This window comes from Gossypium hirsutum, chromosome D08 (genome assembly GCF_007990345.1).
Source record: "Gossypium hirsutum isolate 1008001.06 chromosome D08, Gossypium_hirsutum_v2.1, whole genome shotgun sequence".
Taxonomy (NCBI): domain Eukaryota; kingdom Viridiplantae; phylum Streptophyta; class Magnoliopsida; order Malvales; family Malvaceae; genus Gossypium; species Gossypium hirsutum.
In genome coordinates, this window is record NC_053444.1 from 10,557,715 (window position 1) to 10,701,893 (window position 144,179).

Sequence of the window (144,179 nt, forward strand, 5' to 3'; positions counted from 1 at the left end):
TTTTCTAAATTTTGCATTTCAATATGCAAGCCAAGAGAACATGATTCTTTGCCCATGTAAGAAGTGTGTCAACATAAACTAGCATTATCGTGAGGTTGTATATGAGCATCTAATTGTTGATGGGTTTGTTAAGGGTTATAAGCAATGGCTTTTTCATGGAGAATGCCCTAGAAGTACTTCCTCTTCAACGATGGATGTATCTTATCCTGGTACTACTTACCATCAGTCTAATAGAGGAGATGACATGGAAGGTATGTTGCGGGATGCATTTAATATGCACAATCATGGTGTGCAATCGTTCCCCAGGGGATTTTATGGCATCTGATGATTGTAATATTGGTGGCACTGCTTTTACCGAACCGGGAAGTAGTGTACCTCATGAAGAGCCAAATGGAGAAGCGGCGAAGTTCTACGCTCTACTTAATGACATGAACGAAGAACTGTATGAGGGATCAAAATTTTCAAAAATGGCCTTCTGTGTTCGTCTTTTTCAGTTCAAATGTTTGGGAGGGTGGACCGGAAACTCGTTCACAATGCTATTACAGTTTTTGAGAGAGATGTTTCCGTTTGCAAAAATCCCTCAGTCATGCAAGGATATGAAGAAAATGATAAAAGATTTAGGCCTTGGGTACAACAAAATCCATAGTTACCCAAATGACTGCATGTTGTATTGGGGCGATCGGAAAGACCAACAGTGCTGTCATGTATGCGGCCAATCCCGTTGGATAAATAGAAACAAAGAAGACGGGAACGACGATGAAAATGATGCACAGTCGAGGAAGAAGCCAGTTAAGATTTTACGGTATTTTCCGTTGATACCAAGGCTTCAAAGGCTTTTCATGTCGTTGAAGACAGCGGAGTCAATGAAATGGCACCATGATGGACGAACCGATGATGGCTTACTAAGGCATCCGGCAGATTCTTTAGCTTGGAAAGCATTTGACAATAAATTTCCAAGCTTTGCAAGCGATCCTAGGAGTGTGAGGCTTGGGCTAGCATCTGATGGATTTAATCCTTTCAAGATCATGAGCACTGCCTACAGTACTTGGCCAGTAGTGCTTGTTCCTTACAATCTGCCTCCGTGGATTTGCATGAAGCAATCTTCCCTTATCTTATCTATGATTATCCCTGGAGAGAAAAGGCCCGGGAATGATATCGACATTTATTTACAGCCACTTATTGAAGAGTTAAAACAATGATGGGCTGGAGTCGAGACATACGACGTGCTGAGAAAGGAGAATTTTAATTTACGTGCAGCTTTGATGTGGACCATTAATGACTTTCCCGCTTATGCCAATTTATCCGGTTGGAGTACTAAGGGTCGTTATGCGTGTCCTTGTTGTGCTGCACAAACATGCTCGCAATGGTTGTACAATGGGAAGAAGTTCTCTTACATGGGGCATCGTCGGTGGTTACCGAAAAATCATAGATTTAGATTTCAGAGTTCTGTATTTGACGGCAGTGAAGAGTTCAGAAAAGCTCCTTCCCAGACCAGTGGCTCTAAAATCGTGTTCATGTTGGAAGATATGAATTTCATTTATGGGAAGATGAACCAACCACCAAACACGCAGATCAGAAACAGAAGATCAAATGATGAAGCCGATGAAAGCTCCGACGAAGAGGACGATCCTAATGAGGTGGATTGTGGAAAAAAAGAAGTATTTTTTTTGAGTTGCCTTATTAAGAGCATCAGCTTTTACGACACAATCTTGATGTTATGCACATTGAGAAAAATGTCTGCGAGAACATTGTGGGTACAATTTTGAACGTCGACGGAAAATCAAAAGACAATCTTCAGAGTCGACTTGATTTAGTCCAAATGGGAATTCGGCCTGATCTACATCCCAATCCACTTCCGAATGGGAAATATCGGTTGCCGCCTTCTATTTTCTCAATGTCCAAGACGGAGAAAGAACTGTTTTGCATGGTGTTGAAGGATATAAAGGTTCCGGATGCGTATGCATCAAATATATCTCGATGTGTTAGTGTTAAAGATCGAAGATTATATTCGCTAAAATCACATGACTATCACATCTTGATGCAAGATTTAATGCCAGTTGCTCTACGATGTTGTATGTCCAAGAAGGTGACGTCTTGTATCATTGAACTATCCAACATAATGAAAGCCATTTGTGGCAAAGTTTTGGATGTTCAAGAACTTTAGAAGGTACAGGATCGAGCCGCTTTGACTTTATGCAACATGGAGAAAATCTTCCCACCTTCCTTCTTCACCATTATGGTTCACTTGATAATCCATCTCCCGTACGAAGCAATTCTTGGCGGACCCGTTTCCTATCGATGGATGTATCCCATAGAAAAGTCTTAAAGAATTATTTTTAAAATTTTCCTTCATTCACCTCTATGCCTTTAGTTACAACTTTGATAATATTGTATATTGTGTTTAGGTTCCTATCCAAATTAAAGTCTTACTGCAGCAACAAGCGATATCCAGAATGATCGATTGCTGAAGGCTACTTGGCAGAGGAATGTATGACCTTCTGCTCGAGATATTTGGAAGATGTCGAAACAAGGTTGAACAGACCAAATAGGAATGCTGAACTCACGGACTATGACTTAGCCGATACTTATTTGTTCCAAAGTTTTGGACAACCAATCGGCAAAGTTGAAATTGCGGAATTAGATAATTTATCGTGGGTACAAGCACATCGATATGTTCTGTTTCACCACGAATCATTGGAACCTTTACGGAAGTAAGTTCTACAAATTTCATAAATATTTATCAAACTAAAAATTGTTTATCTTCTAACAAAGATCACATTTTTTTTAACATAGTGAGTACAAACAAATATTGAGATCTCGTTTGCGCTCCCGAAGAACGCAACATCGAGATATCAATAAGTTGTTTACAAAATCTTTTTATGAATGGTTAAACCAAACGGTATGTGGTTGGAGCTTTTGCTTACAAATTATAATGCTTTCTCATAACATTTTTAATTACTTAGTTTACTTTCCATTCAATAGGTTTGGAATGGGAAGAGCGTAAACGACGAAGTTAGATGCCTCACCCAAGGTCCAAATCGAGTGGTTAAAAGATATAGTGCGTTCCTCATCAACGGATTCAGATTTCATACAAAATATCGCGAGAGGTTGAGGAGAACGCAAAATTGTGGAATAGTTGTTAATTCTGCAATTACAAGTTATGCTAGCGCTAGGGACAATAATCCTGTTGAGGGAAATGTGGAATATTTTGGACAGATTACTGACATAATTGAGTTGGATTACTACGGCAACTGGAAAGTTGTCTTATTTCGAGCTGATTTGGCCGATGTTAATACAGCTCGTGGAATCAAGCAATATCAATTTGGTTTTACAATGGTGAACTTTGACCGATTGATTCATACAGGACAACAACTGATAGATGAGCCGTATGTATTCTCAAGTCAAGTCAAACAAGTTTTTTACTCAAAAGATCCAACTGATGAGGGTTGGTACGTTGTACTCCGTAACATCCCTAGAGACCTGTTTGACATGGGCAGTGGAAGTAGAGATAACATCGACGACAGATCAGAAACTTTGCCATTTCCAGAACAAAACTTAAACGATAATATCCCTAGTACTAGTGCACAATTTCAATGGGTTCGTCAGGATACGGATGAAGATATTTACAAATAATGATGTAGTAAGATTTTACGATTGATTAATTATATGTAACTTAAATTAGTATTAAATCATGGTCTTATTATATAACTTAACTATATTATATGTGCTGTTATTGTTGTAATTAGTTATTAAGTTTAATTACATTTTATGTGTATTGCAGATAAAATGCCTAGAAGAAAAATTATAAGGGAAAGCATTGTTCAAAATCATCCAAACTCGACAGAAACAAATAGTACTGAACAACAGACAGTAATTGGATCTTCGAATGTTCCGATTACACACGAGGATCCTACGGAAGTTCAAAGTAACTTACATTAATTCCATGCGTGTTGACTTACAATTAATTTTTTTTTTCAAATTCTTATATTATAATATACCATTTGTAGCTGAAAATGGTGGGACGCGTAGAGGTCGAGGACGTACGATACTTAGAGAGTTATACGAGTTAGATCCAGTTGAGCGTGTCAAGGTATGCAGAAATAGTTTTGGTCAGCCTGTTGGATCAGAAGCTCGACTTTTAGCAAGATACATGGGCATTTTAGCACGAAATCCGAATATGTTGCCTATCAACTACGAGTTATGGCGTCAAATGCCCGATAGCAACAAAAACCAAGCCCTCGATAATATTAAGGTAACAAAATGTTAATGTCATCTGTAATGCTTGGGAAATAGTTTCATTTATATTTACTTTATTAAATTGTGTTTTTTGTAGGCGAGGTTTGCTTTAGAGGTCTCCGATGCTTATGTAAAGAAGGCATTGGGAAAAAGATGGAGAGACAATAAAAGTACTTTGAAGAAAAATTATTATAAGACAAAAACCACCCTCGATGAGAAATTGCAAAATGTCCCGCCGGGTATGTTGAGGTACCAATGGGAAGATGCGGTTAGATTTTGGCATTCTCAGAAAGGCGAGGTACGACGTACTTCCAAACTATTGTAATTATTTTGGTTTATAGTATTTACTATTTACGTACTAAAAATTTTATAACGTAGGATCGTGAACGAGTTGGAAAAAGCAGTCGGCAGCAACAAAAATTCACTCACACAGCCGGGCCGAGAAGTTTTGCATGTGTAGCTGAGGCGGAGGTATTTTTAATTTTTTAATATTCTCAAATATGTATAACTTTCTATTAAATAATATTTTTACTACTATATTGTAGGAACGGTCGTCCGGTCAAAAAGTTGGACGCCTACAACTTTTTGAAATTACACATAAGAAGAAAGATGGATCTGCTATGACTTCTGAAGCTGGTGAAATTATGGTACATTTACTTAATATGATTTCACTTGTTTTAGTTATTTATAGTGTTTATTTTCTAATGGTTTAATTCATTGCATGTAATGCGACTATTGTTATATTGCATTTGTTTTTTTACTATATATTGCGTTCCTAACTATGTGATTTATTTATTAGGAAAAACTAAAGGAAAAAAAGATGGAGTACGAAGCGATTGCTTCTAGTGATAGTTCAGTTCATCTTGAAGACATTGATAACCGGATTATTACTGAAGTTTTGGGTCCTGAAAAGTATGGTTGGGTTCGATTTCAAGGATCTTTTATCAGCCCAACCCAATATTTTGGATCCAGCTCGCACCAATACATGGCTTCAGGGAGTCAATCTCAAGCTGAAGTTCAGAGGTTACAAGACCAGATGGCTCAGATGCAAGCGACCACATTTGAGGTTCAAAAGAAATATGAAGAACTTCAACAGCAACTTAAAGCAGAGGCGGCAGCGAGGGAAGCAGCGGCTACAACGAGAGAAGCAGAGGCCGCAGCGAGAGAAGCAGAGGCCGCAGCGAGAGAAACAACGAGAGAAGCAACAATAGAAGCAGAGGTTCAAAAGAAATATGAAGAACTACAGCTACGACTTCAAAAAGATGCGGCATCGAGAGAAGCAGAGCAGAGCAAAAAGTACGACGAACTTCAAGAGCAGCTTCAGATTATGATGACGATGTTTAAGCAGTCGCAACTTCCGCCGTCATAGTGTATGTTGCATAAACACTTTTAACGCTTTTGTAAAGAAAAGTATGAATTCAATTTTATTTATCAATTAAAATTATTTTAGTCATTTAATTTGAAATATTATATAAATTTATTGTTTTTGGTTAGTTTAGATTTGGTTGCTTTTGATTTGCTGTTGCAGGAGGGCTGAAAAAAATAAAAAAATTTATTTTAAAAAAATCCCAAAATTAGTGGCGCTTTTTAAAAAAGCGCCGCTAAAAGTCATATCAAAACAGTGGCGTTTGTGAAATAAGCGCCGCTAAAGAACACTATTTTTAGCGGTGTTTTTTAATAAGCGCCACTATAGAACATTACTTTTAGAGGCGCTTTCTTCCATAGCGTCGCTAAAGAACATGATCTTTAGCGGCGTTTTTGTATGTAAGCGCCGCAAAAGTTAGTGACGTTGTCATTAGCGGCATTTTTTGTGGCGCTTCTATAAGCGCCGGAAATGGAGTTAGTGGCGTTAAAAAGCGCCGCTAAAGACCTAAAAAAACGTCGCTAAAAACCTGTTCTGCTGTAGTGTTTGTTGTTGCAGGAGGGCTGAAAAAAAACAGAAAATTTTATTTTAAAAAAATCCCAAAATTAGTGGCGTTTTTTAAAAAAGCGCCGCTAAAAGTCATATCATATAGTGGCGTTTGTGAAATAAGCGTCGCGAAAGAACACTACTTTTAGCGGCGTTTGTAGATGACGCACCGCTAAAGAACATTACTTTTAGCGGCGTTTTTCACCAAGCGCCACTATAGAACATTACTTTTAGCGGCATTTTTTCCTAAACGCCGCTAAAGATCATGTTCTTTAGCGGCGTTTTTTCCCAAGCGCCGCTAAAGAACATGATCATTAGCGGCGTTTTTTTTCTGTAAGCACCGCAAAAGTTAGCGACGTTATCCTTAGTGGCGTTTTTTGTGGCGCTTCCTCAAGCGCCGCAAATGCCTTTAGTGGCGTTAAAAAGCGCCGCTAAAGGCCTAAAAAACGCTGCTAAAAACCTGTTCTGGTGTAGTGTTATATCGTGTTGCACTTTCTTACATTAGATATTCTTTGAAGTTCAAGTAAGAATAAGAAAACTGTAACTTGTTTTGATTTCAGATTATGCTACCCTGACTTTATTCTATTAAATTATTGCATTTTGATATGTACTTCTTTAGCGAGAATATCTTTATTTTTATTAATTGTGTGATATTATGTAATAATTATTATATTCGTCTTCATTGTAACTAGTGCAAATTGGAAGAGGATTTGCCTTTCTTTTTCAAAGATGTGCATGATGGAGAAAGTGATGATAAAGATGATGATGATGAATCAAACAATTCAAATAGTTTGTGGCTTTGAAATGAAATTAATAAGAGATGTTATAGCTTTTAGTTTAATAAATTTACTTTAACTTGCAAATGCTAATGTAAATTTTTTTATATTTATATTTGGTATATAAATATTACCCTTTTTTGAAACTTTAATCCAAATATTACATTTTCTATGTTATGTTAATATCTATATTTAAATTACATTTTAAAATAAAATAATTTAAATGTGTTAATATCTACAAATATTTAATGGTTATATTTAAATATTTAAAAAATAGTTTATATATTCTAATTAAATTTTATAAATAATTAATATTAATTACTTAAAAATATTTAAAATTTATATTTCATATATTAAAATATTAACAACAAGTTATAATAAATTATTTTTTATATTTTTGCTAAAATATTATGATATTAACTAATTTGAACATTATCTAAATACATATTTGTTACTTTGTAATATATGTCTAAAATAAACATTTTATTTTTTAAAAAAACTTAAATATTAAACAAAACCTTTTACAAGTATTTTTGAAAAGCATTTTTCAATGTCACTTTTCAAAAATAATGGTTAACTAAGAATTATACTAATACCCAGGCAAGCGCAGCAGGGATGCTAATGATCCTGATCAAACAGACAAAAAAAAGAAAATCAAGAAATAAAAAGACTGCTAGTGTTATTGAGGAATAACGAAGATATCACCATCGGTAGTCGTTCTCTTAACATCAATAAGAGGAGCATCATTCAAGGCTTTCGATATAAGTGAAGCCTCAGCAGAATTGAAGTTGGTGACGGGAACAGTAGGAAAATTCAGTTCGATCAGAAAGCAGCCGTCCACTCCACCGTTCTGAATCTCGGAGACATTGGTTAGACTAATATCTGGTAATCTTTCAGCAGTTAGGATTGCAAATAGTGCATCAAATTCAATAATGTTTGAATTTACCAAAGCAGTTGTAAAGAGAGTATGAGCAGATGCTAAGGTTACATGACCACATAGCTTAACCTGCCAAAGAGGAAGACTATTAATATCCAAGTTCAATCTAGAATAATTGAGCTATTGACCCATGGCGTATAGCATATCAAACATTCAAACTATTAGTAAAGGGTGTTGGAAATAAAAGAAGTGACCTCAGTAACAGGGGTAAACCATCTAAGACAAAACTTGGGGTTTGGAGAGGTGAAGTTGGGGATCCGAGTCAAGTAACAAGTCTCGGAGAACTTAAACTCAGCAGCCGTGCTTGCAGCCATTTCTCATCTCTTTATTCCTCCAACAAACAAACCGCTGCTGGGTTTCCCTTGAAGGCTGAGTCGGTGAATGCGTCAACCTGTTCAAGAGTCAGACTTAACCCCACTCATTCTTTCGGGATAAGACTGAGTTGAGCAGTAGCACATAAATAAACAAGCTAAGATTACCACATAGTATTTGATGGGCGTTTTGGCCATGTTTAGACTAAGATTTGAGGTTGAGAAAACGAGAGTTTTTTCAACTTTGGAGTTGAATGCAGATAGAGATGGTACTGAAAAAGTAAAAACTCAAAACAAATGTCAATTTAAACAAGACCACCTCAATTTCATTTTTTAACCAATGTCCCCTTTCAATTTTTTAATCATTACGGTCCTATCCATGAAAAAATATACCACACCTGTTTTATAAGTAAAATCTGCTAGAGCTCCCAAGTGTTATTGGAGTGGGTTTTTAGAGAAAATGAAAACAGCGGCCTATTGTTAATTAAGACCTCGTTTAAACCAGCCCAAACAAAGACACCAAATTGCACAGGTAAGAAATTTAATAAAAAACAATGCCTTATAATTTTAATTTTAATTAAATTAAAAATTAGCTTAAATATAAATACTTGATTATTATTATGCTTATTGCTAAGGTATTATTCTGCTTCATGATTACTTATAAAGCATTGGGGCTTCACCAATTCATGAATTAAATAAGATTATCTCAACAACTTTCAAACTCAAACAATCTCTCATTAAACCAGAACTTCATAAGTCCATAATAATTAAAGTTGCAGGGAAATGTTGGAGGCAGTAACTATCATTAGAACTTGCAATCATCCAGGACCAGGGTAGGGAAATTGGAACTCCACATCTACACCAAAATAGACCCTTCCATCACCATAACAGCTTTTCCTCGCAGAAGCACTCTCTGGTTCTGCTCATCTAAATGGATCTTCACTATTCCTCCTCTAGGTGATGCCTGCGCAAAGCAACCAACACAATAAATGTCATAACAACAACGGTTTCGTTGGATGGTTCAAAGGAAAAGTAAGGGAAGAATACCGCATGCGCAACAAAATCTAACTTTCCCAGCTTTTGGCTCCAATAGGGTGCCAAGGCACAGTGTGCACTTCCGCAAACCGGATCCTGATAGACATGAGAAAGATAGATTAGCATGTCTGCATAACGATCCAGCAATGTCGAGCCAAAGAGAATCATGTTCCAGGCAAAGCTATACATGCATTGAGCACATATATGCATGTATCTCAGGGTTTACTTATTTTTGCAAGTAATCACCTTCACTACTTTTTCCAGCAGCAGACAAACTTGATAGTTAATGTCAAAATGTTCATTCCAGGGACATAAATACGATACATTTCATCCTCGAACAAAGGGCATGGAGCATAAGTTAAGCAAAAACTGTCTGCTTAGATGAAATAAGAAATGTTGGATACTATGGCTCACCTCTTTAATACCATACTTAGGACAGAAGAACCGACTAATAAAATCAAATTCAGAATCTGGAGGGGCAGCTCCTGAAACAATTAAGCCTCGTCCAGGACATTTCAGTATGTCGTCGAACCGTGGCTCCATTTCGGTAACAGATTTTCCAGATGGGAGCACAACCTGCAAGTATCAAAGTAAACAGAAAAAAGAAATCCCCTATCACTACACTATCATTAACAAACAGTTCCAAATGTGTCAACAAAAGCACAGTATCGCGTTTTCAGTCACTTGGAGAACCAGTAACACCATATATGCATATAGCTTGCTAATCATAATTGAAAGCAATAGGAGTACTCAGGCTTTACTTATGCAAATAAAATCCGCATTTTTAATCGTACTTCTATTTCAAAGGTAAGCTTAATCTCTCACAAAAAAGAATATCGATGTACTCAGAAGCACGTAGTGATTTTAACTAATAACCAGGCAAGGCTGATACTTTTACCAGAAATGTTAATGATCCTGATCAAGCATGCGAAAAGAGAAAATCAAGAAAGAAAATGATTACTAGCGTTATTGAGGAATTACAAAGATATCATCTGCGGGAGTCGTTCTCTTAACATCAATAAGTGGAGCATCGTTCAAGGCTTTCGATACAAGTGAAGCCTCAGCAGAATTGAAATCAATAGCTGGAACGGTAGGAAAATTCAATTCGATCAGAAAGCAGTCGGTCACTCCACCGTTCTGAACCTCGGAGACATTGGTTGGACTAACATCTGGAACCTTTGTAGCAGTTAGGATTCCAGATAATGTATCAAATTCGATAATGTTTGAATTTACCAAACCATTTGTAAAGAGAGTATGAGCAGATGCTAAGGTTGCATGACCACATAGCTTAACCTGCCAAAGGGGTAGACTATTAATATCGAGGTCGCAATTGCTATATTACCACTTCAGATTTGAGTCGAGTTTTAAGGTTCAATCAAGAATAATTGAGCATATCAAACATTCAATCTATTAGTGAAGGGTGTTGGAAATAAGAGAAGTGACCTCGGTAACAGGGGTAAACCATCTAAGACGAAACCTGGTGTTTGGAGAGGTGGAATTGGGGATCCGAGTCAAGTAACAAGTCTGGGAGATATTAAACTCAGCAGCCACTGCTTGCATCCATTTCTTATCTCTTTCTTCCTCCAACAAACAAACCGCTGCTGGGTTTCCCTTGAAGGCTGAGTCGGTGAATGCATCAACCTGTTCAAGAATCAAACATTCCAACCTGCTTATGACGTAACCCCACTCATTCTTTCGGGATAAGACTGTGAAAGAATTATATGAAAATAGAAACAGAAATGAACCTTAAACTGAGATTATTATTGCTTTTACTAGAATGAACACCAAGATGATGTATTTATACAACATATAGAACAACTAACTATGAAACTGATAATAGAAGTAGTTGTAACAGACTAACAGTTCACAACTTCTAACAGACTGAGTTGAGCAGTAGAACAGAGATAAACAAGCAAAGATAAGAGACAGAGATATTGCCAGATAGTATTTGATGGGTGTTTTGGCCATGTTGTTCAGACTAAGATTTGAGTTTGAGAAAGCACAGGTCTTTCAACTTTGGAGTTGAATGCAGATAGATGATGGTACTGCAGAAGTATAAAGTCAAAAGCCAAAGCCAATTTAAACAAGAACACCTCAATTCGCCTTTCATTTTTTAATCAATTTCCCCTTTAATTTTTTAATCATTATAGTAGACTTCAGGTCAACTTAAGCTATGTCCATAAAAAAGGTATATACCAAATTAAATATTCTATTCCTGTTTTATGAGTAAAATCTGCTAAAGCTCCCAAGTTCCATTGGAGAGGGTATTTGAAGCAAGGTTTTTAGAATTGAGAAAATGAAAATAGCTTATTGTAAATTAATTATATAAAAATTTCACATCTTTTTTCTTCTTAAATCAAGTTTAGTTTATACAACAAGTTCAACATGATTTTATAGACTTGAAGCAGTTGGATGTTGTAAATGACATGGCCACATGGGCCTGGAATAAACAATAAACATAGAAAAATAATTTTTGATCCATCATATCATACAACGGCTTGGAATCATGTTCTTTGACTGAACCATAAACCAGCAATCAACCTGTTCCGTTGACTGGGAAGAAACTATAAATTAAATCCAGGCGCCTTAGCTTCACAAAGCTACAATACAGATGACGACTAAACGCAAATAAACTACTCCATCGAGATGCATGAAGTTAGAAACGCAGCATTGTGCACAAACTTCTTTTATTTATGAACATGAATTGGAGAGTCGAGGTCATGACTAGCAAAAATCCGTCTCGTCTTGTTGCCATCCCTAGAACTATCGCACTTATTTACTTGTAAAGTTTGGTTAGTAATGTAAATTTATTTTAGCAATTACAAACCATTATTTCTAATAGTTACAAATCATTTTTTACATTTACAAAAATATTAAATATTCTTCTGACCATTACATGAAAATATTACCATTTTACCCTCGTTAAATTACGTTATAAATAGGAGGCATTTTTCCTTCATTTGATACACAATTGAAAAACAAATCTTCTTCTACTCTATCTTGACTCTCTCTCATTTTTTTTAAAACTTTAGAATTTTTCTTAAGTTGCATTAGAGGATACTCTGTCTAGAAGTCTGGGTTTTAAGTGGATGATCGCCTCTGGACGTACTAATGTCCAGAATGTGAATACACAATAAAATATAGAAAGGCAAGACGGTATCCGCAAGTATACGGGTTGAGTTGTAATATAGTTTTACAACAAAGTAGGTGAGTACTCTGAGGATCGTACCTAAGGGAAGCGAGTGCTAGATCAATTCTAAGCTAAATACTAAAAGATCTAATTAGTACTTTAAATAAATTATAGTACGAGAGCATAAAAGGAGTTTCTTAAGGTTTTAATAATAATAAAATAAAATAACATAAAAGAAATAAAATTTAGGAGATAGAAGAGTAGAACAAATCAAATCTCAATTATGCATGATTAGCTCGCTTTGGTAATCCCCATCAACTGTCATTTTGGGTTCCTCATTAATCAATTAGTCGCTACCTTAGAGGATTTTCCGATCTTTCACTAACATAACAAGTCAACAAGAACTACTTATCTTTCAACATCACAGTCCAGACTGGCTTGGGGTGAAGGTGTTCATGAATGGGCAATACCAATTTTGGGTTAATTCTCACATTGATGACTTCTTGGGATTCTCAGACCTAGGGATTGTTTTACGTTCTTTCTTTCCCAAATAGTTGATCCGCTAAGTAACATTATAAAATAGTTAATAGATCATACCTCCACTCACTAATCCCTCATGGAGGGATTAGTTCCTCATAACTTTCATAGACAATATGAAATTGATATAAAGAAAAAACATGCTAATTAAATCGAAAAAATAGATTCAAAATGTTTTCAACTAGGGTTTTCTGGACCATATCAATAAGCTAGACCCATACTTCGAGTTGTTTCATGCCATAAATAAACTCGAACGCTCAAGAAATCCGTTGGACAAGTGGATTCACATCTTTTACAACCAACACAATATTCTATTCTTGGAGTGGAAGCAATTTGCTTAACCTTACATCCATCCCAATGTATCATTTCTAACACAATGAAAGAGCCTGATTGTATTAAGATTAGTTGTGAATCCACAAAGTTTGAATGCTTCCACAATTCAGATCTCTTGAAATCAACAAGAACAACTAAAAAAATCTAAAACCTAAGAACGAAAGAAAACTAAACTAAATTTTACAAAGAGAATTTCGGCTAAAGGAATGGTGTCCACAACAAGTGAGAAATGAGCCTATTTATAGTCTTCAGGTAGTCGTCGTCCTTAACCCTAGGTTAACTTTTCGAGCTTTAAGTTTGATTGTGCAAACGAAAACACCCCTACTTCGTGTTTAATTTTTGTCACAGAGTTGATGTCACAACACACCAAGACTTGTGTCGCAACAAAGCATTCAATATACTCCTCTTGAGCAATCTTAAGGGGTATGTCGTGACACCCTCAGGCTGTGTCGCAACATTGAAGGTAGTCTTGAGGTTTCTCCATTCTGCTCTCTATGTTGTGACATTAGTCATCCCGTGTTGCGACGTAGCGACTAGTATTAGTTTAATATCCCTTCTAAAGGTCTCTTGCACACTCACAAAGTGCATTAGCTCACCCTTAGGCCTCATTCGGCCCTTAAGGTCAATAAAAGACTCAATTTGCACATTTTGTTGAATATAAATAAAACTAAGAAACCTTAACTAGAACATAACGAAAATGCTTATATTAAAGCTCTTTAAATGCGAAAACTAGTTTAATCTACTACACCGAATTACGATAGATCAAACTCCTCCACACTTAAGTCATTGTTTGTCCTCAAGCAACATAAACATAAACAAAAAATAAATACGACGACCCTTGAACAAATATCATACAAGTATTAATTTCGAAGCATATGATTTAGGCATTCCATGCTTACTAACAACCTTAACATGATGAGTAATTGACTTACCACTTTTGATCACAAACATCTAAATTCAGTATGTTATAAAATATACGAGTATTAAGGGTCACACTTGTAGGGATCCAACAATAAATTATATAATTACTTTAATTATCCGAGCAAAATACAAATAGTCATTTATGCGTATGTTTAGTATAATTTCCATTCATGTATAAGGATATTTAGGTCACATAGGACTTTTCGACTTGTAATGTTCTGAAGCTTAGGACAGGTATAAAATTCAAAGATAGTTAGCATGAAGAGGGTTACAAACACAAAAATAATTTGGCACGTCATATTGATCCCTATTCTTCCCCCCTTAGTGACCCTTACCCACTCACCGCCTTATTTCTCCTTCTCTCACCTTTATTGTCTCTCCAATATAGGAAGCCATAGCATGACATAGTAACTACGGCTAGCCTAACGAGTTTTTGTGCATTAATGAATGAGTTTTTCTTTCTTTTGTGACTTTGTCACTCTTCTCTTCTCCAATGCATCTCACTCATGAATGTTTTTTCACCAGTTTAATACTTTTTCTACTTGTACTAATTTTATTTTGGATTTTTCTTTTTGTTTTGCACATTAGGCTAACTTATAGTTCCTATTTCACACCAATCTTTCCTATTTCACTCTATTTTTACAAACTCTGAAGTGATGTATCTACTTAACCCTCAATATGTATGGCTAGATGTCTATAGTCATGCAGTTCAGGACTAAGGAAAAAGGGCAAATACAAATTAACATTTTCAGGCTCGAGGTTTGTAATAAGGTTCATCAAGAAGTGCCAACAGGCTCAAAAATTGATACTAAAAGTGAAATAAAAATAGATCAGCTTTGTGGCTCTGGATGTGTTTCAAACAATGCCTGAGGTCATCCATGAATGTCTCAATATGCACAAACTTAATCAACCAAACAAACTCAAATACAACCATTTATCATTCATACTAGTATGCTTGTTTCCTTGTATTTTCTATATCATTTGGTACAATTGATTGCTTAATACCTATTTACAGTGTAACATATAGAACTTAGTAGTCTAATAATCAAAAATTTAAAATCACCTACCATCATGCCAAATTTATTTGTAAACACAAGAAACCTATGTACATGCTCCTAACTAATCACTTGTATTTCTACAAGCTCAAGCACATAAAAGACGAGAAAAATCAAAGAAAAATGTAGAAACAAATAAACAAGTTTTCTATGTTACTCCCCACACTTTAGTTAACACATTGTTCTTAATGTGTAGCCCATAAATATAAGGAAAGAAGTTACTGAATTGATTGTGGTCGCTTCAACTACTAATGGTGTGTGCTTCCTCCTTTGATCATGTTAAGCTCAAATTGTTTGTGTCTCCTTCGTGTTTGGTTCCTACATAGAAAACCTAAACAAAACATAACTAAAAATCTACTATTAATCCTACTCCTACATTGTTTGAATCAAAATTATCCAAAAATTAATACAAGTCTTTTAAAAACAAAAACAAAAATGTTCAATCCTCCTCATCATCATCCCACTGTGGTGCCCACCTCATTTCTATTAGAGCTTTTCCCTTTCCTTTGCCATGTGTTTGGTAAGAGCTCCCACCTGTTGAAGGCGCATGGCGAGTTGGGATTCGTATGACAGGCCCTTTTGGTGTAGAAAATTACGACTGAAATGCCGCCTCATATTCATCCTCCATTCCAAGGTACTCCTAAGCAACACCTTCCTCCTTAAGATTAGCCCCCTCATCCTGATGAGTTAGTGTCGACCTAAACATGTTCGGGGGATAATTTGGAGTGCATAACCCATTCATTTTTATAAATTCTTAGAGTATCGAGCCTGTTTCCTACATCCATCTTATCATCCCGTCGAGTTTTGCTTCTATGTTTCTGTGGGCTCCCTTCCTATCCTTTGATTGATCTTTCTCTTTGAGCGATGCCGACACATCCATTTTCACTCATTGGCACTTCTAGTTAACGACATAGTGTTGTTACAAGATAGGGGAAGAATACTCTAGCTTTCTGGCTCTGTACACACTATTTCATTTCTCGAAAGATCTAACGCACTACATAGATCTATTTACTTTGCAGAATATTATATAACAAAATAGCTCGAAAGGCGTTAATGTTAGAAACATTCAACGCGGGTGCAATTCTAGTGCCAATGAATTGTATCCATATCTTAGCAACAACAAACATAATGGCCTGATTGAAATTCGTTGGAAGCTCTATGTCTAGCCTGTAGTTCCAACTACCCTTGCCATGTGTTAAATATTTTATAACATCTTCCATGTCAATATTTTAAAAATTTTCTAAATTAATACTATCAATAAAATCTTTTTCATAAAATAGGATGTTATAAAATTCACAAATATCATTAAGGGAGATTGGAACGTCTTCCCCTCTTACTTCAATATCACTTATCACTGCATTATAGCCTCGTTTAATCACTTTATCCTTAAGGGACACATAAAATTCTTGAACCACAGGTATGATTGCATTATTCATGGGAGTAATACAGAACTGCTCCCATTGATGGTAACGAACCAAAGTCTAAACTTCTTTACAATGGACCATGAAAGGTTTGAACCCTTGTTCCAGGATTAATGGTCTCCCTTGCGACTCAAGAAAATATTTTTCCATATGAAAATTATGAAATTGAGATGAGTCCAAAACATCGATGTTTCTTGAACCATAGTTCTCTTGTTCTTTCTAAGAGGTATTTTATAATCAAAATTTCTAACAAAATAGTGAATAATATAACATTAGTATGAAGAAAGGATTACTTAACCTCAACTTCTTGGCAAATACTTCCATTTCTCCTCTAAGGACTTGATGAAGAATCCAAATAAAGCTTTAAAGATTATAATGAAAGGTTGATGTGTTTTAAGGTTTAAGATGGAAAAGGGGTTTTGAGGTTTATAGAAGAAGTTAACGGTTTAAAAGGGTTTAGAGTATGCGATTGAAGTGTTTTTAGGTTTAAAACAAAGTTTTTAAGTGTTAAAAATCAGGTAAATGAAGGGTTAAAATAGTAGGTGCACAATTGGATCGAGTTGACCCAGCAGAAAATTGCAGCAATGTCGCGACATAACGGTTCTGTGTCGTGACATCCCTAGCATATTACTCATGTCGTGGCCACGGGTTGCTTGTTCTCGAATGAGCAATTTATCATAGTCATTTGTTAATAGTGATCATATTAATCATTAAGAAGACACAATGCTGACAGTGAGATAAAATAGGATTGTATTGAGTGAACAGATTTAACTTAAAGGAATCAAGGATATCATATGAGGGTAACACACACATGACGAGGTCATTGGACAAATCAGTTGAATGAATTGCTTTCGTAAAGAGTAAACAATAAGGAGTTTTCAATCATGGTACTTCTTGTGAACCGACTCCATGATTAAGTAATTATGAATTATCGGAACGATGCTTGTGGACATAATTGCAATCTCTAGAGCCTAATTGTATATGTCTGATTGGTCCCTCCGTTAGCTCAACAAAAGCTTGACCGGATTGCATTTGAATTAGAAGAAAATTCTACGACTTTGGGAATAATTTAATTGAGTCAGCTTATTCAATGTGCAATTAAATTAGGTGGTCGTAAGAATTGTTCAACAAAAAAATTTGATTAAAGAATTTTCTTGAAAAATTAATTTGGAAAATCTAAGTGATTTTTGGAAAAATTAATTTTGATCAAGTAAAATTAAATTAATCAAATTAATTAAAATTTATATAATATTTTTGGAAATTTCAAGTCAGACTATTGGCCCAATGAATAATTGAACTTGAAAATTGGACCTGAGATCGTAAATTGGACTTGGGAGCCTAAAACCAATACCAAGACCTAAAAACTAGTCGAACCGGGGTCGATTTGTGAAACCGGGCGGATGGTCCAATCGGTGGCTACACCAGACCGGTCGGGTCGTCATTGACTCAGACCAAACCGGCAACAGCTGAATCGGCTCGGGGTGTCGTAAGGGTATCGCACCTACATCACCAGACACAATGGTGTCAGTGGCTGGGATGGTAGCGTCCCGATGGCCGACGGTATTTGGTCATCGATGGTTGAGCATTGGAAGGTTTACACACCTATTGGGACTCTACTAGAGAATTTGATTCTGGATTAATTATTCTAAAAATAATATTATTTTAATAGCTTAATATTTAATTTAATTTAATATTTATCTTAATAGTATTTTATTAATTTAATATTTACCTTGTAGATAAACATTCTATTATTTTAATAAGATTTAATATTAAATTTAAGATAAATATTATATTAATTTAATATTAAAGTGTTTAAGTTCAATCATAGTTGAACTCTCTAAACTCTCCATATATAAAGAGAGTATTGGGTCATTATTTACACACACTTGAATTCAAGAGAAAGTTGTAGAGAGAAAATTTTCTGAAGAGATTATTCTAGAAATTTTTTTAGTGAAAATTACTCACTGGTAATTTTTGTGAATTTTTTATTCGAAGCGAGCCCACACTCGACAGACGTGAGCTTGAGGATAGCGTAAAAGACTACCCAATCGAAGCATTCATCCTAGACGAATCGAAAAGGTACAATTTTGATTAGGTGTTTATTACTTTAGATATCACAACCAAGATCTTGTTTTGGAAAAACATTTAAAACCCTGGTTTTTCTCTAAATTTATTTTTTGTTGCAGTTTTCAAACCAATTTTTCCAACAGAACCTAGGAGAAGTAAAAGACAAATAGCTTCCACTAGTTTCGAACCTAATTTCCTTACTTCCTTTGTAACTGAGATTAGTGATTTAGAGTTAATAAGTGATTCTATTGCTCATGCATTTTTTATAGATGAAGATCGAAAAACCTATGATGAAACCATAAAATCAATAGATGCGAGCTTTTGGAGAGATGTTATTAATAATGAGTTAAAGTCTATTATGCCTAATCATACTTGGGAACAAGTAGGCTTGCCTAAAGGTTTTAGACCTATTAGTAACAAATGGGTCTTTAGAAAGAAACTTAGATCAGATGAGTCAATTCAAAAGTATAAGGCAAGACTAGTTGTTAAAAGATTCACTCAAAAATTTGGAATAGATTGTTTTGATACATATTCTCCTATGACTAATATCTCAACTATTCGTGTTTTGTTTAACTTAGCTTTCATTCACAATTTTCTAGTACATCAGATGTATGTGAAGACAGCTTTCTTGAATTGGAATTTGGATAAGGAGACAACTTTCAGATGTATGTGAGCAACCTCCAGGGTTTACGGCACTAGTTTGGAAGATAAAATTTGTAGACTGAAAAAAATTTTATATAGTCTCAAACAAGCTCCAAAACAATGGTATGAGAAATTTCACAAGACTATTCTCAATTTTGATTTTATTGTTAATTGTGTAGATGCATCTATGTATTCTAAAATGTTTGGCTCTGATTGTGCCATCATAAATATGTATGTGGATGACATGTTAATTTTCAAATCCAATATAGAAGCCATTAATAAAATAAAAAATTTCTTATTTACCAAATTTGAAATGACTGATTTGGAAGAGGTGGATGTAATTTTAGATGTTAAGGTTACTAAATCATAAAAAGGATTTACTTTAAACCAATCTTATTATAAGAGAAAGTGATAAAAAAGTTCAATAGCTTTGATGTAATCCCTATGAGAACTCCTTATGATTCTAGCATACAACTGTTAAAAAATAAAGGAAATAGTGTTTCTCAATTAGAGTATGCTAAAATTATTGGAAGTTTTATGTTCTTAATTAACTACACCAAGCATGATATTGCTTATACAACCAATAAACTAAGTAGATATACTCATAATCCTAGCAATAAGCATTAGAATGTTCTAAAGCGATTGCTTAAGTACCTTAAAGGTATAATAACTTGGGATTTGGATTTTATTAGATACCCTGCAATCCTAAAGGCCTATTGTGATGCAAACTAGTTAACTGATAATGATGAAGTGAGTTCTACAAGTGGGTATGTTTTTACTTTAGGAGGAGCAGTTATTTCTTGGAAGCATGCTAAAAAAACTTGTATTGCTCGCTCCATGATGGAGTCAGAGTTTGTAGCCATTGACTTAGCTAGGCAAGAGGTAGAATGGCTTAGGAATCTAATTATAGATATTCTTTTATGGGAAAAATACACACCTCCCATATCTCTATCATGTGACTCACAAGCCGCAATTTGCGTTGCTAGAAGTCAAGCTTACAATGGTAAAAAGAGGCATATTCGTATAAGATATGAATCTATGAGACATTTAATAAAAAAATGTAATACTTTCTATGGAATACGTGAAGCTGAAAAGGAACCTAGCCGATCCACTAACCAAAACATTACGTAGGAAAATGATTCTTAATTCATCGAAGGGGATGGGTCTTAAGCCTAGTGGCTGAAGAATTCATGGTGGATACCCAACTTAGTTCTCTAAGTTCAATGATGTCAAACGAAACCATGGAAAGACTTATAATGTACATTTTATCTATCCCTAAGGCGAATGATGAACATGCATAAGATTGAGTTCTTACCCTTAATGAATTCATATCCCAAGTTTTAGATGGTCCTATTGAAATGAACTTGATGAATTTACCGACCTGTGAGGTTGAGTTTATTACTCTTAATGAGTTCATATCCCAAAGTTTGGGTGGTCCTAGTGAAATAGACTTGATGAATTCATCGATTTTAATTTTGAAGAATGAGCTTAATAAATGCTTTTAATGATTTCATAGTTTTGAGTCAGATGGTCTATATTGAGATAGACTTTTTGAAAGCACCTATGTAAGTGTGAAGAACTAGCCACCTTCTATGAAAGACATTGGGCAGACTTTTAAGAGCACTTATTAGCATCCCGAGGTGTATTGGCTAAAACTTGTTGATCTATCGTGAAACATCAATTGGATCTGAGATTAGTCGTATGTCTTGAGTTAACCCCTATCTTAACAAGTTCAAGATCCGTTCACTTGTTAAGAGAAGAACCACTCATTTCACTATGTACTGGTTCAAATCCACAAGATACTAGTGATTAAGCGGCTAATTTCACTGTTGCTCTTTTCATATCTTTTGTTGTATTTACAAAATTTTCAATTACTTTGCATTAGTGGGGGAATGTTAGTAATGCAATTTTATTTAAGCAATTACAAACCATTATTTCCAATAGTTACAAATCGTTTTTTACAGTTACAAAAATATTAAATATTTTTCTGGCTGTTACATGGAAATATTACCATTTTCCGCTACTAAATTACGTTTTTTACCCTTGTAAAATCCTATAAATAGGAGACATTTTTCCTTCATTTGATACACAACTGAAAAACAAATCTTCTTCTACTCTCTCTCAACTCTTTATCATTCTTTCTAAAACTTTAGAATTTTTTAAAATTGCATTAGCGGAAATTCTGTCAAGGAGTTTGGGTTTTGAGTGGGACCATGTATGTGTTGGATCGCCGGCACCCCTATGGTGCAACGAAAAAAAATAATATCTGGCGATCCTAACCAAGGATCCATGTGTGAGGAACGAATCAGGGTGATAAAGGTTAATAAATTACAGAATGTTTATTCTGAGTAGACAGCAACGTCTCAACAACGTGCAGTCAGATCTACAGTCGAACCAAGTCGCAATCTATCGAGATCCCGACCTCTACGTAATCCAACCAGTTGACTACGAACGGTAAACCATATATTTATTTGAATTCATATCCTAACCAAATTCATGTACTCATTATGCGTACAACAACCTTGTACATAATGTGTTGGAAATTTGATTACCGAATAATTAATTTAATTCAAGCGACCCCCAAAAACAATACCAACTATGGTTTATTACGTTCATTTCAACTATAGGGTGTGACCCTGTAGGTTCCTGTAATGTTAGCAGTAATACTAGAACGATTCCAATGTTACAAACAATGAGTGGCGTCTAGCAATGCATCATTGCTACCTAAGTCACAAGAGATCATGATTCGACATAACCTTTTTATGATTAACCTTTTATGCAATAATCCTTAAGTCCTTTATCTCTGAATTGGACACAAGTCATGGAATAGTCACACTTGCATAGTTCATTCAATGTTCCTTGATATCTTAAGCAGACTACGATATACAAATAAGTATGACATCTCATATCAACTTATTTGAGCATGGCCATGCATTTCTAGTCTCACTTAATCAAGTGGCCTAAGATATTACTCCCATTATGTAGGAGGGACTTATTCTATATCGACCAAGCATATCCCTTTACATCCATTGTGGTATATCCAGCATCAGCCTTTATAGAACAACCAGTTATGGTGTACGTTTGACTGTATCAAAATATACTACTCACGATGTTGGGATTATGATGATCTCAAGTCTGAGGATCATATACATATTAATCACTATGAGTAATGTCGTGACAATTACATAATAATCCAAGAAACATACTCATAATGGGTCAGTCCAATACGTTGTTCTCTAACACATATATTCATGCATCGATTCTGACATTTCATATCAATGACAACTCTTTATCATCAATCAACTACATTTTAGTCTTAATGCATTATCGTTGTCCTATCCAACAATAATACTTGACTAAGGATCTTTTAAGAATAATCATATTATTCTTAGGACATTATTATAAAACAGTTTATTTATACACATAGAAAAGAAACTGAAATAATAATGGTAACGCCTTATATTAATAAACATGATAAATCAAGTATGTTATTACAACCATCTCATGATTGATCTTTGGGCATACTCAACAGTATGACCTCTCCCAACTTTTTTAGGAACTGGTGTGTCGTTGAAAGCACCAAAAATAACCTAACCCTAAGAAATAATGAAAATAATAGTATAAAGGAAGTAGAGTCAAATCCTCAGGGATTGGATCGCTACAGCTTCTTGTTTTTCAAAATCTTGGACACAATCTTGTCTAAGAAAAACATTTGAACTAGAAAAAAAAAATAGAATTAGAAATATGGACGAGTTGAAATTAAATAAATGAAATTGCAATTGTAAAAAGAAATAGAGTTGAGGGAAGGGGTTTTTCGATTTGAGGGATTCCAACCTCTGGTTATCTCAATCCTAATTTGATTCAATCATAGGCTTTTAGGCGATCCTTCTCATGACTGAATAAGCCAGTTATAGTGGAAAGGGATGCCTACGACCACCAGCTTCACTTAGATTATAGCCTTATCTAGAGGACCCTGACTCTAGCCAACCGTCACTTTTGTGGGACCGTCTTACACTAGATCATCGTTTCTTAATGGCGAATGCCATTCCATTTTGTCTTTTGGGCTCGATAATCTTTGACACGGTAAGTTAGCGAACCGACTATGCAACTTTTCTAAAACATACAAAACGGTTGTCTTTTGCTCAAGTTGAAAAGATTACTTTTGGGAAGACATGGACGAAATTGTCAGTCTATAATGCGGAGAAATGATGAATACTCATTGAGAAGGGCTAAGTGCAGATTCTAAGACTCATGAACTCTTTTGGAGGAGTCTTGATAACCTTTGACTAGATGATTTTAATGACTCATGCTTTTCAAAGAAAAAAAAACACAAGTTTAATGGAATGAAATTTTATTGGAAAATAAAAGAAACAAAAGGCTAAGAGCCTTAAGGGGGAGGAGTTTTTTACAGAAGCGATGAGTGAATATTCATGCCACTCTATCCTCTATTTATAGTACGTAAAAACCTATTTTGTACCTATTTAAACTCTAGATGATAATGCTTAAAAGATATAATTTGAAATTAAATCTAAACAATATAATAATCCTAAAAATAATTCTAAAAAAAAATTCAAATTTAAACAAAGTTTTATGTTCAAAAATCTTTTTTTTGAAATTTTCCCCAAGTCTTCCACACTTTGTATTTTTGGCACCACTTATTCCGTATTTCGCATGTTGACCCATTTTGTCTTTAAATTCACGCTTTTTTCCCCTAATTTTTCTTTTTCCTTCAATTTAGTCCCTACAAGATAAAAAACCATAAATAGCCCAAATTAGTAGGATCGTACTCAAAATATATATGTGATTAACACATAAAAGTAAGTCATTTTAGAGTATTATTAGGAATTGATCCTAGTGAGATTTTTCTGATTAGTATTATTTTCAGATTATTTCAGAAGAGCAATACCAATTGAACTCTACTTTCCTTATTCGAGTGAACAAATATCGAAGAACTGTATTAACCTTGAGGGATGAAGTCCACTATACGATGACACCGATCAGGGTGAATTCGCTTTTAAGACAGTGGTTCTTTCATGACACAATAATACTTTATTCATTTAATCTTGGTTTATTTTACAGCTAGTACTAACGAATTTGTTTTGTAGTAGTATATTTTCCAACAAGTTTTTTCATATATGGAAGTTTCATTGACAAAGGAAAGCTTTCCTTTTTTTATTATAACTTTAACCATTGTTCCAAATAAATCACAAAAAAAATTCAAATTCAGTGAAAGGGAAAATCCAGAAATGAAGATGAAGAAGATTAGAGGAATCATTCAATTTATTAAGTTCTTTATGATTTTAATCATTTGACACGTTTTGCTATTAAAGAAATAAAGAAAAATTATTGAGAATGTGTTTGAAAATTTGTACCATAATTGAATATGACTATAATTATTTGTAATTATTCATATAATTACCTTAATTTTCACCATCCTTTAAGAATCCGAAACGGAAAGTGTAATTAAAGTGCTCCTATTGAGTGAAACCCAAACATTACATTAATTATCCAAACATGGCATATTGTTCTAATTACACTCAGAGTAGTGAAACTCACAAATTATAAGAGTTGACAGTATATGAAATTCCTGTAATTAAATTAATTATATCCAAATCTAATTACTATATGGTTTTTCAAATGTTGCACTATGGCTAGCAATACAACAACTGAAATTGCAGTGCATGCACATTCTGTCTAGTTTGCATGCTAGTCTTTTGTTTAGTTCTTTGTAGTTTCATTTAGTTAAGAATAAACTTAGTTTGTTTATGTTTTGATGTGGTTAGGTACTATTGACATGATCAACTTATGTGCAAGCAAATTTTTTCTAATTACAAGATAATTAGTGGGAATAGTTAAGGGTTTGATTGTATTTGGTAATACTATGACTTCATATAATGTATTTTCTTGCTGAAAAGAAGTGGAGATTAGTTTTCTTTTATTGCTGCACATTTTGCTTCATTTTCCTCTGTTTTCCTTTTTTCAAAACACCAAAAATTGGTATCTAGAGCCTATTATATTTGAGGGTCATTATTGCTTGATAGAATTTGATTTGTTTTCTTGTTGTTGTTTTCAATTATTTCTTCAGCAAGCTTCTCACACATCTACCTCTTGTCTTCATTGGAGAAAACTACCATATATAGGTAGTCAAGATGAAGACTTACCTTTAAGCTTTTGATTTGTGGGAAGTAATCGATGCTGACAAGGAGCCACCACCCATGAGAGCAAATCCAACCATTGCTCAGATAAGGGAACACAGTGATGAGTGTGCCAAGAGATATAAAGTAATGTCATGCTTGCAAAATGGTGTATCATATGTGATATTTACCAAAATCATGGCCTGTGAAACTCCCAAACAAGCTTTGGATAAGCTGAACAAGGAGTTCTAAGGCTTAGAAAAGATAAGGCAGCCAACAATCCCTCATCAATTTAAGGAGGGACTTTGGGAACTTGAAGATGAAGGATATTGAAATTTTCAAGTGGTATTCAGACAAAATTATGGCTACTGTAAACAACATTAAGCTGCTCGGAGACAAGTTCAATAATAGTTAGATTGTGGAGAAAGTCATCACCACTCTCTTTGAGGGATATGAGTGTAACAACCCAATTTTAGTGGTGTCAAAAACTGTGGTTTTGGGACCACAATTATGATGAGTGAGTAAATATTTTAACGTTTGTTTAATGTCTATAGGGTGAATTTAAGGTAGTATTAAATTTTCATTAAGAAATTTTAAAGTTTATATGGTTAATTATGTAAAAGGACTAAATTGAGAAACGGTGCAAAAGTGGAGTTCTATTAGTTAAGTGGATTAAATAGCTTTAACAAGATGAATCAGTGGATTGATATGGTAAATATACCACATTTAAAGTTAGTGGATGTTTATGGATAAGTTTTATGGTAGTTTAAATGATTTTTAAGGCCAAATTAGTAATTTTGTAAATAAAAGATAAAAATAAACTAAAACGAAGCATCATCTTCCTCTTTCTTTCATTTGGAACCAAAATCACTATTAGAAGGGGGCTTGGAGCATTCGGTTACACTTCTATCTTGTGATTGGTAGGTTTTCAGGTCTCATTTTAGTATTTTTTTATATTTTTGAACTCATTTTAGCTTAAACTACTTAGACCAGGGGTTAATTTGTAAATATGTTAAATATTGAGGAATATCCTATGAATGAAATTGATGAATTTGTGATGTACATTGATAGATTCTTAAACTTGGTTGTTAAATAAACTTGTTTTGTTAAGTGTTTTTTGGTGAATTTAGGGTTAAGGATTTATTTGCTAAAAGTGTAAAATTCTTTGAAATTTATGCTAAAATTTGGGTAAATTTGGGCTTATTAGGTCCCCTAGAAGAATCGGTTAGCACATGTTGTCTAAGAAAAATAATGAATTTGCAAGTTATGATTATAATGACTAAGTTGTGAAAAAGTTAAAATAGGATGGGTAATTTTGTATTTTCATGATTATATGAATTATAGATTGAATTGAATATTTGAGGTTATTTGAAGTACTTAATTGAATGAAAACATCTATTTAGATCAAGATAAACCACAACCAAACTTAAATCTAGGAAAGACAAAAGCTTTGGATTAGTCTCCAACTCTACTTTTGCGACTATAATTATCAAGGTAAGTTCGTATGAATTATAATCATATTAATGATAGTTTGGTTGATTAACTGTTATACTATGTTAGTTATAAATTGACTTGAAAATATATATATCGATGTTTTGAATAATTAACTGATAAATAATCCCATTTGAACCTTATGAATTCTTAGGATACGAATGACATGTCAATAGGGATTTCATGTTTCGGGTGTTGGTCTTGAATGTCCTATCGATGGCTGAGGTCCTGCATTTGTTGTGGATTCTCTATAGCTCGTGTGAACAGCATTGTGTAGCTAACATCCCAACCCACAAATCATGCGAGCACTATTCGAAAGGAAAAATTACAGTTATATGGAAAGACACACTATGTGTGAGCATTCCAGAGTATCCAACGTAATTCTAGATGGTTCAACGGTTAAGTAAAGATAAATGGAAAGGAATGTATTCAAATGGATAATTGTTCATAACCCTATGAAATATAAATTGGATTAATGCAAATGACTTGAAGGGAACTAAATGATTATGTGATGGATGATATGTACATAGGAATTTACCTGTGATATGGTTGAACTTATATGTATTATGTATGAACTTGCTAACTTGTGAGTTTGATGGTGTATATAGGAGTTTATTTAGCTTATGAGCATGGTAATGATGTTATTCATTTTAAATAAGTTAAGCTTAAGAAGGGTAAGTTATTTTTGAATTTATAGGAGCTTACTAAGTAGTAATTTCTTACGTAGTTTTTTTTCTTTGTTTCGTAAATTGTCGAAAGTTTGATCGGTTGGAAGCTTGTCGGAGTCTTCTATCCAACAATCACTTTGGTAGTTTTTGAGTTACTTTGGCCAATTTTATAAATGAAATGTATAGGACTATATATAATGGTAGTTTTGAATGTGTTAATGGTCAATTTGGTATGAATATGCCTTTGGAGTATATTTTGTTTGATGGACTTATAGTGCTTTGGCAAGTTTATGTCTTTTTATCACTTTTAAGTACTTTTTAATATAAGGTCCTTTAGGTATGTTTATTATGAAAAGTGAAAGGTTATAATTAATGTCATTAGGTAGTTAAATTAACTATGTTTTGTGCTTAAGATGTGACATTATAGCCTTGTTTTGATTGAAGTTTTTTTTGTATAAATGTGGTGCCTTTGAATGGCATATTGGTTAGGTGAAATAGGTTGATTGCATTGGTATGTTTATAAGTGTTAGGTCTTTTGAATGTATGCACAAATGGAATGATGATTGGGCAAGTTATGGTCTTAAAATGGCTTGTTTTTAGGGTCAAATTATGGAGCACATGGGCTATCACACGGCCGTGTGTGTAGCTACACGATTGTGTGTCACTTATTATTTCAGGTGTGGGTATCACACGGCCTGCGACATGGCCGTGTATGTCAAGTCAGTGAATTACATGGTCTAGTACACAACCTGCAAAACGGCTATGTGACCTAACTCAGTGAGTTACACGGTTTATGACATGGGCTGGGACACGGCTGTGTGTCCCATTGTTCGAATATCACACGATCTGGGCTAATATCACATGCCCGTGTAACCTTTGCTTTCAAATATTTTAACTTTTCCCAAATTTTCTGAATTGTTTTAAATTAGTCTTGCATTGATTCCGAAATGTTTGTAGGGCCTCCAAGGCTCAATTTAAGGCTCAAATGTATATGTTCACTAGGTTTGTAATGAGTTTTAGGTAATTATTATTAAATGAAATTATTGATCTATTTTGATGTAAATTATTTTGATTCGTATAGTAATGCTCTGTAACCCTAATCTGACAACGGAGACCGGTTAGGGGTGTTACAATGAGTCTAAAATATCCTCTTTGGAAGACTCAAGAGACCTATCAATGATCTCCTTGTCTGAGTTGATTAATGCTCTCTATGCTTAAGAGGAAAGAAGACCAAGCAAACAAGAAGGGTATTCTGAATTGGCATTCCAGGCCAGAAGCAAGGTAGGATCAAGCTTCTCAAGCTATAAGGAAAATAAGAGCTAGAATGAAAGAAAAGAAAAAAAAGAAGAGACAATGGAAAGAAGAAGCATCCACATTCTTCTCATTGCAAAAAGAACACTCACTTAGAGAAATATTGTTGGTTCAGGCTAAACATCCAATGTAAATCTTGCAAACAACATGGTCACATAGAGAGGGTGTGAAAAAACAAAAGGCAATAACAACAGCAGCAGAACAATGTCCAAGCTTAAGCTGCTGATGGAAGTGAAGCTCAGGAAGAGCATGTGTTTACTGCCTCTTGTTTTGCAACTAGCAGCAGAGTCAAGTAAGATTGGTTGATTAATTGCAGCTACAAAAACCATATGACCTTTGATGAATTTATTTTCAAAAAGATTGACATAAGCTTTGTCTCCAAAGTCAGAATTGGGAATGGAAAATTCATTAAAACCAAAGGAAAGGGAGAAGTTTAGATCAACACTCCCTCAGGTACAAAAACTATTTCAAATGTTCTTTTAGTACCTGAAATAGACCAAAACTTGCTTGGTGTTTTAGTGTTTGAAATAGACCAAAACTTTCTTAGTGTTGGCTAACTACTAGAGAAGAATTATTATCTTGTTTTCAAGAATAAAACAAACACAATCATAAACTCATTTGATCAGGTATTAGTGTCAATAGCCATGATTGATAGAAATTTTGTTTTGAATTTGATGAACTTGAATGCTTAAATTAGCTCTATAGATGAGTCATGTTTTTGGTACAAAAGATTGGGAAATGTCAACTATAGGTCCCTTAGTCAGTTGTGCAAATCTAATTTCATTGAAAATGTGTCCAAAGTTGAAAGCCAAAGTGCTAATTGTGAGGTGTGTCAACTTGGAAAGCAAGCTAGGCTTCCATTTCCAGCCAACAAAGCCTAGAGAGCCATTGACAAGCTACACTTGGTCCATACTAATGTATGTGGACCTATGAAGACTTCTTCAATAAGTGGAAGCAGGTACTTCATCATGTTTATTGATGGTTGCACAAGACATTGTTGGGTTTATTTCTTAAAGCTGAAGTCTGAAGTAGCATATGTGTTTTGGAAGTGCAAAGCAACTGTTGAAAATCAAGCTAGCTACAAATTGAAGATTCTTAGGTTAGATAATGGAACTAAGCATACATCAGAGAGGTTTAAAAGGTACTGTGAAGCAAAAGGTATTCATCATCAGCTTACAAACACTTACACTCTACAGCAGAACTGTATTTGTGAAAGGAAGATTAGGATAATGATGAACATGGCAAGGTGTTTACTGTTTGAAAGTAAGTTGTCAAACATTTTTTCGGTAAAGGCTGTAAATACCTCTGTATATTTACTAAAAAGACTACCAACCAAGGCTATAAAGGGAATGATTCCATTTGAAGCTTGGTTTGGATTCAAACCATCTGTCCAACACCTAAGATTATTTTGTTGCATCTGATATGGTCTCGTACCAGTTGTGAAAAGAAGTAAACTAGAAAAAAGGATCACTGGCTATAATAGCAACAAAAAGTGGTATAGGATCTTTAATCCTTTCACTAAGAAGGTCATTGTGAGCAAGGATGTAAAATTCAATGGAAAGAGTTGATGGAATTTGGATGCAACAGAAGTTGAATTACTTGAACAAGGTAAACTTGAATTAGACTTGCAACCTGTAGAAAATCAACCTGTAAAATGGGAGTACAAGACTAAGTTCAATGCAGATGGATCATTGAACAAGCTCAAAGCCAAGCTAGTTGTAAGGGGATTCAATCAACCTCTAAAACCTTTGCACCAGTGGAATGTTGGACACCATATGGCTGTTACTTGCCTTGGAAGCTTAAATTCAGTGGGTAATACAACAACTTGATGTAAAATATTCCTTCCTAAATGGATTTCTCAATGAAGAATTTTTTGTTGAACAACCAGAAGGTTTCAAAGCAGCTCGAGAGACAACCAAAGTGTACAATCTGAAGAAGGCCTTGTATGGCTTGAAACAGGCTCCAAGAGCCTAGTATGACAGGATTGGCACTTATTTGTCAAGTTTGGGATTTGAAAAAAACATTAGTGAGCCAAACTTGTGACTTTGAGAGGGTAAATGAAAAAGGCTATAGAAGCCTTGTTGGATGTTTGCCTCATTTGACAACATCAAAGCCTAACATTATGTTTTTTGTTAGTCTTTTATCCAATTTCATGCATTGCTACAATGTGATCCTTTTTAGGCAATAAAAAAGTCCTAAGATATGTCAAAGGAACTCTAAGCCATGGAGTTAAATTCGTGAAGATTGAAAACTTGAAGCTAGTTAGATACACAAATAATGATTAGGATAGATCAATAGATGACATGAAGAGCACATTTTGCTACTTCTTCACACTTGGTTCGATAGTGTTTTGTTTGAGTTCAAAGAAACAATATACAATAGCATAGTTAATAGTTGAAGCAAAGCATGTTGTACCTGCAATAGCTATGTAACACCCTATACCTAGCCTGGTCGCTAAGCCCAAATATCAGGATGTCACACCACCGTTTCATGTCATACATATAGTAAATTGTTACATTATTAAGAAATCATCCTCTTTATCAGTGATATTATAAATTTTTAGTCAAACATATATCAATCATCATTAGAACATGCCAAACATACTTTAAATAAACTTATAGTAATAATTGAATATGCATTAGGATCACTTAGCAAAATTTCCAAAACAATCACGTAGGTATTGATACTAAAACATGGGTATCGATATTTTTCTTACACGGTATCAATACTGTATGGAAAATCGGTACCAAATCAGCATTTTGTTTCTTGTCTAAAATCAAAACACAAGAAAATATTGGTACAATTGAAAAAAGTATCGATAAAATTACCTCGAGTATCAATAAACGTGATAGGGTATCGATACTAATTTACAATTCTGGCTTCCTGCACATTTCAAATTCACAGAGGTGTCGCTTTTACAACACGAATATTAATACCTCTACTTCAGACCAGAAAGATACAACAGTTTTAAGCATATAAGTCATTCCAACTTGTACCAATTCATTATGCTATCATATCATCATCAAATAAACATAAAAATGGCCGTAGTAATAGTCTCAAATGTCGAAAGTAAGTCCGAGCAATAATCAACGTAATACGAAATGAATCTCATAAACCTATAAACAAATAGTCTATGGAAGCATCCAAAACATCATGGAAAATGTCAGTAAAAGTCTACCAGGCCTTATTCCTAAAATGAAAACTGATAACAATAACACCTACGAAATAACAAAAAAGGACTTGCTTAGATCACCCCTTGGAACCACACCACTCATACCGACACTTAACTACTCTGCAAGGGTTTTAAGAAAAGAGCGGGTGAGCTTAACAAGCTTAGTGAATGCTCAGAATAACCACAATGTACACACAATATCAAAAGTTAAACGAGACCATACTACAACATGTTCACAACCATATTCTATCAAGTCAAAATATCATATTCACGTTTCATTGAATCATAAAACTAACATATACTCCTACATGCAATTACACTCAACTTGTTTATATATAATTCATTTAACAATACCTCATCAAGACTAAACAACGTATACATGCTTTAATAAGCCACAAGTCTAGATGATATATTCACATGCATTCACAAGTTAAATAAACGATCCAAACCACAATTACATACATAATTTACTATAAGAACATACTAACATTTTCATGAACTTAAATCGACCCATTTAGTATATTATTCGCATGTTTTGCATCATGTCACATCATATTATTACAACATATAAGATCACATTTTAAATGATAATTTGCATAGCAACCACATACTCATTTAGGCATACATCACATTACACATATATACATTTTAAGATAATTTGGCACTTAAGGCTATATAATATAAAAGTAGGCTCTATCACCACAAATCGGATACACGGATCTCTAACACACCAAATGACTCATAGATTCAAACATATCCCAAAACTGAAGTATAAAGCTAATACTCTCCAACACATCAAACATGTCCCGTTGAATGGAGCTTAGATCATATTCCCTTATCTCTCCAGCATGTCCCAGGGTCTCAATGCCCAAATCACGAAACACATATAGGTGAGTACTCACAATCTTATGGCATGCCAACTATATCGAACTGTCTCATAAGCTCACAGGGCCAAAATATCCACAATTACACAATTTTAATTATTGATTTAATACACACTATCTCTGTTCATATTCATCAATTCACATTACAAACTTGTACACAATGCTTGCTTATGAAATTCACATTTAATTGCACTTAAAGTGTCACAATAATGCTCATTGAGTCATAACGTATCGAACCACATATGAGTGCATTAAAATCATTTTATCACATACACAACTTGTTACATTAGCATTACATTCCATAATTCAACACATACGTATGATCGGTTGTTTAATGTCACATTAATAATGTGCAAGCGTACACTGCCAATGCAAGTATAGTAGACAGATATGAGTCTGTCAGATATCAATCCCACGAGGATGGCTATCTTTTGTCATCAATGTTAGTGCAATAAATAGATAGAAACGAGATAAATTGTGAGAGTAGTTGTTGAAGCAATAACTTGAAAACAATAAGATAAAATATGATAATGATAAATTGGGTTCCCTAATGTGAATATTCAACAGAATAATAAGTGTTCACAAGGTATAAAAGGATAGGTGATTGTTGATGCAATAATTTGCAATGAATATCTCACTAAGCTTAACTTCTATATTTAATCTAAGACTTAAACATGCACATTAATCACACCTTCCGATGATGGCAATGGAACACTATTAAGAACAAGTGGATTAAATTCCTCTAATCCTCAAGCAACTTCCATTGTCATGTTTGCTAGCTAGAACTGTCGCTGCACCTTCCGGTGTTAGTGGCTGCAATAACACTTTCATGCTAAAAACATTCAAACCCAAAGATTAAATAGTAAAAGCAAGATTCAATAAAATAACATTTAACCCATAAATCATGTGTACTTCCATACTAACATGAAATAGAAAGTAATCACCATCATTTAGAAAAGAAAACTAAAGGAAACAAGTGGAGAATACTATTCCTAGACAACTCGACTTGAATTTCTCTATTCCCTCTTGTGTCGCACTCAAGGCTCCTCGTCAAGATATAAGTTGCATCCCTTTCACGTCGGTTCACCCGTAAGAGGGTTAAGCCACCATAGCTGAAAAGCTTCAAAAGATAGGTTGAAGAAGATACTCTCCGAAAAAAGCTCCTTTTTTTGTTCACGTGAATATTTATATTTTTCCCAAATAGCCTAGGTGTCCTTTCATTAGAATCATGCTGCCTCTATACGTACAAGTTGGTCATACCAAACTGGACAACACACATTTGTGTTCTTATCTAGACAGCTGCCAGGTGCGGCGACAATTCTGGGCGCAATCTGAAAATTCTCATGCAATGTCACTGGTACCAAAACATGACAAAATTAAATATAAATAGACTAAGATCCACTGAGTTATAAAATGCAATTTACTGAATTGAAAATGCTAAAATATGTGTTAAAGATAACTAAATGGGGACAAATTAACTAATAAGTAAGGAGAAAATATATGTTCTTTCTAGTACTATCACACCCCCAAACTTGAATTTTTACTTGTCCTCAAGTAAAACAAAATTGGCAAGGCTACACAAGAGTTTACTAAGGCAAATAAACATTCTAGCAACTTGAATCACCTAAAATCCCAATGAATGGGTCACATTCAAATGACAGAATATTGCACCGACAATACATAAGCATGAATGAATAAGATTGCAACTTCATCAAAATCAGCATCATGCTTTAAATCCTAAATTCTATCTACCAATACAACATTGATTGTACAATATATGTCTTCTTCTTTTTTTGTGAGTAAGGGATATCATTGCATTACTGTACCCTTGTTCCTGAGAAGTAATGATGGAGTGCAACAAACCCCTAGGGAGTACGTAATTGCACCAACAAACACTCCTGTAGCGACAACTCTTGGCCAGATTCATTTTTCTAATGCTTGCATTAGAGTGTTCCCTCTTTAACAATGCACAATACACCCACTTTGGGGTGTCTCTTATTCATAACTATATATATAAGCAGCTGTAAAAGGTAGATTCATTCAAGATTCAAGGAGTGCTACTAGTCATTTATTAATAATACAACCGGATTCATTCATCAAAGAATTAAAGATACAACATTCAGTCAACTTTATCCAACTCATTCATCGATAATTCGCATGATTCAAGAATTAAGCATCGATTGTAACAAAAATTTTCAAACACAATTGCATTAACCATAAATAAGCCTTGCATAATTCGTTAAACTAACATTAAAATGCAATGAAAATAAAAAAAGCAACCACAATGTGCACTAACAAAATGAAAATTACAGCTCCAGGCAATGCATGAATACTATAGGTAAAACTTAAGATAAACTAACTCAGTTTTTCTCAGCCATCAATGTGATTGCACGATGTTTCTTCTTCCTCCTCTTTTTCTTCTCCTTGTGCATTTTGTCTTTGGAGCGCTTTCTCTTCTTTTCTTTGGGGGTTTGCACGGTCCTTGGATCACTTCTCAATTTTCAGCATTGCCCCAACATCAACGGTTGCTTCTTATGTAGGAAGGGTCACCTTGAGTGGTCTGGTATAGACCACTATCGCCAATGAGTTGTGGTGCTTCTCACTGGTTACCTCTGCAACTTCCGCCAGTTTAGCTTCATTTTGCTCCAGATTATCAATAGTTGCATCCACAAACTCGGATGCACTGGCAATGTTCTTAGTAGAACAATAGTACAAATTACGTTGACAAAAAAGCCCAAGTGCATCGACAATAGTACCTAATTATTCTGCAAAAATAAAATAAAAAATAAAATAAGCTTGAACAAAAAAATAGCATAACGATAAATTCAATAAAAATTAAAATTTTTCGACCAATTTAATGGTCTCTGCCTGCTTTTGATTAATACTCCCAAAATAGGGTTTTAACTACTATCCATTCATTTTGAACTAGTGTCCGTCATGTAAATCTCTAATTGTGACTACACCATAAGGAAATACTTCGACAACTTCGAAAGGTCCAGACTAACGAGAGCGCAATTTACCCGGGTGCAATTTCAGTCTAGAATTGAATAATAAAACTTGTTAACTCGTGATAAATTATCGCTTCAAAATAATTCTATCATGCCATCGTTTAGTCTTTTCCTTGTAAATTGTAGCGTTTTCATAGGCATTTCGCCTAATCTCCTCTAGTTCAGTGATATCCAACAACCTTTTCTTTCCAGCAGTTGGAAGACCAATCTTTCCTCGAAGGGTTCAAAACCTTCTCAAGAATGTTTTTAATTTGTCAATTCAATACTTCGACTTGTCCATTAGTTTACTAATGATGCATAGTAGCCATTCTATGATTAACTCCATATCTTTTCAGTGCAACTGCCACTTGGTTGCAATGAAACTGTGTACCCTGATCACTAATCAATGCCTTTGGTGTGCCAAAGCGGGTTAGTATATGCTTGTGAAAAAATTTAAGCACTGTCTTTGCATCATCCTTTGGGACTGCAACAGCTTCAACCCACTTCCAAACGTAGTCAACAACTACTAATATATAAAGATTTCTAAATGAATTTGAAAATGGTCCCATAAAATTCATACCCCAAACATCAAACAATTCAACCTCTATAATTGGCTGCTGCAACATTTCACTGTGTCGAGATATAGAACCAGTGCGCTGACACCTATCCCATTGACTCACAAAATTGTGGGCGCCTTTGAATAATAAAGGCCAGTAGAATCCTGATTGGAGAATCCTGATTGGAGAATCTTAGTAGCAGTTCGCATGCCACCAAAATGACCTCTATAAGGAGCATTATGATAGTGCTTTAGGATTGAAAGCATCTCTTCTTCCAGAACACAACGCCGAATAATGTTTTTATTGCATACCTTGAATAAATATGACTTGTTCCAATGATACTTCACTACTTCACGAAGAAATTTTTCTTTTTTATGGCCTATGACACTCAATAGGAGTTTTTCACACACTAAATAATTATCCAAATCCGCATACCAAGGGGTTGCATCTACAGCAAATAACTTCTCATCTGAGAATGCGTCGACAATTTGAAATATGTTTCCATCTTCACTATCAACTTCCAATCGAGAAAGATGGTCTGCAACTTGATTCTCTGAACCTTTGCAGTCTTTTACCTCGACGTCAAATTCTTGCAACAGTAAGATCTAGTGTATCAATCTTAGTTTTGCATCCTTCTTCGTAAAAATATATATCAACACCAAGTGATCAATAAATACGGTAACCTTTGCACCGACAAGGTAAGAACGAAACTTGTCGAAGGCAAAGACTACAGCCAACAATTCTTTCTTTGAGTGGTATAATTGATTTGAGCCTCTGTAAGAGTTTTGCTAGAATAATAACTGGCGTGAAATATTTTTTTCCTTGTGTTGTCCTAGAACAGCACCCACAGTAAAGTCGCTTGCATTGCACATAACTTCAAAAGGTTGAGACCAATCTAGTGCAACGATAATGGGTGCATTTACTAGTTGTATCTTTAATTGATTGAATGCCTCCAGACATACATCGTTAAAGAGGAATTTTTTATTTTGTTCTAGCAATGAGCATAAGGGCTTTACAATTTTTGAGAAATCTCTAATAAATCTTCGATAAAACCCTGCATGCCCAAGAAAACTACGAATACCTTTCACATCTGTCGATGGAGGTAATTTCTCAATAATTTCCACTTTAGCTTTGTCTACTTCAATGCCTTGACTAGGGATGTGATGGACCAAAAAAATGCCTTCAATTGCCATGAAATGGCATTTTTTCTAGTTTAAAACAAGATGTGTGTCTTCACATCGCTGCAATACTTTATCCAAATTGTCAGCGCAATGGTCAAAATCATTCCCATAGACTGAGAAATCATCCATAAAACCCTCTAAAGAATCTTCAATCATATCCGAGAATATTGCCATCATGCACCTTTGAAATATGGCTAGTGCATTGTAAAACTCGAAAGGCATACGGCGAAAAGCAAAAGTACCAAAGGGACAGGTGAAAACTATTTTCTCTTGATCCTCCGGTGCAATAGCAATTTGATTGTACCCAGAATAGTCGTCTAAGAAGTAGTAATAGGCTCTTCCAACAAGCCTGTCTAACATTTGGTTAATGAAAGGAAGTGTGAAGTGGTCATTCCTTATGGCAGCATTAAGTTTGTGATATTCCATACAGACTTAACATCCCGTAGGTATGCGTGTAGGAATTAATTCATCTTTGTCTTTGCTAACCACAGTGATGCCACTCTTTTTAGGAACGCATTGCAGTGGACTTACCCAATTGCTATCAAAAATAGGGTAAATAATTCCAGCATCAAGCCACTTTATAATTTCTTTATTAACAACTTCTTTCATCTTCTCGTTTAATCTTCTTTGTTTCTCAATCGATTGCTTGCCTTCATCTTGCAACTTGATCTTGTGCATGCAAAAAGATGGACTAACGCCTCGAATATCGGTAATACTCCAAGCAATAGCTCGTTTAAGTTGGTTAAAAATATGGACTAATTTCTCTTCTTGAGTTACATCCAGTATTGCGAAGACAATAACTGGGAGAGTATTGTTATCACCAAAAAAGATGTATTTAAGATAAGTAGGTAATGGTTTCAATTCCAGAATAGGAGCTTCATCGATAGATGGCTTGAAAATTGGATCTATTCTGTTGGCTAAGTCTAAGGATTTAATCTGTCATCCATGCCTGAGTTCAATATTATTAGCTTCAACCATGCTGTCATAATTATCTAAGAATTCATCATCAGATGTCACTACAAACTCCTCAGAAAGTATTATGCTTTGGTTATTGAATTCTTCCTTAATTAGATCATCTAGCACATTGGCAGTTTGGCATTCTTCTTTATCCTTGCATTGAATATATTTGAAAACACTGAAGGTGACGTGATCATCATTAAGCCGCATGGTCAGTTCACATTTGTAAACATCAATAAGAGTTCGTCTGGTGGCTAAAAATGGTCGTCCCAAGATTATGGGAATCTCCTTGTCTACCTCGCAATCAAGTATGATAAAATCAACCGAAAAAATGAATTTATCCACTCAAACTAAGATATCTTTAATTTGCCCTTCAGGTTGAGCCAAGGATCGATCAACTAGTTGTAATATCACTGTAGTAGGTTTCATGTGACCAATTCCCAACTTTCTGATAGTAGATAGTGGCATTAAGTTGATGCTAGCTCTCAAGTTGCATAAAGTCTTACCCAAATAATGATTTCCAATTGAACATGGAATAGTAAAGCTCCCAGAATCTTTCATTTTGGGGGCCAACTTATTTGTCAAAACAGCACTACAGCCTTCTATAAGTGTAATAGTTTCCATATCATTAAGCTTCTTCTTCTTGGACTTGAGCTCCTTCATAAATATCCCATAATTCAGAATTTTCACAAGAGCGTCTACTAAAAGAATATTGACCTGTAGTTGCTTTAATGTCTTCAAGAACTATTGGTACTACTTGTCCTGCTCATTCTTCCGGAATCTTTGTGAAAAAAGGTAAAGGTGGAGATACATCTGATTACGCTGAAACATTTGATTACGTTGACAGTTTCGAAGGTCGAACATTAAGCATATGAGTGACAATTTGTGGAACTTCTATGTTCAAATTCAACCTTCTCACCAAGGATCACTTCACCAGTATCTTAAGGTGTTACAGTAGAGTCTATAGTTAGCTCACCAGTTTGTTTACCACTCTTAAGCGTGATAGCTTTACAGTGTTCTTTCCCCCTCAGACTGGGATTTTCTGTGTCACTAGGTAGTGTGCCCGGTGGTCGAGTATTCAGATTCAAAGCAAGTTTCCATAATTGTGCCTCCAATGCCTGAATACAAGATGAATTCCCTTACACAATAGCTTCTGTGTGAGTCATATGCTCATGCATTAAAGCCTCAAAAGCTACTAATGGGTTAGAAGGAGAAGCATGTGTGTACTGTTGTCGTCGATGCTCTTGAACATGTTGATGTGGCAGTGAAGAGTGTTGTGGTTGCATCTGATTCTCGTGTGGCTTTGTTGTGGATGCATCTAAGTATGCTGATTGTAGTTCTATTGTTGTTGATTGTAATTCCCTTGTCTCGGGTTATAATTGCCTTAAGTAGATATATTCTCATATCGAAATGTCATAGCATTTTTTCCAGCATTCTAAGTTCCCTAAGACTGTTGATTGCGTGTAAAATTATTATAAGAGTTTTCATAAGAATTGCTGCGGATGTTACTGACATAAAAGGCATTCTCTGCATGTTGTGGACAATCTTCATAGCTCTGTTTGTCACTGCAAATCTCACAACAAAAGATAGGAACATCAACTTGTTGAGCAACTTGTATAGGTGCAACATCACTAGTCTCTTGCATATTTCACCATATTTGCAAAAAAAAAGAAACTTGAGCACTCAGTGCAGATATTGCGTCCAGTTCAATAACTCCCGGAGTAGCTTTTTGCTTATGCAGCTCTAAAGATAGGGTATTGATAATCATTTTGAGCAATTCTCTCAAGAATTCCAAAAGCATCATTATAAGCACAATCTAGCAAAGGACCTTTGGCTGATGTGTCAACAAGATTCCTTGTGTGTGAATTCAGCCCATTATAGAAAATTCCAATTTGTGTTTCCTGTTGAATGTTGTGCATGGGACAACATCGAAGCAAACATTTATAACGTTTCCATTTGGTGTGAAGATTCTCATCATCCAGCTAATGATAAGCTATAATATCATTTCAGAGACGAGCATTCATTGTCGGTAGGTTAAATTACAAAACAAACTGTGTTGCTAGTGTATTCCAAGAAGTAATTTATCCGGCAAGTAGCCCAAAAACCAAGTATGAGCTCTTCCCTGCAAGGAATAAGGAAATAATTGCATCTTCAAAGCGTCATCAGAAATGCCTTGTTAACTAAAGAAAGCAAAAATCAATAAAAAGGATTTAAGATGTTCTCGTGCGTCTTCATGAGGTAGTCCAGCATATTGCCCATTAGAATTCAGCATTTGAAAAATTATTGGCTTGAGTTTAAAATTTCCATCTTCGATTGCTAGCCTAACAACTCCCGGTTGTAAATCATCCAAGACAGGTACTACAAAATCTCATATAGGCTTGTTTTGTATTTGAACGTCTTGCGGCAACAGTGGGTCATTAGCATTTTGTTGCTGCACCAGGGGTATGACTTCATAGTTTCTTAGTAAAGCCATATTCCTTTGTTCTCAAAGTCTCCTCCGAACGGTTCTTTCAATTTTTGGACCAAAATCGGCAATAAACTCTGAATTGCTTCGAGTCATACAACACCTAAAATAAAATGTGAAAATAGCGACAAAAATAAAACAACTTAGTAAAAACTAAATATTATGAAATAAAAACAAGCAAAGATAAACATCAAATAAATGCCATCCCCGGCAACGGCTCCAAAACTTGATTGACTGTTTAATGTAACAGCAATAATGTGCAAGCGTACACTATCGATGCAAGTATAGTAGACAAATATGAGTCTGTCAGATATCGATCCCACGAGGATGGTTGTCTTTTGTCTATCAATGTCAGTGCAATAAATAGATACAAACGAGATAAATTGTGAGAGTAGTTGTCTAAGCAATAACTTGAAAACAATAAGATAAAATATGATAATGATAAACTGGGATCCCTAACGTTAATATTCACAGAATACTAAGTGCTCACAAGGTATAAAATGATAGGTGATTTTCAATGCAATAATTTGCAATGAATATCTTACCAAGCTTAACTTCTATATTTAATCTAAGACTTAAACATGCACATTAACCACACCTTCTGATGATGGCAATGGAACACTATTAAGAACAAATGGATTAAATTCCTCTAATCCACAAGCAACTTCCATTGTCATGCTTGTTAGCTAGAACTATCACTGCACTTTCCAGTGTCAGTGACTGCAATAACACTTCCATGCTAAAAACATTCAAACTCAAAGATTAAACAGTAGAAGCAAAATTGAATAAAATAATTTTTAACCCATAAATCACGTGTACTTCCATACTAACATGAAATAGAAAGTAATCACCAACATTTAGGAAAGAAAAATAAAAGAAACAATTGGAGAATACTATTCCTAGACAACTCGACTTGAATCTCTCTATTCCCTCTTGTGTTACAGTCAGAGCTCCTCGTCAAGAGCTAAGTTGCATTCCTTTCACGTGGGTTCACCCGTAAGAGGCTTAAGCCACCATAACCGAAAAGCTTCAAAAGATAGGTTGAAGAAGATACTCTCCCAAAAAAGCTCCCTTTTTTTTCTTTTAACATGAATATTTATATTTTTCTCAAATATCCTAGGTGTCCTTTCATCAGAATCATGCTGCCTCTGTACGTACAAGTTGGTTATACCAGACTGGACAGCGCACACATTTTTGTTCTTATCCGGATAGCTGTCAGGTGTGGTGACAATTCTGGGTGCAATCTGAAAATACTCATGTAGTAAAGATAAATAGGCTAAGATCTACTAAGTTATAAAATGCAATTTACTGAACTAAAAATGCTAAAATATGTGCTAAAGATAACTAAATGGGGACAAATTAACCAATAAGTAAGGAGAAAACATATGTTCTTTCTAGTACTATCAACGTAACTATCGATTTTTGCACACTTTCTCTGCACATTTATGTTGCTAACACAACATCATCACTATTGCTCAACATATTTAATATCTCCACAACACAATACAATTCACAATAGTCATCACACACGTCTCATATCACAATATCGCATCATAATAATCAATCCATAAATATTCTCATAATCACATAATTTCCCAAAAATAAAATAAGGGAAATAGCTTACACTCGGAACTTAGGATAGGGATTTAGGCTATTCCTAAGCTCCAAATTAACACTATGAATCGTGTCTACTTGCAGCGATTCCAAACACTCACCGATTACACTTTCACTAAAAAGGTGAAAGCTTAAACTAGCTTTTCCTTGCCTTTTCCCTTGCTCGAAGAAAGTTCCAACGGTTCCAATGCTTCACACATAATAACCATAAAATTTACACATTCAATATTCAGCCAAAGACTCATTTAAACCAACCAAAAACACAAGTCTAAGCTATATTCCTCACAAAACTGAAATTTCGACTAACAAACTTGAAACTCAAATATCTTCCTCTATACTTAGTTTTTTTTCTCCTAAAACTGATTCCGTTCATCTAATTATTCACCTACGACTAACTCTCAACCTTTAAAATACACAAAACTACTCAATTTATGGTATCGAAATTTTCAACATGTTTATGGTTATTTAACGAAAATTCATGAAATCCTTAACGAAAATTTAAAGTAAGTTTAGAAATCTTCTAATTATGTTAAAATAAGTTCAAATACATATTGAAACCACATTTTTACCCAAAATCTCAAAATATACTATTAATGACCTAATTTTCAACTTTTATTTAAAACACGCGATTTAATAGCTAAAAATTATGTTTAAAAGACCAGTTATCATCTCAAACTAATTAGGAATTGAATCGTTACCTTAGTTGACAAAAAATTGAGTGTTTGATTAAAAACTCGAAAAACCTACAAGCTTGACAATGGAGAAATCTATAGTGTTTTTGGGTATTTTTCTTGGATTTTATGAAGGTTTAATGATTTGGAAAGTGATAAGAATCAAATAAATAGAGTTTGGGAATCAAAACTTGAATGAGAAGAGCTTGGGAAAGCAATGGACGAAAACCATAAAGAATGGAAGAAATCTAACGTGGGTTTTATAAAGATGAAGGGGAAAATTAGGTTAATTTAAAATTTTGATAAAATGGCAACATAAATGCTCACAATTTTGTCTCTGTTACAAATCAGTCCTTTTTCTAAAATTAAAGGTTTCCAAAACACTTTTTCAAAATTGATTTGATTTTTCTAAAAACAATAATCAAAATATTACTGATATACCATGTCATAATATTTCGAACACTCTAAAGCTAAAGTTCCTAAAATACCCCTAAAACTCCTAGACCCTATTTTAGGGTGTTACAAGCTGTTAACCAAGACATTTGGATAAGGAAGCTATTGAATGATTTGAACCTAAACCAATGGGAAGCAACAGAGATTTATTGTGATAATCGATCTGTTGTAGCAATTGAAAAGAACATTGTCTTCCATGGCAAGAGAAAGCATTTCAAGATTAACTATCACATTGTGAAAGAAGTTGAACAATCAAATGAAGTGAAACTAATCCATTATAGACCAGCTTGAAGACATTTTAACAAAGCCCCTTAGAACTACCAGGTTCGATAGATTTAGAAACAATATTGGTGTCTAGTGCATAAAGGCCAAAGAGGAGTATTGCACTATAACCAGCAATGCAAATAGCTAAGATTGTAGTGCATGCACATTCTGTCGAGTTTGCATGCTAGTATTTTGTTTAGCTCTTTGTAATTTCATTTAATTAAAAATAAACTTACTTTGTTTATGTTTTGATGTGATTAGGTGTTGATTGACATGATCAGCTTGTATGCAAGCAAAGTTTTGAGTAGTTAAGGGTTTGGTTGTATTTGGTAATGCTATAACTTCAAATAATTTGTTTTTTCTTGCAGAAAAGATGTCACACCCCAAAATGGGGCTTAGAAATTTTAGGGGTATTTTAGAAATTTTGGCCTATATGAGCTCAAAATTTCGTAAAGTTGGTACTCGAAATGTTTTCGACAATGGTTTCCATAAAGTTAAGTTAATTTTTGGAAATGAGTTTTGAATGACATTAATTTTAGAAAATGGACTAATTTGCAAAATGGTCAAAGCTATGAGTCTTTATGAAGTAATTAAACCAATTTTTCAAAATCAACCTAATAAAGCCCGTTTTATTTCACAAAAACTTTTCTTCTCATTTGCTTATGTCGTTTCTTGCTCTCCCAAATCCCTCCCACCTGCTTTTGATCTTCAATTCCTAATTCTCTTTGAATTTTATCACCCTTGAGCCTTAAACCTCCATTATAACCAAGAAAATCACCAAGAATTTCACCATCTTCATCATCTTTTCCAAAATGTAAGTTTTTCTAGGTTTGAGTCAAAGCTCGATTTTCTTTCATTCAAGGTAACCAGTCGTTTTCTTATGATATTTAAACATTATTTAGTTCTTTAAACTGAATTTTTAGTCATTAAAATGCATGTTTTAAGTAAAAGTCAAAAATCGGGTCTTTAATGGTAAATTTTGATTTTATGGATAAAAACTTAGTTTTAAAGTTTTTTTTCAATTAGTTTTAATCTAATTAGAAGCTTTCTAAAGTAGCTTTGAAGTTTCATTAAGTATTTCTTGGATTTTAATGAATTTTCGTTGTAATTGCCAAAAACTTGTCGAAGAATTTCAATACTTTAAAACGTATAGTTTTATGTAGTTTAGAGGTTGGAAATTAATCGTAGATGAATATGTAGATGAATAGAATTTGTTTCGTGCAAAAAGATTAAGCATAGACTAAGTTATTCGAATTTTAAGTTTGTCGTGCTAAAAGTTTTGGTTAGAAAAGAGTGTAGCTTAGGCTTGTGTCTGTGGCTATTTGAGGTGATTTATTGACTGATTGTTGACTGAATATATGTGTGGTTTGTCTTGTTGATGTGTCGGAGTCCATATGACCTTCAATGAATAGAGATAAGACAAAGAGAAGCTTGTCTAAGCTTCCGATTTTTTTCGGTAAAAGTGAATATTTCAATTAGTATTTTAGAATCGCTGCTCTCAGATGATTCGTTGTGTATTTGGGGGTTTAGAGGTAACCTAAAACCCTATTCTAAATTTTGAGTATAAGTGTTCTCGCACTTATGATTAAATGTGAGATACATTTGTTTGTGAATTTGTGAAATTGTGAAATCATAAACATATGAGATGTTATGATTGTGCTATGAGTTTATGTTGACTGTTGTGGAAGTGAATATGAGAGTATATTATTCTTGTCATGTGACGGTAAATACGAGAGAATGTTCTCATGCCTTAGATAGAGATTGCATTGTGTTAATAATGTGAATAGGCAACAAATATGTGCGAAAAATCGGCAAGTAAATATATGATATTTATATGGATATTTTGGCCTTGTGACTTAATGAGACCTTTGGATATAATTGGCATGCCATAGAATTATGAGTACTCACCTATGTGTGTTGTGATATAAGGGGTGCTGAGGCCCAAGGATAGTGTTGGAGAGATAAGGGAATGTGAGCCGAGCTCCATTCATCGGGATATACATGTGTTATGTGTTGGAGAGCGTTAGCTATACACTTCGCTTACGAGATATAATTGACTTTACGAGTCTATGTGTGGCATGATTGAGATTCGTGTCTCCAATGAGTGGTGATAAAGTCCACTTTATGTTTCATAATCTCAAAAGCCAAATTATCATACACCGTGACTAAATGTGATTGTATGTGCTTATATGTGATTGATATATGTCGGAATATATAAATGCCTAAACATTCGTATAAATAATGTGTAAAAGAATGCATGGAAAATGACTAAATATGTGAGTTATAACACTTAGTTAATGATGTTTTAGGAATATGTTGTATGTTGTTTGGTTGATGCATGACAACTTGTTTGTGTAGTGGTTGTTCTAGGCATTCACTGAGCTTGTTAAGCTCACCCACTCCATTTTATCCTTTGCAGAGTAGTTGCGTTCCCGATGTGAGCGGTATGGTTGTCGAGGAATTGATCCAAGCCATTCATTATTCATTATATTAGATGTTTTGCTTGTTCTAGGGAATAAAAAGGCAATATGGTAGACATTTATATTGGATTGTTAAGACGTATTTGAGATTATTTGCATATTATGTATGTTTGGAAGCGTGTGGACTTGGATATGGTATTTGGACTATTGTTTTAGACATTTTGATGCTTATATGACTAAGTGAATGAAGTTTGATGTTTAGGAATTAAGTTTGAATGATTAAAATGCTCTTAAATGTTGAATTTTTGCAACTTGAAATAGAGGTATCAATATTAGGGCTTTTAAAACAATACCTCTGTATTTTTGAAAGCGCAGGGAGTCAAAATACCAATTTGGTATCAATACCTTAGCCCGAGTATTGATACTCAAGATGTAATTATCGATACCTTGCGAAAGGTAACAATATTTTCCGATGTTTTGAAATTTGTTGAGAAATAGAATGCTAGTTTGGTATTGATTTTCCAGGTGGTATCGATACCACTTAAAGAAAATATCAATACCATAGAGGTGGTATCGATACCTATGTAATATTTTTTGGAAAACTTGATAAGTGATCCTAATGCATGATTAATACCTATGTTATGCTATTTTATGAATTCTTGGTATGGTTTATCAACAAAAAGTGAATGTATGGTTTGTAATTCATGATAATGCTATGTTATTATTAATTGAAAAAAAGAAAGATGCATGAGAAATAACATGTTCTAGATGAACAACTAGTGAGACTGTGGTGTGACATCTTGATATTCGGCTTGACGTCTAGGCCGAGTATGGGATGTTACAAAAGAAGTTGAGATCAGTTTTTTGTTTCTTTTTTTTTTTTTTTTTGTATTGCTGCATGTTTTGCTTCAATGTCCTTTGCTTCCCTTTCTCAAAAACACCAACATCAAATCCACATAAATAGTACCTCATTAAACCAAAACCTCGTAAGTCCATAATAATTTAAGTTGCAGGGAAATGTTGGAGGCAGTAACTATCACTAGAACCTGCAATTCATCCAGGATCAGGGTAGGGAAATTGAACTCCAAATCTACACCAAAACAGAGCCTTCCATCACCATAACAGCTTTTCCTCGCAGAAGCACTCTGTGGTTCTGCTCATCTAAATGGATCTTCACAATTCCTCCTCTAGGTGATGCCTGTGCGAAGCAACCAACACAATCAATATCATAACAACAACAGTTTCGTTGGATGGTTCAAAGGAAAAGTAAGGGAAGAATACCGCATGCGCAACAAAATCTAACTTTCCCAGCTTTTGGCTCCAATAGGGTGCCAAGGCACAATGTGCACTTCCGCAAACTGGATCCTTATAGACATGAGAAAGAGAGATTAGCATGTCTACATAACGATCCAGCAATGTCGAGCCAAAGAGAATCATGTTGCAGGCAAAGCTATACATGCATTGAGCACATATATGTATGTATCTCAGTGTTTACTTATTTTTGCAAGTAATCATCTTCACTACTTTTTCCAGACAACAGACAAACTTGATAGTTAATGTCAAATGTTCATTCCAGGGACATAAATACGACACATTTCATCCTCAACAAAAGGCATGGAGCATAAGTTAAGCAAAAACTGTCTGCTTAGATGAAATAAGAAATGTTGGATACCATGGCTCACCTCATTAATACCATACTTAGGACAGAAGAACCGACTAATAAAATCAAATTCAGAATCTGGAGGGGCAGCCCCTGAAACAATTAAGCCTCGTCCAGGACATTTCAGTATGTCGTCAAACCGTGGCTCCATTTCGATAACAGATTTTCCAGATTGGAGCACAACCTAAGAGTATCCAAGTAAACAGAAAAAAGAAATCCCCTATCACTACACTATCATTAACAAACGTAAAAGTATCAAATGTGTCAACAAAAGCACATTATCCCTATTTCAGTCACTTGGAGAACCAGTAACACCATATATGCATATAGCTTGCTAATCAAAATTGAAAGCAATAGGAGAACTCAGGCTTTGCTTATGCAAATAAAATCCACATTTTTAATCGTACTTCTATTTTAAAAGTAACTTTAATCTCTCTCAAAAAAGAATATTGATGTACTCAGAAGCACGTAGTGATTTTAACTAATAACCAGGCAAGGCTGATACTTAAACCAGAAATGTTAATGATCCTGTTCAAGCATGAGAAAAGAGAAAATCAAGAAACAAAAAAAAAATTACTAGTGTTATTGAGGAATTACAAAGATATCATCTGCGGTAGTCGTTCTCTTAACATCAATAAGTGGAGCATCGTTCAAGGCTTTCGATATAAGTGAAGCCTCAGCAGAATTGAAGTCGGTGACTGGAACTGTAGGAAAATTCAGTTCGATCAGAAAGTGGTCGCTCACTCCGCCATTCTGAACCTCGGAGACATTGGTTGGACAAACATCTGGAACCTTTTTAGCAGTTAGGATTCCAGATAATGTATCAAATTCAATAATGTTTGAATTTACCAAACCAGTTGTAAAGAGAGTATGAGCAGATGCTAAGGTTGCATGACCACATAGATTTACCTGCCAAAGAGGTAAACAATTAATATCCAGGTCGCAATTGCTATATTACCACTTCACATTTGAGTCGAGCTTTAAGGTTTAATCAAGAATAATTGAGCATATCAAACATCCAATCTATTAGTGAAGGGTGTTGGAAATAAGAGAAGTGACCCCGGCAACAGGGGTAAACCATCTATGACGAAACCTGGTGTTTGGAGAGGTGGAATTGGTGATCCGAGTCAAGTAACAAGTCTCGGAGATATTAAACTCAGCAGCCACTGCTTGCATCCATTTCTCATCTCTTTCTTCCTCCAACAAACAAACCGCAGCTGGGTTCCCCTTGAAGGCGGAGTTGGTGAATGCGTCAACCTGTTCAAGAATCAAACATTCCAACCTGCTTATGACTTGACCCAACTCATTCTTTCGGGATAAGACTGAGTTGAGCAGTAGCACAGAAATAAACGAGCAAAGATAAGAGACAGAGATATTAACACATAGTATTTGATGGGTGTTTTGGCCATGTTGCTCAGACTAAGATTTGAGTTTGAGAGAACACAGTTTTCTCAACTTTGGAGTTGAACGGAGATAAATGATGGTGCTGAAGAAGTAAAAAGGTCAAAAGCCAAAGCCAATTTAAACAAGACCACCTCAAATTGCCATTCATTTTTTTAATCAATTTCCTCTTCAATTTTTTAATCTGTAAAGTAGACTTTAGGTCAAGTTAAGCTATGTCCATAAAAAAATACTTGTATCAAATTAAATATACCATTCTTGTTTTATAAATAAAATCTGCTAAAGCTCCCAAGTTCCATTGGAGAGGTTTTTAGAGTTGAGAAAATGAAAATACAGCCTTATTGTTAATTAATTATATAAAAATTTCATATATTTTTTCTTCTTAAATCAAGTTTAGTTTATAGAACGAGTTCAACATGATTTTATGGACTTTAAGAGTTGGATGTTATAATTGACATGGCCACATAGGCCTGGAATAAACAGTAAACATATAAATATAGTTTTTGATCCATCATATCATACAACAGCTTGGAATCATCATGTTCTTTAACTAAACCCTAAACCAGCAATCAACCTGTTCTGTTGACTGGGAAGAAATTATAAATTAAATCCAGGCACCTTAGCTTCACAAAGCTACAATACAGATGATGACTAAACGCAAATAAATTACTCCATCGAGCGCAGCATTGTGCACAAACTTATCTTATTTATGAACATGAATTGGGGGGGGGGGGCGAATTTCTGCCCCTAGAACTACCAAATGCCCTCCTTTGACATTTTCAGGAAATTGGACAAGGTGATATTAGGGAGCTCAACCACCCCTGTCTTCTTCTTCTTTATCCTCGTCACCTTTAGTGACTCCGCACCCTTTGACTGTGTAACTGTTACCGAGACCACGTTGTAGAACTGTTTAACGAATGTTAGGGAAGAAATTATTACACTTTCACCGTGTAAGATATTCATCAATATTCAATATTAAATCCAACACTGGTTGCAGCAAGAATCAGAGAGCTATTTTCTGAACAAAAATTTCCATCAGTAACCAACTCAGCATTGCATTTAACGAAGCAAGCATGTTCAGAAAAAGGGAAAAGATCGAGGGGTTACCTCACAGACACCATGCAGCAACAATCTATGGAAAGGATCTTGGACCTGTAAAGCAAGGACATCCCCATGTCCACGTTCCTGGATGAAGGTCCGTATGCAGTCCTGAAAAAAGAGAAAGGGTTTAGGTATTACCAAGTTGCCTAAGAGTAAGAATGGGAATATTTAACTTGAGTGGTCTTATGTTGAACCATATTTCACTCTCGTACATTACCTGTTTACTTATCTAAATAGTTAATGACATAAAATTTTCAACCAGAAATCTGCTCTCAAGCCTTTTGAGCATATGAATTCCATCTCTCATGGAATACATCTGGAGTCTGGTATGCTACTAAACACACTAATCGCATTAAGTCTATCTTAACCACTACTTATCCCTTCAATTATACTATTATAGCATAAATATTAAGCTGGGATCTATAGCATACTCATACCGACATTAACCCGGCATAGCCCTACCCTCCTTGCACTTGATTTTGAGAAAAGAAAACAACATAGTGAATAACTTGTAAACAAAATAGAAGAAAAAGCTCATGAGAAGAACCTATTAATAATAACCATTCTCAAAGAATCAAAAGCAAAATCATGTACCTCATAGCTCGCAATAAGATCTGAAAGAAAGCTACGGCGAAGTGCTTCTCTTGTTCGGCAATCAACTCTTCGCCATGCACTCAAGAAAGCTGCCTTATCAGCGTCAGCATGAAATTTCTTCTTCATAGATGAATTATTTAAGGCGCCAATAATATTAGCCTAACATAAAGGAATATACAATAATGTGAGCATGTATCCACAATAGTTTTCCTATTCTAGAATTTGCTTAAGGTTATCATCTTCAATTACAAAATCAGATATAATATCTTCCTCCTTATACACTTACCAATAGTTTTCCTATTCTGAATTTGCTTAAGGTTATCTTCTTCAATTACAAAATCTTTTTATAACATTGAAAAAGTTTTGACGAACAAGGGAAGTAAAATGACCTCTTTATCCATATCTATAGTCCTAAATTTGTCCCATTCTCCCACATTCGTCATGCAAAATGCTGATGGCGGCACATCATCACCTGTGAATGAATTTGCAAATAGGGGCTGATTATATTCCTTTGAAACAAATCATTCAAAAGTATAATGGGACACAAAGCGACCAAGACCACAAGTATGCCACACAACAACAATGTTCTCATCCCTTCCACTATTATCATGTTAAAGTTGCACACTCTTAATAGCTAAAGGCACGTATAGAGCATCAATTAATACACATTGCCCATGGCTGATGTTACACGGTTATTATACTCATGAATGCAGTTACTAAAAAGTGCATACGGTGAACTGAGGGATATCCAGCAGGACATGTCATTACCCCATGGTGGTGGAGCAAAAAGGCCTCTTACTTCTTCTGCATTCAAGCGAGGAACAAGTTCCATCAACAATCTATCATTTAACCATCTTCTAGAACGTCGGTTTGTAACCTGAGGCAAATAAGCAAGCATTTCAGGGAACGAACAGCTTATTCGAGAAATATCCCAAACAAATACAGCAATGAAACCATTAACTCAATAGAATTCATAAATGAACTAGTCCAAAAATAGTCTTAAAGAGTTAAAATTTCAAATACGCAAGAAATTTGCAAACAAAGAAAAAGTTAAATCAATACAACACCTATCATCACTAAAATGGATCCTATAATCAATAAGATCAGAGTGGAAATTGTTCTAAAAATGGACCCATTCGCAAGTGATAAAGAACGTTACTTTTCCAGTCAAGCTCTCGAGAAGCTCAATCTTCTTCTCAATCGAGAGCCCACGAGATTTTCCATTTTCTCCTGCCGAAAAAGTTAAAACAAACATCACTTAATTTTCCCAGAAGGGAAAGATTTGAATTTTTTTCACAGAAATGGCGTAGTTTTATCCACATAATAACACACAATAACTAACGCTAAAAAGGTTAAAATCGATCTGGGTTCATTCCATCAACAACACAAAAAAATGGAACAAAAAAAAGAACACACAAATATTTTTAAAAAATTACCTTTACGAAGCTCAATCAAGGGAGATGATAAGAGAAGGTCGGTTTCTCTTTGAAGAACCCCAGGAGTGGCCATGACTGTTGATAGTTTGATCGGGGATTGAATGGTTTTTGGAGATGACTAGATCTGTAATTGATGAGTGTTTCCGGGACGTTCTTTTTGGAAGGAATAAAAAAAATCGAATCCAAACGCAGCCTTATCCTTAAAAAGCCCTTTCAGACTACCTCCGAACACTGATCTAATGGAAACGTGAGGAAAGCTTGAATGTTAAAATCAGCTGCTTCGGCTATGCTTTGTGTACGAGATTTGCCCAATTCGGTGATGAAAAGCTTTGAAGGATGGGTTCAAAAACCGATGTAGAATTTGATGTAGCTGGGAAATTGATAGAATCCTGGGAAGACACGTATCAATTTAAGCAAATGGCACGTGTGAGAAGTGGAGGAAACCACCGAGGAAAAAAGAAGATATGATATGCCGTGTTTGATTCTCTTTGATTCTTCTTTCTATAATTATAATTTTCCCTTACCCTTAATTTCCTAATTTGTAGTTCTTTTTGGTTAATATATACACTTTTGACATTTTATTTAGAGAAATCCCAACATGTTTTCTTTTTATCTATTGATAATATGAAACACAATAGGCACTTAATTATGTCCCAATCTCAAACAAGTTTAATTTAAATAATATGAAACAAATTAGGCCCTAAATTATGTCCCAATCTTAAACAAGTTTAATTTAAATATTAAATTTAAATATTTAATTCAAACATTTTTTTATCTATTAATAATGACTTATTTCAATGATGAATATGGTACTTTATTTGAGATCATTTTTCAAATCTAGTGTAGGATGTTACAATTGGACCAAAAGTGTATAAGCTAGAGGAAAAATCTATAATCTCTAGTGTGTACCCGCCATATCAAAGATTGACAATGTAATTGCAGGAAGGATTGCACCAAGCTCAAAAAGTATGTAGCTTCTGGTTGTAGATGTGGCATCATTTGAAGAGTTAGGATACGTAATTAAAATGATTTTTTTTGTAAAATTAGAAGCCAAATAAATCATTATGTCAACTTTTAATTTGGATTTTTAAGTTTTCTTGAATTTTAGACTTTAATTATTTTGAGCAATTTTCTTTCAATTATTTGTTTGTTTGTTTTACAATGAGTAGCTAAATTTCAATTCTAGCTTAGTTTGGTGTTTGAATGGTGAGACTTTGAATTCATGCACTATTCTTTAATTTAGTATTCGTTAATTCTTCGGTTTAGGAGATAGACTCAGTCGTCTCACAATTTCATTTTAGCATCAAAATCGAGAAAGACCCTTTGATTTGGTGTTGGACAACATACATTTAGTATTCGTAATTGTAACAGCCCAAACCCGGCCTAGACAAACAACCGAATCTTGAGGAATTACATAAACTTGTTTTAAAGTTCCAAATTTTGAACTAGAAAAGTGTGTTTTCGAGAAATGTTAATTTTGATAAATCTCTTGCAATTTATCGAGAAAATATGCGTAGATCTTATTTACTTGATAGAAAACATTTAATTTGTTACTTAGTTTCACAGCGGAAGTTTCATAGTCATTCATTTGTAAAGCACAATTTCAAAATATGGAAATGAATCATTTTACAATTTAACAAAAACACAATCCGGTAGCAAGCCCATCAAAAGCTGAAAATAAAGTCCACAATACTTAAACAATCCAAAAAGTCCAGAGTTAAATTTAAAACAAAAATTGTTTCATTTTTTCAATTAGAAAACTTGAACGTTATAATATGTGTGTGATTTTTTCCAAAACGATAATACATTACTCAATTTATAAAAAAAAATGTCACACTAATGACTTTATTTTTTATTATTTTCGTAAAACTTATTTTCTTGGTTTAAATAATTTACAGCGGAAAAAAAATGTACAACTTGTTTAACTTTGAAAAATCAAACATCTAATATTAGAAATCATGCGGAATTTTCAATTAAAAATGACTAACTAAAGTCCAGCAAACTCAAAACCAAACTTAAAAGTTCGAAAATAAGTCTCAAAATCCAAAAGTCCAAAAAGGTTTAATTTAATGATTATTTAATATAATTTTACGCAAAAAAAAAACAATCAGAGCTCCCAAACGCGGGCAATTTTAAGTATGCAAGTTACTTGAGAATATGAGACAAAAGGGTGAGCTATGATGCTCAGTGTGTAACTCAACTTAAGCACAAGCGTAGATAATACAACAAACAGATAGGAATATTGTAGTGAATTTCATCAAATTCAAATTAGCAAATTGATCATGCATGGTTATGTCAATGCAGTATTTCCAGAAACCATAATGCAGTTTTTTTAGAATATTTCCAACCCAACTTTACTACACACTAATTAGAGTTCCGCAGAACTTGTCCATCCAAAACACACTAACAAATAATTATGGACAAAGCCACCAAAAGTAATGCAGATAAACTGCCAGAATAGATACATGTAGTCAAGCCACTATATTTACAGTCAAGTTGCTAGAACAGATATGTGGTTAAACCCCCAGATAGTGCAGATCATTAAACTGCCAGAACTTCCTCCTTTCCATATCATTCCAACCCCATGCAATGTGACATGACATGCAAATACATAGTCAAAATAGTAAGCATATTGAACATGCAATCATATATTTAACAGAAATCAGTAGGCATGGGATTTCATGCTTTGCACAACAGATATGTCAAATCTCGATGATAACAGGTCAATTTAGTCAGAATAGCCACAATGTCACATGTCATGAGAATCGGAACAAAACATAACTTATCACAAAAGATAAAGCACACACAACAGAAACATTAGATTTCATTTATCGGACAATTATACATATCATTCCTTGGAGTTTACAAAATCACTGACCTCAAATATGCAATCCAAAACTCAGCCCAAAATAAATTTACTCAAAATTGTTCCACATACCTGTGTGGCCCACACGGCCGCATGGCTCACATGGTCTGGCACATGGCTTGACACACAGCCGTGTGGTGTCGACTAGAAGATTCATTTTTCCATATTTTTATGAGTTTTTGAGTTTTAGTCACACACCTGGTTAATTCACGATGCCAACAGAAAAACAATGTTTTCAAAACCTAAAAACGACAACTAACTTAATGAATTAGCAAGAAAATACAAGAAATGACCCTTGCTTTCTAAAGCATTTTGCACAAAAACCATAGGACATTTGATCCTTGTAAATTGAATTATTGCAAACTAGCCCCTAATTGACATTGAATTACTTACCTTAACGAGAGAACAATTTCAAGAGCTCTCAATTCACCGGAAGAATATTTGTTATCGAAACTTCACCTATACCAATGATTTTAAATAATCAAAGTTGTGCCACATAAAATAGAAAATCATCACCTAAAAACGTGAAAAACTCATTTAACAAAATATGAATATTAAAATAAAATCCTTACCATCCACCGTCAAAACTGGTCAAAAATGAAATATGGCACTGATACATGCCAAGTTAGATTAGAAACAAAGAAGCATTAAAGTGATAGAAACGATGATAATTAACAAAAAGAGAATTGCACCAAAATCACTACAGTGGAGGAAGAAAATCTATAGGAATCAAGGAAAATTGGGAAAAAGAATCGACAAAGAAATTTCAACAACCAAAGAAAATTGACGTTAAATAAAGAAAGGAAAAAAAAGAAAAGAACATAATGGGGAAGCAATGGAGAAAGTGGGAGCGAAAAATAGAGAGGGATTTTTTTCTTAATTATATTTTTTAAATATAAAATAATAAAAATAAAAATAAATCTTAACCTATCAAATTATCTGATATCTAAATCTGGTGGTTTAGAATTTGATTTCAACCCAACTTCTAAGCACTTGGGTGACACAAGAAGTGACAAAAAAATAATTTCACTTTGCACTCACAAGATTGAAACATGAGACCTCTAGATAAACTGAAGCCTTGCCTTTGAACCAGCAAGCTCATTCTTGTAAAAAACTAACAAGAATAAAATATAACCTACATCTAACCAGTCAAGTGTAGGTAAACATATTCACTTTTAAGCATATATCCTATTACACATATAATCACCTAACATTCAAGCATATATCACAATATTCTAAACATCTTTATAGATAAATTACATAATGGTCACATATATCACATTACACATATATACATTTTAAGATAATTTAGCACTTGATATGAAACATAAAAGTGAGCTTTATCATCACTCATTGGATACATGGGTCTCCAACACACCAAACATAGACTCATAAAGTCAAACATGTCCCAAAAGTGAAGCATAAAGCTAACACTCTCCTTATTTCCCCTCACATGTCCCGTTGAATGAAGCTTAGCTCACATTCCCTTATCCCTCCAACATGTACCAGGGCCTCAACAACCAAAATCACTGTAAGTACTCATAATCCAATGGCATGTCAACTATATCTAACAGTTTCAAGATCACAATGCCAAAATATTTGAAATCAAACACATATCACTTACCGATTATCTGTGCACTATTACTGCATATCTTCATCTTTAGCAAAACACTGTCACTAACATTTAACATATACATATCATGTATAATGTAACACCCATAACTCGTATTAGTCACCAGAATAGGGTTTCAGAGTATTACCGAATAAACGTTACCTAAATTATTCATTTCAAAACATTTCAATAATCACAACAGAATCCATCATTAAGCATGCATATCATCCATTATTCAAGCACTCGAGGCCTTAGAATCACTTTAGAAACGATTCAGGACTAAATCAGGAACATTTGAAATTTTAGGAAAAAGTTAGAAAAATTTAACTACAGGGGTCACGGCCGTGTGGCCAGGCCAAGCCACACGCCCGTGTGCCAGGCCATGTAACTCTAAAAATGGCCTCACATGCCTGTGTGTCTAACCGTATGTCTCACACGGCCAAGTCACACACTCGTGTGTCTGGCCGTGAGAACCTAAAATGTACCTTAAACAACAAGTTTACCATTTCCTGCTTGCTTGGGCATTAAGAAACTCAAAAACCATTTGTTTAACCTATTCAAAACATGATCAAATATGCTCAAAACATGCCAAAACAATCATCCTAGGTGCCTAACCAATGTACCCTCATTGGTACCACAAGTTATATCATCAAAACCTATCAACAAAGCATCATTCAAATCAAAGTTTCAAACATACCAAAATCACTCAATTTAGCCTAGTGTATAACCACCTAAACATCAATAATAACTTCACATACACCTAACAAGCCTTAGTTCAAAACAACATGCCAAGTTATGGCTTCAAACACAAACATATGTTTATATATACCAAACCTACATTATACTTATAACTCTATTACAAACCATTCACAAAATAACTATCAATTTAAGACATCCTAGGTACATGCCATCACAAAAGGTAAACATCACCACATTTGAGATCGGGATTGTTGTTGGATGTTGAGTTGGCGATCAAAAGAGAAGTACCTAACCTGCGCACGGAAAACAAAACCATATGCTGAGTAAAATTCAGTAATATTTCTATAATTCAAGTATTTAATGACATAATGATACATAAATTCTTAAATTGAATTATACAATCACACTATTGTCTAAGCTTACAATTACAATACATCATCATTTCAAATTCATGCATATCATTACATCATTTTACACTATGTTGAAACTTCACATGTTTTCATACTTGATTGTTTATAACAAATATCTCAATTCACATCACTTGCTATATAAATAGCTTTTTACATATCATTCCATATTTTTTTATACAATGGCATTATCCATTCCACATTCCATTCATGAGTAAATAACTCATGTATTTCGTTTAATCACAACATATTTCATTTTTAATGTTTCAATTCACTATCTGATTTCCATTTCACATACCATGTCATTTCCATATCGATTATAGAGCTTTATTATTTAATTACCCCTATTAACACAACTCAAACTCAAACGGATACACGGATCCAACCAACACACTAGTTTGGCACCTAGTGCCTCATCGGATAAATTTGAAGTAATAACTGCGCCCAGCGCTATATAAATTGACACTTAGTGTCTCACCGGTTAAACCGAAGCAAATTGGAACCCAGTGCCTCATCGACTCCAAGTCGAAGAAATCCTTAAACTCTTCCTATCCTATGACATGCCATCTATATCTGACTCAGTCCGATACAGTTAATAGGGTTTCATTTCAGTTTTCAAATACAACCAATACCCAATTCTCATATTTGCACATTATCACATTTATACATATATTCATTTCAATTCAAATAATCAATGCATTCATAATGTATATACCAATACAATCCATTTCGATCAACTATAATTTCAATTCTTTATCAAAGTGCCAAAATACTCACCTCAACCACTTACCATATGCATTAAATCAGAATACAAGAATTAACAACTAGTTTCAGATTTATAGAAATACAAACCGTGGATTCTGAGCTATTCAACGTCGATTTTATCCTCCCCTTTTTAGTCGAGGATTCCGGTACAAGGTTAGCTACAAAATTAAAACAATTAAATTTCATATTTAATATTTCAATTTTTACTCAATATTTGCTTAAATTCTAATTTAGTCCTTAAATCGAGACTAATTTTTATTCTTCACATTTAATCCTATATTTTATACTAATTTCACTTTAAGCTAAATTTAGCTCCTTACTTTCAATTAACCCCCTAAATTTAGAATTTTTCACAATTTAGTCCCTAAACTGAAAATCAAGAATTAACTTCACTATTTAGTCCATTTTCACTTTATACATTGAAATCAATCAATTTAATCCCTTGCATTTGAAATATTCAACAATATTAACATCCAAAATTTTAAGCAATACTAAAAATTACAACACGGGTTGGCTAGCCCTAAGTACTAGGATTCTAAAAACATAAAAATTACAAGAAAATGGATTAAATCGACTAACCAGTTGAAGTTTGAACCTTAAGGTCCCTATAGTCGTGCGTTAACCCTTGTTCTTTTCTTTCTCTTTTCTAACTTTTGTTTTGCATGAATAGAAATAAAGAATGAATAAATTTTGTTTTGTTTTAATACATTAACTAATATATTTATTATATAACTTAAATATATATAATCATAAGTTAACATATAAATATATAATGTAACCCATCAATGCTGTCCGCTTAAAGAAACAAAGGTTTAATTGCTTATTTATTCCCTTTAATTATTTTAAAATCATAATTCAATTTCTACCCTATATGCGATTTAGTTCTTATAATTTAATAACTCTTAAATCATGCATATTCACTTAACTAAAATCTAATTATCTACACAACTAATTTCGTAAATATTTATAATAAATATTTACGAGTCGATTTACGCGAACGGAGCCCCGGGAATGCTTTTTCTAACACCCCTGACTGTAGGTTCGTTACATACACATTTGCTGTAACACCCCTAACCTGTCTCCGTCGCCTGTTAGGGTTATAGATTATTACCGTACAATCAAAAACATTTAAAATCATAACATTCATTATGTTAATTATATCATAAATCATTCATTCTCAAACATTTCGTCCCTAAATTGAGCCCTCAAGGTCTTAAAAATAGCTTGTAAGTAATTCGGGACTAAATTGAAACAAATTGGAAAGTTTAGGAAAAAGTAACAAAAATTGGAAACAGGGGTCACATGACCATGTGACATACCCCTAGGCCATGTAATTTTCGAACAAGGGACACACGATCGTGTCCCAGCCCATGTCCTCACTCATGTAACTCACTGAGTAAGGTCAAATGGCTGTGTCACACGCCCGTGTGCCAGGCCGTGTAACTCTCCGAGTTGCCCCACACACCCGTGTGCCAGGCCGTGTAATTCACTGACTTGGACCCTAAGAACTCCTCAGATGACACACAACCGTGTCGCCAGGCCGTGTGCCTCACACAGCTTTGTCCCACACCCGTGTCCCAAGCCGTGTGAACCCAAATTTTACCTAAATCAAGTCATTTCAAAACTATTTCATGCATGACTGTATAAAATATTTGTGCACACAATCAAGGGTTCAAACACCATTCAAACTTGCATAAACATACAATTACAAACATCCTAATTTACCTAACAAATATGCCATTCAAAGGCACCACAACCATACCAAAACATAACATGCTAACACAAGTCAACATTACCTTATTTCAAGAATCATAATCTAGTTCAATTACTTACCAAAACATACCTCAAATTGAACATTACCAAACCACTCCAAACATAACATAAGAACCTTATAAACATGCATAGAAAGATAACCAAAATGACACAATTTGACAAGGCATCAAATGATACCAAACCAATGTAACTTTCAAAACTTATACATGCCAAAATACCATTAACACATTCGTCAAAATACCATTGCAAAACACCCTATACATGCCATTATAAACCTTGGCCAAAATGCTCAAAATCTACTGAATTGACTGCTGGGTAGTGTTATAGGTCTTTGACGAGCTTCTAACCAAATCGAGCTTCCGATAATCTATAAAAAAATGAAAGGAAACTGCATAAGCAATGAATGCTTAGTAAGCTTGTATAAACTTAAAACGTAACTTACCACTTCTATAATACAATCCATAGAATAAGTACAAACCAATAAGCTTAGTGTAGCCTATGCAACATCACCAACTCATAAGTTAGTTTGTTCATCCATAACATAAATGAAATCATTCATAAGATATGTAATTTTCCATATGTATACAACATCATTTAGTTCATCAATCCTTTCATTAAATCATGATTCAATCCATTTGAATACTTACCATTACATTCCTTTTTTTTTCCCGTTGAACCATTTAGAATTAAATTGGATACTCGGGAAAGCTCACCCAAAGTGTGCCATTACATATAACTGTAACCTTTCCTTTACATCATTGCTTATGAGTTGTGAAATGGGCCTACTCACACGAGCTGTAGCTTGAAATGTAAGCTAGACGATGCTACTCACATGAACTGTGGAGAATTTACAATAAATGCAGGACCTCAGCCGTCGGTAGGACATTCAAGACTAGCACTCAAAACATGAAATCCCTAATGACATGTCATTTGTATCCTAAGAATTCCTAAGGTTCAACCGGGACTCAATATCCATCAATTCATTTTAGCATTGATACATGTGTATATTGATTCATTTACATCAAAGCAACATAATATCATTCAATTTAAACAACATTTAAAATGATTACGATTCATACGAACTTACCTCGACAATGAGGGCGTAGTAGTTAGATCGAACTAATCCAAAGCTTTTAAAACGTGGTTTATCTTGATCTAATCCGAATATGGTTTATCTTGATCTAAATAGATAATTTTAATCAATTAAGTACTTTTAGAACTCAATTTAATCCATAGTTCATATTTATGCAAAATTATCAATTTGCCCTAACATTTTAACTTTTCACAATTTAATCCTTAAGCTCATGACTTGAAATCTAATCATTTTAATCCCCCTTATATGCTAACTGAATTCTTTAGGGACTCATACCAACTCAATTAAACTATCAATTTATAAATTTAACATGAAATTTTACTATTTTCACAAACAAATCCCTAAATGCAATTTCATAAAAAATCAGTTAATAAAACTTGTTTATTTCTCAACAAAGATTCATAATCTATCAATTAATATAAAATATCATTCAAGAAAATTCATGGAATAACCCTAAACCTTTAACAATTTTACAAATTAACCCTCGGGCTAACTAGATTAAGCTAAAACAGACTCAAAAACATAAAAATCATTAAAAACGGGGTTGAAATCACATACCATGCAAGCAACAAGCTTAACCGAATTCTCTAAGCTTAATCGAATGATCTAAGCCTTTTTTAATGGTGTTTTAGGTTAGAAAAGATAAAAATGAGAAAGATGATAGTTTGTCATCTTTTAATTTCTTAAGATTTTCATTTAATTATCAAATTACTTAATTAACCTTTAAAAACTATCAAAATTTCATTAAAACCTATCCATGTGTATCCACTACTCATTAAATGCTTTATTTACCACTTAAGTCCCTTAGTTTAAGATTTCATAGCCATTTGACGCTTTTAACTAATAGAACTCATCTTTTATACTTTTTACGATTTAGTCCTTTAAAACTAATTAACCATTTTAACATCAAAATTTCTCAATCAAATTTTAATATGACCTTAATATAATTTTGTAAAAATTAAAATAATTTATTCGTCAAAATTGTGGTCTCAAAACCATTATTTTCGACACCTCTGAAAATGGGTTGTTACATTTGCACTTTCACAATGGTTAACATAACCACATATCACATGTTATAGCATCTCATTTCAATTCACATATTCACAAACACATAAGAACATTGTTCACAAGATAGAATAGGTATGAGAAAGCTTACACTTGAAATTTAGAGTAGGGGTTTAACGCATTGAATCATGTCCACAAGCAATTATTCAAAATACTCACCAATTACACTTTCGCCGAAAAGCCGAAAGCTCAAGCTAGCTTTTTGTTGCCTTTATCTCTACTCGTAGAAGGTCTTATTGAATCCTAAACTTCAACACAAAAATTCACACAACAATGCATTCACTAATTACCTAAGAACTCACCACAAGAAATAAAAAACATAAGCCTAAGCTATGTTCCCATGTAACCGAAACTTATAACATACAAAACTTTAAATTCGAATATCTCGATCTATATTTAATCGTTTCACCTAAAACCAATTCCGTTCATCTTGTAATTCTCCTATGACTAATTCTCAACCTTTAAACTGTAATAAAATACTCAATTTAGAGTATCGACTTTTTTGACATATTTTATGACTCTTTTCTGAAAATTCATTAAAACTCAAGAATTCTTTAACGAAACGTCAAAGTAGGTTTAGAAACCTTCTAATCATGTTAAAAAAAGTTGAAAAACACTTTGGAACCATAATTTTATGAAATATCCCAAAATCCACCATTAACGACCCAATTTTCGGCTTTTATTCAAAACATGTGATTTAATGGCTTAAAACTATATTTTAAAGACTAAATAACATTTAAAACTAACAGGAAGATAAATCGTTACCTTAGTTGATGAAAAATCGAGAGTTTGATTGAAAAATTGAAAAACCCACAAGCTTGACAATTGAGGAATCTATGGTGTTTTGGGGTATTTTTCTTGAAGAATTTTGGAGGTTTAATTTTGTAAGGATGATGGAAATCAAGAGACTAAAGTTTAGAATAAAAAATTGAATGGAGAGGGTGAGGGAAAACAAAGGGACGACATCAAGAATAGGAGGGGAATAAACTAATGCGAAATATATGTAGGTGAGGGAAGTATTAGGTTGAATTTGAAAATTTGGTTTAATTTCGTCATAAAGACTAAAACCTTAGACCTTTTTACAAATTAGTCCTTTTTCTAAAATAATAGGTTTCTAAAACTCTTTTTCAAAAATTGATTTAATTTTCTAAAAACCATAGTGAAAAAACATTACCAATAAATTATGTCACAAAATTTTGAACACTCTACGGCTAAATTTCCTAAAATACCCCTAAAACTCTTAGGCTCTATTTTGGGGTATTATAAATCTCCCCCTTTAAAAAGAATTTCGTTATTGAAATTCCCTACTAACACGTCACTTGCTTAATCACAAAATATGCTATTTCTACTTTTAAGCTAACTATCACACTTTCGTTGAGCACTTTGATTCTTATTCTTTCTAACTTTCTACTACTTTTCTTAATGATCCTATTTACTACCACGAACTTATTCTACAGTAACTTTGCTAATAGTTTCCTCTATTCACTATGAAAATCTCGTCTAAAGAACTCATAACCATTTTTCCTAATTCACTAGTCTCCATCGAGATCCTCAATTTATTAGCTAATTCACTTTAAATTTACGAAGGCATAGAACCTAAATCTATCAATGAGAATAAAACAAGTGATTACAAGGCATGAATACCCTCAATCTTGACGTTTGAATCTCGATCATGTGGTTCCCTAATAGCATAAACTCGAGCTGGACCTCCAGACTCAACCAGTGTAGCAACAGTTTAAGCAACAATCTATTGCCCAATCAGTTCCACATTACCTCTACCGTGACATGGTGTCAAACTCTAAGTCTGCGAAACTTCAACTCTATTTAGGCAATCCCTAAGAAAATTTTCCTTCGAACCACACTTAAAACATCCACCTGTCAACTTACGGCACTCACCAGAATGCCTATGCTCACAACGCACACAAAGCGGCCATCTAGAACCACCTGTCGAACAACTATTACTAACCATTACATTGCTTTGTTGTTTAGTCTCACTTGGTCGAAACTCATGTCTTGCACTCTCATCAAAACCCTGAATGTCACGCCTTTTCTTATATGGTCATCCAGATGTGCCATGAAAAGTCCTATTACCAGATTTAGTAACCAGAGAATGAGGTGGCTCAGCCAAAGTCTCCTAAACTATTTTGGCTTGCTCAACTAACTCATCAAACATCTCTATAGTTTATGCTACCAAATAAACTCAAATCTCACGAGTAGGCTCAAAACAAAACCTCTTACAATGGTTCTTTTCAGAAAGTATCATCTCAGGAGCATAATGACTAAGTCGCACAAGCTCAACCTAATAATTAGCCACAAACAAATCTCCATAAACCAAATCCAAAAATTCACGCTTACAAGCCTTCGTATACTGCTCACCTATAAACTTCCTCTTAAAAACCTCGAGAATATAATTCCAAGTCAATCTATCAGAAATAGTACCTCTCCTAACAATATTCCACCAATGATGTGCCTCACCGTCAAAGACACAGCACAACCTAACAATTCCTCGTCAAAACAGGACATCTGTTCGAGGATCATTTGAAATCCTTCCAACCAATACTCAGCTACGGTTGGATTCATACCTTTTACTCTAGAAAACTCTTTACCACCCAATGCTCGAAGACATTCAAGCGGTAACCCACAACTAATAGGTGCAAGAGTAAGATTAGCACTAGCAATCCATTGAAACGCTCCAATTATTGCTTTCATCAAAGGGCCTACACTCTCATCAGGAATATTTACTCTATGTGACAGCATAGGAGGTGTAAAGGATGTACTATCCTCCTGAACACTAGCTCTAACATTAACATGTCTAGGAGGCATATCTAATAATCTAGCATATAAACAAACAAGATAAATTGTGTGAGCGGTGAGAAGATGATCCAAGTCTAATTAAGCAAGCAAAATTTAGGATTAAGAAAATATGTTCTCTTTCCTGCCCCACACGCAGTTCAATCAAAAACATTTTAAACAATTCCATGCAACTCAAACAAACTATTTCAAGCAATTCAAACATCTAGAGAAAATTATGACATATGAGTTTTGAAACCTCAAATCACAATAATCACCTAGGTTTGAGAGTTATTAAACCTCGAGCTCTAATACCACCAAATGTAACACTCTATACTCGACTTTGTTGCCAAGCCTGAATATGGATGCCACACCATTGTCTCATGTCATTTACAATAAGTAAAATTTTATTTTAAATGAAACATATTCCATTTTAGTATTCGTATAGGTTTTAAGTCAATTATACTTGTTAGTCATCAATGTTACATGCTAACCATACATCAAATAGTCTTATAACAATAATTAAACATGCATAAGGTCCAGTTAACAAAATTTCCAAAACTTGTCCATAGGGTATCTATATTTTCTTTAAGTGGTATCAATACCACCTGGAAAAAGATACCAAACTTGCATTTTTGTTTCTCAATTAAAAGTCAAAGTCTTGAAAATTATCGGTACCTGAAACAAGATTTTTGTGCAAGTGTACACAATCGTTTAAGTAATAAGTAAGAAAAATGAGTTATCATCTCAGTAGGGACTATGTGTGTTAATCAATTATTTGTAAAATTATAAATTCACAATTTGGTAAAAAAACAAAATAATTTGAGTGATGAGATTTAACTAGATTAATTTAACTAGATGCAAAATTGATCCCTAATGCAATTTTAAACTAAGTATGCAAAATTATATAAATGTATGAATGAATTTTAGCAACAGAAACACAATTTCAACAATCAATAACATGTATAGGCTAGGATAATTACATTAATAAACTTAATTCATTTTTTTCATGCTTAACAGTGTTAGGAAAACATTCCATGGCAACTTGATCTTTTATGAGTTTAGGAACCAAATTAAGTCCTTTCTGATTTTTTACTTAGTGAAACATGTATTTTACTCATGATATTAAACTAAGGGTTTCTTTGTATTTATGCGAAGTAATAGGACAATTAAGTTTGAAACAGTTTAATCACATAAACCTAAAACTATGTAAGATAATAGAGCTAACTAAAGATATTATGAACCTCTAATTTAGTTGGGTTTAATGATCTAAATTGAGCATTGCACTTTTCAATTAAGTGTCTACTAGCCATCGTCTGGTTAGGATTGCTCAACTAAATAGAATTAAGCTATCATTGTTGATTGCAAGATCAATAAACACTTAGCAAACATTGTTAAATTAAACAACAAGGAGGAAAGAGTAAACACTTACCGTCCAAGTAAGGTGGATGTGTCCATGTCCTTGCATCCTTATGGTAATCTTATCTTCCATGGACCCACTGTATAATAAAAATCACATATTAATAATTAACATGAAAATAATATAATTTATGCACAAAAATATATAATAAAACATAATTTTGCATACTTCATAAATTCATGTCTCATATTAACATTTAAGCAAAAACAAAACAATTATTCAAGGTTAATATAATTATTAAGTCAAAAGGTGGTAAAAATATATAGAAAAATCTAATATAATTTCAAGTTTATAGTACCTGCCATGAAAAAAATTCCTCAAGCATCAATGAAACAACCATATAGCACAACCTCAACAGTTCCAACTCTAGTGTCATATTATTCTTACTCGTGCATTATTACTAGTTCTTGTACATGGTAAACATATTCACTTTTAAGCATATATCCTTTTACACATATAATCACCTAACATTCAAGCATATATCATAATATTCAAAATATATTTATAGATAAATTGCATAATGGTCACATACTCATTTAGGCATACATCACATTACACATATATACATTTTAAGATAATTTGGCACTTGCAATGAAATATAAAAGTGAGCTCTATCATCACTCATCGGATACACGGGTCTCCAACACCAAACATAGACTCATAGTGTTAAACATGTCCCAAAAGTGAAGCGTAAAGCTAACACTCTCCTTATTTCCCCTCACATGTCCCGTTGAATGGAGCTTAGCTCACATTCCCTTATCCCTCCAACATGTCCCAGGGCCTCAATGTCCAAAATCACTGTACATATAGGTGAGTACTCACAATCCTATGGCATGCCAACTATATCCAATGATTTCAAGATCATTAGGCCAAAATATCTTAAATCAAACATATATCACTTATCGATTATCCATGCACTATCACTGCATGTTTGCATCTTTAGCAAAACACTGTCACTAACATTTAACATATACGTATCACGTACACATTTGCACTTTCACAATGGTTAACATAACCACATATCACATGTTATAGCATCTCATCTTAATTCACATATTTAGAAACACATAAGCACATTGTTCACAAGATAGCATAGGTATGAGAATGCCTACACTCAAAATTTAGAGTAAGGGTTTATGCTACTACCAAATTTCCAAATATTGCATTGAATCATGTCCACAAGCAATTATTCCAAACACTCACCAATTATGCTTCTGCCGAAAAGCCAAAAGCTCAAGTTAGCTTTTCCTTGCGTTTATCTCTACTCGTAGAAGGTGCTATTGAATCTGGAACTTCAACATAACAATGCATTCAATAATTAGCAAAGAACTCACCAAAAGCAATAAAAAACATAAGCTTAAGCTATGTTCCCATGTAACTGAAACTTATAACATACCAAACTTTAAATTTGAATATCTCGATCTATACATAATCTTCTCACCTAAAACCAATTCCATTCATCTTATAATTTACCTATGACTAATTCCAACCTTTAAACTACAATAAAATACTCAATTCATAGTATCGACTTTTTCGGCATGTTTTATTACTATTTTTCGAAAATTCATTAAAACTCACGAATTCTTTAACAAAATGTCAATGTAAATTTAGAAACCTTCTAATCATGTTAAAACAAGTTGAAAAACACTTTGGAACAACATTTTTATGCAAAATCCCAAAATCCACCATTAACGACCCAATTTTCGGCTTTTATTTAAAACATGCGATTTAATGGCTAAAAACTTGGTTTTAAAGGCTAAATAACATTTAAAACTAATAGGAAGATGAATCGTTACCTTAGCTGACAAAAAACTGAGAGTTTGATCTAAAACCTAAAAAATCCAAAAGCTTGATAATGGAGGAATCTATGGTGTTTTTGAGTGTTTTTCTTAAAGAATTATGGAGGTTTATTGTTGTAAGGATGATGGAAATCAAGAGCCTTGAGTTTGGAATAAAAAAATTTAATGGAAAGGGTGAGAGAAAACAAAGGGATGTCAATAAGAATAGCAGGGGAAGAAACTAACGTGAAATATATGTAGTTGGGGGAAGTATTAGGTTGAATTTTAAATTTTTTTAATTGCTTCATAAAGACTCAAACCTTAGAAATTTTTACAAATTAGTCCTTTTTCTAAAATTATAGGTTTCTAAAACTCTTTTTCAAAAATTGATTTAATTTTCTAAAAGCCATAGTAAAAAAATATTAGCAATAAACCAAGTTGTAAAATTCCAAACACTATATGTCTAAAATTCCTAAAATATGCCTAAAACTCATAGTCTCTATTCTGGGGTGCTACACATTTTGCTTTTCTTAAAAAAATCTTAGCACACACTCCAGAACAGAAACCTGCACAAATAATCAATGAAATTAGTTCAACAAAGTCCTTGGACAACCTTGACTACATATGGTCTGATGATGATATAGATTATGACGAAAATACTACACTCAGAGCACTAAATCCAACAGTCTCCCAATTTTCCTAGTGAAGTATATGAGTCATGTTTTGCATTCTTGTGGCCCTCTATATGTTTCTTGGAGAACTCTCTAACTAGTAGAGTCTTCATAAAACCAATCCCCGGGGGTCTGTCCTTAGATGTGATCTTTGACTACTTCCATTAATCTATCAATCACTACTGTCTCCCTTATGATACTTTCTATCAATGTCTTTTGCCCGTATTTGGTCTCTTTAGGATTTAGTTATATCTGCACTATTGAAGTCCCATGGTTTTTCCATACCTCACATTCGACGCTCCATAGTGAAGTTAGTAGTGCAACCCTGCTTGACACTTATTCTCACTTTGGACCTGCCACCTAGGACAAAGACACAGTTCGATGTTAATTTCCTTAAATCTCAACATGTTTGGAAGTTAAAAGCGGTATATCTAATAGGATTATGATCTCCTTCAAAATAGACAACCATATAATCTCTTGTTCTTCAAAATAGCCATGTTAAGGTACATTTCATAAGCATATTTCATATTCATGTAAGCTAAAGGGAAAAAAAACAAAAAAAAAAACAGAAAAAAAAGTAGAAGGGAAGGGAAGGGAAAAAAAGCGGGGTAAGCATATATGATGCTTAGTAAGTTCATAGGCATGAAATAAAAATTTACCTCATTATACAATTTAACACAACAAGCTACTTAGCTTGGCAAAGTTTACCTAAACATAGCAAGTTACATATCAATAAGGTGAGTTCAACATATAACCATATCATATAGTAACTCAAACATTTAACATTTCAATTCAATACATTTTCGATAATCAATTGAATATCAAACTCATATAATGCAATTGCCATTTTTACCTTTCATTAACCTTTTTAGCCTAATGAACTCAAGTGAATAGGTTTACATACACGAGTAACTACACCACATGAGATTGCTCATCTAAGCAGTAACTACACCACACCAGAGCATTGATGTGCAAAGCCCATAAGAAAATATACATATAATCGTATAAGTATACATCCCTCCACCACACTAAGGTCTCCGTAGATACATACAGTACTCGATGATCCGTAACAAATGTTGAATGTTGAATATAATCAATAACAATCTTTGTACAATCAATTATCTTGTACAAGTACATATCCCATACAGACGCGCAGATAAACCTATGGCCATGCCAATCGTACCCTATCCTTTACTACATTCACTCAAGTGTCTTTAACACATATAACCATTTCTTTATAACTTAGTCCATATCTCACCTTTTGTACCAAATCGCAAACAATTCAAATTACAACTAAACATACGTATTTTCATAATTCAAATACAAAACACTTTAAATAAAATCATACCATATGAACTTACCTGGAAAAATCAACAATTAAGTTGGAACTTCAAGGACTATTCAATAATTTTGCCTTTTCCTCGATTATCTTTGGTTTGGTTCAACTCTTGATCTATACAATTATTCAATTAAATTTATCAATACCAATAATTTTATAACATCCCCTAATATTCATGAACTAGTTCAATTTCATTTTTCGAGTTCCTCTAAAATTTTTCATTTTATTCAATTTAGCCCCTAAAACTAAAATTGTCATAACTTTCAATTTTGAGTTTCAATTTCAAAACTGATCTCAATCACATCCTTTAATGACCCTATATTATCTATTATTATAGAAATTTTTACATCAATTTTGATATTTATACACTTTAGTCCTTATGTTCAAACACTAACAATTACAAATTACAAATTAGTTCTTTTTCACATCTAAGCTTAAAAGCTAATAATTTAACACCAATTTTATCAAGAAATCACCAATGTCAATTTTCAAAAGCATTAACAATTTTACAAATTGGTACATGGGTTAGTTACAGCTCCCATGACTTCAAAAACATAAAAATTATAAGAAAAAACTTAACTGAACATACGATTCAAGGGTCGAAAGTTTAAAAGCTTCAAACCCTATTTCTTCCTTCTATATTCGATGAATAAGAAGATGGAGAGAAAAAAATATTTATTTTTCTTTTAATTTTAACATTTATAATAATATTAAACCTTAATTAAATTAATTAAAATTTAATTAATTATCTTTAATCAATATTAATCAAATTTAGTGGATGAAAACATCCATTTCCACCATCAAATAATAATTGGTTCAATTTCTGTATTTTTCATTTAATTATTTAAAAATATATAGTGATAAACTTTTACAATTTAGTTCATGTACCTTAATTAACTATTAATTCAACAAAATTATCAGACCAAACTTTAATATATTTCTTTACTAGCCTCATAAATATTAAATATTAATATTTACGGACCCAGATAGTGAAAATGAGGTTTCAAAATCACCATTTTCGATACAATTGAAAACCAGATTGTTACACTTAGGGATTTTCCTAATAAGGTTTTAATGAGACACATTTTTGTTGATGGACATCCAAGATGAAGTATTATAAATCCATTGATAAATGGATGTACATAAAACTCCCATAGCCCCCAAAAATTTATTCCCTTGTAACCCCTAAAGAATTTATAGGATGCCTTAATTCTCTTATTTATGTTTTTGTAACATATGGTAATTGAGACCCCATCAATAGAATGCATGCATAAGCTTATGGTACCTTTTTCATGTAAAAGTAGAATTATCATTTCACTTTTGTGTCTACTCTTCTCTCTTGTTCTTACTAAAATTCTCTTAGTTTTTTAAGAAATCATTAATTTCTTTTAATTTATAAATTGTAATTATCATTTTTCATGGTAAAAATATATATACAATTTTAGGTTATAGCAAATGTTATTAATAGCAAATTGAAAATATAAAAAACATTTAATGAAAAATATATGTTATCTCTTTATTCACAAGTAAATGTAATAAATAAAGAGAAATTATCAAAATACAATGCAAACTTTTTTTAAAAAGAAAAAGAGTATAAACCAAAATGACTTAACTAAAAAAACTGGCCCCCAATCTTGAAATGATGTGATTCTAAAACTGCCCGACATCCAAATTAAATCAACGTTAGGTTGTAGAGACCTACAAAAATAAAAGCCTATTTTAAAATATAAATCAATATATAGCAGCAAGTATAGTCATATCTATAGAGACCGATAATAACTTTATCTCTTAAATACAAATAAGTAATGTAAATATGATGTGAGATTCTTAGAAAATAAAAAATAAATTTAAATTTTTAAAAAAGCTTAGAAAAGAAAGCAATAATTAAAAGTATAGGGAAAACCAATAAAATAAAGCTCTAGCCAAAGGTCAATCTCAATTTGATTCATAAATCAGATCATTGATGCAATGATATCTTCAATGTCTTTAATAAATTAGTTCTAGTTGTTGACTCAACACCAAAAAACCAATCTCTCATTATTTGTTCGATAACAAAGAGGCAATTCATTTAAAATTATTTCCCTTACCAATAAATAGCCTCGCAACTCAATGCCCAAGATTTAACTCACTAGTAGCTTTAAGAATGAAAAAGACCTAATTCTAAACAACAAACTCACCTCAACAAGATTCATTTAAACTAGATCACACATCCACACCATATAAATCATATACTACAACATATTGATCAAGCCACAGTGTAGAACGCCGAGCAGGGAATCAACACAAAATATCAAGAAATTAAGGTGACTTAACTGCAAGTGTGATAAGTCAGTTGTAATATTTGTAAGTGTTACAATGAAACACCTCTAGTATTCCAAGGATAAAACCCAAGATAGGTTGGGTGATAAGGTGACTAACAATGATAATGCATGCAACTAAGAAGTCTAACTAGCTAATTACTAAGTATTTTATTACGAAAAATTATCATCAAAGGTTAATTACATTAAACTACACGAGGGGGACTAAATTGCATAACAATTAAAAGGGCATAAATATCAATTCCATGGAATAAATTGGTCGTTTGGCGTCCATGTTGCTAGTCAATTGTTGACTTAGGGATCTAAATTGTTCAATGTAACAACCTAATTTTCACTAGTACCGAAAAATATGGTTTTAGAACCCCATTTTTGTAAACGGAGTGTGTAAATATTAATATGAACAATTACGGAGATAATATAAAAATATATTGATGATTGATCAAGTAATTTTGTTGAATTAATAGTGAATTAAAGACTAGGGACTAAATTGTAAAAGTCCAATCATAGAGTTTTAATTGACTAAAGGCTTGATGACTTATATGGCAATTAGCCAAAGGTTAAAAATGGTAAATAGACCATTTTCAAATAGGAGTTAGTGGATGGTGATGTTAAATTCATAAGCATGATTAGTAATTAGTTAAGTTAATTAAATATAATTAGTTAAGTTAATTAAACTTTAATTAACCATAAATATCAAATTTTGGTGCAAATAAAGAGAAAATAAAATGATCATCTTCCATCTCTACCTTGACCGTCCACCATTGTTGAAGCAAAAGAAACCCCCCAAGCTTTTGACGCTTTTGGCCATTAATAGGTAAGGAAATTTAAGGTCATGGGAGCTTGATTTGGTTAGCCTTGTGCCAATTTTATAAACTATTAAATTTTTAGGGAGTTTTCATTGTTGATTACTTGAAGAATTAGGCTTGAAATTGATAGATTTTAAGCTTAGATTAATGAAATGACTAGATCGTAAAGTTAATTTAGCTTGCTTGTTAACTTCATTACATTAGGGACCAAATTGGATAAATGTAAAACTTTTCATGAACTTATGTTAGAAATAGAAAGTATAAGTATGAAATCAAATTTTAATCCAAATTTAGGAATCAAAACTTATGCTTATTTCGAGTCAACAGACTAAATTGAAAAAAATGTAAAATATGAGGGAAATAAAAAAATAGATTTATATAGGTTCATGCATATCATGACATTGTGTGAAAGTGGTTGGTTTTGATTCTTTTATATAAAATAATTGTATAGATTAAGAATTGGATCAAAGTGAAGCTAATAGGGGAAAAGCTAAAATTGTGAATTAGTCCCCGAAGTATCTACTCATTTCACATTTTGATCAGTTAAGTTCATATGGAACTTACTATCTCACTTTATGTTATATGTAATCTTATGTTTAATTTATATATATGTTTGAATATAGTTGAAATACTAGTGAAATTGGCTTACATGGCTAGTAATGGACTAAATTGAAACATTATGTGATAAATGACTATTATGTAATAATACATGGTACAAAAGTGAAAATACGGATGAGTACATGATATGGAAATTAAAGATGTGATCATTTACTGTGTGTGATATGTATATGTGAGTAATTACATGGATGATATTGAAATTTGTGAAATTGATGCCTGTGTGAACTTAGTAAAAGGTTAGGATACGATTGACATGCCAATAGGGTCTTATGCACACTTGTACAAAGATTTTTACAAGCTTTAATGAGATCCAACATTTTTTGTAGATCCTCATGTATTATATGAGACAGATTTAGCTCGAACGAGTAACGTGATGTGTCATGATATAGGTTTAGCCCGGACAGGTAACTTGATATAAATTCAACTCGGACGAGCAACTTGGTGTGGTGTAGTTTACTTGTGTATCCGAGTCCATTTTACTAGGGTTCCATCGGGCGCAATGATATTTTAGCAAGAATATAAAATAATTTATTATAACTTTTTTTAATATGTTAATATATGAAATATAAATTTTAAATGTTTTTAAGTAATTAATATAAATTATTTATAAAATTTAATTAGAATATATAAACTATATTTTAAATATTTAAATATAACCATTAAATATGTGTAATTAGATATTAACACATTTTTATTATTTAAGAATTTTTTTTATTTTTAATTAATGATTTTATTTTAAAATGTAATTTGAATATATAAACTAAGAAATTAAAATATTACATGTATTTGGATTAAAGTTTCAAAAAGGGGTAATATTTATATACCAAATATAAATTTTAAAAATTTTACATTAGCATTTGCAATTTAAAGTGAATAAAAAATGGGAGAAGAAAAATGGAGGGATGAAAAAGTAATATTGCTTCTAGAAGTGCTTTTGGCTCAAGAAAAGCTAAAAATTTTAGCTTCTAAGTAAAAGTGCTTTTGAGAAGCCACTTTTTTTCAACAAAAAGTTGCTTGTTTAGCACTATTTTTTTTCCAAAAATGTTTTTCAAGCCAAAAGTGTTTTTTTTAAGCATTGCTAAACACAACCTAAGAATGATGAGCTTAAACTTGTATGATTTGACATGTTAAAGGTTGCAAGTGAGCTAGTTGGAGTAGCTAAGTTGATGAATGATTTAGAAATGGTAAGTTTGAAAGTTAAGCATGATATATAACTTAGTGTATGCTTTGGTTAGTTCATTTTAAGTTCATTTGTAACACCCTAAACTGGACCCAGAAGTTATGACTGGATATTGTGGAATTACATTAACTTGCTTAAAAGCCTTTACTTCAATCAAACTAAAAACGTGTTTCAAAAATATAAAATTTGGTAAAAACTTTCACAAATATCTAGAAAAACTTAATTTCAGAAACACTTAACTTAATCCAAAATTTTGAGTTCAAAATCGTGTTTGAAAATAAATATTTTGACAAATCATTTCTAGTTTTAAGGGTTGAAGCCGTTTGTTTATTTATAGAAAAACTCCTTAGGGGTTACTTAATTTGAAATGGAAAATTTTTAGATTTTTAATTTTAAAAGCCGAATTTTAAATTTAACTTGTGAGGTTTTTCAGTATCAGGGTCGCAAATATAAATATCAACGAATTAAACAGAAACCAAAATAAAGCCCAAAAACAAATTACAGTTCCCAAAAGACCAAAATAAATATTTATGAAAATAACCATTTCTTTAATTTAACTGACAAAACCATCCGAGCTTCTGTACATCGTCCGATTCTAATTTATCGATTACCTGAAACGTCATAAAAAAAAGGGGTGAGCTATAAAGATTAGTGTATAACTAAACCTAAACAAAGATCATACATAACACAATATAAAAATAAGAGTTTCATAGAGAATTTTGTGACGCACAAGTAAACAGAACTGGGAATGCATGATTATGCCATTGCAGAAGTTTCAGAAAATAGAATGTAGATTTTTTTTCAGAAAACTTCCTACCCAACTCCACTGCACACCAAAATAAAGTTCCCCATAACTCATCCAACCAAATCACACCAACAGATAATTGTGGACATTGCCACTAGAGTTGCAGTTAAAACTGCCATATCATAATATATGTGGTCAAGCCACTATATTGCAACCAAGCTGACAAAACAGAAATGTGGATAAACCACCAGAAGAGGCAGATCATTAAACTGCTAGAACTTCCTCCTTATAATATCATTCCAACCCAATGCATGTGATATGACACATAGAATAGAATCAGAACAATGGCATGCTTAACATACAATCAAAAATGGTGATTTCAAAAATTTATCTTGTATTAAGAGATCAAATTAACAGAAACAAAATCGTGTCATAACATCACAAAACACGAGTGTTAGAATATAACATATTCCATTATCACACAACTGATCAAACAATTACAGAATACAAGTCAGAGCAGTAACCTTAGTTTCAAAATTGGTAAGCATATTAGTACTTCTCAATAGTTATTTAATCACGATTCAAAATATATATTAATCATAACTGATTAGCGTTTAAACATAAATAATTAATTCACAGTTTTTACTTGTTAAAAACTGACACTACTTATAGTATCATGCTTGTAACACCCTAAACCCGGCTGGACGTTATGGCCAAATCTGGTGATGTCACATGGAAGTGCATTTGAAAACCGTATCATTGCTAAAACCATTTTTCGTTTAGAACTTACCATTATCTTTCATTAATTCTCAAATCGTGATTCATTTCCAAAACGCTATACTTTGCAGAAGCTTTTAAAAAATAGTTTGCGTGTGCGTGGTATTTTGATAAAACATTCATTTCTTTTGAAAACCCGAGTTTTACCTACTTCTAGCAGATATAAATAGAAAACAATATATAATCCAAATTTTAGGTAAAAATCTATAGAGGCCATTATTACATAAAAATACCCCAAAATAAAACATAAATTCGTAAATAAATATGAAATAGAAAAACAGAGTCGTATGGCCATCGTTGAGTCCTCCACCGTACCGATCCACCTATATCTAGGGATTACCTGTACAGATTAAACAGAAGAGGTAAGTTTACGTATACTCAGTGTGTAATCCCCATGCAAACAAACAGACAATAACAGATAATCTCAGCTTGGGCCTAAGCCCTTTTCAGTATCAGTAAGCATTAGGGCCTTAGCCTATCACAGTACAGTAACAGTGATAGTTACGCAGTTATAAAATCCTACCCAACCAGCCTCTACACTCCATCTCCGTCGAACCCTACAATCCATGTGGGGATATAATCAACCCACCTATCCCTACACTCTAAATATTACCGAATTCGACACTAGACAGTAGTTGCAGCTGAGCTGCCAGTAAGTTAGGCTTGAAGCCTTTCAGTACACTTCCTCCAATCAATATCAATCCCCAACCCAATGCAATGCATCATACAAACATGTCATGATATCATGTATAATCAGTGTAGTGTATATAGCATGCTCAACATACAGTCATACATATCTATCTCATATAGGCATATAACAATCTTTTAATCATTCCAGTCAATTAGGGGTTTAGGTAAACTTACCGAACCTACAGTAGCTTCACAATCAACTTGGGTGACCCGTGCAACCTTAGCAGTCAAACAGTGAAAATGGGCCCACAAGCCCATGTTGTAGGCCCATGTAGGCCACACGCTCATGAGGCCCACATGGCCCAAAATGGCCTTGGCTGTATGGATCACACGGCCTAGCCCAATATTCCCATGCACTTGTGGGGTTCATCTATGTGGGGCGCACACAGTTGTATGGCTGACACAGCCCAATTCAACCAGACCCATGAATCGCACATGGCCAGCCTCGTTGATCACACGCCCATGTTTGATCACACAGCCTACCACACGGGCAGTCGCACGCCCATGTTTATACACCTGGTTTCTATTCGCTAAGAAGGAAAAATCCCGAGCCTTTGAAACCTACATTTGACCAAACAATCATCAATTAACCACTTGTACTCTTACCCAATCAAAAACACACGGTTTGACCGAGCGTTAACTAGCAACAATGTTACCTTTAAACGGGTAAAGAGGGAGGTTTTGCCCACTTAACGGTAATTAATGATCTTCCACCCCTCGAATCAGTTCCTAAGCACAAACCAAAAAGGTAAGCATTGATCCAGCAAGCAAAAAGCTAACTCTATACTATTTACCCTTACCATCAATTACGCTCAAAAAACCAACTACGAGAAAGAGAAGGGCGAAAGAAGGAAGAAGATTCGACCAAGGGAAGAGTAAAGTGGCAAACGCTTTCTCACTGCCCAATACGACTAGATGAAAGACAAACAAATGGTCAGCAAGGTAGAAGGAATAAACACTGAAAACTTAGTAGTAATTAATGGAATTTCGGCAGCAGCAAAGGGGGAGGTAAGAGGAAACACAATCAGTTGAGAAAAGAGAAAAATAACAACTACTGAAATCGGTTCAAAGAACTAGGAGTAACCGATAGATAGTTGAGAGAAAAAACAAATCAAAAATCGAATTTGCAAAAAGATAATAAGAGAAAAGGAGCACTTAAGAGAAATTTTGGCCAAGAGGGGAAAGGATTTGCCGTCAACAACTTGGGAAAATTTTGAGGAGAGGGTGCCAAAATTTTGAAAAAGAAAACCCATTCAGCACAACCTCTCACCACATCCCTTAATCATCTCCTTTAAATTCTCCAACCACCGATTATCCAAACCCCTTAACAACCAAAATCTCCCCCACTAACCTCCTAAAATTTGGCCACACATCCCCACACTCCTCAAACACTCAAATTTCGGTCAAACTACAACACCTCCACAGCCAAGCAATAAAAATTAACTCCTTTGATCATGTAGAACCTCGAACTCCTGAACTTCAGCACACCAATCCACCACTTAGCCACCAGACAGTAAGCCCATTTTTGATATGTTTCTACAAACAATTAATTAAAAGTCTTCTGTCTAGAGATAGGGCTTTATTCATTTAAAACAAAAAATTTTGCTCAAGTCAAAACTTGAACCCAAAACTTCTTAGACACTCCCAAAACACATAACCACTAAAGCTGACAGATATTTGTGTCACAAACATACAAAAAGTAAATATAAGGGATTTTTGGGGCGTTACAACTCTATCCCCTAAAAGAAAATTTCGGTCTCGAAATTTTACCTAATCAGAACAGATGAGGATATTGCTGTCGCATCGCATCCTCAGGCTCCCACGTGGCCTTCTCAGAGCTATGATTACGCCAAAGAACCTTAACCAGTGGGATGGATTTTCTTCTTAGCACCTTTACATCTCGCTCCAATATCTGAACTAGCTCCTCCACAAAGGTCAAATCTGGTCTAACCTCGATCTCCTCAACAAGAACAATATGTGTGGGATCAGAGCGATAGCGCCTCAAGATAGAGACGTGGAACACGTCGTGAATCTGATTCAATTCCGAAGGTAACTCCAAATGGTAAGGAACTGGTCCCACTCACTTAAGCACACGGTAAGGTCCAATAAATCTAAGGCTCAACTTTCCCTTGAAACAAATCTCAGTACCTTCTTCCACGGTGAAACCTTGAGAAAAACGAAGTCCTCCACCGAAAACTCAGTTTCTCGACACTTCAGGTTCGTATAGGACTTCTGTCTATCTGATGCCGCATTCAGTCAGTCTCGAATCAACCTAACTTTATCCTCGATATCAAAAACTAGTTCAGGGCCCAGAACATGCCGCTCGCCAAACTTAGTCCAATAAGAAGGTGTGCAACACCTACGACCATATAATGCCTCGTAAGGTGTCATCTGAATACTAGACTGATAGTTGTTGTTATAAGCAAATTATACTAGTGGTAAGTAATCCTCCCAACTGCCTCGAAAGTCAATCACACAACTTCTCAACATATCCTCTAGTATCTTAATCACACTCTCAGATTGACCATTTGTTTGAGGATGGAACCCAGTACTGAAGTCTTGTCTTGTACCAAGAGCTTCATGTAGCTTCTTCCAGAACCAAGACATGAAGTGAGGATCCCTATCAGATATTATTGAAACCGGCACCCCATACAGTCTCACTATCTTAGACACATACAATTTAGCCAGCTTTTACAGAAAGTAGTCAGTACGAATCGGTATGAAGTGGGCAGATTTGGTCAACCGATCCACGATGACCCACACCGAATCCTTCTTAATGTGTGTAAGGGGTAACCCACTAACAAAGTCCATAGTCACTCTCTCCCATTTCCAAAGCGAAATTTTCACTGGCTGCAACAAACCCGAAGGTAACTGATGCTCAGCCTTAACCTGCTAGCAAGTCAGGCACTTAGCCATAAATTCAGTAATCTCTCGCTTAAGACCTGGCCACCAATATAACTCATGAAGGTCACGGTACATCTTATTTCCACCAAGATGCATAGCATAAGGGCTACTATGCGCCTTTTGCATATAGACTACCTCAATTCAGTATCTTTCAGTACATAGATTCTCCCACGAAAATAGAGCACCCTTTTGCTATTCAGCCTAAAATCTTCGGTATTCTTACTCTCAACCTGTCGAAAATGAAAACCCAACAACTCATCCTCTATCTATTTACTCTTAATTTGCTCTATCCATGGCGGTTTAACTTGAAGTTCGGCCAATAGACTACCATCATCAAATAAACTGAGGCGAGCAAACATCACCCTCAGATCAGTCATGGCTCTACGGTTCAGTACGTCGGCCACCATATTAGCTTTACCAGGGTAGCATTCAATCGTAAAGTCATAGTCCTTAAGTAGTTGAATCCATCTATGCTGCCAAAGATTCAACTCCTTTTGAGTGATGAGGTACTTGAGGCTCTTGTGATCGTTGTAAATGATACACTTCTCACCGTACAGATAATGCCTCTAGATTTTCAATGCGAATACTACTATGACCAACTCTAAGTCATGCGTCGGGTAATTCGCCTCATGAGTCTTAAGCTGATGAGACGCATACACTATCACTTTACCCTCTTGCATCAACACACATCCTAAACCGACATGTGACGCATCTTTGTAAACAGTAAACTCTTTTCCAAACTCTGACTATATCAGAACAGGGCCTCAATCAATACAGTCTTGAGCTTCTCAAAGCTCTCTTTCTGCGCACCAGTCTAGTTAAATAGCACACCCTTGTATAGCAACTTAGTCAAATGTGCTGCAATCAGTGAGAACCCATCTACAAAATGTCGATAATACCCTGCTAGCCCCAGAAAACTGCGAATCTCAGATACAGTCTTAGGCTGCTTCCAATCCAAGACAGCTTCAATCTTTCGAGGATTGGCTCTAATCCCCTCAGCAGAAACCACATGTCCTAAAAATGATACTTCACGTAGCTAGAACTCACATTTACTAAACTTTACGTAGAGTTTTTTCTCTCGTAGAATCTATAAAACCACTCTGAGGTGTTCATAGTGCTCATCCTTAGTTCTCGAATGCACCAGTATGTCATCAATAAATACCACCACGAACCGATCCAAATAGAGCTGGAACACTTGGTTCATAAAATCCATAAAAGCTGTTGGTGCATTCGTTAGTCCAAATGGCATCACTAGGAACTCATAGTGACCATAACGAGTCCTAAATGTCGTCTTATACACATCAACCTCTTTAACTCTCAACTGATGATACCCTAACCGTAGATCAATCTTAGGGAAAACTAAAGCCCCTCGGAGCTAGTCAAACATATCATCTATCTCGATAAACGGTACTTATTCTTGATGGTCAGCTTCTTCAGTTGGCGGTAGTTAATACACATACGCATAGATCTATCCTTCTTTTTCACAAATAGTACTGGTGCTCCCCACGGAGACACACTAAGGCGGATGTGTTGGAACGCCGGCACCCCTACAGCCCAGCGAAAAAATAAAACATTTGGCGATCCTAACCATGGATCCATGTGTGAGGAACGAATCGGGGTGAAATAAAGGTTTCGAAATTACTGAATCTTTATTATGAGTAGAAAACAACGCCTTAGCAACGAGTAATCTGATCTACTATCGAACCAAGACGCAATCTATCAGGAATCCCCCAAACTATTTTTGGAAAAGACTTTGCTTTGACGGCTGCTAGACCCCAAGCAAAGAAAAAACGAGATTTTTATATCTATTTTTAGGGTTTACCGAAATTAAATAAATATAACAATGTTTTAAACCGGAAGTTATAATTACATTAATTATAATAATGATTTCGGTATACTATATATTTATTTGAATTTATATACTAACCAAATTCATGTTCTCATTATGCGTACAACAACCTTGTACATAATGTGTTCGATATTTGATTACCTAATTAAATTAATTCTATAATTAATTTAATTCAAGCGACAACCAAACACAATACCAACTATAATTGATTCCGTTCATTTCAACTATAGGGTGTGACCCTGTAGGTTCTTGTAACGTTAGCAGTAATACTAGAACGATTCTAATGTTACAATCAATAAGTGGCACTTAACAATGCATCATTGCTACCTAAGTCACAAGAAATCATGATTCGACATAACCTTTTTATGATTAACCTTTCATGCAATAATCCTTAAGTCCTTTATCTCTGGATTGGACACAAGTCATGGAATAGTCACACTTGCATAGTCCATTCCATGTTCCTTGATATCTTAAGTAGACTATGATATACAAATAAGTATGACATATCATATCAGCTAATTTGAGCATGGCCATGCATTTCTAGTCTCACTCAATCAAGTGGCCTAAGATATTACTCCCATTATGTAGGAGGGACTTATCCTATATCGATTAACCATATCCCTCTACATAGATCGTGGTATATCCAACATCAGCCTTTATAGAACAACCAGTTACGGTGTACGTTTGACTGTATCAAAATATAAAACTCACGATGTTGGGATTATGATGATCTCAAGTTTGAGGATCATATACATATTAATCACTATGAGTAATGTTCTGACAATTACATAATAATCCAAGAAACATACTCATAACGGGTCAGTCCAATATGTTGTTCTCTAACACACATATTCATGCATCGATTTTGACATTCCATATCAAAGACAACTTTTTATCATCAATCAACTACATGTTAGTCTTAATGCATTATTATTGTCCTATCCAACAATAATACTTGACTAAGGACCTTTTAAGAACAATCATATTATTCCCAGGATATTATTATAAAGCAGTTTATTTACACACACAGAAAAGAAACTGAAATAATAATGGTAATGCCTTATATTAATAAACATGATAAATCAAGTATGTTATTACAACCATCTCATAATTGATCTTTGGGCATACTCTAACAGGATGAACCCACGATCCAGTAACTCTTGAATCTGGGCCTTAAGCTCCACAAGCTCTTTTTGTGCCATTCTATAAGGGGCGATGGACACTGGAGATGTACCAGGAAGGAGCTCAATCCCAAACTCTACTTTACGATTCGGAGGTAACCTAGGTACTCTTTAGGGAAAACATCTGAAAACTCCTTAACCATCCTGATATCCTTAACCGAAGAATCCCCAGAATCTAAAACACTGATGTAAGCCAGATATACCTCACATCCCTTACAAACCAACTTTTCGGCCCTCAATGCAAAAATAACATTCAACAAGTAGTTTTGACGCTCTCCAATTATGACTACCTCGCTGTCTTCCGTAATTCTTAGTACGACCCTTTTCGTGGCACAATCTAAGCTCACTCGGTGTTTAACTAACCAGTCCATACCCAGTATCAGATCAAACTCTCCAAAAGGCAGTTCCATCAGATCAGCCAGAGGGATTGCCCCTTGGAATTCTAGAGGAACATCTCTAAACAGTTTGTTAACCCTTATAGACTGCCCCAACGGACTCAGTATAGTGACCTCACTGATAGTGCTCTCAACCAGTATACCAAATTTTTCACATACGGTACAAGCTATATAGGAGTGAGTGGATCCTATATTTACCAGTGTAGTATATGGTACAATATAAATAAAGAACATACCCGTAATGATGTCCGGAGCATCTCCATCCTCTCGAGGACGAGCAGCATAAATTAGAGCCAGCCGCCTTGCCTCAGTATGTCCAGCACCTCTACCCGGTGCTCTCTGACCACGGCCCAAACCATTATCACCTTTGGCCTGACCCTGTCCTCTCGATGGCTGATAAACTACTCTTGGCAGTTGTGCAGTATTATTACCCGAAGCTTGCATCTAATCGGACCTCCGTGGAGACTCTCTAATACGGTGCTCTAAAGAACTAGACCTTAAACATGCCCCAGTTCTTTTCCAACACTCACCCTGATGGCACCTACTACAGTCAGTACACAGCGGCTGTCCAGTAGCAGCAATGGGAGCCCCAACTCTGATCTGCCCATCAACTCTGGCCTTCTTCTTAGGCCTCAGAACAGAACTCTAGGGCTCCAAATCCCTCTTATTCCTGCCTCTCTCTGTGTCACGATTCTGATGCTCAGTGCATTTCACTTCTTTGGCGATCTTCGCATTATCAACTAGTGCAGCAAAATCTCGCTCCCTCTGTAGAGCTATCAGAACCCTCAGATTATTTCTGAGGCCATCCTCGAAGCAAACACATCACTCATACTCAGTCACCACCATACCACTCGCATACCGGCTCAGTCGTAAAAACTCGGCCTCATACTCGACCACTAATCTGTCCCCTTGAGTCAGATTCAAGAATTCTCTCCTACGAGCATCCACACAGATATTCCCCACATATTTCCCCTGGAAAGTAATCTTAAAGAACTCCCAGGTCAATCGATCAGGCTGAGTGCCCTCCTTAACAGTGAGCCACCACTAGTAAGCCTTATCACGCAGCAGCGATACAACACCCTTCAACTTCTGCTTAGGGGTGCAGTCTAGGTCGTCCATAATCCTCTCTGTGGCCTCAATCCAGTATTCTTCCACATTAGGGGCAACTCCAGCAATAACCTTAAAAAGCTCACCTCCGTTAGACCAGAGTCGTTCCGTAACCGACCCGCGACCCCCAGCTCTAGTATTGAGCCCAACGACCCTCTCTAGAATCTTTAGCATGGTTTGGGACAGTGTGTCGTCCCCAAATGCTCGATCATGAGACACAGTATCAGTCACAGGTGAAGTCGGTGTCTCACTAGTTTCCAAATTATGCAGATTACCAGATGACGAAAACCCAGCTCGAGCACCTCTACAGTCTCTACCACGGCCTCTTGTAACTCGTCCACGAGTACCTCTTGTGCTCATTATCTATTTGCGTTAATCTATATTTACATTTTTATGCATCAATTTACAGTTTCAGTGTTTATTAACAGATATTTTATGAAAACAGTATCAAAAGTGTAACGTTTGTTTTCGTACACCGCAATGTTTATTAGTGTCTATCGATTTTACTATAGTATCAGTACACACTAACCTGAGTGTTTTCAGTAAAGTCTATCTATAGTAGTCTCAGTATATACTATCTATAGCATTTTTAATTTTTAAATAGATATCAATTCAGAGGACTTACAAGATCGACTCCGGAGACTCGATGTGCCACATATTTATTAAAAGCATTTCATGTCATTTAAAAATCAGTTCTTAGAGAATTGAATCTTTAAAACCCAAATCCACAGCCGAGTTTTACAACCCGAATCTAATACCGCTAAATGTAACACCCAAACTCAGCCTAGACGTTATGGCCGAATCTGGTAATGTCACATGGAAGTGCGTTTGAAAACCGTATCACTGCTAAAATTGTTTTCCGTTTAGAAGTTATCATTATCTTTCATTAATTCTCAAATTGTAATTCATTTCCAAAATGCATACTTTGCAGAAGCTTTTAAAAAATAGTTTGCGTGTGCGTGGTATTTTGATATAACATTCATCTCTTTTGAAAACTCGAGTTTTACCTACGTCTAGCAGATATAAACAGAAAACAATATATAATCCAAATTTTAGGTAAAAATCCATAGAAGCTATTATTACAGAAAAATAACCCAAAATAAAACTTCAATTTGTAAATAAATATCAAATAGCAAAAAGGAGTCGTGTGGCCACCGCTTAGTCCTCCGCCGCACCGATCAGCCTATATCTGGGGATTACCTGTACAGATTAAACAAAAGGGGTGAGTTTGCGTAAACTTAGTATGTAATCTCCATGCAAACAAAGATACAATAACAAATAATCTCAGCTTGGGCCTAAGCCCTTCTCAGTATAAGTAAGCATTAGAGCCTTAACTCGTCACAGTACAGTAACAGTGACAGTTATGCAGTTATAAAATCCTACTCAACCAGCCTCTACACTCCACCTCCATCCATCCCTACACTCCAAATAGTACCGAATGCGGCACTAAATAGTAGTTGCAGCTGAGCTGCCAGTAAGTTAGGCTTGAAGCTTTTCAAGATACTTTCTCCAATCAATATCAATCCGAAACCCAATCCAATGTATCATATAGACATGTCATGGTATTATGTCTAATCAGTATAGTGTATATAGCATGCTCAACACACAGACATACATATCTATCTCATTTAGGCATATAACAGTCTTTCAATCATTCCAGTCAATTAGGGGTTTAGGTAAACTCACCGACCTTAAAGTAGGTTCATAGTCGACTTGGGCGACTCGTGCAACCTTAGCAGTCAAATAGTGAAAATGGGCCCACAGGCCCATGTTGCATGCCGATGTAGGCCCACACGCTTGTGAGGCCCACATGGCCTAAAATGACCTTAGCCGTGTAGATCACACAGCCTGGCCCAATATTCCCACACGCCCGTGTGGTTTATCTGTGTGGGGCCCACACACCCATATGGCCTACACGGCCCAATTCGGCCCAGCCTATGAATCACACATGGCCAGCCTCGTCGATCACACGCCCATATTCGATCACATAGCTTACCACATCGGCGGCTGCACGCCCGTGTGGCATCGATAATCACATTTTTTTAACTTTTCGCTAACTTTCGTTTTCAGAGTTGTGTTTACACACCTGGTTTCAATTAATCACTTGTACTTTTACCTAATCAAAAACACATGGGTTGACCGAGCGTTAACTAGCAACAACGTTACCTTCAAATGGGTAAAGAGGGAGGTTTTTCCAACTTAACGGTAATTAATGATCTTCCACCCCTCGAATCAGTTCCTAAGCACCAACCAAAAATAGGTAAGCATTGATCCAAAAAGCGAAAAGCTAACTCTATACTATTTATCCTTACCATCAATTGCGCTCAGAAAACCAACTACTAAGAGTAAGAACTTAACAGAAAATAAAGAATGCTCACCAGAGAACAAAGGTAGGAACACAGTCGACTGTATGAGGAAGAAAAGAATCAGCAAGACAAGGAGAAAGAGAAGGACAAAATGAGGAAGAAGATTCGACCGCCCAATACGAATAGATGAAAGACAAACAAATGGTCGGCAAGGTAGGAGGAATAAATGCTCAAAACTTAGCAATAATCAATGGAATTTCGGCAGTAACAAAGGGGGGAGATAAAAAGAAGCACAATCAGTAGAGAAAAGAGTAAAAGAACAACTATTGAAATCAGTTCAAGGAACTAGGAGAGATCGATAGAGAGTTGAGAGAAAAAACAAAACAAAAATTAAATTTTCACAAACAGAAGAAGAGAATAGGAGCACTTAGGAGAAATTTTGGCCAAGAGGGTAAAGGATTTACCGTCAACAACTTGGGAAAAATTTGAGGAGAGGGTGCTAAAATTTTGAAAAAGAAAACCTATTCAGCACAACTTCTCACCACGTCCCTTAATCCTCTCCTCTAAATTATCCAACCACCCACTATCCAAACCCCTTAACAACCGAAATCCCCCCACTAACCTCCTAAAAATTGACCACACATCATCACACTCCTCAAACGCTCAAATTTCAGTCAAACTACAACACCTCCACGACCAAGCAATAAAAATTAACTCCTTTGTTCGCGCAGAGCCTTTGAACTCCTGACCTTCAGCACACCAATCCAACACTTAGCCACCAGACAGTAAGCCCATTTTTGACATGTTTCTACAAACAATTAATTAAAAGCCTGCTATCTAAAGATATGGCTTTATTCATTTACAACAAAAAATTTTGCCGAAGTCAAGACTTGAACCCAAGACTTCTTAGACACTCCCAAAACACATAACCACTAAAGCTGACAGATATTTATGTCACAAACATAAAAAAATAAATATAAGGGATTTTTGGGGCGTTACAATACTTAAAATATATCTTATTAACATGCGTACATAACTTATATCTTATGCTAACAGAATATCAGAAATTGTGATTTATGGCCTAATTTGTATCATACAGACCCTACAGGAAGCCCACATTCGACTCATACATTGAATACGGCTCTAGGGAAAACAATTAGTTTTTTACCCACAAGGCCCATATAACCAGCCCGTGTGGCCCACACGGCCAATTTGATAAGACCGTGTGAATCGCACGGCTGTATGACGCTAACAGTCCCAATTTTTGGCTTTCACCATTTGCTGTTTTCTAGGGTTTTCGTTACACACTTGGTCATTTTTCGATGTCGATTTAACAAACACAATTCTAGCACCCTAAAACGTCATCCGAAACAAATCAATGAACAATGATATACCAAATTTAAACACTAAAATCGGCCTTAACACCAAATATAACAGTCCATTCAAAGCATTTGATTGCTTACCACGCTTGCAACAGTATTTCCTAAAGCCCACTATACACTGAATAAGTAAATGCTAAAACAATCCTCACCTACAAGAGGGTATTAATGATCAAAACAGAACTAAAGACATACTAGAACCATCCATCTTACACAAAACCAGAAAAATAAAATACATACTATGGGAAAAATAAAAAGAAAAAAATGTGACTGACACTTACACAATGTTGAACCCGCTAGCTCTCATCCAAAACGCACAGTACAAGGGTTAGTAGAAAAATAGAGTCTCCAAAATAAGAATTGGAAAAAAAAATAAAGAAGAGAGGGAATTTTTGTAGAGAATGAAATAAAAAAAAGGAATATTTTGGGAAAAGAAAATGTCAGTTTAATTTCAACAACACCAGAAAAGTAACGTAAGAAACAAAATCTGGGAAAAAGTGTGGGCGGTTGCAGAAGAGGAATTTTGTAGGGAAAATAATTTTAATAATAATTTTTTAAAGCCACCCATATCCCCACTAACTCCCACTAAATCTAATTAGTTATCCTTGTCAAAATTTTCCTAGAGTTTAAAACAAAAATAAGTTCCACTTGCACACAACAAGATTCAAACTCAAGACCGTTGAGTAAGTTGAAGCCTTACCATTGAACTAGCAAGCTTGTTCTTGACATCACTCGAGCAAAAATAATATATAAGCTACAAGTTCAAAGATATGGGTTTAGGCAAAAATTCAAGGAAAAGGATTAGAACCTAAAATCTCGCACACACTACTCACATCTCTCAACCATTGAACCAGATTAATTAACTTGATAAAATTTTCACAATTTTAACTCAAAAATCAGGGGGGTGACCAATCTTGGTATGACAAACCAAATTTCTTCTAACCTAATTTTTGGGATGTGACATCATTGGTTTGCTTGGTTCCCAAATTGCATATGTGAAACATGAATTGGAAAATAAAGTATTTTGGATATGGATAGTTGATATAGGATTGATTATGTCTAAATGAAGAATGGTTGATTGGTACTATATTAAATATTGATTTCACATTGTTCATGGACTTGAATTGGTATGAAATGATATGGAATAATTGTAACACCCTAAACCCGGCCTAGAAGTTATGACCGTATGTTGAGGAATTACATTACTTTGTTTAAAAGAGATTGTTTCGATCAAACTAATAACACGATTTGAAAACATGAAATTTTGACAAAACTCTTATAAGTGATTAGAAAAACCAAAGTTCGAAAACACATATTTAAAAGGCCAAAATTCAAATTCAAAACTGTACGTTTCAAAAGTACTAACGTTAACAGATCATTTCCAATATTAAAACAAACATTCATTAAATCCATGTGTTTTATTTATAGAAAACACTTAAGTGATTGCTTAATTTTGCATCGAAAAAGCTTTCAAATTTTTAGTTTTGAAAATTAAAATATATTTTGTTAATTTGTGTGATTTTGCAATATCACATTCACAAGTATCAATACCAACGAATTAAACAGAAACCAAAACAAAACCCAAAAACAAATTACAGTCTCAAAAGTCCAAAATAAATAATTACAAAAATCCATATTTAAATTAACTGAGAATTTAAACTCAGCTCCCGCACGTCGTCTAGTCCTAAGACTGAAGATTACCTGAACAGTCAGAGATAAAACAAAAGGGTGAGCTATAGAGCTCAGTGTATAATGTAACTAAAAAATATAGCACACACAAATCACATCATACAAGTCAGAGTGCCATAGAGAAATTTCCTCACAAAAAAATGGATCAGAACTGAGAATGCATGATTATGTCAACGCGATGTTTTTCAGAAATTGTAATGCATATTTTCTGAAAACTTCCTATCCAACTCCACTACACACCAAAATAGAGTTCCCCAGAACTCTTCCAACAAAATCACACCAACAAAAAATGTAGACATTGCCACTAGAAATTGCAATTAAAACTGTCAGATCAAAATATACATGGTCAAGCCACTATATTGCAACAAAGCTACCAGAACAGATGTGAGTGGTCGAGCCATAATAATTACAGACAAACTGTCAGATAGAAAAAGGTTAAACCACCAGAATGTGCAGATCATTAAACTGCTAGAAACTTCCTCCTTTCAACATCATCCTTAATCCCATGCAATGTGTCATGACATGCATATACAGAGATAGAATCATAAACATGTAGTACATATTGACATACAATAGCATAAAATAGAAGGTATGGTAATCTATGCTTTGTAGAACAAATTTATCATATCTCATTGAAAACACATCAGTTTTGCCATGAAGTCACACGCGTGGTCATATAACAGATTCAGAAACATACACATTAACATATTCTAACATCACACGCTCACATTCAAACATAGTAACACAGAGACTTGCCATCAAAATTGACGGAACACGAAACTTACATGTATGAGTTACATACTTTAAACATAGTACACACAAAACATATTAACATATACCATGATTTTAAGTCTTATTTAAGTGGTATGGACCCTACAGAAGGTCTAATTATGAATCACAGGTCAAATCGGGCATAAATTATAATTTTAAAAAAATAGGTCCACACGATCGTGTGGCCCACATGGCCCAACTAGCTAGCCCGTGTGACCCACAAGGCCTCACACACTCCGGTGCGGCCTACACGACCCAATTAGCCTAGACCGTGTGTCACACATGACCGTGTGGCATCGATGGACCAATTCTCAGCTTTCTATCATTCATTATTTTTTGAGTTTTCCATTACACACCTTACTATTCTTTGATGCGAACGCAACCACAAGAATTCTAGAACCCTAAATAGAAACAACATCTCTACCAACAGATTCTAAATTTTCGGTGGATTAATCATCTTGTGAACCTCAGGCCAAGGTTGCTTACGATCAAAACTCCTTGAATAATGCACAACTAATCGCACCCCGTAAAACAAACACAAACCTCAAAACAGAAGAAATAGAAACAGATTTGAAGGAAAAAGAATGGATGTAAACAAAAAGAAATAAAGAATAGAACTAATGTAGAAACAAAAGTTGAAGACCAAAAGAAACGTGAGACATGTAAAGAGATTTTGGGGAATTCTTTTCTCAAAAAATCAAATAAAATTAAAAATAAAATTTTAGAAGAATAAGTTCCACTTATCATATTTCAATTAACTTATCAACTGACCAGAGTTTAAATTTAACCCAAACATCGACCACATGCCGCCAAGAAATTGGCAAAAATTACTCCTTTTGTTTCTACTGAGATTCGAACACAAGACCACAGGGTCAGCTAACACCTTATCACTAAACCAATAGGCTCATTCTGACATAATTGGGCGAAATTAATTTGTAAGCCACATATTCAAATATAGGGTTTCAGGCAAAATTAACAAAAATACAAGGAAAATGATTCAAACTCAAAACATCTTACACACAAGCACAATCACTTAACCACTAAAACATGTCAAATTACTTGATAGAATTTCACAATCTAAACTTAAAAATAAGATGTGACCACTCTTAGTTTTCACTAACCCAATATCTTCTAACCTAGATTTTGGGATGTGACAATAATGGTGTTTTGGGTTGTAAAAAAATGTATAAATGCATATATGTGTTGAATTGAAAGCATGGAAAGTATACCGATATGTTTATTTCCAAAAATAGGGGCAACGTTGCAACCACTAGCCCCCAAAATTGTGACATAGGAAAATAGTAAGTGAGGTCACGATGTTGTGATGCCTGAAGTCGTGACATGGGAACCATGATTTCGTGACGTCAGCTCGAGATTTTGAAAATTTTATAATCTGGTTCTAATTCAACTTCAGGTTAGCAAAAGAGCTTTCGTAAGCTCGTATGAGACTTGGAAATGATAATATAACATAGTTTAAAAATCAATTATACTTAATTACATGTATAAATTGGTGTACAATGTATAATTGATTGTGGTTGCTCCGACAATGAATGTAGCATCCTATAACTCAGACTCAATGGGCAAGGGGTGTTACAATCAAACTCCTAATTGGTTCAATTTTACCTTTCGGTCACCATTTTACCCAATTAGATTATCTAGTTTGCTTTATGCCTCGACCTCGCTAAACTAAATTGGGACAATCAAATTGGTTCGCAATAAGTTCTCCTCTCAGTCTCACCTATCTAAATGTTCACCTAGATGTGTCAATTCTAGGTTTTGAAGTCTATTCGGTTTAGTCTCTAACCCAAAAACTAACCATACAACATTTCCATCAACCAACCATCCTAAGATTTAGTGACTATCGATTATCAACATACAAATATCAGCTAAGTTCATGCTTAAATGAATCAACAAAGAAAACATAACAAGGCAAGGATGAGAATACCTTAGTGACTCTTAAGGGAGTCTTTGTTAGAGATGATAGTAACACTAATGGTGGTGAAAGCATAGCTAAATATGACGTTTTTACAGTTTTGAAAGTTCCAAAAGATTAAATTTATTAGAAACTTTAAAGAGAAATCAAAATAACAAGAGAAAGTTTTGTCTTTAATTGAAACATAAAAGTTACACTGAAAATGAAGAACTACTAGCTAATAACTAACTAAGATAAGAAATGAAAAGAAAAGAAACCAAAAAATGGTGAAAGGAATAAAGGAAACTAAAAAGATGATAAAGGTGGCTCTTTTATGTTTGGCATCAAGTGTACCTTTAATAGAGCCAAGTTACAACCTTAAAATTGGACAACAATTGTAACACCTCAAAAATCCTTTATATATTTATTTTTGCATGTTTGTGACACAAATATTTTTCTTCTTTAGTGGTTATGTGTTCTGGGAGTGTTTGGAAAGTCCCAAGTTCAAGCCTTATCTTGGGCAAATTTTTGTTTTTTTAATGAATAAACCCCTATCTCTAATCAGTAGGCTTATAAGTAAATGTTGGTAAAATATGTCAGAACGGGTTTGCTGATCTAGTGGTTAAGTGGAGTGTAAATATGCTGGAGGTCTTGTGTTTGAATCTCTATGCAATCAGGGGGATATATTTTTACTACTTGTGCCGTGTGGGTGTTGTAGTTTGACCTAAATTCTAAAGAGTTTGAGTGAGGTTTGAATTCGGTGGTTGAGGGGATTGTGTTGGAGTGATTTGGAGAGAAAAATATGGGTGGAAAAAGTTGGATAGAACCAAAACTGGTAGTGGAAAATTTAGCTATCTTTCCTCATTTCCCCAATTTTCTTACAGTTTTCTTTTACTGCCTTGGGTTTTTTTCTCTTTTCCGAATTTTTTGCATTCATCTTCTTTTTTCTTTCTTTTTCATTTGCTACCATACGGTTCTTCCCAAACCTTCACCTACTATTGAAATCTTGTGAATACCGTTCTCCTCATTTTCTTTTCTCCTCAAGTTGAATCATAACTATTCTTCTTTCCCTTTTCACTTTGCTGTCATTTTTCCCCAAACCTCTTCTTTTGGTATTGAATTGTCACCTTACTTGCTGCTATTTTTGTTTCTTCTTCTTTTCCTTGCGACCTGGAATTGTTTTTCCTGTACCAACGGTCTTTTTTTTGCGTTTTTGGTAAGTTTATAATGTGTTTCGTTATGGCTAACTAACCGATCGGTTACTAAGGTTTCGATTTATGTTTAGGAGGCAATAAAGGTTTGAGGACGGCTAATCAAAAATTTAGTTTTGAGGAATCATCATTTTTCGTTAGTGGTAAGGCTGAAATGACTAAAAGTCGAACGACTTGTTGTATCTTTGTTCAATTTTCGTTAATATCACTGATTCTTTTGTTATCTTTAACTTCCTTAAGCCTAGATTTGTGTCTACTTAAAACGTTGATTGGAGGTTACTATTGTCTTAACAGCAAGGAGTCATTTGCAACGAGGTCCTTCTTCTGTGGAATTTTAGGATACTCGTTTGGGGTTTCAAGGTAGGTATCGTGCAATTGAATTGGTAGTATATTTGGCTTTGTGTTGTTGTTAATCATGAGTTGAGATTAATGAGAAAGTTGAAACGATCAATTTTAGGAACTACTGAGCTCGAAAGTGTTTTGCTACGAATCCATAACAGGTGTGTAAACACAACACTAAAAATCGATAATTGGCAAAAAGCCAAAAAGTGGGACTATCGACGCCACACGGGCGTGTGGTCTCCCGTACGGTAGGTCGTGTTACTGAGCACAGCCGTGTGATCGACGAGACTGATCGTGTGCTATACACGGGCTTGACCGAATTCGGCCATGTGAAATGGGTGAACCACACGGACATGTGGGATTATTGGGTCAGGCTATGTGATCCACACGAACGAGGCAATATTTGGGCTGTGTGTGCCACACGAGAAAATGTCATGGGCTTGTGGGCCCATTTTTAGTGTTTGATGGCTAAGGTTGCACAGGTTGCCCGAGTCAATTGTGGACCTACTGTCGGGTCGGTAAGCTTATCTAGACCCCTAATTAACTGAAATGAATGTATGACTGATATGATTATGCATGTTAATAAGCATGATGATGCCCCACTGATTTGATACAGTATGCCATGATTTTATGCATGATATTCTGTTTTAGCATATCATATATGTATATTGCATTGCATTGAGGTGGGGGTTTCTATTGCTTGGAGGAAGTACACTGAAAGGCCTCAAGCCTAATTTACTGGCAGTTCAGATTCAAACCACCGTTTAGTGCCATATTCGATACTTTTTAGAGTGTAGGGATGGGTGGGTTGATTATATCCCCATAGGGAGTGTAGGGTTGGACGGATTTGAAGTGTAGAGGTTGGCTGGGTAGGATTTGATATTGCATATATGTTACTGTAATGAATATGAATATTGTAATAGGCCAAGGCCCAGACGCATGATTGCTACTGTATTGTAATGGGCTAAGGTCCTAACTGGAACTAAAACTGTTACTAGAATGGGCTTAGGCCCAGACTATGATTGCTTTCTGTCTAGTTATTTATAGGGGGTTTACACACTGAGTTTTCATAAACTCACCCTTTTGTTTTATCTGTATAGGAGACTCCCAGACTTAGGTAGTTCGGAGCGGCGGAGGACTCCACGGTGGCCACACAACCCCTTTTTACACTGTTTCATACTTAATTAAGTTTTTAAAGTTTTATTTGGGGTATTTTACTATAATAAAGGCCTCTATGGATTTTTGCTTAAAATTTGGACTTATATTGTTTGATGTTTTATATTTGCTAGAGGTAGAACAAATATGGGTTTTAAAAGAAATTCCTGTGTTTTAGCAAAATACCCACAGGGACACAAACTATTTTTAAAAAACTTCCGTAACGCATATATTTTGAAAGCTAACGACTGAATAAGAATCACAATTTTAGAATTAATAAAAGATATTGAGGAATTCTAAACGAAAAATGTTTTAAACAAAGCTATAGTTTTCTAACACACTACCATGCGACATCACCAGATTCGACCATAACGTCCAGGCCGAGTTTAGAGTGTTTCATTTAGTGGTATTAAAGTCAGTTTGCAAAACTCAGCTTTGCAAAACTAATTTCTAAATATTTTTATTAAAAGTGTGGTACACCGAGTCTCCGGTGCCGATCCTTTGAGTTTCTTGAAATTGTTTTTGATAGTATATCCTGGAACTGCTATAGGTAGTGTATACTGAGACTACTATAGATAGATTGTACTAAAAACACTTAAGTTAGTGTATACTGATACTGTCGTAAAACCAACAGACACTACGTTGTACGAAAACAAACGTTACACCTCTTATACTACTTTCATAAAATAACTGTTACTAAAAACTGGAACTGTAAAATGATTCATAAAATTTTAAATACAGATTAACACGAATAGACAATGACCAAAGAGGTACTCGCGGACGGGGTACATGAGGCTGTGGTAGAGGCCGTAGGTGTTCGAGCTGGGTCCTCATTTTCTGACAACTTGGCTAATTTGGATACAAGTGAGACACCGGCTTCACCTGTGACTGACACTGGGTCTCATGATTGTGCGGCTAGGGACGATGCACTGTCCCAAGCCATGTTAAGGATTAGACAAGGTCGTTGGGCCCAATACTGGAGCGGGAGGCCGCAGGTCGGTTACAGAACGACTCTGGTCTAACAGAGCTGAGCTTTTCAGGAGTATTGCTGGAGTTGCTCCTAATGTGGCAGAACACTGGATTGAGGCCACAGAGAGGATTATAGACGACCTAAACTGCACCCCTGAGTAGAAGTTCAAGGGTGTTGTACCCTTGTTGCGTGATGAGGCTTATCAGTGGTGGGTCACTATTAATGAGGGCACTCAGCCCGATCGATTAACTTGGGAGTTCTTTAAGACCGCTTTCTAGGGGAAATATGTGAGGGCCAGCTATATGGATGCCCGTAGGAGAGAGTTCCTGAATTTGACTAAAGGGGATAGATCAGTAGCCGAGTATGAGGCCGAGTTTTTACGACTAAGCTACTATGCGCGTGGTATGGTGGCGACTGAGTACGAGCAATGTGTTCACTTCGAGGATGGCCTCAGGGATAATCTGAGGGTTCTGATAGCTCCACAAAGGGAGCAAGATTTTGCTAAACTAGTTGATAAGGCAAAGACCACCGAGGAAGTGAAGCGCACTGAGCGCCAGAATCGTGATAGAGAGAGAGGTAGGAATAAGAGAGATTCGGAGCCCTCAATTTTCATTCAGAGGCCTAAGATAAAGGCCAGAGTTGATGGGCCGATTAGAGTTAGGGCTCATATTACTTCTATTGGGCAGCTGTCGTGTACTGATTGTGGAGGACACCATCAGGGTGAGTGTTGAAAAAGAACTGGGGCTTGTTTGAGGTGTGGTTCATTAGAGCACCGTCTTAGATAGTGTCCACAAAGGTCTGATCTGATACAAGCTTCGGGTACCAGTACTGCACGACCCCTGAGAATAGTTTAGAAGCCATCGAGAGGCCGTGGTTAAACCAGAGGTGATAATGGGTTGGGTCGTGGTCAGAGAGCACCGAGCAGAGGTACTGGTCATACTGAGGCGAGGTAGCCAGCTTTAGTTTATGCTGCACATCGTCGAGAGGATGGAGATGCTTCAGACGTTATCACGTGTACGTTCTTTATTTATAATGTACCTTGTACTGCACTAAAAGATATAGGATCCACTAACTTCTATATAGCTTGTACTGTGTCCGAGAACTTGGGTATACTGGTTGAGAGTACTAAAAGTGAGGTCACTGTAATTAGTCCACTGGGACAATCGGTGAGGGTAAATAAACTGTTTAGAGACGTCCCTTTAAAGGTACAAGGGGTAACCTTTCGGGCTAATCTGATGGAGCTCCTATTTAGAGAGTTCGATTTAATACTGGGAATGGATTAGTTGGTCATTACAAGTTCCTAGTGATGCCATTTGGGTTGATGAATGCACCAGCAGCTTTTATGGATCTGATGAGCAGAGTGTTCCAGCCCTATCTGGATCAGTTCGTGGTGGTATTTATTGACGACATGCTGGTGTATTCGAGATCTGAGGGTGAGCATGATGAACACCTTAGAGTGGTTCTACAGATTCTGCGAGAAAAACATCTCTACGCCAAGTTTAGTAAATGTGAGTTTTGGTTAAGTGAAGTAACGTTTCTGGGAAATGTAGTTTTTGTTGTGGGGATTAGATTCGATCCTCAAAAGATTGAGGTTGTCTTAGATTGGAAGCAGCCTAAGGTTGTATCTAGGACCCGTAGTTTTTTGGGACTGGCAGGGTATTATTAGCGTTTTGTGGAGGGGTTTTGCTCTGATTGCCGTACCCTTGACTAAGCTACTACGTAAGCGTGTGCCGTTTAACTAGACTGATTCGCAGCAAGAGAGCTTTGAGAAGCTCAAGACTGTACTGACTGAGGCCCCTATTCCAATACAGCCAAAGTCTGGAAAGGAGTTTACTGTTTATAGCGACGCATCACATATCGGTTTAGGATGTGTGTTGATGCAATGGGGTAAGGTGGTAGCGTATGCGTCTCGTCAGCTTAAGATTCATAAGGTGAATTATCCGACGCATGACTTGGAGTTGGCTGTAGTGGTATTCGCACTGAAAATTTGGAGGCATTACTTGTATGGTGAAAAGTGTATCATTTACACTGATCACAAATGCCTCAAATACCTCATCACTCAGAATGAGCTGAATCTTAGGCAGCGTAGATGGATTGAGCTAATTGAGGACTACGACTATACTATTGAATACAACCTTGGTAAGGCTAATGTAGTGGCCGACGCATTGAGCCATAGAGCTATGACTGACCTGAGGGCAATGTTTACTCGACTTAGTTTATTTGATAATAGTAGTCTGCTGGCCAAATTGCAAGTTAAACCGACGTGGATAGAGAAAATTAAGGGTAAACAGATAGAGGATGAGTCATTGGGTCTTCGTTTTCGATAAGTTAAGAGTGAAAATACCGAGGATTTTGGACTGAATAGAGAAGGGGTGCTCTATTTTCGTGGGAGAATCTGTGTACCGAAAGATACTGAATTGAGGCAGTCTATTCTGAGAGAGGCGCATAGTAGCCCTTATACTATGCATTTGGGTAGAAATAAGATGTACCGTAACCTTCGTAAGTTATACTGATGGCCAAGTCTTAACCGAGAGGTTACCGAATTTGTGGCTAACTGTCTGACATGTCAGTAGGTTAAGGCTGAACATCAGTTACCTTCGGGATTGCTACAGCCAATCAAGATTCCGCTTTGGAAGTGGGAGCGTGTAACTATGGATTTCGTTAGTGGGTTACCCCTCACACCCACTAAGAAGGATTCTGTATGGGTCATCGTGGATCGATTGACCAACTTTTCCCATTTCATTCCGGTTCGTACTGACAACTCTCTATAGAAGTTGGATAAATTGTATGTGTCTGAGATAGTAAGACTGCATGGGGTACCAGTTTCAATAATATTTGATAGGGATCCTCGCTTCACGTCTCGATTCTAGAAAAAGTTACATGAAGCTATGAGTACAAGATTGGACTTCAGTACTGCGTTCTATCCTTAGGCTGACGGTCACTCATAGAGGGTGATTCGAATATTGGAGGATATGTTGAGAAGTTGTGTGACTGACTTTCGAGGCAGTTGGGAGGATTACCTACTGCTAGTAGAATTTACATATAACAATAGCTATCAGTCTAGTATTCAGATGGCACCTTACGAGGCATTATAGGTCGTAGGTGTCGCACACCTTCATGTTGGACTGAGTTGGGCGAGCGGCGTGTTCTGGGCCCTAAACTAGTTTCTGATACTGAGGATAAAGTTAGGTTGATTCGAGACCGACTGAATGTGGCATTAGACAGACGGAAGTCTTATGCGGATTTGAAGTGTCGAGAGATTGATTATTTTGTAAAGGACTTCATTTTTATCAAGGTCTCATCGTGGAAAAAGCTACTGAGATTCGGTCGCAAGGGCAAGTTGAGCCCTAGATTTATTAGACCTTACCGTGAGCTCAAGCGAGTGGTACCAGTTGCTTACCAGTTGGAGTTACCTCTGAAATTAGATCGAATTCATAACGTGTTCCACGTCTCTATGTTGAGGCGCTACCGCTCTGATCCCACGCATATTATTCCAGTAGAGGAAATTGAGGTTAGACCAGATCTGACGTTCGAGGAAGAGCCGGTTCAGATACTGGATCGTGATGTAAAAGTTCTGAGGAGGAAGTCTATTCCACTGGTTAAAGTTTTCTGGTGTAATCATAGCACTGAGGAAGCCATGTGGGAGCCTAAGGATGCAATGCGTCAATAGTATCCCATCTATTCCGATCAGGTAAAATTTCAAGGCCGAAATTTTCTTTTAGAGGGGTAGAGTTGTAACGCCCTAAAAATCTCTTATATATTTATTTTTGTATGTTTGTGACACAAATATTTGTCTTTTTTATTGGTTATGTGTTCTGGGAGTGTTTGAGAGGTCCCAAGTTCAAGCCTTAGCTTGGGCAAATTTTTGTTTTTTTAATGAATAAACCCCTATCTCTAATCAGTAGGCTTATAAATAAATGTTGGTAAAATATGACTGAATGGGCCTGCTGGTCTGGTGGTTAAGTGGAGTGTAAATATGTTGGAGGTCTTGTGTTTGAATCACTGCACGATCAAGGGGATTTATTTTTACTGCTTGTGTCTTGTGGGCATTATAGTTTGACCGAAATTCTGAAGAGTTTGAGTGGGGTTTGAATTCAGTGGTTGAAGGGACTATGTTGGAGTGATTTGGGGAGAAAAATATAGGTGGAAGAGGTTGGATAGAACTGAAACTGGTAGTGGAAAATTTGTCTACCTTTCCTCATTTTCCCAATTTTCTTATAGTTTTCCTTTGTTGAATTGGGTTTTTTCTCTCTGCCGAATTTTCTGTATTCATCTTCTTTTTTCTTTCTTTGTTTTTCATTTGCTACCTTGTGGTTCTTCCCAAACCTCCACCTACTGTTGAAATCTTGTGAATTTTATTCTCCTCACTTTGCTGCGTTTTTTCCCCAAACCTTTTCTTTTGCTATCGAATTATCACCTTACTTGCTGCTATTTTTGTTTCTTCTTCTTTTCCTTGCGACCTGGATTTATTTTTCCTATACCAACAACCTTTTTCTTTCTTATTTTTGGTAAGTATATGATGTGTTTCGTTATGGTTATCTAACCGATCGATTACTAAGGTTTCCATTTATGTTTAGGAGGTAATCAAGGTTTGAAGGTGGCTTGTCAAAACTTTACAATTGAGGACTCATCATTTTCCTTCAGTGGTAAGGCTGAACTGACTGAAAGCCAAATGGCTTGTTAGGGCTAGATTCTTTTGTTAACTTTCACTTTGTTAGGCCTAGATTTGTGCCTAATTAAAACGTTGATTGGAGGTTACTATTGTCTTGAAAGAAAGGAGTCGTTCAGAATGAGGTCCTTCTTTTGTGGAATTTTAAGATACTCGTTTGGGGTTTCAAGGTAGGTATCGTACGATTGAATTGGTAGTATATTCGACTTTGTGTTGTTGCTAATAATAAGTTGAGATTAATGATAAATTTGAAATGATTAATTTTAGGAACTACTGAGCTCGGAAGTGTTTTGCTGCGAATCCATAACAAGTGTGTAAATACAACACTGAAAATCAGTAATCAGCAAAAAGCCGAAAAGTGGGACTATCGACGCCGCAAGGCCATGTGGTCGCCCGTGTGGTAAGCCGTGTGGTCTCCTGTGCGATAGGCCGTATGGCTGAACACAGGCGTGTGATCGACGAGGCTAGTCATGTGCGATACACTGGCCAGACGAAATTGGGCCGTGTGGGCCACAAGAACGTGTGGGCCAACACGAGTGAACAACACGGGTCTGTAGGATTATTGGGCCAGGCTATGTGATCTACGCGGCCAGGGCCATTTTTAGGCTATATGGGCCACACGGGCAAATGTTATGGGCTTGTGGGCTCATTTTCACTATTTGATGGCTAAGGTTGCACGGGTTGCCCGAGTCAACTGTAGACCTACTGTAGGGTCGGTAAGCTTACATAGACCCCTAATTGACTGAAATGACTGTATGGCTGATACGATTATGCATGTTAATAAGCATGATGATGTCCCACTGGTTTGATACAGTATGCCATGATTTTATGCATGATATTATGTTTTATCATGTCATATATGTATATATTGCTCGGAGGAAGTGCACTGAAAGGCCTCGAGCCTAATTTACTGGCAGTTCAGCTGCAAACCACTGTCTAGTGCTGCATTCGGTACTTTTTGGAGTGTAGGGATGGGTGGGTTGATTATATCCCCACATGGAGTGTAGGGTTGGACGGAGTTGGAGTGTAGAGGCTGGCTGGGTAGGATATGATATTGTATATATGTTACTGTACTGAATATGGATATTGTAGTGGGCCAAGGCCCAAGCGCATGACTGCTACTGTATTGTAATGGGCTAAGGCCCTAACTGAAACTGAAACTATTACTGAAATGGGCTTAGGCCCAGACTATGATTGCTTTCAGTCTGCTTGTTTATAGGTGGTTTACACACTGAGTTTTCGTAAACTCACCCTTCTGTTTTATCTGTACAGGAGACCCCTAAAATTATGCAGTTCGAAGCAGCGGAGGACCTTACGGTGGCCACACGACCCCTTTTTACACTGTTTTGTACTTAATTAAGTTTTTAATGTTTTATTTAGGTATTTTACTATAATAAAGGCCTCTATTAATTTTTGCTTAAAATTTGGACTTATATTGTTTTATGTTTTATATCTACTAGAGGTATTTAAAAGAAATGCGTGTGCTTTAGTAAAATACCCACAAGGGCACAAACTGTTTTTAAAAAACTTCCGCAACGCATAAGGTTTTGAAAGTTAACGACTGAATAAGAATCACGATTTTAGAATTAATAAAAGATATTGAGGAATTCTAAACGGAAAATGTTTGAAACAAAGCTACGGTTTCCTAACACACTACCATGCGACATTACCAGATTCGGTGTTGTGACATCCTTGGCATATTGCTCCAAGTTGGTTTCTCTTTGAAGTTTTTCTCCCTTGAGGCAATGGAGAATCAGTGTCGCAACATCTTGCCATTAGTGTTGTGACACCCACATCAGTTGCAGTTTTCCTCAAGGTTTGGTCGTAGTTGTCTTCCTATACAAACTCAAATACACCATTAGACTCCTCATGGCATAATTTTGCCAATTTGGATATCAAAAGGATTAGAATAAAGTGAAAATGATAATTAATTATAAAAACAAAAAATTAATAGAAAGTGTAGAAAGGACTTGGAAATTGCTTGAAAACAAACTCATCAAGTGTTCAAGAGAGCCTAATTTGACGTATCAAATTACGGTAGATCATATACACAATTATGCAGTTCGTCACAAGTATTAGAATATTAAACAATCAATTATTTAATTATTCTAATTGACAAGGCAAATATTCTAAGTTATTAAATATCTGTCAAATATTTAACAAACCGGAACAATTTGACGTATCAAATTATAACAAATCGTATACACAATTATGTAGTTCGTCACAAGTATTAGAATATTAAACAATTACATATTTAATTATTCTGATTGACAAAACAAATATTCTAAGTTATTAAATGCTAGTCGAATATCTAACAACCGGAACAATTGTAATTCAAATAGAAGATGTGTAAATACTAAAGAAAAAATAAATATTAGAAACATATTATGTTTCACAAATTTATTAAATCAAACATTGAAAATCATTTGACCAAATAAAGGTTTAGAAATTCATAGAGAAAATAAAATAAAATAAAATAAAGTGGTTATGCTTAGGTATGTTTTGATTTTAACCTAATAATGTCTATTTATAATGCAAAAATAATATAATAGAGAAAATAGAAATGTGCATTTCATTAGCATAACTTGTTTTAGGTTTCTTGGTAATTTTTGTGTCAAACTTTAAGTCCAATTTTAGACACTATGCTAATATTTTTTAGGCCCAAGTCATGAAATAACTTCTGTTAAATGTTTCAATCCCCTTTGAATTGACATTATGGGCCCAAAATGGATTTTTGTATCTCTAGTTATGGTCAAAATACTGAAGTAGTACTATGTTGAAAGTCCAATCCAAAAAATATACCAAAAATAAACTTTAAACATTTTTTTCTTCAATTATTTACCTAAATAAATAATATATTAAAGAACTTAAATAGTATAATTTAATAGGAGAATTATCAGAAATAATTAGAAAATAATGCACTTATCACCCAAACATGAAACTGACTAGACACAAAATGACTCAAAAAATTTAGAACCTCAAAATGATCCAATCCGAAATCAACTTAATCTACCTAGTGTGTTTGATTCACGGAAAAAGACTTACAAATTTTTTTATTTTTTATTTTTACATTTTCATGTGTTTGTTTCATGATAAACAATTTGGTCAACAAAAAATGACTTACATATCAATAGAAAATAAGCACTTTTTTTTTCTCTAAAAATTGACTTTTCCTATTGAAAAATGTAGATCATTCTCCGAAAAAGAGTTCCTTTTTGAGGAATTTAATTTTTATATGAAAATTAATTTAAATTACAACTAATATTGTTATATTACTATTAAATTTTTAATTTTATAAAAAAATATTAAAATATGGATATCAAATATTATAATTTTGAACCTTATTAAACATATTTATAATTATATATTTTAAAGATATCATAAATTTTAATATTTATAGTAATTTTAAATTTTAAATAGTCTTAACTTCTTTTTCAAATGTTTATATGAATATTTTAATAATAAATAATTTATAAATATTTAGTAATAAATTTTATAGTATAATATATGAATATTTTGATAATATAAATATGAATATTTGTTTAAATTATGGTTAGCTTAATTTATCTTTTCTAACTCCAATGTGCAACAATTCACTCTCACATATGTAATATATGTAAGTCAAATTAAGTTTTAATTAAGGAATTTTTTATTATTAAGATTATATAAGATATTAATTATTATAAAATATGATCTTATTATAAAATAAATTTCGGTTGCCGCAACGAAATACTTCTATATGTGCAACTATCCACTCTCACATATGTAATATATGTAAGGTCAAATTAAGTTTTAATTAAGAATTTTTTATTATTAACATTATATAAGATATTATTTATTATAAAATATGATCTTATTATAAAATAAATTCCAGTTATCGCAATGAAATACTTCTATATGTGCTGCTATCTACTCTCACATATGTAATATATGTAAGGTCAAATTAAGTTTTAATTAATAGTTTTTATTATTAAGTTTATATAATATATTAATTATTATAAAATATGACCTTATTATGAAATAAATTTCGATTGCTACAATGAAATACTTCTACAATATCTTATAACAAATATAATGTATGGTTTGTTTGTTTCACTAACAATAACTTTAAAAAATAATTTAAAAAGATACCAAACAGAAAATATTTTCTACAAAAATAATTTTTTAAAAAAATAATTTTCCGTAATAGTAATGTAACGCCCCGAATAATTTATCTCTATTTCTGTAAATATTTGATACAAATGAGTATTTGCTTCAATGGTTAAGTTTCTAGATGTGTGTGTGTGAGGTCTTGGGTTTAAGTCCCACCCTTGCTAAATTTTGTTATTTTTGATCCAAGCATTACCCTTGTTAAGTGGACTTATATTAAATTATTTGTTAATATTTATCAGAATGAGCCTGTTGGTTCAAGTGGGAAGGGGGTTGGTTGTTGGAGGTTTTGTGTTTGAATCCTTGCCTGAGCGTGGGTATTATTTTTGGCTCGGTTGCCTGGTAGAGTTTCAGTGCTTCTGGGATTCTAGGGTAGTTGGATGTGAATTACTGGGGAGTTAGGATATAAGTGGGTTTTTAATTAGATTTTATTTAATTTTTATACTTTTTATTTTTCTCAAATTTTCCCTCAGCTTTTGACATTCTGTTTCCTTTTTCTCCTCTGCCATTTTTTTGTCTTTCCCTCTCCTTTTTCGTTTTTCCAATTCGTCTCCTTTTTGTGTAATGTTTGATTGCGTTCGTTCGCTAAGTCTTGTATTGTTACGATTTTATTATTTTGTGGCTAGTGTTTTAATGGGGGTTTTATGTTTATTCTCAGTTAGGGGAAGGGCAAGAAGCAGTTGGTGCTCATGCAGGTATTTGAGCGTTAGGGTGGTCTGTTCGTCAACGGTAAGTTTTCAAATTCTTTATTTGTTGTTGTAGGGCTCCGCTTGTGGAATGGTTTCAGATTGAGTTTCATAAGTGTGTATTGAACTTGGGTCTTTTGATGCTATTTCTTAGGTTCAGTGGTTTCGAGAGTACTTGTGTATCAAAAAGATATCAGGTGTGTACCCCTTATGCGTGAAAAATGAGTTTCGGTGAAAGCTGAAAGTGTAGACTGTTGATAGTACACGGGCGTGTGGTCACCCATGTGGTTGACCATGTGTGGGACACGACCGTGTGACTAACGAAGGTGCGACCGCGCATAAGACACGGTCGTGTAGTGGTGTAGGTGTGACAATGTAAGCCACACGGGCGTGTGAGTTTTCGGCCAGGTCGTGTGGGTCACACGGGCGAGGCCAATTTGGGTTTGTGGGCCACACGGGCATGTGGACCTATAATTTTAAAATTTTCCCTAGGGTCGCACGGATCAACCTGATCGACTCTAGGCCTACCGTAGGGTCGTGAAGGGCTAGCTAAACCCTAAAATTAGTTGATCTGATATTTTGATATTTCGCACTGAGTAGGATACTGATATGTATGTCTGATTATTCTAATAATTGTATATATATGACATCTTTATATGAGCATGTTATGCATGAGATTACTATATTTGTGACTGGGGTGGGTTTCGTATCTGTGGAGGAAGTGTTCTGTATGGCGACCTTCGCCTATATTTCTAGCAGCATGGCTGCATTTATCTAATATGTATCGTAATGACACAATGTAGTGTGTAGAGATGGGTGGGTGTTTTTAACCCCACATGGTGTGATGGGATGGTCGGAGTTAGTGTGTAGAGGATGGGGGTAGGATTCTGTATATTTGTTCTGCATATTTGTATCTGTATATGTATTTGTATATTAAAGGATTTGAGTCCGAATCTAAAACTGAGTCTGACTGTGTATGTGATTTCTGTATAAGTAGCATGTCTTATTCTGTTGCGTTACACAGTAAGTTTACGAAAACTCACAACCGTTTGTCTGTTCTGTTCAAGTAATCCACGGACTTAGGTGAACCGGTGCGACAGAGTGTCACAATGACTACGATTTCGTAATTGATTAAGATTCTGATTATTATTTAATTGAGGTTATTTCTGGGAATTTTGTATTAATAGACTTTTCAGACTGTTGATTTTATTTTGGATTTGAAGTTTTTTGATTTTACACTTAACCTGAGACGATTAGCTCAAAACATGATTTTTTCTAATGTAGATGTTTTTAGAAAATACGAATGGGATTTCCAAATATAACATTTTTATGAATTTCGTTGTTAGTTATGTTTCAGCAAAGGAACTAATTAAATTATGTTTTCAGTAATAATCATGAATGAATATGAGTTATAAAAGTTGAATGGTTTATCGAAACAACTCAGTTTTCAAAACCCATTCTTTGTGACATCTCTGGATTCGGCCATAACATCTAGGCTGAATTTAGAGTATTATATTTAGTGGTATCAGAGCCAAGTACCAAAACTCAGGATGTGAATTTTGGATTACAAAATTTTGTTTTAAAAAGAACTGATTTGCAAATAATTTGGATATTTTTTAGAAAGTATGTGGTACACTGAGTCTCCGGCGCCGATCTTGTAAGTATTTTTGAACTTAGATAGTATATTCTAAAAACACTGTAGATAATACTTTCTGAAACTGTACTGAAGTAGTTAGAGACTGAAACCTCTAAAAACATTTCTAAACTTCTGATAAATTATGCATAAAATATCTGGTAATAAATACTGGAACTGATACATAAAATTTTATAATGTGAATAAAATTTGAAAATCTACGGTGAGCGCTCATTGAACTCTTGGATGTGGTATTTGTGGCCATGGTAGAGGTCGTAAAGGGGCTAGAGCTAAGTCTTCCTCTCTGGGCAGTATGCCAAATTTAAATACGAGTGAGACACTGATTTTGCCTGCTACTAAGACTAGGTCTCAAAGCCGTTTGGTAGTGGATGATGCACTATCCCAAGCCATGTTGAGGTATTGGAGAGGGTCGCTAGACACCATTCTGGATCTGGGGGACGTGGGTCGGTAATTGAACGACTCTGGTCCAATGGTGCTGAGCTGTTTAAGGGTGTCACTCGAGTTGCCGCTACTGTGACTGAGTATTGGTTAGAGGCCACCGAGAGGATCATGAACGATATAGACTGTACTCCCGAGTAAAAACTTAAGGGTTTAGCCTCCTTGCTTCGTGGCGAGGCATATCAGTGGTGGTTATCAATTGAAGAGGGTACTCAGTCAGATCTTTTGAACTGGGACTACTTTAAGACAACTTTCCGGGGGAAGTATATGGGGGCGAGCTATGTGGATGCTCGTAGGCGTGAGTTCATGAATATCATACAAGGTGATAGATCAATGGCTGAGTATGAGACCGAGTTTCTGAGGTTGAGCCGCTACGCTCGAGGCATGGTAGCGTCTGAGTATGAGAAATGTGTTCACTTTGAGGATGTTCTGAGAGATAGTTTGAGGATTCTGATTGCTCTGCAAAGGGAACACGAGTTTTCTATTCTTGTGGAGAAGGCAAAGATCGCTGAGGAAGTTAAACGCGTGGAGCGCCAGAATAGGGACCAAGAGAGAGCCAAGAATAAGAACGATTCAGAGCCCTCTAGTTCTGTTCAAATGCCTAAAAAATGGGCCAGACCTGATGGGCCAGCTAGAGTGAGGGTTCCTATTACTTCTACTAGGATTCAGCTATGTGGAGACTGTGGTAGGCGCCATCTGGGCGAGTGTTGGAGGAGGTTTGAGGCTTGTCTGAGGTGTGGGTCTTTGGAGCATCAAATTCGAGAGTGTCCAGAGCAGGCTGATCAGATGTAAGCTTCGAGATCAGGTTCTGTACAACTTTAGAGGGCAGTTCAGCAGCCACCTAGGGGCCGTGGACCAGCTAGGGGTAGTAATGGTATGGGCAAGGTCAAATAGCATTGGGCAAAGGTGCTAATTAGATTGAGGCGAGGCAACTCATACTGGTTAATGCTGCTCGACACCGTGAGGATAGAGGCACTCCTGACGTTATCACAGGTACGTTCTTTATTTTTTGTGTACCTTATATCGTTGTGATAGACATAGGTTCTACACATTCATATGTAGCTAGTTCTGTTTCTAAAAACCTGGGGTTTCTGTTGAGAGCACTTCTAGTGAGATTACTGTACTGAGTCCGTTGGGGCAATCTATTCGGGTTACTAAACTTTATAGGGATGTTCCATTAGAGGTTTAAGGGGAGGTATTTCTGGCAAATCGATGGAGTTACTATTTGGGGAGTTCGATTTGATTTTGGGTATGGATTGGTTGGTTGAGCATCGGGTCAGTTTGGATTGTACGACTAAGAGGGTCATTCTAAAGACTAAGGATGATAAGGAAGTGGTTGTGATCGATGAGCGTTGAGATTACTGTCCAATCTGATCTCCGCTCTTGTGGCAGAGAAACTGGTTCGAAAAGAGTGTGAGGCGTATGTGGCTGAGAAACTGGTTTAGTTTCTAGGGACTTCTTTAACAGGGATATCAGAACAGTGAGGGATTTTTCTGATGTCTTTCTTGACGAGTTATCGGGTTTACCTCCAAATTTAGAAGTTGAGTTCGGCATTGAGCTTCCACCAGGTACAGCTTCGGTGTCTATCGCTCCATACCGTATGACACCGAAGAAGCTTGTAGAGCTTAAGACTCAACTTCAAGAGCTTCTAGGTCGTGGTTTCATCCGTCCTAGTGTGTCTCCGTGGGGGGCACCGATTTTATTTGTTAAGAAAAAGGATAGGACTGTGAGGATGTGTATTGATTATCGACAACTAAATAAAATAACGGTGAAGAATAAGTATCAACTTTTAAAGATCGACGATCTATTTGATCAGTTTCGAGGGGTTTTAGTGTTCTCGAAAATAGATCTCCTTTTTGGGTACCATCACCTTAGAGTTAAGGAAGCTGATGTTCATAAGACTGCATTTAGGACTCGTCATATACATTACGAGTTCTTATTTATGCCTTTTGGTCTGACGAATGCTCTAGCTATATTCATGGATCTAATAAACCGAGTCTTTCAGCCATATCTGGATCAGTTCATCATAGTCTTTATCGAAGACATTTTGGTTTACTCTAAGAATGAGGATGAGCATGATGAGTATATTAGAATAGTGCTTCAAATACTCCGAGAGAAACAGCTCTACACTAAGTTGAGCAAGTGTGAGTTCTGGTTGCGAGAGGTAACTTTTTTAGGGCATGTAGTTTCTGCTGAGGGGATCCGAGTTGATCCAAGAAAGATTGAGGTTGTGCTCAAGTGGAAACAGTCTAAGAATGTATCTGAAATCTGTAGTTTTCTAGGTCTTGCGGGATATTATTGGTGGTTTGTCAAGAGGTTCTCTCAGATTACAGCTTATTTGACTAAGCTTCTGTGCAAGGGATTTCCTTTTGTCTAGACTGATGCACAACAATCGAGCTTCGAGAAGCTCAAATCTATTTTAACTCAAGCTCTTGTTCTGATACAGCCTGAACCTGGTAAAGAATTTGTGGTATACAGTGATGCATTGTGCGTCAGTTTGGGATGTGTATTGATGCAATATGGTAAGGTTGTGGCTTATGCGTCTCGACAATTTAAGACACACGAAGGGAATTATTCGACACATTATCTAGAGTTGGCTGTTGTGGTATTTGCATTGAAGATCTGGAGGCATTATCTGTACGGTGAGAGCTGTATTATCAACACTGATCACAAGAGCTTCAAGTGCCTCCTTAGTCAAAAGGAGTTGAATCTTAGACAACATCGACGGATTGAACTGCTCAAAGATTATGACTGCATGATAAAGTATCATCCTAGTAAGGCCACTGTGGTGGCCGATGCTCTCAGTCAAAGAGAGACGACTAATTTGAGGGTGATGTTCGCTCGTCTTAGTCTGTTTGATGATTGGGGTCTGTTAGCCGAGTTACAAGTTAAGCTGACTTGGATTGATCAGATTTGAGATAAGCAGTTAGAGAATGAGTCTCTGGGTTTGCGGTTTCGTCAGATTGAGAGTGATAGTACTTCTGATTTTGGGCTGAATAAGGATGGAGTTCTATATTTTCGAAGTCAGATTTGTGTGTCGAATGATTCTGGTCTGAGGTAGTCGATTCTAAGAGAGGCGCATGGTAACCCTTATGCTATGCATCCCGGTGGTAGTAAGATGTATCGGGATCTCCATGAGTTATACTGGTGGCTGGGTTTAAAGCGCGAGGTTACGAATTTCGTTGCTCATTGTTTGATGTACCAGCAGGTTAAGGCTGAGCACCAGTTGCCTTCAGGTTTGTTGCAACCCGTTAAGATTCCTTTATGGAAATGGGAATGAGTGACGATAGACTTCGTTAGTGGGTTGCCCTTGACACCCACTAAGAAAGATTCTGTTTAGGTTATCATGGATAGATTGACCAAGTTTAATCATTTTATTCCAATTCGGACGGATTACTCTCTGCAGAAGCTAGCGAAGCTCTATATCTCTGAGATTGTAAGACTGTATGGGGTTTCTATTTTGATAATTTATGATGGAGATCCTCGCTTCACTTCTTGGTTCTCGGAGAAATTACACAAGGCTCTGGGTTCGAGATTGGATTTCAGTACTGCGTTCTATCCCCAGACCGATGGTCAATTTGAGAGGGTGATTCAGATACTGAAGGATATACTTTGGAGTTGTGTAATAGATTTCCAAGGTTGTTGGGAGGATTATCTGCCGCTAGCGGAGTTTGCCTGCAATAACAATTTCCATTCTACCATCCATATGACACCTTACGAGGCTTTGTACGGTTGTAAGTTTCGTACTCCGCTATGTTGGGCTGAGTTGGGTGAGCATCAAGTTTTGGGTCCTGGGTTGGTTTCTGAGATCGAAGATAAAGTTAGACTAATTCGGGATTGTCTAAAGGTCGCTTCTAATAGACAAAAGTCTTATGCAGATCTGAAATGGAGAAATATTGAGTACTCTGTAGGTGACTTCATTTCTTTTAAGGTTTTTCCGTGGAAGAAGGTTTTGAGATCTGGTCGTAAGGGCAAGTTGAGCCCTAGGTTTATTGGGCCGTATCGGATTTTGAAGCTTGTAGGACTGGTTGCTTATCAGTTGGAGCTACTTCCGGAGTTGAATCGTATCCATGATGTATTTCATGTCTCGATGTTGAGGCCATATTGGTCTGATCCATCTCATGTTGTCTCGGTTGAGGAGATCGAGGTTTGACAAGATTTGACTTTTGAGGAAGAGCCGGTTCAGATTTTAGATTGTGATATTAAGGTTCTGAGGAGGAAGTCTATACCATTAGTGGATGTTCTGTGGTGGAATCATGGCACTGAGGAAGCCACGTGGGAACCTGAGGACTCGATGCATCAACAGTATCCTCATTTGTTCTGATCAGGTAAATTTCGAGGTTGAAATTTCTTTTAGGGTGTAGAGTTGTAATGCCCCAAATAATTTATCTCTATTTCTGTAAATATCTGACACAAATGAGTATCTGCTTCAGTGGTTAAGTGTTCTGGGTGTGTGTATGAGGTTTTGAGTTCAAGTATCACCTTTGCTAAATTTTGTTATTTTTTATCCAAGTCGTACCCTTGCTGAGTGGGCTTATATTAAATTGACTAATAATTCTTATTAGAATGAGTCTGGTGGTTCAAGTGGTAAGGGGGTTGGTGTGTTGAAGGTCTTGTGGTTGTATCCTTGCGCGAGTGTAGGTATTATTTTTTGCTCGGTTGCATGGTAGAGTTTTGGTGCTTCAGGGATTCTAGGGTAGTTAGATGTGAATTAGTGCGGGTTAGTATATTAGTGGGTTTTTAATTAGATTTTATTTAATTTTTATTCTTTTTATTTTTCCCAAAATTTCCCTCAACTTTTGACGTTTTGTTTCCCTTTTCTCCTCTGTCGAATTTTTTTCTCTCGCTCTTTTTTTTATTTTTCCAATTCGTCTCCTTTTTGTGTAACGTTTTATTACGTTTGTTCGGTAAGTCTTGCATTGTTACGATCTTATTATTTCGTGGCTAGTGTTTTAATGGGGGTTTTGTGTTTATTCTCGGTTAGGGGAAGGGCAAGAAGCAATTAGTGCTCCTATAGTGATTTGAGCATTAGGGGTGTCTGTTTGTCGGTGGTAAGTTTTTGAATTCTTTGTTTGTTATTGTAAGGCTCTGTTTGTGGAATGGTTTCGGATTGAGTTTAAGTGCGTACTAAATTTGGGCCTTTGGATGTTGTTTCTTAGGTTCGGTGGTCTCCGGAGTGCTTGTGCATAAAAATGATATCAGGTGTGTACCCCTTATGCATGAAAAATAAGATTTAGCGAAAGCCGAAAGTGTAGACTGTCGACGCCATACAAGCGTGGGGTAACTCGTGTCGTTGGTCATGTGCGAGACACGACCGTGTGACTAACGAAGGTGTGATCGTATGCAAGACACGAGCTTGTGATGGTTTGGGTGTAGCTGTGTGGGCCACACGGGTGTGTGGGTTTTGGGGCAGGCCGTGTGGGTCACACGGGTGAGGCCACTCTAGGCTTGTGGGCACATGGGTGTGTGGGCCCACACGGGCATGTTGGCCCTTAGTTCTAAAATTTTCCCTAGGGTCGCACGGTTCATCTCGATCGACTCTGGGCCTACCGTAGGGTCGGTAAGGGCTAGGTAAACCCTAAAATTGGGTGATCTGATATTCTGATATTCTGCGCTGAGTAGGACATTGATATGTATGTCTAATTATTCTGATAATTGTATATATATATATATGACATCTATATATGAGCATGTTGTACATGGGATTACTTTACCTGTGACAGGGGTGGGTTTTGTATATATGGAGGAAGTGTTCTGTATGGCAACCTTCGCCTATATTTCTGGCAGCATGGCTGCATATTATCTGTTATGTGTCGTAATGACACAATGTAGTGTGTAGAGATGGGTCGATGTTTTTAACCCCACATGGTGTGATGGGATGGTCGGAGTTGGTGTGTAGAGGATAGAGGTAGGATTTTGTATATCTGTTCTGCATATCTATATTTGTATCTGTATCTATAAAGGACTTGACTCCAAATCTGAAACTGAATCTCACTGTGTATGTGATATCTGTATAACTAGCATGACTTATTCTGTTGGGTTACACACTGAGTTTACGAAAAGACACATCTGTTTGTCTGTTTTATTCAGGTAATCCACAGACTTAGGCGGATCGGTGCGATGGAGCCTCACGATGACCACGAATTCGTAATTGATTAAGATTCTGATTATTATTTAATTAAGGTTATTTCTGGGAATTTTGTATTAATAGACTTTTCGGACTGTTGATTTTATTTTGTATTTGAGGTTTTTCATTTTACACTTAATCTGAGACAATTAGCTCAAAACATGATTTTTACTAAAGCAGATTTTTCAGATAATACGAACGAGATTTCCAAATATAACATTTTTATGAATTCCGTTGTAAGTTATGTTTCAGTAAAGGAACTAATTAAATGATGTTTTTAGTAATAATCATGAATGAATATGAGTTATAAAAGTTGAATAGTTTATAGAAACAACTAAGTTTTCAAAACCCATTCTTTGTGACATCTTCAAAGTCAGCCATAACGTATAGGCCGGGTTTGGGGTATTACAAGTAACCACATACATGATTTGGCAGTGCAAATTTAAAGTGGATGTAAATGAAAATTGTGATGTATTTAGCCAACAATGTTCCCTTTGTTTACGGCTTATTTGACTAGTTCATGTTTATTTTTTTAAAGTGGTTAGAACTTGCCTTTGTTCTTTCAATCCGTTAAAGCTCAATGCTTAATGTTATGCTGCCAACAGCTCCACCATCTTACTACAATTGCATGAAAAAGGCTTGGAAATTTTGTAAGCATTTGGAACATTTTGTTTCAAGTAGTGCTCAATTAATCACATACTTAAAACTATCAACATTTTGACACCTAACAACATTGTCACACTTAATGAATGAAAAACATAAATGGATAATAATAATACAAAGTTGAGAACCTAACTCTTCCATAATATCAACAAAGCATCACTTGCTCACTTTGTCATCCCTGTTATTATTATTTTTAATATTCTTAGTTGCCTCACAATAAACAAAGCAAGAAGTTTATGAATGAACATAGTATAAATTGAAATAGCAACAATTGTGGGATATATACCAAAATCCATTCCTTTTTTTGGTGCATAGTTTCCAATACAAAAGATAAATGAAAAAGGTTGTATTCAAATATTATTTCTCAGCTCCATGTTCTTAATGATAGTATCATTGCCTATTAAACCTCCTGTAAGTCCGTGGGTGTGAGCAAATCCCCCTCGGCTCATCCCACTATGTACTTCCTAACTGATGTTAGTGAACTATGCATTTGGAACGGTGTCATTAGTCCCATCCCCAATTCTATCTTCTGACACATCAGATGTAGGAAATGAGAATGGCAAAGAAATAGAGAGTAGTCAAAGAGATGGAAATGGGATTGAGAATGGAGTAGGAGAAAGGGAAAATATTCATAGGCATAGGCATAAGGAGATGACACCCGGACAAAGTTACTGTTGTTGATGGCTGCAGATAGTGGAAAGAGATTGTGTTTGTGATATTGTAGCACACTTACCCCCTTCCTTTCCTACCATCTCCATCATTGCAATGTCCTTGTTGGTGAAGCCTGCAAGGTCACCTTCACATGTGGAGGGCAGCTAAGACCATGATTTATCACTACCCTTATTTACACCTCATTTTGCTTTCTTCTATGTAATTGAAGATATCGAGTTTGATGCAAACATACGTTGTTATTATTATGTTTTTTTTAATTTTCATATATCATTCATTCTTGTCTTTGAAAAAGAACGTCAAACAGTTTGGGTTCGATCGTCAACATCTTGAACTCTATTGTTCCAAAACTACAACCTCCATTCTATTAAAGAAATGATCAAATGTCACTATAACTGGTTAGATAAATTGATAGAACTATCAAGTCAATTTACAATTAATAGAGTAAAAACAAAAAATGAAAAGAAATTTTTTTCTACCAACATATGAAAGGCACCAGAAAACATTTTAAAACAATATATTACAATTGTTAAATATAAATACAAGTGTTAAGTCATTTTATAATTTGGGCATTAATCCTACATAAAAAAAGTGTCTTAGTTCAATAAGCAGGTGTACTACACATTCTATCAAACATGAGGGTAATGGTACTATAGCAACTCTAGATTGCCAGATAGATAGGGTGTACCAATTGTGACGAAAGAGATTAGGTGGAGAATAGACCTATCCAAAGGCCTGGTAGCCCGTCCGGGCCTATAAGCACACTTGACTTGAGTCGAGTTTGGATAAGGATTTTTGCACTTTGGGTTGTCCTAGCCCAAATTCAATTTAAATATTGTAAGAGTACTTTTAAATTAAAACTCAATTATAAAAATATATAAAATAGTAACTAAAATTATAACTTTTAACATTTTATTAATTTTTTCATAGTAAAATAGACTTTTTGGACGGGGTAGTCCGACCTTAAAAAATTAATCTCGGCTTGAAAAATATTTTAAAATCGGGTCTTGACTGGCTCGATTCGACCCATGGACACATCTAGTGAGAACAATGTCGCACCAAACACTTCTTTAAACATATATAATCAATTATCTGTGATCATTTCGATCGAGCACCTCACAAAAAGATTTACTTATAAGTGAGATTGGGTAAAGAAAAATGTCACACCAAGCACTTCTTTAAACATGCATAATATCATTTCGAAAGTAATACCTCACCAAATCAATCACTTTAAGTAAAGACGGATATGCTTATGGAAATACTCGTTCAACTAAAGATTTTAACATACTTCCTATGTTAGCCACCACTAGATGACACTATAGTTCACTCACAAACTTCATTTAAAGTCTTTTTGAACTTTGCTACTCATATACTACTGAAACTCTCCCAAACATCTTCACCACTTTCTAGCATTCCAACCTCCTGCACCAAATCTTCTACCAACACATTCTTTCTGATTTTTAAGATTTTTGCCCGAATCTTATTAGCCTTGTACTCAAGGTTTTCAAAAATGGTCTCTTTCATATTCCAACTCAATGAAACAATGTCATGGATAAACCTTCAAACACATTATACTAATTGGACATTTCCAGGAAAATACAACTGCATGATTCTTTTGATAAACTTGTTTACATATTTCAGAACTAGAAATTACATTGATGTACACTTGAAGAGTCAATCCTTAATTTATGAATAATAGAGTAGCCAAAAGGAAAGATTCAAAAAAATCATTCTAGAAAGGAGAAACACATGATGCAAAAGCTTTCGCCAAAGGCTATATAGTTTCATGGGATTGGATACCCCCAAAGTTTCCACCATAATCTGCAGGAGAATATTGTGTATATCAATTTACAGATACAGTGATGAAAATGGTGATTGATTGAGTAAAATTTTATTCATGGGTGTAGCTTTGATTCTCAATGTATAGAAAGAATAAGAATAAGTGGTAAGGCAGCCAATTTCATGTTACTCCAATTCTTTCCATATACCTGCTTTAAAATAATATCCACTGTCAAAAAACAATATTGGACCACTCCCCAACTTTTTATGTTGGAGGAAACCTCCATTTCTCTTTTTCTTTGTTGCTAAAGAATCTATCATCCAAGTTGAATATGTGTGTATGTATTTTAATGTCAAAGCTCAACCAGTTGTCAAATTTCTTTTTTAACAAGGTTAGTGCTTAGAAGCTATATGTTGGATTAAGTACTAATATTCTACGCAACATATATTCAAATCCAACACATAATTATGCTTGATTATATGAAAATGAGATTTTTGAACTTGCAGAACAAATATTGTTCTTAATGCATGAATTTATCCCTCAGTAACATTTTATGTAAGGTTTTCAATTTGGAAATGATCTTTGGAGCAAAGAAATTCTTTTCCTCACTAAAAATAAAAGAAAATAAAGAGGGTTTGAAAGAACTTTGATTCTCATAAAACATACGCATTCATAATTTAGTTATCTAACAAGTTAGAAAATTGTAAGGAAAAAAGAAAGGATTAGAAACAAATTAGATCTCACAAAGTTAAAAAATCAAACTTTGAACAGAAAGAAAAAGGCTTAGAAATTCATGGAGAAAATAAAATAAAAAAAACTGAAGTGGCTATGTTTAGGGTTTTTTTTAACCTAATAATGTGTATTTATAATGCAAAAATAATATAATGGAGAGAATACAAAAGTGCCTTTAATTAGCATGATATTTTTTAGGTTTCTTGGCAATTTTTGTGTCAAACTTTTAGTCCAAATTTGGACACTGTGCTAATTCTTTTAGGCTCAAGTCGTGAAATAACTTCTGTTAGATCTTTCAATTCCCTTTGAATTGATATTATGGGCCCAAAACGGATTTCTGTAACTCAAGTTATGGTCAAAATATTGAAGTAGTACTATTTGGAAAGTCTAATCCAAAAAACTTGCCAAAAATAAACTTTAAACTCTTTTTTCTTCAATTATTTACCTAAATAAATAATATATTTAAGAACTTAAATAGTATAATTCGATTGCAGAATTATCACAAATAATTAGAAAATTACGCACTTAACAGCCAAACATGAAATTGACAGGACTCAAAATGACCCAAAAAATTTAGAACCTGAAATGATCCAATCCGAAATCAACTTAATCTACCTAGTGTGTTTGAATCATGAAAAAAGACTTACAAAAAATGTTTTTTTTTTCTTACGTTTTCATGTGTTTGTTTCATGAAAAATAATTTGGTCAATAAAAAATGACTTACATATCAATAGAAAATAAACCCTTTTCTCAAAAAAAAAAAATTGACTGTTCTACTGAAAAGTGCAAGTAATTTTTCAGACAAGAGTTCTGTAATTTAATTTTTATATAAAAATTAATTTAAATTACAACTAATGTTATTATATTACTAATAAAATTTTTATTTTATAAAAATTTTAAAATATGGATATCAAATATTATAAATTTGAATATTATTAAACATATTTATAATTATATATTTTAATGATATAATAAATTTTAATATTTATAATAAATTTTAAATTTTAAATAATCTTAATTTTTTTTAAATATCTATATGCATATTTTAATAATATAAATAAGTGTATTAGTTTAAATTATTGTTAGCTTAATTTATCTTTTCTAACTCCAATGTGTTACTATCCACTCTCACATATGAAATATATAAAGGTCAAATTAAGTTTTAATTAAGAATTTTTTATTATTAAGAATATATAATATATTATTTATTATAAAATATGGTCTTATTATAACATAAATTTCGGTTGCCGCAATGAAATACTTCTATATGTGCTACTATCTACTTTCACATATGTAATATATGTAAGGTCAAATTAAGCTTTAATTAATATTTTTTATTAAGTTTATATAAGATATTAATTATTATAAAATAAATCTTGACCGCTACAATGAAATACTTCTATAATATTTTATAACAAATATAATTTATGGTTTGTTTGTTTCACCAACAACTTAAAAAATATTTTTTAAAAAAATACCAAACAGGAAATATTTTTTGCAAAATAAATTTTTTTAACAATCATTTTCCGTAATAGTGAACAAATACATGATTTGGCAGTGCAAATTGAAAGTGGGTGTAAATGAAAATTGTGATGTATTTAGCCAACAATGTTCCTTTTATTTACGGCTTATTTGACTAGTTCATGTTTTGTTTTCGAAGTGGTTGGAATTTGTCTTTGGTCTTTCAATCCTTTGAAGCTCAATGACTTAATGTTATGCTGCCAGCAGTTCCACCATCTTACTAGAATTGCATGAACAACGCTTGGAAATTTCTTAAGAATTTGGAAATTTCATTTCAAGTAGTGCTCATTTTATTATATATTTAAAAGTATCAACAAATTTGGCACCTAACAACGTCGTCACACTCAATGAATGAAAAATCTAATGGCCAATAATACAAAGTTGAGAACCTAACTCTTCCATAATTTCAACGAACCATCCCATTCACTTCGTCATCCCTATTATTATTACTTTTAATATTCTTAGTTCCCTCACAATAAACAAAGCAAGAAGGTTATGAATGAACATAGTATAAATTGAAACAGCAACAATTGTGGGATATATACCAAAATCCCCTCCTTTTTCGGTGCAGAGTTTCCAACACAAAAGATAAATGAAAAAGGTCGGAATTCAAATATTGTTTCTCAGCTTCATGTTCTTGGTGGTAGTAGCCTTACCTATTAAGCTACCTATAATGCCGCGGGTGCGAGCAAATCCGCCTCGGCTCGTCCCGCTTTGCACTTCCCAATTGATGTTAGTGAACTATGCATGTGGAACGGTGTCATTAGTCCCATCCCCATTTCTATCTTCTAACACACCAGATGTAGGAAATAAGAATAGAAATGGAACAGGAAGTAGTCAAGGAAATGGAAATGGGACAGAGAATGGAGCAGGAGAAGGGGAAAACAGGCATAGGCCTAGGCATAAGGAGATGACACCCGAACAAAGTTACTGTTGTCGGTGGATGCAGATAGTGGAGAGAGATTGTGTTTGTGATATCCTAGCACACTTGCCCCTCTTCCTTTCTTGGCATCTCCATCACTACACTGTCATTGTTGGTGAAACCTGCAAAGTCACCTTCACATGTGGAGGGCGACTGTGACCATGATTTATCACCACCCTTATTTCCACCTCATTCTACTTTCTTCTATGTAATCGAAGATATCGAATTTGATGCAAACATATGTTGATATTATTTTTTTAATTTTCATATATCATTCATGCTTATGTCTTTGAAAAAGAACATCAAACAGTTTGGGTTCGATTGTCAGCATCTTGAACTCCTTTGTTCCCAAACTACAACCTCCGTTCTATTAAAGAAATGGTTAAATCTCACTATAACTTGTTAGATACATCGGTAGAAGTGTCAAGACAATTTACTATTAATGGAGTACAAACACAAAATGAAAATATATTTGTTTTGCCAACATATGAAAGGCACCTTAAAACATTTTAAAACAATATATTAAAATTGTTAAATATAAATGCAAATGTTAAGCCATTTTATAATTTGGGTTTTAATCCTACATAAAAGAAAGTGTTTTAGTTCAAAAAACAGGTGTACAACACATTCTATAATACTTGTTTGTTTTGGAAATAGTGTAATGGTACTAAAGCAACTCTAGATTGCCAGATAGATAAGGTGTACTAATTGTGACGGAAGAGATTAGTTGGAGAATAGTCTTGTCCAAGGGCCGGGTAGCCCGCCTCGGCCTTATAAGCTCACCTTCACTTGGGTCGAGTTTGGATAAGGATTTTTGCACTTTGGGCCACCCCATCTCAAATTTAGTTTAAAATTTGAAAGAGTACTTTTAAATTAAAATTTTATTATAAAAATATATAAAATAACAACTAAAATTTATGCTTTTAATATTTTCTTAATTTTTAATAGTGAAATAGACTTTTTGGATGGGCTAGTTTGACCCAGAATGAGTTTGGGCTTGAAAAATATTTCGAAAAAAAGGACTTTACCGGCCTGAACCGACCCATGGACACTTTTAGTGAGAAAAATGTCACACCAAACAGTTCTTTAAACAGATATAATAAGTTATATTTGATCATTTCGGTCGGAGCACCTCACAAAAAGATTTACTTATAAGCTAGATTGGGTGAAGAAAAACATCACACCAATCACTTCTTTAAACGTGCATAATATCATTTCAAAAGTAATACCTCACCAAATCAATCACTTTAAATAAAAAAGGATATGCTTATGGAAAGACTCATTCAACTGAAGATTTTCATATAATTATTATGTGAGCCACCACTAGATGACATTATAGTTCACTCACAAACTTCTTTTGAAGTCTCTTTGAGCCTTTCTACTCATATGCTACCGAAACCCTCCTAAATATCTTCACCACTTTCTAACACTCCAACCTGTTGCACCAATTTTTTACCAACACATTCTTTCTAATATTTAAGATTATTGCTCGAATCTTATTAGCCTTCTACTCAAGGGTTTCAAAAATGGTCTCTTTCATATTCCAATTCAATGAAACAATGTCATGGATAAGCCCTCAAACACATTATACTAATTGAACATCTCCAAGAAAATACAATTGCATGATTCTTTTGTTAAACTCGTCTACATATTTCAGAACCATAGATTACATTGACGTACACTCAAAGAGTCAACCCCAAATTTATGAATAATAGAGTAGCCAAAAGGAAAGATTCAAAAAAAAATCATTTTAGAAAGGAGCAACGCATGATACAAAAGCTTTCACCAAAGGCTATATAATTTCATGGGATTGGATACCCCTAAAGTTACCATCATAATCCACAAAAGAATACTGTGTATATCAATTTACAAAGACACTAATAAAATGGTGATTGATTGAGTAAAAGTTTATTCCTGGGCATAGCTTTGATTCTTAATGTACACAAACCACAAGAATAAGTGGTAGGGAAATCGGTTTCATGTTGCTCCATATTCATTTCATATGTCTGCTTTAGTATATCGACTGTCGAAAAATAATATTGGACCACTCCCCAACATTTTATGTTGGAGGAAACCTCCATTTCTGTTTTTCTTTAGTGCTAAAGAATCTATCATCAAAGTAGAATATGCATGTATGTATTTTAATGTCAAAGCTCAACCAGTTGTCAAGTTTCTTTTTGCACAAAGTCAATCTTGGAAGCTATATGTTATTGGATTAAGTACTAATATTCTACGTAACATATATTCAAATCCAACACATACGCCTGATTATATGACAATGAGATTTTTGAACTTGTAGAACAAATATTGTTCTTAATGCATGAATTTATCCCTCGATAGCATTTTATGCAAGGTTTTCAACTTAGAAACGATCATTTCATACTTGGAACAAGGAAATTCTTTTCCTCACTTAAAAAAAAGAAACAGAAAATAAAGAGGGTTGAAAGGAACTTTGATTCTCATAAAAGACGCACACTCATAGTTTAGTTATCTAACAAGTTATGAAATTGTAAGGAAAAAAGAAAAGATTAGAAAAAAATTAGATCTCAGAAATTTTTAAAATCAAACTTTGAAAATTATTTGACCAAAAAAAGTTTAGAAATTCATAGAGAAAATAAAATAAAATAAAAAACTAAAGTGGCTATGTTTATACATGTTTTGGCTTTAACCTAATAATATGTATTTATAATGCAAAAATAATATAATGAAAAATATATAAACGTGCCTTTAATTATTGAATATTTTTTTAGGTTTCTTGGTAATTTTTGTGTCAAACTTTTAGTCCAATTTTGGACATCGTGCTAATGTTTTTTAGGCTCAAGTCGTGAAATAATTTCTATTAGATCTTTCAATTCCCTTTGAATTGATATCATGGGCCCAAAACAAATTCATGTACCTCAAGTTATGGTCTAACTACTGAAGTAGTACTGTGTTGAAAATCCAACCCAAAAAAAACTTACCAAAAGTAAACTTTAAACTCTTTTTTGTCAATTATTTACCTAAATAAATAATATATTTAAGAAATTAAATAGTATAATTCAATAGGAGAATTATCACAAATCATTAGAAAATTACACACTAATCACCCAAACATGAAACTAATTGGACCCAAAATAACTCAAAAAATTCAGAACTTGAAATGATCCAATCCGAAATCAACTTAATCTACCTAGTGTGTTTGATTCACAAAAAAAAAGTTTACAAAAAAAAAATTTCTTTACATTTTCATGTGTTTGTTTCATGAAAAATAGTTTGGTCAACCAAAAATGACTTACATATCAATAGAAAATAAGCCCTTTTTTCTTTCTAAAAATTGACTTGCCCTATCAAAAATTGTAGGTCATTTTTTAGAAAAGAATTCTTTTTTGAGTAATTTGATTTTTATATATAAAATAATTTAAATTACAGCTAATATTATTATATTACTAATAAATTTTTAATTTTATAAAAATGTTAAAAGATGCATTTCAAATATTTTAATTTTGAACATTCTTAAACATATCTATAATTATATATTTTAATGATATAATAAATTTTAATATTTATAATAATTTTAAATTTTAAATAGTCTTAACATTTTCTTATAATATTTATATGAATATTTTAATAATAAATCATTTATAAATATTTAGTATTAAATTTTATAGTATAAAATATGAAAATTTTACTAATATAAATATGAGTATTTGTTTAATTTATGGTCAACTTAATTTATCTTTTCTAACTCTAATGTGCTACTATCCACTCCCACATATGTAGTATATGTAGGTCAAATTAAGTTTTAATTAAGATTTTTTTATTATTAAGAATATATAATATATTATTTATTACAAAATATGATCTTATTATAACATAAATTTTGGTTGTCACAATGAAATACTTCTATATGTGCTACTATCCACTCTCACATATGTAATGTATGTAACACCAAATTAAGTTTTAAATAAGATTTTTTATTATTAAGATTATATAAGATAATGATTACTATAAAATATGATCTTATTATAAAATAAATTTCGGTTGTCGCAATGAAATACTTCTATATGTTCTATTATCCACTCTTACATATGTAATATATGTAAGGTCAAATTAAGCTTTAATTAATATTTTTATTATTATTAAGTTTATATAAGATATTAATTTTTATAAAATATGATCTTATTATAAAATAAATTTGGATTGTCGCAATGAAATTCTTCTATAACATTTTATAACAAATATAATTTATGGTTTGTTTGTTTCACTAACAACTTTAAAAACTATTTCTTTTAAAAATACCAAACAAAAAATATTTTTTGCAAAATAACTTTTTTTAAAAAAATCATTTTCCATAATAGTGAACAAATACATGATTTGGCAGTGCAAATTCAAAGTGGATGTAAATGAAAATTGTGATGTATTTAGCCAACAATGTTCCTTTTGTTTATGGTTTATTGGACTAGTTCATGTTTTGTTTTTGAAGTGGTTGGAATTTTCCTTTGTTCTTTCAATCCTTTGAAGCTCAATGACTTAATATTATTCCGCCAGCAGCTCCACCATCTCACTATAATTGCATGAAAAATGCTTGAAAATTTTGTAAGCATTTGGAACATTTCATTTCAAGTAGTGCTTGATTAATCACATATTTAAAAGTATCACCAATCTGGCACCTAAAAACGTCGTCACACTCAATGAAAGAAAAATCTAATGGATAATAATACAAAGTTGAGAACCTAACTCTTCCATTATCAACAAACCATCCCTCATTCATTTCGTCACCCCTGCTATTATTATTTTTAATATTCTTACTTGCCTCAAAATAACCAAAGCAAGAAGTTTATGAATGAACTAAGTATAAATTGAAATAGAAACAATTGTGGGATATATACCAAAATCCCCTCCTTTTTCGGAGCATGGTGAGCAACACAAAAGATAAATGAAAAAGGTCAGAATTCCAATATTGTTTCTCAACTCCATGTTCTTGATGGTAGTAGCCTTGCCTATTAAGCTGCATATAATGCCACAGGTGCGAACAAATCCACCTCGGCTTTTCCCGCTTTGCACTTCCCAACTGATGATAGTGAACTACGCATGTGGAACGGTACCATTAGTCCCATCCCCATTTCTATCTTCTAACACACCAGATGTAGGAAATGAGAATGGCAATGGAACATGGAGTAGTCAAAGAGATGGAAATGGGATCGAAAATGGAGTAGGAGAAGGGGGAAACAAGCATAGGCATAGGCATAGGCATAGGCATAGGCATAAGGAGATGACACATGAACAAAATTACTGTTGTCGATGGATGCAAATACTGGAGAGAGATTGTGTTTGTGATATTCTAGCACACTTGCCCCTCTTCCTTTCCTGGCATCTCCATCACCACACTATCCTTGTTGGTGAAGCCTGCAAGGTCACCTTCACATGCGGAGGGCGACTAAGACCATGATTTATCACCATCCTTATTTCCACCTCATTCTATTTTTTTTCAAATATCATTCATGCGTTTGTCTTTGAAAAAGAACATCAAATAGTTTGGGTTCGATTGTCAGCATCTTGAACTCCTTTGTTCCCAAATTACAACTACCATTCTATTATAAAAATGGCCAAATGTCACTATAACTAGTTAGATACATCGGTGGAAGTGTCAAGTCAATTTACTATTAATGGAGTACAAACACAAAATGAAAAGATATTTTTTTTGCCAACATATAAAAGGCACCTTATAACATTTTAAAATAATATAGTACAATTATTAAATATAAATGCATGTGTTAAGCCATTTGATAATTTGGGTTTTAATCCTACATAAAAAAATATGTAACACCCTAAACCTAGCCTAGGAATTATGGCTGAATCTGGCAGTGCCACATTGAGGTGTTTAGTGTAAAACTTATTGTCGTTGAAATCTTTAAAATCAATTAATCATTTTGTTATGAAACGGTGATTCCAAAATGAGTTGTTCATTTCCAAGCGTGCATCATTAAAAGCTAATCACTTTTAAAAATGTTATAAATTTTCCAAAATCTCATTTTTTTGCGAAAGTTTTTTTTTGAAATGTTGCGAAAACGTGGTGTCTTTGAAAACAGATGCGTTTTGAAAACCTGTCTTTTTCTACAACTAGCAGTTTATATCAAACTAAATAAATAAAAACCCCAATTTAAAAGTTTATAACTTTAAAGAGGCCTTTTTACATAAAAATACCCAAATTCAGTTACTTATAAATCAAAGGCTAAAAACGAAAGCTGATGCGGTTGTGTGGCCATCATCGAGTCCCTCACAGCACCGACCCGCCTACAATTAGGGATTACCTGTACAGTTAAATAGAGGGGTCAGTTTACGAAAACTTAGTGTGTAATCCTCTAACAAGCAAACAGTCAATTAAACAATAGATAAATACAGTTTGGGCTTGAGCCCATTACAGTAACAGTCCAGTTCAGTGTGGGCCTAAGCCTTTTCCCATAACAGTAAATGATCGGGCTTGAGCCCATCACAATACTAGTAATCAGTAGGGGCTTTGCCCAATTTCAGTAATAGTATCAGTGGGGCCTTGGCCCATAACAGTAACAGATATCATTCATGTACTGAACAGTATGTAATATCATTAATCGATGCAGTAACAGTACAAAATCATTAATCAGTGCAGATATGCAGTTAGAAATCCTAACCAATCCAACCTCTACATACCACTCCGTCCCGCCAAACACACCATGTGGGGATAAAATCGACCCTCCCAGCTAGACATACCAAGATTAGCCCCAGTTGCGACACTAAAGAGTATTACAGCAAAGCTACCAGTAAAATAATCGGCATATAGCCATCAATAGGTCCATAGTCGTCTTGGGCGACCCGTGCAACCTTATCAGTACGGTACACTTCCTCCAAATATAACAACCCATCCCCATGCAATATATCGTGACATAATATCATACGAGTATGCAAAATGTCATGCTCAATCATAGTCATACATATCATAGAGCAAATCAATCATACATAACATAAGGCCATGACAATCATTTAATCTCCTAGGGGTATAATAGTCATTTTACCCTATGGGGGTATTTCGGTCATTTTATCATATGGGGTATTTTGGTCATTTTACCCTATGGGAGTATTTCAATCATTTTATCCCATGAGGGTAATTAGGTCATTTTACCTTATAGGGGTATTTCAGTCATTTTACCCTATGAGGGTATTTCGATCATTTTACCCTATGGAGGTATTTAGTTCATTTTACCCTATAGGGGTATTTCAGTCATTTTATCCTATAGGGGTATTTTGGTTATTTATCTTATGGGGGTATTTTGGTCATTTTACCCTATGAGGGTATTTCAGTTATTTTACTCTATGGGGGTATTTCAGTCATTTTACCCTATGGGCGTATTTCGGTCATTTTACCTTATTGAGGTATTTCGATCATTTTATCCTATGAGGGTATTTCGGTTATTTTACCCTATGAGGGTATTTTGGTCATTTTACCTATTTTGGGGTCTCGATGCAGATATCGACCTCTAGAAAGGTCTGCAGTCGCCTCGAGCGACTCAGGTAACCTAAATGGTCATAATAGTATAAATGGGCCCAATGCCCATTACTCGGCCCAAGTGGGTCCCACATACTCTTGCCACCCGTTCATCCGAGATTTCACCACGACTATGAGATCTACATAACCTAGTCTAGTATTTGTCACAAATCGTAGATTTCATTCATGTAGGGCCCACGGGCCCATTGAGCCCACACGGCCTATTTCGGCCCAATGTGGCCCATTACAGCCTAATCCCATGAAAACGCTCATGGAGGCCTCCACAGTCTATTGCCCATGATTTGTGGGTTTGGCTTACCACACGAGCGATCGCATGCCCGTGTGGTCTCAAACGTCGTATTTTCGGCTTTTCGACTTTTGTCGTTCTACAGTTACAGTGGGGTGTTTACAAATCGAATGTGATTTGCAGATTCACTTCGTTCCGAACACTCTTATTTCGAAAATCAATGATCATCGCACCCTTGGTTCCCAGGCAATGTGCCAATCAACCTCAACCTCCACCTACACAAAAGTCACCATCTTTATATTAGACTCATACTTGACAAACCATCTCAATTGCACCCCACTTACCACTCAATACTGTTTCTCAAAAAGTAACAGATGACTCCTTATCATACCATAACCACTTACCAACAATGAGAAAACAGATTGCAAATCAGAGATGTAACGTACAAAGAATCAAGAATAGGAATTAATCCATCAGTAGTTGGCCAATGGAGAGCACTTGAGGGAGAGGAAGAGAAAAATTGTGCGCTTCCAATTGATCAACGAACCCTTGGTAAAGCTGAGAGCTATTCGGTAGAGCTTAAAAAAAGAATAAGGGAGAATCGACTATGAGAGAAAACCGAAAAGAAAAATAGTGAGGGAGGAGAGAAGCTGTATTCAGCTAAGATTGAAAGAAAAGGAATAAAACCCGAATTCTAACTCTCACCAAATCGGCAACAACCCCAAATCCCAAAATCCCTCCTCTAATTCGGCTACACACTCTCCATCCACTTCCTATCCCTTAATTTTCTACTATTATCTCTCCACAACAACAACCTCCCCAAATCCCAATATTCTCTCTTCAAATCTCTCCAAATATCCCTCCTCAATTCTCTCTATGACCAGTTCAAACTCCATTTAGCAGTATTTCAATTCAACTTTACCACTCACATGAAATAGGCAGCAAAATAAATACTCCATTTTTTATGCGCCACCACTCGAACCTTAGACCCCAAGTACACTTCACACGCCCCTTACCACTAGACCAACAACTCCTTTGTATCATATTTTAACCACAATAATTTAAGAACCTACTATCTAGATCCAAGGATTTTATTTACTTAAAATAAAAATTTTGCATAAGCCAAGGCTTGAACCCCTGACTTCTCAGACACTTCCAAACACTCATAAATCACTTAACTACTGAAGCAGACATTCATTTATGTCACTTCCTTGCACAACTAAATATTTATGTGCAGTATTTTAATTGTTCCCTTGTTTAAAACCTATTTCTTCTAGGCCCAAAATTCGGGGTGTTAAAAAAAGTGCCTTAGTTGAATAAGCAAGTGTACTACACATTGTATCTAACTTGTTTGTTTTGGAAAGAGGGTAATGGTACTAGAGCAACTCTAGATTGCCAAATAAATCAGGTGTACCAATTGTGACAGAAGAGATTAGGTGGAGAACAGACATGTCCAAGGGCCTGGTAGCTCGCCCAGCACTATAAGCTCACCTCGATTTGGGTCGGGTTTAGATAAGGATTTTTGCACTTTAGGCTATCCCAGCCCAAATTCAATTTAAATATTGAAAGAGCACTTTTAAATTAAAATTCAATTATAAAAATATATAAAATAGCGACTAAAATTTATACTTTTAACATTTTATTAATTTTTAATAGTAAAATAAACTTTTTGGATGACTAGTCCAGCTCAAAAATGAATCTAGGCTTCAATTTTTTTTTGAAATCGGGTCTTGACCAGCCCGACCCAACTCATGGACACTTCTAGTGAGAAAAATGTCACACCAAACACTTCTTTAAACATATATAATTAATTATATGTGATCATTTTGATTGGAGTACCTCACAAAAAGATTCCTTATAACCGAGATTGAGTGAAGACAAATGTCACACCAAGCACTTCTTTAAACATGCATAATGTAATTGGCCCAATTTGCCCGGCCTACAAGAAGCAAATAAAACGGCCTAGAATACATGGCCTAATTCAAAACAAGGGCCCAAAACTACAACGGGCCTATAAGGCCCAAACCCCAAACCAAACAAAGGCCTATATTAACCCCAGAGAACAGTCAGAAACCCTAGGGTTTCAACAGCGCCGCAGCCAAGCCTCGCCCTCCGAATCTACACGCAATCTTCACCTGCACCAAAGAAAGGAAACACAGCAAATAAACCACAAAAATGGCAAGAAAATCAAGATTGCAAATCGAATAGATATCAAGCAGATTTGTTTCTTTATTTTTATTATTATTAGGGCTATAAAAAGACCATGGATGTACGGTAAACGGGATCCCGATTCGAAAATCAATAGAAAACAAGCATTCTTTACAACGCAAGAGCAATAGAATAAAATCAAAGATTCAATCGAAAAATAAATGGTTGATATCTGTTTTGTTTCTTTTTTGTTGTTGATTCTTTTTTATTTTCGTTCTTTTTCTTGTATATTGAAATAGAAATAAAACCAGGAGTAAAAAACTTACCTTCGTTTGCCTTTGAAACGTCGTTAGGAAGGCCGAGGTCCGTCTCCAAGGACAGACAGCTAGAAGCCGAGAGGTTTCTAGGGCTTTTTGGGGGTTTTTTGTGTTGATTTTGGGAATTTTGAACCCAGATCCGGGTTTAGAGGTGTCGAGAAAGCCAAGTAGGGAATTTTTCCCTTTTTCGGCCACCACAGACGGCGGTACCGACGTCGAAGATCGGCGGCCGACGCGGTAGCCGATGATCAGTCGACGACCGAGCTCTGGCCGGGCAAGCTAGGGAAGGGGAGAGCATTTTGAAGTTTTTTTTTTTGTTTTTTTTTAAAAATGGCTTAAAATGAAATTTTTTGGAAGAGTTAGTGGCTTAAATAGCCCTTCAAAACGGCGTCGTTTTGGGCATGGGTCGACCCGAATCCCACCCGACCTGGCCTAAGATCCGCGTGTTTTTGAGCGGAGGGGTAAATTACGCTTTTAACCCCTCCGCCTTTTTAATATTTTACAATTATGTTTTATTATTTTTTTAAATTCGCCCTTTAATTTACTTTTAATTTCAATTTAGTCCTCTTTGAACGGCGCCGTTTTAGAGGAGAAGTGAAAATTTCCCTTCCAGCCCCTCTATGTAATTCGCGCGTTCAATTTAGTCCTTTTACTCTCACTTATTTGCGGATTTGCCCCATATTTGTTATCCGCAGTTCGATTTAGTTTTTTTTTATTTTTTTTAAATTAATTAAATAATGTAATTATTATTATTTTTTATGAAATTATTTTTTAATCTATATATATATGTACATTCATTATTTCCTTATGCACATATTTATTTATTTTTTAATTAATACTTTTCTCATGTACACATGTTTATTTTTTTATTTAATTAATTTTGATAATGTAGATATTATTTAATTATTCTTAACATACTTTACATATACATGTATATATTTTTTTCTAATGAATATTTTTATTATATATATACCTATGTTTTTTTATTTTAAAAAATGCTTAAATATATACTTATATTTTTAACACATATTTTATAATTTATATATATAATTATTTATTTGTTTTATTTATTTTCTTAAATGCATTATGACTTTTGTTTATATAAGTTTTATAACCCAAAATTTTATTTGTAAATCATATGTATATTTTTTTAATCTTCATAATTTCTATGTGAATATTATATACTTTCTTTTCTTTATTTATTTTGCTTGCTTTCTTCATTCGCTATTTAATTGTGTTTACATTTACATTTTTTATTCATTTGATATTTTGCATGTCATGGATTATTGTTTTTATATATTCATTTCGTTTATTTATTTGTTTATATTGTTTCTATGTCATTGTTGTATCTTTTATTGTGACATTTATACATACATTCAATATAACATTACGTCATCTTTTTACTCGAATTTAAAAATAGAACTTTTCAAAATAGAGATAATACTCGTATTTAGGATTTTCAAGAAAATTGAGCTCTAACGTATTGGGTTCCAATTTTCTTGGTTAAATCTAACAATCGAGAATTTCTCTTTGATCAAAAATAAAACGAAAAAGCTTGTTGTTGGGAATTTAATATGTTGTGTCCTAACGCATTGGATGTGACGTATTGATTTGTCGAGGCAAAGATTTTTTTAAAAATATATATATTAATAAAGGAAATATTCAATGTTTGGGATGTTGAGAAATTGTGCCCTAACGTATTGGGCTGCGGTTTCGTCATAAATCTTAAACAATTGAATATTCTTTTAAATTTTATCACACAAATCTTGTGGACAAACTCATCTTGAAGAAATAAAATATCGTGCCCTAACGCATTGGGTGTGATTTTTTCTTTTTCAAAATGAGAGGATCTTAATAAATAATTTAATTTAATTAAGGATTGCATTTTTAAACTCTCGACTTTAAGACATAAATTAATCAATTTGGTACCAATTTTTGGGCGTTACGAGGGTGCTAATCCTTCCTCGTACGTAACTGACTCCCGAACCCGTTTTTCTGAAACTCGTAGATCAAAGTCATTTTTTAGGTGATCCAATCACACCTTAATAAAAGATTGGTGGCGACTCCAAACTTTCATCGACAACTATTTTTTATTTTTTTTTCAAAAATAAAAATGGTTTCGACAGCTTGGCGACTTTGCTGGGGAATTTTTAAAAAATAAGAGATTCGAGCCACAAAGTTTATTAATTTTTGTCTTATGATCGAGAAAATATTTTTTTAAAAAAATTAATGAGATCCTTTTGCATTCATTATTTTCGTGCTTAATTGATCTTTGCATTATACATTACATGAGTTGAATGATTTTACCCTTTTAAGTGGGAGTGAGAAACTATTCCTTCGTGAGGTTTTCACCTCCGTATAGGATAGTCGATCGCTTTCGGAGTACATTGGTACCTATGCCTTCGTGAGATTTTTATCTCCGTATAGTCATAGGAAAAATGTATTCCCCTGAACCGAACTTTATCTATATGAGCCTATAATGGGTGATGATCGAGGAATCTGCTGGTTCGGGTACCTTTGCCCTAGAAACCGAACCTTATATAATGAACCTTAGGAATCCACCCTAGGTAGAGCTACACTGAACCCTAGTAGACATCCTAATAGGTGTTTTACTATTTCTTGATTATATTCTATGTTCATATATGATACTGACTTTTTGTGTTTTATTTTGATTGCATGACATGGCATTTCATTTCATTATAAAAGGCGTAGGTTCATATTCAGTTGCTAGATAGAAAGCTTATCATGGAAAAAGCGTTTCTTAATAAAGTGGAGGATAATGCAGCTGTCCGAACTTGGTCTAAAATGACACAGCAAGAGAAAGGTGATAGTTTGGCTGACGGACATGTATCGAAATTATGGGATTTTACTCGCATCAATGTAACTCAAAATAATTTACAAGAGTTGAAGGAAATCTAGGATCAGTGGAATGACGAGGTTAGAAAGTTATTTTATAATAATTATGGGGATTTGCCTTATTTGTTTGATGTGAAGGTAGACAAGCATTTGTTTCGAGCCCTCGCCCAGTTTTGGAATCCTGCTTATAGCTGCTTTACATTTGGGAAGGTCAATTTGGTGCCTACGATAGAAGAATATGTGGCTTTACTCCGATGTTCAAAGTTTCAAATGGACAATGTCTACTTGAGAGCGATAAATGTGCCAACCTTTTCGAAGAAGCTGATGAGTATAACAGAGATGAGTGAGCAGTGGGTTCTGCACGGATTAAGCAAAAGAGGGATAGTAAGTGCGTTCCTTGGAGGGGTTTGAAAGATGCAATTCTAACGCACCCAGACGTGAGGAAGAGGTTAGATGTCTTTGCTTTAAGTATATATGGCTTGGTTGTCTTCCCCAAAGCCTTGGGGCATGTTGATGTAGCAGTCACCGATTTATTCGACCGGCTTGATAAGAGGGTTACACCAATTCTGGCAATTTTGGCAGAAACTTTTAGGTCACTGAGTGCATGCCGGAAAGTGGGAGAGGGTAGATTCATTGGATGTGCACAGCTCCTACTCGCATGGTTTCACAATCACTTTTGGAAGGTTGATAAGGTTTCATATCGGGTTTTCTCCAATAATTATTCGCTGCTAAAGGAGATTGTAACCACACCAAGGAGAGACAACATTTCGAAGGAGAAGTGGATGGCAATTCTTCAGAATCTGCAAGAAGAGGACATTGAGTGGAGAGCCCCTTGGTTGCTTCCAGATGAGATCCTATATAAATGTGGTAATTTCGATTGGATTCCACTACTTGGTATTTGGGGAGCTGTTGGATATGCCCCATTATTGGTGCTAAGGCAGTATAGGTCAAGGCAATTTATACCTACGACCCAAAGGATAGCTGGTTGTGAATTTTTGTATAGAAATGATGGTTATAGAAAGAAGATTCAAGAGATGTCTAATGTATGGAAACAGACTCGCCGAATGAAGACGTTAGCTGTGGGTCTGGTGACAACTCCTGAGTATAATGAATGGTGGGTTAGGAGAATCAACGACAATATACCCAAGATAAGTCAGGAAAACAGCCAATCAATAGAGGAATATTTGTGGGTCGTCCCTTCTGAGTTGGAAATCATAAGACAAGATTTTGAAAGAAGAAATGCGAAGTTAGAAAAGAAGATAGAACAAATGGAGGAAGAGAAGATGAACATAAGATTAGACATAGACGTTCAAAAGCTCGAAAATGAGAAACTAAGAAAAAGGAAAAATAAGGTCGAAAAGGAGTTGGATAGTTTGAAGACAGATTATAAAAAGTTGTGACTGTCAATGAAAACTGCCGGATTGGGAAAAACTTCAGAACAGTGGCGAGCAGAAATTCGAGGAGAAAAGGACAAAGCCGATAGATGGGAACCAAAATTCCAAGAGATGCAGATGCGAAACGAGACTTTAGAAAAGATTTTGTAGGATAGCCAAAGAGAAAAAGGTGAATTAAAGGATAGGGTGACTGAGTTGGAAAGATCTCTTTGTCAGTATCAAAATTGAAATTCTGCAATAGAGTTGAGAGAAAGCTTAGGCAAGATTGAGGAAATGAAGGAAACAATAGAAAAGCTAGAAACGGCATTGCAAAATTGTGAGATCCGGATCAAGCATTTGGAAGAAAATGAAAGTCGTAATAATGAGCAGCTCCACTACTTTCAAAATCAAGTTAGGAGCAGAAATCATTTTATGGAAGAAGCTGTGGTCCAGATTCCAGAAGTAGCTGATCACATACAGACTTTAGCACTATAGGCTGACATGCTGAGTGTGAAGTATGAATTAGAATCGGATCGGGGACAAGAGTTAGCTTTGTTTCTTAGGAAGATTAGAATTATGAGTACTAGGGCAAAGCTTTATTTGTAATTCACTTTATGTAAAGAAATTTGATTTCTAGTAAAGTTTTTTTAAATGGAATTGAATCAAAATTGACGCCTTTTTGCATTCATTTCATGCATTGGATTTGCTTCATATGCATTAAAAAATATTAAAAGATTCTAATTAATTTAAATCATTCATCAGTTAATCTGAAAACCAACCAACCTACCAAACACCACAACGGTACTCGATCAAAAACTAAAGACATGGACCAAATGATGGAAAGGTTAGAACAGTTCCAAAAGGAGATGCAAGATCAGCTTCAACAACAAATGAATGAACAGCTTGAGAAATTTCAGCAAAAAATGATGGACAAAGTGATGGAATCTCAAGGGAGTATGATGGCTCAATTAACTCAGTTATTGACCAGAGGAACTGATAAAGGAAAGGGCTCTGTGCTCAATATGGAAGAAGGAGACAGTGAGCGACTTCTTTATCCCCCAGGCTTTAGCCCTCAACATAGGCAGACCCAAGTGGAGGTACATCTGTGCAAATCCTCTGTCACCATTCAGCCTCAGCAGTTCCAGGCTGGCACTGTAACACCAATGAACTTTCAAGTTGGATCAAGCTCTAACCCCGGAGACAACCTTGTTAATCCTACAATCCCTAATTTCGATGAAGCAACTGGAAAGGAGAAAATGAATGATGAATTGCCAAAACAGCTAGAAGAAAAGTACAAATGGCTAGAGGAGAAAATTAGAGCAATAGAGTTTGTTGATAGCTACTATGGGATGATGCTAAAGAATTGAGCTTGGTTCTAGATTTGGTACTCCCAAACAAGTTCAAAATGCCAGAGTTTGAGAAGTATAACAGAACTAGTAGCCCCGAAGCTCATATTACTATGTTTTGTAGACGGATGACTGGGTATGTTAATAACGACCAACTACTGATACATTGCTTCCAGGATAACCTCACAGGGGCAGCATCCAAGTGGTACAATCAATTGAGTCGTACCAAGATTAATAATGGAGAGATTTAGCACAGGCGTTCATAAAGTAGTACAGCCATGTGACTAACATGGTACCTGATAGAATCACTGTGCAGAACATGGAAAAGAAACTTGGTGAAAGTTTTAGGTAATACGCACAGAGGTGGAGGGAAGTTTCCGTCCAAGTTCAGCCATCTCTTCTAGAAAGAGAGAAGACGATGCTTTTCGTTAACATGTTGAAGGCCCCATTTATCATACATATGTTAGAAAGTGCCACAAAAAAGCTTTTCTGACATAGTTATGAATGGTGAAATGATAGAAAATGCTATCAGAAGTGGGAAATTGATGCTGGAGAGAGTAGCAGAAAGACGACCTCGAAGAAGAAAGAAAATGAGGTCAACAACACAAGTTCATATAGCAAGGGATATTCAAAGATGATTACGGTGAATCAGCAGGGAAAAGTGGCTGTTAACCAACAAGGATCATCAAAGCAGGGATCTGACACAAGACAAAACACGGAGAAGCTTCAATTTACGCCAATTCCAATATCGTATAGGGAGCTGTATCAGAATCTATTCAATGCACACGTGGTTTCCCTTTACTACTTGAAACCTCTACAGCCTCCGTACCCCAAGTGGTACGATGCAAACGCAACATGCGATTATCACGTGGGAATCGTGGGGCATTCCATAGAACATTGTACGACATTCAAAAAGCTGGTTGAAATACTCATAGGCATGGACGTTGTTAAGTTGGATGATTCGCCTAGTACAAAGAATCCTTTACCTGATCATAATGGAGTGAACATGATATGTGGGAACATAAGTAGAAAATCAAGGAAGATATTGTAGAAGTGAAAATTCCTTTAAGATGGGTCTGGAAGAAGATGATAGAAAGGAGGTTATTTGTTTTGGATTCAGAGAGAAGCTTTGAAGGGGTGGAAAACTACTGTGAGTTCCATCATGAGGAGGGACATGAGATTCAAGAATGTACATTCAGAGCATTGGTTCAAGGTATGATGGATGATAAGGAAATGAAGTTTTACGAAGAAGTTAAAGAGGAAGGGAGTATCTGCACATTCGAATCCATGAAGGTTCCAAGAGTAGCGCAGCCTGTGGTCATCATCTCACGACCAAAGAATGATGAAGTGAGAACGTCAGTAATCATAATAAAGAAACCTGCAACCTTTTCTTACCAAGATAGTAGGAAGGTTCCGTAGAACTACAAGTGCCGATCTAGAACCTGTGAAAGGAGACTATCCCTGGAAAGGAGACTACAAAGGACCAGGGTGTGAGTGCCGATCCAGAACCTGTGAAAGGAAGGGCCGTAACAGTAGAAAAAAAAGCTGAGCCTGTGTTATCTGTCAATAAGCCAGTGAAAGAGAAAGAAGCTGTGGAATTCCTCAAATTTTTAAAGCATAGTGAGTATAATGTCGTCGAACAGTTGCATAAACAACCGGCTCATATATCTGTACTAGCCTTACTCTTGAATTCAGAAGTACACCGAAGTGCGTTGATGAAGGTGCTGAACGAGACCTATGTGGCCAATGATATTTCTATTGGAAAATTAGATCGGTTGGTCAATAATATTAGTACTGATAATTTCATATTCTTCAATGATGATGAGATACCACCTGGGGGCATGGGGTCTACTAAGGCTTTGCATATCACTACACGATGCAAGGGGTATACTTTTTCAGGTGTGTTAATTGACAATGGATCAGCTTTGAACGTGTTGCCATTATCCATACTTAACAGGCTTCCCATAGACAGCTCGCACATGAAAACATGCCAAAACATAGTGAGGGCATTTGATGGTACAGAAAGAAAGGTCATAGGAAGAATTGAGATACCCTTATTAATTGGCCCAACAGCTTATGAGGTGGATTTCCTTGTGATGGACATTAAACCCTCCTACAATTGCTTATTAGGGAGACCATGGATACATTCGGCGGGGGCTGTGCCGTCATCATTGCATCAGAAGCTAAAGCTAGTATCAAAAGCTAAAGCTAGTATCAGAAGGTCGACTGGTAACAATAAACGCCGAAGAGGATATTATAGCAGCTGTATCCTATAAGGCGCCATACGTAGAGATTAATGACGAGTCGGTGTAATGTTCTTTTCGATCTCTGGAGTTTGTAAATGCAATATTTATTCCTGAAGGGAGCAAGATTCTGGTGCCTAAGATTTCCAAAACTACGGAGATGGGTTTGCAACTGTTGGTGGGGAAAGGAGCTTTACCCAGAAGAGGATTAGGGAAATATCTTCAAGGGAAAACTGAGATTCCAGTGCTAAAAGAGAAACAAGACAACTTTGGCTTAAGGTACAAGCCAGATAGAGGACAGAGAAAGAATGAGTTAGAAAGAAGGCAAGAAAGAGGAAGGGCGCGTTTAAGTGGGGAGGAAATCAAATGGGAGCCAATGATAATTCCCCCATATCCAAAACCTTCGTATCTGGAGGGATCATTTATTCTGAAAGAAGGATATCAATTGAGGAAAGCATCGAAGAGACGTTGGAAAACATGCACATCAATGCCATAAATGAGGATGGAAATAAAGGGGGGAGTTTGTTAGACATTTGTCCTTATAAACCTGGAAGTGTTCTAGATAATTGGACTGCGGAAGAAATACCTAAAGTCTTTAGAACTTTCTTAAAGTAATATTCAGAACAAACTTGTTGTTTTAGCCTAGAAATAATAAGAACTCTTTTTTTGAAAAGGCTTATGTTCAAATATCATTATTTTAATAAAATATAAATTTTTCGAGCAAATATTCTTTTATTCTTTCCATACGAGTAAATATATTATTCTTTCATTTATAATCATATTGCACAAATAATTATACATAAATTCATTCATTATTTTGTAACCATATTAGGTCCTTGTATATCAATGACGTGAATGACGCTGCTACAAACTCAAAGTTTCCTCTTGAACGAAACATGTGTTTAGAGGGATCACAGGACTTTGAAGGTGACGTAGATGGTGGTTTATCTTTGGACTTGTTGAGAATGGTAGAACAGGAAGAAAAATAAATTCTACCTCACAAGGAAGCAATAGAAGTTGTGAGCTAGGAAGAAGGGAAAGAGGTGAAAATTGGAACTGAGATTTCTTCAAATACAAGACGAGACCTTATTAAATTACTCCAAGAATTCAAAGATGTCTTCGTATGGTCATACCAAGATATGATCGGGTTAAGCACTGACATTGTAGTGCAGCCTACCTATAAGGGAGGATTGTAAGCCAGTTCAACAGAAGTTAAGAAGAATGAGGCCCGATATTGTGCTTAAAATAAAAGAGGAAGTCAAGAAGCAGTTTGATGCTGGGTTTTTACAGGAGGTCAAATATTCTGAATGGGTAGCCAACATTGCCCCAGTCCCTAAAAAAGATGGAAGAGTGCGAATGTGCGTGGATTACAGAGATTTGAACAAAGCTAGCCCAAAAGACAATTTCCCATTGCCACATATCGATACTTTGGTGGATAATACGGCGGGATATTCACTGTTTTCCTTCATGGATGGTTTCTCAAGATACAATCAGATAAAGATACACCTTGAAGATATGAGAAAGACTACATTCATTACTTTGTAGGGAAAATTTTGCTACAAAGTAATGGCATTTAGATTAAAGAATGCAGGAGCAACATATCAGAGAACAATGGTAGCCTTGTTCCACGACATGATGCACAAAGAGATTGAGGTTTATGTTGATGATATGATTGCCAAATCCAGAACAGACGAGAAGCATGTGCAGGTCCTGAGATATTGTTCTTAAGACTAAGAAATTTCAACTCAAACTCAATCCAACAAAATACACTTTTGGGGCCATGTCAAGAAATTTGTTGGGCTTCGTAGTCAGTGAAAAAGGAATCGAGATTGACCCAGACAAAGTAAAGGCAATACGAGATTTACCGCCACCACGTACTCAGAAAGAGGTTCGAGGTTTCTTAGGATGACTGAATTATATTGCTCGGTTCATTTCACAGTTGACCGAGAAATGTGACCCCATATTTCGTCTTCTGAAGAAACATAATCCAGATGTTTGGAATGAAGAATGCCAAGAAGCTTTTGAAAAGATAAATCAATACCTATCCAATACTCCAGTGCTGTCACCACCTAGCCCAGATAGACCCTTGATTTTGTATTTAACGGTGTTCGACAATTTCATGGGATGTGCGTTGGGTCAACATGATGCGACTGGAAAGAATTAAAAGGCGATTTACTATCTCAGTAAGAAATTCACTGATTGTGAAATGAGATATTCGTCTATCGAAAAATTATATTGTGCCTTCATGTGGACGACAAAGAGGTTGAGGCAATACTTACTCTATCATACGACTTGGCTAATTTCAAAATTAGACCTTTTAAAGTATATGATGGAGTCAACGGTGTTGAATGGGAGAATGGCTAGATGGCAAATCTTGCTCTCCGAGTTCGATATAGTATATATGAGTTAGAAGGCCATCAAAGGGAGTGCGATAACAGATTTCTTGGCTAGCAGAGCTTTAGAAGATTATGAACTGCTGGACTTTGACTTCTCGAATAAAGACTTGATGTATGTGGCAAATGCTGATGAGGATCCCCAAGAAAATCAATCTTGGAGGTTAAACTTTGACGGGGCTTCGAATGCGTTAGGCAATGGGATTGGGGCAATCTTGGTATCTCCAAATGGAAATTATCATCCTTTCTCCAGTAAATTGGACTTCGATTGCACTAATAACATGGCTGAGTATGAAGCTTGCATCATGGGTATCCGAGCAGCCATAGAACGGAAAATTAAGACATTAGAAGTATATGGAGACTCGACATTGGTAATATACCAATTAAAAGGGGAATAGGAAATGAGAGACCCCAAGTTGATCCGTTATCGGAGATTGGTTCTGGAATTGATTGAAGAGTTTGACAACATTACCTTTTGTTATCTCCCACGAGAAGTAAACCAGATGGCTAATGCTCTTGCTACTCTAGCCTCCATGATTAAAGTGAATAAATTAGAAGATATGAAGCCCATTCAAATTAGTATTTATGAGATCCCGGCCCACTGCTACAGTATTGAAGAAGTGGAGAATGATGATCGTATATTGCTATATGTGAAGAATTGCGAATATCCTGATCAGGCAACAGAGAATGATAAGAGGACATTGAGGAGATTAGCTATTGACTATGTCCTAGATAGAGAGATTCTATACAAAAGGGGAAAGGATCGAGTACTGTTGAGATACGTGGATGCTGTGGAGGCTAAGGAAATTTTAGAAGAAGTCCATGAGGGTATTTGTGGAACACACGCCAATGGATTCACCATGGCTAGATAGATCATGAGATTCGGATATTACTGGTCCTCCATGGAAGGAGATTGTATCAACTATGCCAAAAAGTGCCATAAATGCCAAATTTATGGGGATAAAATGCACGCGTCTCCTTCACCTCTTCATGTTATGACTTTTCCATGGCCTTTCTCCATGTGGGGAATGGATGTCATTGGGCCAATATCACCAAAGGCTTCTAATGAATATCGTTTCATTTTTGTGGTTATTGACTACTTCACTAAGTGGGTAGAAGCAGCCTTATATGCTAATGTCACGAAGTCATCAGTCAGTAAGTTTTTGAAGAAAGAGATCATATGTCGATATGGAATGCCTGAAAGGATCATATCTGACAATGCGCTGAATTTGAATAACAACACAATAGCGAAAGTATGCAACTAGTTCAATATTAGACACCATAATTCATCACCGTATCGTCCAAAAATGAATGGTGCGGTGGAGGCAGCCAAAAAAATATCAAGAAAATTATGGCAAAAATGACTGAAACTTATAAGGATTGCCATGAGAAGTTACCATTCGCTCTTCTTGCTTATCGAACATCTATCAGGACTTCTACTGGGGCAACACCTGTTTCTTTGGTTTATGAGATGAAAGCAGTCCTACCCATTGAAGTTGAAATTCCTTCTCTCCGGGTATTGGCTGAATTAAAATTGGATGAGGCTGAATGGATCCAATCTCGGTATGATCAGTTGAATCTGATAGAAGAGAAAATACTAAAAGCTATTCGTCACGGTTAAATGTACCAGAAACGAATGATGAGAGCATATAACAAAAAGGTCCGTCCTAGAAAATTTCATGAGGGAGACTTGGTGTTGAAGAAAATCCTCCCTCTACAAAAGGATTTCAGAGGGAAATGGATGCCAAATTAGGAGAGACCTTATGTTGTAAAAAAGGCTTTCTCTGGAGTCGCTTTGATTTTGAGCGAAATGGATGGCAAAATTTACTGAATCCTGTAAATTCAGATTCAGTCAAGAAATATTTCCCTTGAAAAGGAGAAATCAAAGTGAAAACCCATAAAGGACACTCTAAAAAAATGGAGAGGCCAAAGAGAAAACCCGCAAAGGGCGCCTTGAGACCAAAGGAGATTTGAGTTGAAAACCCAAAAAGGGCGGCTCAAACATTGGAGCACGTGGTGATCCTACTACACCTAAATCAATAGGAAAAGGATATACGATGTCTTGGGGCATCGACAAAGTACTGTAGATCCCCTAAACACATGTTAAATCCAAAATGGTTCTTATTTTGCACGGAGAAGTTCAAGTTGCGATATCCAATGCACCTAGTCTTCATATTACTTGTATTGAATTTGTTTGTTCTTGTAATACTTCATTCTTTGCTGTTCTTGAATACTTTTTCTTTTCAAGACACTTGCTATCAATAAATTCCTTTTCTATTATTCGAGTTATGCCCTGAATTAATTAATCTCTTAGTCAGTATTTTTGAAAGCATGTTGCATTAGAATAATGATTGATGGACTAATAAACTTTCACAAAAGAAATTTTGCATATTACTCTGGGAATTTCTAAATAATTTAGTAACCTGAAACAGGAA

The 144,179-nt window shown here is 35.0% G+C and overlaps 6 protein-coding genes and 1 long non-coding RNA gene across 13 annotated transcripts; 3 read left to right on the forward strand and 4 right to left on the reverse strand.

Moving 5' to 3' along the window:
- Positions 1 to 7,445: 7,445 nt before the first annotated feature.
- Positions 7,446 to 8,796, reverse strand: LOC107914508 (phenazine biosynthesis-like domain-containing protein 1). 2 transcript variants are annotated; one of them, XM_041099833.1, is made up of 3 exons: positions 8,053 to 8,796; positions 7,868 to 7,927; positions 7,446 to 7,771 (listed from the first exon to the last, which is right to left on the reverse strand). In XM_041099833.1, the coding sequence occupies exons 1-3, from the start codon at positions 8,170 to 8,172 to the stop codon at positions 7,601 to 7,603; spliced, it is 351 nt and encodes a 116-aa protein (XP_040955767.1). In that variant the 5' UTR covers positions 8,173 to 8,796; the 3' UTR covers positions 7,446 to 7,600. The 2 variants fall into 2 exon arrangements, with proteins under 2 accessions (XP_040955767.1, XP_016698938.1); XM_016843449.2 differs by having other exon boundaries at positions 7,446 to 7,927; positions 8,053 to 8,792.
- Positions 8,797 to 8,823: 27 nt separating this feature from the next.
- LOC107914488 (uncharacterized isomerase BH0283) lies at positions 8,824 to 11,316 on the reverse strand. 3 transcript variants are annotated; one of them, XM_016843415.2, is made up of 6 exons: positions 11,143 to 11,316; positions 10,648 to 10,845; positions 10,186 to 10,497; positions 9,619 to 9,780; positions 9,217 to 9,300; positions 8,824 to 9,133 (listed from the first exon to the last, which is right to left on the reverse strand). In XM_016843415.2, exons 1-6 carry the CDS (start codon positions 11,170 to 11,172, stop codon positions 9,026 to 9,028), a joined length of 894 nt encoding a protein of 297 aa, XP_016698904.1. In that variant the 5' UTR covers positions 11,173 to 11,316; the 3' UTR covers positions 8,824 to 9,025. The 3 variants fall into 3 exon arrangements, with proteins under 3 accessions (XP_016698904.1, XP_016698913.1, XP_040955762.1); XM_016843424.2 differs by having other exon boundaries at positions 11,066 to 11,313; XM_041099828.1 differs by having other exon boundaries at positions 10,648 to 10,870; positions 10,950 to 11,313.
- Positions 11,317 to 44,788: 33,472 nt separating this feature from the next.
- LOC107914515 (uncharacterized) lies at positions 44,789 to 46,799 on the forward strand. Its single transcript, XR_001688896.2, has 2 exons — positions 44,789 to 44,980; positions 46,538 to 46,799. It is a non-coding gene; the product is annotated as an uncharacterized lncRNA (long non-coding RNA).
- A 430-nt stretch (positions 46,800 to 47,229) lies between these two features.
- Positions 47,230 to 49,937, reverse strand: LOC107908100 (uncharacterized isomerase BH0283). Of its 3 annotated transcripts, XM_041099829.1 has the most exons (6): positions 49,579 to 49,937; positions 49,258 to 49,455; positions 48,796 to 49,107; positions 48,221 to 48,382; positions 47,820 to 47,903; positions 47,230 to 47,736 (listed from the first exon to the last, which is right to left on the reverse strand). In XM_041099829.1, the coding sequence occupies exons 2-6, from the start codon at positions 49,372 to 49,374 to the stop codon at positions 47,629 to 47,631; spliced, it is 783 nt and encodes a 260-aa protein (XP_040955763.1). In that variant the 5' UTR covers positions 49,375 to 49,455; positions 49,579 to 49,937; the 3' UTR covers positions 47,230 to 47,628. The 3 variants fall into 3 exon arrangements, with proteins under 3 accessions (XP_040955763.1, XP_040955764.1, XP_040955765.1); XM_041099830.1 differs by lacking the exon at positions 47,820 to 47,903 and having other exon boundaries at positions 49,258 to 49,937; XM_041099831.1 differs by lacking the exon at positions 47,230 to 47,736 and having other exon boundaries at positions 47,816 to 47,896; positions 49,258 to 49,937.
- Positions 49,938 to 50,050: 113 nt separating this feature from the next.
- Positions 50,051 to 53,205, reverse strand: LOC107914499 (uncharacterized). 2 transcript variants are annotated; one of them, XM_016843436.2, is made up of 7 exons: positions 52,731 to 53,205; positions 52,454 to 52,524; positions 52,063 to 52,171; positions 51,684 to 51,766; positions 51,295 to 51,453; positions 50,707 to 50,808; positions 50,051 to 50,505 (listed from the first exon to the last, which is right to left on the reverse strand). In XM_016843436.2, exons 1-7 carry the CDS (start codon positions 52,801 to 52,803, stop codon positions 50,353 to 50,355), a joined length of 750 nt encoding a protein of 249 aa, XP_016698925.1. In that variant the 5' UTR covers positions 52,804 to 53,205; the 3' UTR covers positions 50,051 to 50,352. The 2 variants fall into 2 exon arrangements, with proteins under 2 accessions (XP_016698925.1, XP_040955766.1); XM_041099832.1 differs by having other exon boundaries at positions 50,051 to 50,617.
- A 67,869-nt stretch (positions 53,206 to 121,074) lies between these two features.
- LOC107908085 (uncharacterized) lies at positions 121,075 to 121,482 on the forward strand. The gene has a single exon (XM_016835359.1). The coding sequence runs from the start codon at positions 121,075 to 121,077 to the stop codon at positions 121,480 to 121,482; it is 408 nt and encodes a 135-aa protein (XP_016690848.1).
- Positions 121,483 to 126,197: 4,715 nt separating this feature from the next.
- Positions 126,198 to 127,142, forward strand: LOC107908077 (uncharacterized). Its single transcript, XM_016835351.2, has one exon. It carries the CDS (start codon positions 126,239 to 126,241, stop codon positions 126,749 to 126,751), a length of 513 nt encoding a protein of 170 aa, XP_016690840.1. The 5' UTR covers positions 126,198 to 126,238; the 3' UTR covers positions 126,752 to 127,142.
- The last annotated feature ends 17,037 nt before the right edge of the window (positions 127,143 to 144,179 follow it).

What these genes read in the sequence shown, in the direction of transcription:
- LOC107908085 (XM_016835359.1), top strand. Translation starts at nt 121,075, where the DNA reads ATGCCGCGGGTGCGAGCAAATCCGCCTCGGCTCGTCCCGCTTTGCACT.
- LOC107908077 (XM_016835351.2), top strand. Translation starts at nt 126,239, where the DNA reads ATGAAAAAGGTCAGAATTCCAATATTGTTTCTCAACTCCATGTTCTTG.
- LOC107914488 (XM_016843415.2), bottom strand. Translation starts at nt 11,172, where the DNA reads ATGGCCAAAACACCCATCAAATACTATCTG. An exon ending in CACCCATCAAATACTATCTG is followed by an intron (nt 10,846 to 11,142) that starts GCAATATCTCTG and finishes ATTCTTGAACAG; the next exon opens with GTTGATGCATTCACCGACTC. An exon ending in GGTTTACCCCTGTTACCGAG is followed by an intron (nt 10,498 to 10,647) that starts GTCACTTCTCTT and finishes CCCCTTTGGCAG; the next exon opens with GTTAAGCTATGTGGTCATGC.
- LOC107914508 (XM_016843449.2), bottom strand. Translation starts at nt 8,172, where the DNA reads ATGGCTGCAAGCACGGCTGCTGAGTTTAAGTTCTCCGAGACTTGTTAC. An exon ending in GGTTTACCCCTGTTACTGAG is followed by an intron (nt 7,928 to 8,052) that starts GTCACTTCTTTT and finishes CCTCTTTGGCAG; the next exon opens with GTTAAGCTATGTGGTCATGT.
- LOC107914499 (XM_016843436.2), bottom strand. Translation starts at nt 52,803, where the DNA reads ATGGCCACTCCTGGGGTTCTTCAAAGAGAAACCGACCTTCTCTTATCA. An exon ending in CTTGATTGAGCTTCGTAAAG is followed by an intron (nt 52,525 to 52,730) that starts GTAATTTTTTAA and finishes CTTTTTCGGCAG; the next exon opens with GAGAAAATGGAAAATCTCGT. An exon ending in TCGAGAGCTTGACTGGAAAA is followed by an intron (nt 52,172 to 52,453) that starts GTAACGTTCTTT and finishes TATTTGCCTCAG; the next exon opens with GTTACAAACCGACGTTCTAG.
- LOC107908100 (XM_041099829.1), bottom strand. Translation starts at nt 49,374, where the DNA reads ATGCAAGCAGTGGCTGCTGAGTTTAATATCTCCGAGACTTGTTACTTG. An exon ending in CTACCGCAGATGATATCTTT is followed by an intron (nt 48,383 to 48,795) that starts GTAATTCCTCAA and finishes GGATACTCTTAG; the next exon opens with GTTGTGCTCCAATCTGGAAA. An exon ending in CTAAGTATGGTATTAATGAG is followed by an intron (nt 47,904 to 48,220) that starts GTGAGCCATGGT and finishes CATGTCTATAAG; the next exon opens with GATCCAGTTTGCGGAAGTGC.